The following is a 142,020-nucleotide window of genomic DNA, read 5'->3' on the forward strand; positions in this document are numbered from 1 at the left end:
GAACACCCCAAGAGCAACTTCTAATAATTGAGTCATGGGGGTCTGAGGCCCTAGGGCCAATTTTTTAGCTTCCTTCTGATATCTGGGGCAGACTGGTTAATAAAACGCATGCTAAGAACCGTGACACCCCCTGAGAAGTGGGGTCCAGATTTTCTCAGGGCCTCTTCCCATCGACCTTGGAAGAGGGCAGGATTCTCCTCAGCTGTTTGAGTGATCCCCCTGAGCTTGTCCTAATTGACTTGCTTTTTGATTCCTTTCCTCATGCCCTCAATGAGGCAGGTGAGTAGGTGGTCTCTCCTCTCTCTATCCCTGCTTCCCTCCTGATAGTTCCATGAGGGCTCTGACAGAGGTACAGCAACAGCCCCTGCCTGGTACCTAGTAGGGGGGGAGGAAGCCAAAGCGTCCCCGAATTTCTGAGCTAAATCCCAGATTCGCCTTTTCTCCTCTATGGTACAGGAAGAGGAGATTATAATATTAATATCTCCCCAGGAAAGAGCATATTGGAGGGTGATGGCTTTGAATCCCTCAATATATTTAGTAGGATCCTCAGAATATCTGCCCAATTTTTCCTTGATTTGGGAGAGATCCGACATGGAAAAGGGCACTTGTACTCCGAGTACTCCTGAGGGTCGGCGACTTCCCTCAAGGGGAAGAGATTAGAAGGAGGCTCCGGTGGAGGAGAAGGAGAATCTACAGCTTCAGCCCGAGGAGGGCAAAGGCCTTGAGACGGGCGGGCCTCAGAGGGAGGTGGAAGAGATTGGGTTGAGGAGAAAGGCAGCCCACTTTGTGTAAGAGAAGGACTACGAAGTGGGGGTTGGGCATTTCCAGAACTCGACTCCGGTGGAGAGGGGAGTCCTATATCTTTGGACCCTGGGTCCTGTTTCTGATAAGGAGGTGGTCCTGGAGTGCAAGCGTTCTGCTGGGAGCCAGAGGGCGGAGCAGATGCTTCTTGTGCCCTTGAAGGAGTGGAGGAAAGAGGATCGTCTAAAAGCTCAATTTCTTCCTCTCCATTAGATTTGGCAAGTAACGCTTTGCAATTTGGCCTTGGTTCAGCGTCCTGCGCTAGAGCCACGAAGGCCTGAACATAAGAGACTTCAAACCACTTCCCTTGTCTCCTGCAATATAAGTCCAACTCCTCAATAATTTTATAATCTGTTGAGCCGAATATGGGCCATCTTTGCTGGCCGCCTAGAAGGGACTTTGGCCAGGTATTTTTGGAAAAAATGAATTAGCTTTTTTGTTTTGAGATCTCTCATGCCAAATTTGTCTTTGTTTTTTAAGAGACACCCTAGAGGTGAGTCTTTAGGAATGGATGAGATAAATTGACCCATTCTTGCCTTAAGCCTCAAAAATTACACAAAAGCCTTAAGAGCCATAAAGCACCCCGAATTTTTCTAATAGCTCCTTCGTTCTCCAAGGCGTCCCTTGAGAGAGAGAAAAAGAAATCGCAGAAATCCTTATTGCAAGCGTCCCCAGGAGTAAGAATTTTGCTTGAAAAATGCCCCGCAGACAAAGTTGATCTGGATCTTTGGCTGCTCACAGCTATGGGGTTTCAGAGAAAGAGGGGGCTTACCTACAGCTGGCTCTGTCGATTCCCGTACGGGCCACTAGGTTTGTTGGGGATGTGCAGGCTTTTGATGAGACAAGGCCCGGGGGAAGTAAAAGAATTTACTAAATTATAAGTAAAATTAGAAGTTTGTTTATTATTAAGTCATCAAGAGATCTCAAATGGAGCAGAACTCTTTGATGGAATTAGAGTTCTGTCCCTCCTGCCCATCCGCCCTCGCCCATTCTTCCCACCCTCCTATATAGGATTTGAGACAATACAGACCTTTTGGGTTTGAATGGGCTTCAGTAAGGCTATAGAAAGTTTGATTAGTGAGAGTTCAGATTGTACAGAGCTTAAGTGGAGGTACTTAACATGAATTCAGTTCTATTCCTATGATTTTGTTTGTTTGTTTGAGGCTGGGGTTAAGTGACTTGCCCAGGGTCACACAGCTAGGAAGTCTTAAGTGTCTGAGATCAGATTTGAACTCAGGTCCTCTGAATTCAGGGCTGGTGCTCTATCCACTGCACCACCTAGCTGCCCCCTGAATTCAGTTCTATTGAAAGTTAAGTAGGGGTACTTAGCATTAGTTCAGCTCTATAGAAAACTTGGGTGGTATCAGCTGAACTCTATAGGAAAGTAAATTAGTGGTACTTAACAGAGGTGGGGTTGGGCTGGCTTTTAGGTCAGGATAACGTGGGAAGTTATTTTTTTGGGGGGGGTCTCCAGCCTCAGTTTCCCTTGTCAGATTCCCATCAATTCCTCATCCCATCAGGATTCAGCAGTGCTTTGTATAAAGTAACTGCTCAATAAGAATCATCTGCTGACTGGTTTCATTTAGTTGATATTGGCCCAAGTGGCTTCTTCAAAGACAACTTGGGGCTTAGAGGAGTCCAGCCCTGGGTGTGAGTTGTGACTCTGCCTGCCACTGGGCAGCTTTGTGGTCTTGAGCAACAGCTTGTTATAAGGGTTTTAATGAGAGCTGCACGTGCTGCTTCAAGGGACTGTCATGAGGAAAACCACTTTACTTGTGTTTTTTTATTGTGGATATTATTTTGGGGAGTATTAGGGTCACAGGACACTATAATAAGAGCTGATGCTTGGAATTCTTTAAATATATCATCTCATTCAATGTTGGCAGCAATCTTCCAGTGCAAGTGACATCTGTGGTATTCCTGTTCCCATTTTACAGAGGTGAACACTAAAGTTTTTCGATGTTGAACGACTTGGCCAATGTCACTCTGTGTGTAAGGGCTAGCAAGCAAGATTCAAATGCAGGTTTTTCCCAACTCTAAGCGCTATGCCCTTTGCACCTTGCCACCCTGCCTGCCAACCTATACATATATATACTATGTACTATGAAGCAGTGCACAGAGCACAATATAACGTGATGTTATAAATAGTGGCAAGAATATTGAATAACACAAACACAAACTATATCATGAGAAGAACTAGCTTGTGTGTGTGTGTGTTTTAGAGGTAGTTGGAGTTAAGTGACTTGCCCAGGGGTCACACAACTAGTGTTAAGTATCTGAGGCAGGATTTGAATTTCAGATCTTGTGCTCTATCCAATGTGCCATATAGATGCCCTTGGAATTGGCATTTTTATAACCCTTTAAAGTTTACCATGGGCACCTGGGTGGTACAATGGTTGGAATACTGGCCTGGGAATCATGAAGATCCCTCTTCCCAGTTTAAATCTGGCTTCAGACACTTTCTAGCTATGTGGCTTTGACCAAGTAATTTAATCCTGCTTGCCTCAGTTTCCTCATCTTATCAAATGAGAAAAAAAGGCAATAGCAGGAACTCCCCCCCCCCAAAAAAAAAAAAACCCAAATGAGGTCAGAAAGTCAACTGGGCAATGGCAAAAGTTTATAATGTATTTTTTAAATACATGTTGCTTTAGGAATCATGTTGGGAGAGAAAAATCAGAACAAAGGAGAAAAACCAAGGGAAAGAAATAAAAAAAAGATAAAAGAAGTGAACAGAGCATGTGTAGATTTATATTCAATCCCCATATTTCTTTTTCTGGATGCAGATGGCATTTTCTACCCAAAATTTATTGGAACTGCCTTGGATATAATATATTTACATATGTTATCTTTGTTGATCCTACAAACTACTGCTTAAGGAGTAACAGATATCATACCCATTTTACAGATGAGGAATTTGAGTCACAGTCAGTGACCTGTCCCATGTTCCTCAGCAAGAATGATTTCTAGAAGAGAAGCCACTCCTGCTGATCATAAATCAATCTAACTACAGGCGTTGATTAAACACCTACTATGTGTTAGGAACCCATTATGCTTCACGTCTGTCTGGGAAGTGATGGGTCTATTGAAAAGAATACAAAGCATGGACCAAAGGAAAGAGGGGATGGGAAGGCAAAGAGGAGATTGTGGGCCTTCCTTTTCTGCCCGAAAAATCTTTCATAAAAACCATCAGCCGGCTCCTCCTGAGACCCAAGACTTCTGTCCCTGGAGATCCTCCCACTGTTGCCCCCATTGCACAGATGACCCTACTGAGACCCAGAGAGGGAAAGAATTTGTCCAGAGTCTCCGGATCATAGGTATCAGGGTGGGAAGGTTCAGAGGTCAGCAGCAAGCAGGAATGTCTGGGTGCTTGGTCATTCTGAGATTGCACAGACACCCTCACACGCAAACACATCCATGCCCTCCCAAATACATACAACACATTCTCATGTTCACTCATACATGCACAAACTCACAGAGATCGCACCCGCTCAGGGGCCTCAGGACAATCAAAGGCACCTGCACCAGCAGCTGGAATGTGCCCAGGCAGGGTGGAGAAGCCATATGACTCTAATCCTCTGAGCAGGCTCCTCCATCCCCCACCCACAAAAGAGTGCTAGGAGCACATGGGTCCTTTACTGTCCCATTAACCTTTCCTCTACTGAAGGCTTCCTCCAGTGAATCATCCGGCTCGTGGGCGACCTGGGGTTCTCACAGGCAGCGCCAGCAAAGCTCAAGCTGGGGCAAGTGCTAGCAAACTGGAAAGGCTCCAGTCTGGGCCCGAGGGTCGGGCTCGATCTCATTAACTTCACTGCAAAGTAAGGCTACCAGAGGAGCAAACTAGGTTCAAAATCCATGTGGGACAAATTCACAATGGCCATTCTCTTTGAGGAAAGAGACATTTATTTAGGAGAGGAGATTACAGCAAAATAAAGAGGAAAATTTGAAATAGACTTGGGAGAGCTTATAGAAATACCTGAGGCTGGATTTTAACCCATGTTCCTGATCCTGGCCAGACAGTCTCTCACCCAGCTGCACGAGTCAGAAAATGGCCTGGGACACTTCCTACCTGTGTGATTCTGGGCAAGTTCACTGTCAGCCAGCCTCAATATCCTCAACTGTCAAATGGAGATTGTAAGAGTACCTCTTTCCCTGGCTTCCTATGAAGATCAAATGAGAAAATATTTGCAAGCAGCCTGGCCCATAGTAGGTGCTTTAGGAATGCCCTCCCCTGGGCCAATTTGCTAAGTTCTCATGATGTAAGACAAAAGTAGAAGTTGAGGCCACGGTCAAGGTCCCCTGTGTTCCCTAGCTCAGGAACCTGACTCACTTTATTATCTCCTTTACTCAATTAAACTTCACCAAATCAAAAGGGGGTTTTGTTTTTCGCTTGAAAGGTTCTAGAGAAAGATCTTTTAGTCTAACTTCCTTTTCTTACAAATAAGGACACTGAGGTCTGGAGAGTGAGTTACACTGGTAATACCCATCTGAAATGAGATTTTAACTCGGATCCTATAATTCTTGATTTCTGGGCCCATTTTCTATATCACTGGTTCTTCCAGAGAAAGAGAAATTTTCCATCCTCCCGATTCTTTACTTGCAAACTAGAAAGTCGGGGCCATAGTCCACATAATCAGTATGCCTGGCTACCCTCCAGGTTAGCATTTAGCAACAGCCCAGGGACTATGGAGTAATGAACTCTACCCCCAACACTCACCACTAGGTCTCCTTGGACCCTTCTCTATAGGATGAAAATAATAGGACTGGCCCCGTTAGTTGTCTCACATCCAAAGCAGGGGAGTATTTCAAATATCTGCCCGGCAAGACTGGAGTGGTAGGCTTTGCACATAGTAGATATTTAAAAGATATTCATGGAATTAATGAGTGAATGGAACCATGGGGAATCCTATAAAATGGTGTTCTGGTAATTATATGGTGATAGGTCTTTAAGGAAGGGCAGCTGGGTAGCACAATGGATAGAGCACTGGAATCAGGAAGACCAGTTCCAATGTGGCTTCAGACACTCTCTAGTTTGTAACCCTGTTTGCCTCAGTTCCCTCATTTGCCAAATGAGCTGGAGAAGGAAATGACAAATCTTTGCCAAGAAAACCCCAAATGGCATCACAGAGAGATCCCGATAGATACCAAGAGTCATAGAATTCAAGATTGAAAACTGTAGGGAGCCTTACTATTCTCAAGTCTTACCCTCACCCCAATTCAGACTCCCACAGAATTCTTACCCCATATCCCTACTTTTCAATGACTGCGCTCAAGGGTGAGCCAGAGCCCCACATTGTTCAATTCACTGTGAGCATTTACCCAGAAAAATTCAGTGAGCTACACATCAGGCCTGATTGCTGTTTTGTTGTGTGTCTTGACTGAAAAAAAGTAAAGGAGGAAATAAATGTTAATATAAGCCCATTAAGCTTCCAAGTGTTTGGTCCTTTGTCTTCATCCCTAGAGCTGATGGCTAAACATTTCCAGCCTCTTACCTTTTGCTCTTTGTTCCTTTCTAAGTTTCAAGTCAAAAGCCACCTTTTCTGCTACCCCCTTCAGTCATTACTATGGTCTCCATGGCAAATATTAACATCACTTCATATGTGCTTATCTGGAAGCCAATGTACATTTATTAAACGTCTACTGATTGCTAAGAATACGAAGAAAGGTGAAAACCATCCCTGCTTTCGGAGAGCTCACAGCCCACTGGGGAGGTAACATATAAATTATGGACAAACAAGAAAGAAAGAGAAAAAATGGAAGATTCAACAGAGAGAAGGCTTTGGCATTCAGAAGGCTAAGGAAAAGAAGACAGGACATTATCTGGGCTGGAAAAATAGAGAGATGAAGGGAGAGCATTCCAGGTTGGGGTCACAGCCACTACGCCTGGGGTCTGGAGATAAAATGTGATGTGGGAAGAACAAGTTGGGGTGGGGGGAGGGATATTGTGTAAGAAGCCTAGGGTTTTCTATTTGATCGTGGAGGTATTGGAGGCCACTGGAGTTTACTAGATGGGAAGAGGGGTGGTAGGGTCAGTGGACAAAGAGATTGAAAACAGGTGAGAGAGCAGGGATAGTAGAGGAGGCAATCTGTTGGAGATGGCGGGTTGCAATGGGATCCCCTGTGAGTGTGACATGTAATTTCCCTCTCCCCAGTAAATGCCTATTTTATCTTTGGTTCCCTACTTCATAGCACAAAGTATTAAGTGCTTGCTGAATTCAGTGAAATTGAAGTCAGCTCACAGAAGCCCATAATAAAATAATAAAATAGGTGGCAGTTCCTATCCACCAGCCCTCTGTAAAATGACAGGGCATAGAAGTGTTCCGTTGTGGGCCCAGCCATGGTTCTCCAAGGCTAGAAATGAATGACTAAACTTCCACAGATGTGAGTAAAAGGGAGGGGTCTGAACCTGATCTCCTAGATAAGTCCTGGAGGTAACAAAGGCATCTTAAATATAGAACAATATTTTATGTCACAGAAAATTGAGAAAACATAAGAAAGCTCCCAGAAGGCCATACAGAGATACAGAAAACATGCAACCGCTTTACAAAAAGTAGTTCCCTTCGGAAGGATTTGAACTGATCTTCTGGTGAATCTCTCCCACTGATACCATATGATTCTTTCAGAGTATGGTGGGCCCTGTGATTTAATTACCTCCCCTGTCTCCCATCAAACAAATTTTGGAACAGCTAGACGGAATCCCTTTCCTACTCCACCCTATGCTACTGAAATCATGGTATTATCAGGGAGTAAAGTACAGGTGTTCCACTCCCCTTTTCTGGCTTTAGTCCTTGCTGTTTACAGCAATCATAATTCTCCAAATGGTCCACAGCTCAGCAAGTGCTTCTTTCTCTTTAGTACATGGGAGGTACTGGACAGATGCTTCTCAATGGATTGATTGGTTGATAAAAACTCTTTAAAATTTCAAATATCTTATTACTTTCAGGAAAAGCCCCAAGGCTGCTCCTTAGAAGGCTAGAAGAAAGGACCATTTCTAGTCATCCAGATCTATATCTGGCCATTGGAACTAACTGGCTACAGAGGAGTAAATGAGGTGGGTGACCTTTTATAGCCCTTCCTCCCACACATCCAATTCACTCCCTTGTCACTGTATCACCTCCCTGATTTTTGAGAACACAGAACAACTTCCGTGAGTGGAGCTGCTCCTCTGAGGACCAGGCAACAGAGTTTCCTTCCTTCCTTGATACCTTAGGGTTCAAGGACTAGATTGCTTCCTCTTCATTTATGTATTTTTGACTAGGTAAAAAAGGCCATTCTTTGCCTTATTTCTTACCCATCCTTAATCATTAAATACATGGTTGCCTCAATCAAACTGAGACCTGGCATAAAAAGGCCAAAGTCTCCCTGTGCACCCAGAGCCATGTACAGTCATCCTGATCTATATCTGCCCACTGGACCCAGATGGCTCCGAAGGAGGTGAGGCTAGTGACTTTGCATAGCCCTCCCTCATTTAAAATCCAATTAACTTACATATCATGGCATCATCTCCCTGATGCCATGGAAGGCCAAACAAGAACAGGCTTGTTCATGAACTCCCCTCTTGGGCCATATAGGCAAACTCCTATTCTACCAATGTTCTACAGAAACGCCATCCACCACCATGACCACCATGCTGCCATCTCTTGGGTTGAGGATGCCCACTCTCAAGACTTTGTCTTATGAGTCAGAGGGAATTGGATGTAATTCCCAGGTATATTGGTTCCAAGTCAGTCATTATAGGGATGAGTAGGAGGAGACATGCAGGAAAGGCTACCCTACGTAGAGCCTAAGTTCAAATGTTGCCTCACTTTTCTAGAAAAGTACAGAGAGTTCTGTACAGATCTCAAACTATATTAAAAAGTATACTAATGAAAACTACCTGGTACTGGTTAAGAAATAGAATGATGGATCAGTAGAAGAGTTTCACATTATACAGTAGTATAATTCACATTACATAATAATGACTATAGTAATTCAGTGTTTGATAAATAAAAAAAAAGATCCAAGTTCTTGGGGACAGGATCTTAGCACTTGACAAAAATTACTGGGAAAAAAAGAAAGCAATTTGGTGGAAACTAGGTGTATATTAACATTTCAGGCCATATGCCAAAATAAAGTCAAAAAGGATAAATGATTAAGACATAAAAGGTGATTGTATAAGTAAATTAGGGGAGTAAGGAAAAACTTACCTATCAGATCAACAAATAAGGGAGTTTACAAGCAAATTAAGTAAAATGGATACTCTGAAGTATATGAAATTTAAAAGTTTTTGCACAAAATTAATGAAGCCAAAATTAAGAAATACATGGCAAGTTTCCTTGATAAAGGCCTCATTTGTCAAATATATAGGAAACTAAGAAAGTTATAAAATAAATTTTTTCTCAGTTGATAGTCAAAGAATATGAACAAGCAGTTTTCAGAAGAAGAAATCAAAGCTATCAAGAGCCACATAAAAATGTCCTGTCATTGTGAATTAGAGAAATGCAAAATAAAACAATTCTGAGATACCACTTCACATCATTCACAAATGACAAATAACCTGGAACTATGCCCAAAGGATTATCAAACTACAAATACCCTTTGATCCGGAAATACCACTATTACGTCTATATCTCAAAGAAATAAAAGGGAAAAAAAAAAAAAAAAAAACTATGTACAAAAATATTTAGAGCAGTTCTTTTTATGGTGGCAAAACGTTGGAAATTGAATTATCCAGTGAGTGGGGAATGAATGAACAAGCTGAGATATATGATTGTGACTGGAGTACTGTTGTGCTATTAGAAATGATAAAGGGGACAGTTTCAGAAAAACTTAGGAAGACTTTCATGAACCGGTGCAAAGTGAGGTGATCATTGTATACAGTAACAGCAATATTGTCAGTCTGATCAACTGTGAGAGACTTAGCTCCACTGATCAAGATAATTCAACATCTATACATATATTATAGTTAATTTATACTTTAACATATTTAACATGTATTGGTCAACCTGCCATCTGGGGGAGGGGAATGGGGGGAAGGAAGGGAAATATTGGAACAAAAGGAATGGCAATTGTCAGTGTTGTAAAATTACCCATGCATATATTTGGTAAATAAAAAGCCATTAAAAAAAAAAAAAAAGATAATGATCCAAAAGAATTCCAAAGAACCCATATTGGAAAACGTTATCTACCTCCAAAGAGAGAGAACTGATAAATCCTAAGTAACCCTAAGCATATTTTCACTTTTAGTTTTTATGTATGTGCTTTCTTTGGCAACATAGTAAATATGGTAATGTGTTGCATGGTTTCACATGCATAAATGCTATCATACTGCTTGTCTTCTCAAGGGGTGGGGGAAGAGCAGGAAAAAAAAAGAGATTTGGAACTCAAAACTTTAAAGAATGAATGCTAAAAATATATAAATGGGTACTATTTAATGAAATAAAAACACATTTAAAATAAATATTAAAAAAAAGTTAATTTCTCTGCTTCTTACTCTAGAACCCAGCTTTTTAAACTATGATTCACGACTCCATATGGGATCCTGTAACTGAATGTGGGGGTCACGAAAATATGATTTATTATTTACTTATTTTATATACCTATGTTTGTGTAAAAATTACTTGGGCAAAAAGGAGGCATATACACATTAATGTCCCCATTTTAGAGATGGAGAAAACGGAGGCTCAGAAAACCTAGTGACTTGTTTGAAATCACAGGACTAGTTAAGCTTGTTGGTTGGGTTTGAATCCATAATGCAAGGTTCTTTCTGCTTGGGCATGGGGCTGGCCCTGCCTGAGCTCCCTGCCTGAGCCCGGAGAATTTCCTTTCTCTTTCCCACCTGTCAAGTGGCTGGGGGCTAGGGATGCTGCAGGGCCTTGGGCCTGTGCAGCCCCAGGCCTTTCAAGGCTGTAGCTGCAGCACAGGTTGTGCTCCCAGAGGAAGATGCTCGGGCCTGCTCCCAGCCTTTTGTTCCTGGCTTTGCCGCATCCTTCCTCAGTCTGGGTTTTCCCTGACCTCAGATGCTGCCGTCAAGGGCGGCTGTTCCAGAAGCTCCTTCCATTGGTCTGTTCTCTCTGCCCCCCTGCGCTCTCCCTCCTCCCCGAGCTTGCATCTTTGCAGGAAGACGGACGGGCTCTGGCTGCTGCTGGGACTGCATTGCTGTTATTGATCAGTCTCAGCAGAAACAAATTTCACCCGCTGAGGTTCAGCATCTTTGGGGGGGGGTACAGGGGCCAACTTTTAAAGGAAACGCCAATTTTTCTGAACATGTGAACGTGGGGGGCTGAGGCCACACCCCAGGGGGGGAGTCAGCACCCTGGACCCGCGAGCAGGAGAGACAGCATCTGACCGTGGGATGAATCCTAAGACGTCAGAGCTGGAGGAGATTTCGGGGCCTCTTTTTAGTCCTACCTGAACCCACAATACAGATAGGGGGGTCAACTAGATTCTACTCAAACGCCACTAGTGAAGCCCTCTCCCCTCCCCCCACACTGCAGGCACACGTGCACCACGGGGCCTCTCGCGGACCAGCCGTCAGTCTGCGGCCCCTTTCGGCGGGTGCTCCTTCCAGCCGGGGCCCCTCTCTGCCTCCATACTGACGCCAGCGCCGCTGCTCCGCGGGGTCCTTTCCCTGCCAGCTGCTGTGCCCCACCCCGAACCTGTGTGCCCCCCCTCCTGTCCGGCTGAGCCCCGCGGTCCCAGAGCTCGCTCTGCGCCGGTTCTCTTCCGGCCTGAGGAAGGGCACGGACCGGGCTGGCTCGGGAGCTGGGACTGGAGGTTTCAGCCTCACCTCGGTCAAGGGCACGTTTCATTTTGTTTTTCGGGGGGGGGGGGCAGGAGGATGAAAATGGTGACAGCCGTAACAGGCCAGGCGTGCAAAGCGCTTCTCATGGCAAAGGGTGGAGGGGAGGCCTGGCCCCATCGCCGGAGTGCAACGGGAGGCTTCAGCAGGAAAAGGCCATCGCCACCGGCTCAATCCAAGGGGTTACTAAGGGGCAGCCTGTTGCTCCCTGCGGACACCAGCGCCCAGCTCGGCCTAGCCCGGGGGAGGGCCCTGCGTGGGGGAGGGGGCGCCGGGAGCAGCACTGATCCGCAGCACGGCTCGGACCCCCCCGGATAAAAGGGGCTCCCATTCTCCGGTGCGGCGTCCGGACAGGACACGCTCCCGAGAGCTAACTGCAAGACGGACACCAATCGCATGCTCGGAGATTCAGCAGGACAGACGGACTCTCTGCGGGGGGGTGCGGGGTGCTTCCCCCAACCCCCTCTAGCCTCGGGACACGTGCTCCCAAGAGCCGGGACTGCGCCTGGGGGTGGGGCTTTAGTGGCGACACCGCCTCCACTCCCAGAGGAGGAGAGGGAGGGCTGCGGCGGCGCGCGGACGCGCGGGAGGGATTTCGCGCCTGCGCAGTAGCTCCGCTGCGGGCCAGATGCGGCCGCCGCCCACCTCCTCCCGCCGGGTTCTGAGCTGCACTGCGCCTGCGCATCCTGTCCGGCGCGCGCGCCCGAGCTCGGCGCCCCTCCCCCTCTGCTCTTGAGCCCGGCTGCCCGTCAGTCCGTCAGTCAGTCGGTGGCTCAGTCGCTCGCCGTCCGCCTTCGGAGTCGGAGCTGCTGCTCGTCTCGCCTTCGTCCCAGTCCTCCTCTTCTCGCCTCGCCTCTGCCCTTCCCGCCTCCCGTTGGCGAGGCCATGGCGGAGCCGTCGGCGGCCACCCAGTCCCCGTCAGTCTCGTCGTCGTCGTCCGGAGCCGATGCCGCCGGAGCCGTGGCAGGCGGCGGGGGAACCCCCGGGGCCTGCCCAGGCCTGGGAGGCAAGAGCTGCGCCTCGTCCTGTGCGGGTGAGGAGGGGGAAGGGAGGCACGGGGGGAGGGCCGCCCCGCGGGGAGACAGGGGAGGTGGGGGTGGGGGAAGGGCGGCCCCCTGGGGGGGCGGGGGAAGAGGGGCGAGGCCGAGCCCTGCCGGGGGTGGCCTGAGCAGGGTCGGGGTAGGGGATACCCTCGAATGGTAACCCCCAGTCGAACCGGTGACTTTTCCTGGAGCGTGGGGGTGGGGTGGAGCCGGGGCCCTGGGGTGGGGCCGTGGGAAAACACGGCAGGGGGAGGGGAAGACGGGAAGAAGCGAACATGGGGGACGGGGGGCAACACCCCGCCGCCACCCTCTTAATCCTCCCCCACAGCAGACCTTGGAAGCTTAGGGGAGGGGGGCTCTGCTATGGGAGCTACCCCCCCTCTTTCTCCCCCCCTGTGGATAGACCTTGGGAAGCCCCGGCCCCTTCCTTTGCCCAGGTTCTAGATCTCTAGGGATGAGGGGGGGCAGGTGAGCTAGAGCATGGATGAGAAGGGGTCCCCGCCCATCCAGGTGCGTCAACTAGCCCCGATTGAGCACCTACTGTGTGCCGGGGCCCCAGGGCAACAGATAATAGGGGGGAAGGGCTAGGCTTCCGATTCCAGGCTGGCACGGATGGCACCGTGTCGTGAGGGGGGAAAGGGTCTCTGGGGGCGGGGCGGGGGCAGCCTTTTTTGTGCGTTTCCATGGCGCTGGGGCAAAGCCGCCCAGGGCGGGGACTGGCCACTGAAGGGTGGCGGGGGGCAGCGGGGCGCTGGACGCCCCCGCGATGGCACCCGCATCCCCCCTCGAAGGCGAGGCCGCCTCCCTGGGCGTTCCCACGCCCCCCACCCCCGTTTTAGCGGAAGGTAATCGATGGGGTGCGGGCTGGGGGACCCCTCTTTTAGCTCTGGGTGTAGCGCCGGCCTCCTCGGAGGGACGGCACCCGAGGCCAGCGTGGACGGCCGGAGGGCGAAGGGACAAATGAGACAAAGCCCCTTCCCCCCTCCCCGAATGGCGCGGAGGGAAGCTTCGGAGCGGCCGCTGGCGTTCCCATTGTAGCCGGCGCGCTCGAGGGGGGAGCTGCTGCTGGCGCCCCTGGGCCGAGCTCTGCAGTGCGGATGCCTCCTCGGAGGAAGAAGGGCCAGTGGGCAGGTGACAGTTCTTAAAGGGGCCGGAGCCCGGTGAGGGAGCGCGGACGGAGGCAGCCTGGGTCCGGCCACCTGTTCTGCGGCTTTCCTGCCCCCCTCGGGTCTCCCAGTGTGCGGAGGATTATTGGGGGAGAAGCAGCTTGTTTCCCTGGAAGCTGGGTTAGGCTGCTTTGGGGCAGGTTTTAGGCAAGTAACGGGAGTGAGACAGCAAATTTGGAAGCCCTGCGTGGACGTTAAACGATTATTTCTCCCTATTTTTCTCTCTGCCAAATTCTAAAGGAAAGGCAGTTCTGTTATTACTAAGCAACTGGGCTTATGGGAGGAGGGGCATTATCCGCCCTTAGCAACTTGGGGGTTTGGGTGCTGTTCTGCCATGTTCAGTTCCTTTGTTTTCTAATATATACATAGCACTTAGTTTCAATATCGCTTTGTGATTTAGACCAGTGATGTCCAACTCAAATAGAGAGGGCCACTAATCTATACAGAAGGGTCTTTGCCAGTCCCCTAAATGTGTTAACTGTTTTACTGTATTCTTTATTTTGTTAAATATTTACCAATTTTATTTTAGAGGTTTCGACATCTCTCTGTGGTCACCTCTGCTCTAGTCCCCGTAGTTGTGGGAATGAAATCTCTGGGCTTCGTAGTGATGGAGGTATTGGCTAGAAGAAGCACTAAAATTTGATTCTAAAATTTACTTTCAGGGTCACTTTTCTATTGTATATCTTTGAAAAAACGGCCCTTCTATTAATAAGGACGTGTTCAAATGACTTTATTCTATAGTAAAGCCAGAGTACAGCTCAGTTAAACGTCTAGGGACAAAGCTTATATTTTCTTTGCATCATTATTTTTGGTGTCATTTAACTAGCCACAGGTTTTCTTTTCCTCTTTGTGTATTGTCCTTTCCACTGTCAAGAATGGGGTGACTGGTTTTCTCTAAGAAAATGTTTTATTAATGTCCTAATTTTACATCACCTTCATTCCCACATAGACTTTTCTTTTGTCCCCTTAGGACAAAGAATAAAGAAAAAAATAGCTCATCAAAACTAACCAGCACATCAGTTAAGTCTTGACAGTCTATATGCAATATTCCATGCCCACAGTCCCCCTCTCCTGCAAAGAGGGGAAGGAACTATCTTATTCATCCATTCTTCACGTGTGAATATGGTCACTAAAATTACTTTCATGTTTTTCTTTCCAAATAATACATCATTTAAGGTAGGTTTGCATTGTACTTTCGTGATACACTTAATACTAATAGTTCTGTGGGTATAAATGTCCATATACATGTGTTTCTTAAATGTATTTGTATGACTAAAGCACATTGTAATTGTAAATGAAATGGACCTGAAAAATTGTGTGGACATTAAATTTTAGTAAGTGCTCTTACATGTTTTTTGTTACCTTATGTTATAAATTTAAAGCTTTTGTCATCATTTCCAAAAAAATCAGCCTCAGTTTTGTCATTTATAAAACAAACTGGCTTGTTTTATGTCATCTGTTCTTGGCATTTCTTATTTGAAATGATGCCTTTTTTCCTTTCTTACCAAAATAAATGAAATCTGACTAAATATGTGAAGTACGAAAACTCATAAGTTTTAAAAGTAAGAACCTTGCTTGGAAGCCTTTTGTAATGCAAATAATTAATAGTCACCTTGATTTTTTTTTTTAACTGCATTATTTTTTCCTGTTTATGGCATTTAGCTATTATATACTAATGTTCCTCTTGATAGATTTATTGGACAGTCAGCATAGATACTGTCATTGTTCACATTTAAGATAAAAATGAAGATTTTGTTTTCCATATCTTCAACATTCATTATAAATACCAAGGTGAATAGACCCAGTTGTATCATTTATACAGTACAGTTTCTGTGAGTCTTCTGTGCCATCTCTATTTTTAGATCTTGCACTTAATACAAAAGCTGCATATAAAGATACTTCACTATGTAGTCACCAGGTCATTACTGAAGCTTCCTCATTGCAAAATGGTTTCCAGAGCTCTAATAGTGGCAGTTAGCCCTCTGCTTGTGTAAAAATAAAATGAAGTTGGTTATTCCCAGACATGTATCTTTTGATCTAATCTTAATGAGTTTGTGAAGTTTAAGGCATGTGTCACAGGATTATCCTTAAGGCTGTATCATCCCAAACCATTTAAAGATGTTTTTCTTAAATCCTTGTTATTTCTATGATTCTCCTTGTTATTACTTTTGTGACTTTCCTGGAAGTTATACTAGCCAAGAAAGTCTTGATAGACTTGTTTGTACACTGTCATACCTTTCTTTTAAAAGACAGAATGATGCAATCAATTTCCATCAAGGAAATGTTGGGTTTGAAGACTCAAGAATTTAAGGCAAGAATGTGGAATAATGCAGTCTACAGTTTTCTGTCTTGCTTGGTTTGGCCAGTGCTTTGGCAAAGTAGAATCAGCTCCAGGATTTGTCTTCTGATTTGAGTTATAAATCTATTCCATTTACTATCTCTGTGATCTTATGCAAGTTGACCAGTAAGGCACTATTTTACTGTTCTGTAAAAATGTGAAAGTGGAATCCAGATAATCTTTAAGTCTTCAAAATGCCTTCCAGCTTTGAGATTCTGAATTTTAAAAAGGAATTCTGTGATGGAGAACCAGGAAATTCTTTTGGGTTCCCTTTTTGGACTTCACTTTGGCATTTTTAAACTATCAAATACTATTGTAACCTAGTAGCATGAGGCAGAACAGTCATAGGACATGGGACCTTCAACAGGAGACCTTGTTTGGGGCTTGTAGTTTATTGTAAATTAAGATTCTTGTTTACTCTGGATGCCTGGTGGACTTGTGAGTTTCAAAAGCATCACGTAAAATAGAAATACAGGAAAAGAGGAAGCCAGGTTAATGGTGACTTTGAAGATTTCAGCCTTTTGAGGGAGAAATAGTGTTAATATTGGAATTGAAGTCAAAGGTATTATCTTTTTAAAATAGTAAATTCAGGGATATCATATAGTAGTTTCGGTTCATCCAAATATAGTTTAGGATCTGTTTAGTATGAATTGAAATACATTCCTTTATGTGAAATAATGGAGTTTATGTTCTCAAATAAAGTGCCAGAATAAACTGCTATGGTATTTTCTTTTTTAAAAGAACCATCTTGGATGGTTTAAAGAGAAAACAAAACTAGAGTCATCAATCCTAGTGTTAGAAGGGGCCTGTATTTCGCTTTCAGGTTTTGGTCCCTTCCTACCTTTCCAGTCTTATTATATTTTATTCCTTTCTGCCAACTCAAGTGGTCCAGCCACACTGATCTTGCTGTCCTCCATCTCTTTCTATTGTGCTTGGTGCCGGAATATACTTCTTCTACCTCAGCCCCCAGGCTTCCTTGGCTTCCTTCCAGATTTGGCTTAAAACCCACCTTATGCTAGAAGCTGTTCCTGGCCTCTTCTTACATTTAATAATAACTTACATTTGTACTGCATATCTTGTATGTAGAATTGTTTGCATATTGTCTCCTCCTTAGAATGTGAGCTTCTTAAGGACAGGAAACCCCCCACCTTTTTTTTGTGTGTGTGTATCAACAGGGCTTAGAGCATATGTGCCAGGTGCTATATACTATATACTATAAATGCTATAAACAAATGCTTCTTGACCAGTACCTAGGTAAGAACCTCTCCAATTTAGGTTTAGTTCTCTCTGATGATGTATCCCTTCAGTGGGTTTTTTGAAAGTAACATGTTCACACTCCCAACAGGCCAATTAAATGTTTAAATTTGTATCCTAATATCTAAATATTAGACTTGCTTCATCCTTAGCAAATTCTTGAGTACTTGAAATAGTTGCTTTTTTTTTCCACTCTCTGACGCTGAAGAATTACACCCATGAAACAATCAGTGAAAGTTTATCATGGCAAAAGTTCTATGAGGAACAAGGCTGAAGGTCAGCAGTGCAGCCCTGATTAATTTGTGCCCTTAAGCTTTGACGTTATGTTGGATAGGAACAGAAGTGAATGATCCCAGACTTTCTACTATAAGGGCAGGGGTATAGGGGTGTCTTTTCCTGCTGGTCGGAAGCCTGGTTAGTCATTTATTCTAGTGATGACCTTTATATCCCCATCTAGCTCTGCTACTTGATCTGTTAAAGAAGAAAGGAAGGACTACAGTTGTGTTCTCAGAATTATTGATGCTCATTTATTCCCTGCAGCATTTTCGTCATAATTGTTGCTGTGATATGCAGTGATTGTTCTTGAATATGGAAACTCCTACAATAGAGACAGGAGTAAAGAAAACAGCAAATAAAGTGGTTATAGATGATGGACAATCCAATCACCAAGAATTAGGCAGCCTATTGCCAGGTACTGAGCTTATAAAGACAAAAAGGAAATATTTTCTACCCTCAAAGTTTGTTTTACTGACAGAAAACAAAGTGAATATAGGTAAATTTATACAGGAATATCTGCAGGATACAAGGTAGATGGAGAACTGGTCTTGTGTGGCCTACATGACTTGTGAAGTAACATTCGGACACTTGCTGTGTGGTTTTTACCAAGTCACCCATCATCTCTGCTTTCTAGGTAACTTTCTAAGACCATAAATTGCAAAGTAGGTGCTAAGCTGTATTGATACAGGTATTTTCTTCATCCTTGTTATCTCATGCTAATCTGACATTTTTTGAGTAGATTCTGCTTGTATAATTTCACCCCATCCATCTACTCTGCCCCAAAATCTTTTCAGTGTAATTTTCATTTATGGGCATAATTTACAACAAATAGCCATTCTGAAAAGCCATCTAGTATATATGAAATAATTGCAGTTAGTCTGTTCCAAGTTGTTCTGTAAAGATTATTCATTTTTCCCCTTACAAAAATGTTTTGTTTTCTTAACAAGAGCTTTAAAAAATTATTCATAAGGACTGCCCATTGTCTAGAATTTTAAGGGGAGTTTGGAAAACAGAAATTGTTTTCTTAAAGAGAATTTGTTTTCTTAAGTCTATTTTGCCAGTTCTAGGGTAGGGAAACCTGTCTATTAGCTTCATTAATCATTTGTGTGTATATTTCAATTATAGAGGTAAAGGAGAAAATAACCTAATGAAACCAGAAAGGAAAACCTGGGATTTAAATTCTGCATCTCACACTTAAATAGTTGTATTTGTAATCAAATTGTAACTTCTCAGAGCTTGTTTACTCTTGTCAGATGGGAATAATTTAATACCTAGCATGTGTGGAGCACTTTGAAGTTTGCAAAGCACTTATCTCAAGTGCTACTATTCCTTTTTTAGAGATGAGCAAACTGAGGCAGATAGAGAAGAGGTTAAGTGGTTTGCCCAGGTTGACAAAAGAAATGTCTTACATTGGATTTGAATTCTGAGTTTTCTGACTTAAAAGTCCAGTTCTCTATTCAATGAACTCCCCTTTTCCCCTCCCCAGGGACCAATACCTGCCTTAAAAAGTTGTCTGAAGCTCTTTGCAAACTTTAATATACATGTCGCTTATTATTTGAGAATTGAAGAAATCTATAGTGGGGAAGTTTAAGGACTAGAATTTCATTTCTATCCTTGAAGAAATACACTTTGCTATAGAATAGCCTTAATTCTAGAATGCATGATGTTCTGACCAGGGCAGAAAGGCAAAGACTTAAAACAACAAATTTTTTTTTTTAATAATAGTTTTTATTTCCAGATATTTGCATGGGTAATTTTACAACATTGACAATTGCCAAACCATTTGTTCCAATTTTTCCCCTCCTTCCCCCTCCCCCCCAGATGGCAGGTCGACCAATACATGTTAAATATGTTAGAGTATAAATTAAATACAATATATGTATACATGACCAAACAGTTGTTTTGCTGAACAAAAAGAGTCGGACTTTGAAATAGCGTACATTTAGCCTGTGAAGGAAATCCAAAATGTAGACGGACAAAATTAGAGGGAATGGAAATTCTATGCAGTGGTTCATAGTCATCTCCCAGAGTTCTTTTGCTGAATGTAGCTGGTTCAGTTCATCACTGCTCTATTGGAACTGGTTTGGTTCATCTCATTGAACAACAAATTTTGTGAAGTTATCAGGTATTTATATGTCATATGCTAAGTTCACTATTCAACTTAGGATAACATATTTTAGGATAAAAATAATTTAGTATTCTAGCAAAGTAATTTGGTGTGTTAGCAGAGCAAATTACAGATTATTATTTCAACTGGGTGTATCTAGTTTACTGGTTCAGTTTACGTGGTGCATATTGTCATCTCACACACAAAATAAGATTGGTCATTGCTTGTAATTGCAGAATTGAATTCTTTAAAGATATTTCTATGACTCAAAAAGACATCTTGTCATGGTGGCATTGCATCTACAGACAGTTCGAGGGTGACACAGATTATCTTTAGGTTTATAATACTTTTCTATGACTTTGAGCCAGGAGCCTTGAGCAGAACTCAAAGGTTCTGATCTTTGATTTTTAAATCTCTATTTAGTATGTACTAAAAACTGGTCTGAAAACAATTTTGTTATTGAGGTGGAGGGGGGTATGACAATGGAGGATTGCCATAGGAAGGACGTTGTTTTTGGGAAAATTGGTAAAGGTACATGCTGCAGCTTCTATAAACAAAATTAATGTAGAGCCTAGTCATCAGCTTGAAATTTCTTAACATTGAAAAGTATTATCATTTTATTGATTAGATAGAGTATAAAGAAAGAGGTTGAAAATAATTCAAGGTCACCTGAGTATATGCAGCAATCAATAGGGCTACAGAGTTGTAACTTGCAGCTTTATAATTTTTGTATATTTGATAACCTGGAGAAATCGGTATCTGGAAGTATAGAATATCAGTTATTTTCAAAGGTGGGATTGAAATATTCAAGCAAATGAAATCCAGGAAAGCTCATTAGGCTGGCCATTTAAATACCTTCTTTTACCAGAAAATAATTTGGAGTCTTTAGAGGATAATTTAATGGATTGGGGGAGAGGGGAGAACAAGTTCAAGGTAACAGCATTTGTCTTTTTAAAATGCTGCATTATTTTAATTATATTCAGAGTTACAGGTTATTTTTTACTGATGGTCCTATTTAATCTGTAAGATAAATTGAACAAACTACTTTACCTTCCCAGAATAAAATATTATGACTAGATAAAATGACCCTAACTTTGCATATAGTTTTATTTATAGGTAAAGTTTGGCTCCCTCCCCACCTCTTTTTTCTTGAGCATATTACTATATTTCATTATCAACATTTACATTAAGTATTCTAACATAATTAAAAATTTATATATTTAATTTCATTTATATGATGATCCAAGCTGGAAAGGACATAAAAGGTTTTTTTTTTTCCTTTCTCTGAAGAATAGCATTTTTTTATTCTTCATTTTAGCCTTTCAAAATTGTCTTAGATCACTGGATTGCTGAGAATAATTGTCATTCAGTTTTATCTTACAATATTGCTATTGCTGTATGCCATGTTCTTCTGATTCTGTTCATTTCACTTTTGCACAGTAGTCTTCCATCGCAATCCTATATCACAACTTTACCACAACTTGTTTAGTCACTTCCCAGTTTATGAACATCCCCTCAAATTCCATTTTTTTGCAACAATTAAAAAGCTACTATATAAACATTTTTGTATGTATAGGTCCTTTTTCTTTTTTTAAAAAACTCTTTGGGAGCTAATATTGTTGTTGTTTGGTCAAAGGGTAAGCATAATTTTATAGCCCTAAAGAGCCTTTCAATAGACATCCTGTATTGTCAATTCAATTCACTCCAACAAAAACTTCAAAAAGCACCTACTAAGTTAAAGGTACTGATATACAAATTCAAAAATGAAAAACAAGACTTTCACTTGAGCTTATATACTACTAGGAGGATACATTGTGTAAGATAATAGGACATACAAGTTTTAGGCCAGCCTCATTTTTCAAATAATCAAATTTTGAGGTCCAGAAAGTTTCTGACTATGATTGGTCTTCTCCAGTGGGCAAAAAGCAGAGATGTCATTAACTTGTTTTCTGTTGTTGAGGAGAATACAAGGACATAAATATTGTTCTGCTTAAACTTTAGTGTCTAAATTCTTTTAAGTTTACCAATTTCTTATGCCCAAGCCCATTTGTTTTTTTGTTTTTTTCCATTGGGGGGGAGGGGGGAGGCAGTTGAGTTAAGTGACTTGTTCAGGATCACACAGCTGAGATCAAATTTGAATTCAGGTCCTACTGACTCTAGTGTTGGTTCTCTATCCACTGTACTGTCTAGCTTCCCCTTGATTCTTTTGCATGAAGAGTTTGCCTTGTTCTCCATCTTAAATTTACTTTACATTCTAATCAGTACCAGAAAAACATGAAATACTTCTTCATTTCTAGTAGTAGTGTAGCCATGGGGAGGACTGAGTAGAGGAGGTCATTAACTAATTGAAAGAGGCCCATGAGGAATAAGTGCTGAAGGAACTGGAGGGCTTCCCCCTGGTTGTGGTGTTCTGCCCTATTTTGGAGTGCTCTGCAATGCTTCATTCTTTGAAATGGACTGCAGGACTTTTCAGTCTTATTGTAGTGCTATATGCCCCCAAAGTGATAGTACTTTCTTATGATCAATCACATTAGCTCAATACACTTCTCAAAGTGTAGTTGGGGAGGTCCCTGAGACCTTTCAGGAGATCCTTGAGGTCATAATCAGTTTTCATAATAATACTGACATGTTTTAATTTCCATTACAGTAAATAGCAATAGGTACCTACATTACAGAAAGGTCCCTGGAGTCCTCAATTTTTAAGATTATAAAGTGTGTCCTGAAACTAGCTTTTAGAGCTACTACACTAGCTCAGACAACTTTTTTCCTGTCACAATAGAACCAAGATTAGAGAGGGAGAATTAAGCATTTTACTGAAATCCCAAAACTTTTATTTTTGGAATTAGAATCTTGGTGTTGATGTTTCTACTAGATGGTAGCCTGCAGCTTAATTGTTGTTTACTGATTTTGTAATGAAGCTAGTTGTCCCAGGTGGGAATTCTAGATAATTAGTTTTTGAAGTTGTGTATGAGTTTTCTTTATATTATGACCTTGAAAGAGAATAAAAATAACAGAATAAAATTCCTGGAAACTGAAAAGTAAAAATTTTCAAAATTAAACTAAATAAACATTTTTGGATTTGGCTACTGGATTTGATTTGCTTCTACCCCCTCCCCCTTTTTATTTTTAAAAGAATTAGGAGTATTATGTATGAGTAGTAATGGGGGTGGGGAAATGAGGCCCATTGGAACTTTTTAAAAAGTCTGCAGAAGAGTATTGAAGGTAGTCCAGAAAAATAACAGTGTTGAAAATAATTAGTTGTATTCTGCTTAAAAAAAAAGAAAGAAAGAAAGAAAGAAAGATAGTGCAGTGGAGAGAGCACCAGCTCTGCAGTTAGTAGGACCTGAGTTCAAATGTGGTTTCAGACAGGTAACACTTCCTAGCTGTGTGATCCTGGGCAAGTCACTTGACCCCAATTGCCCCCCGGGGGGGAGGGGGGAGAAGACAAGTGATAAGAGATGGAAATTAGTGATTTCATTTGCAGTGTTCATTGTGTTGTACTTTTTTGTGTTGTAAAAATTGAATATTAAACATAGAGTAACACTGGTTATAAAGTGGAAAATAGCAAGCATTTGTCCATCCCACAGAACAAATTTGTGTCTTGTGCTTAATTCAGTTTTGAATTTATGCATGACCAGTTTTGTAATTTAATACTAGAAAGGACAATATAAGATAGCCAATTACTTTTTATTTCTATAATCATTTGCAATTAGTTATACCCTTAGTAGTGTTAGACTGTGAAACTTTGTGTAGAGGAATTCTTTTTCATAAAAGCTAAAGATTAAGGGAAAATGTTGAGAGATGGATGCAGTTATGAGTTGATCAGGGTATTCTACTCCCTGTGATGATGGAAATGTAAAATGTAAGTAGTTTTTGTTACAAGCCTCTTTAATTCCACTGAACCCAGGGTGTCTATTTTTAAGCCTTTCATTTAAACTTAAATCCTATAAATGGGGAATAAATAGTCTAAATTGGATAATTTACTTCAACCAATTCTTTGGGGATCTACTACATTTAAGACACTGGGCTAAGTATCTGATAAGGATGAATAAGACAGCCACCTGCTTTTTACATGAAATACATCTTTCAGATAAGTGCTAAAGTGACAGCTGGCTAGCCTGAAAATTTAGAGGATCCTTTGGATTTTGGTTATTTATTGCAGCATACTATTCTCTTATTTCACAGATGCTGAAAGTCTAACCAATTCACTTGAATACTGCTTTTATGGCAAGATATTACTGAGACTTATGTTAAATTTAGACAAAGAGTTTGAGTCTCAGAACCACCATTCTTGAGTCCAACTCCATAAACTAATTGTCCTTATGGAATGAAGTCTAAAGGCTACAGTAAAATCTCTTAAATCTGTTAATAGATGCCTGTATAATCTTGATGCAAGTTCTGAATGATTAGTTTTGCTCTTTCTCAGTAGACATACTGTGTATCATTAATGATCTCATGTTGAAAATTTTCTACCAAAATGGGATGTGTTAAGTGGGGAAAAGAAGGAAAGGCAGCTGGAGGAGATTGGTGAGATCCCATTCCCTTATGCTAGCCTACTTTAATTTTTGGCATTGAATTTGCAATTTGGTTTTTCTGGTTTGTTCAGGTTTCAAACACTAGTTGTCAGAGATTTCAAATTAAAAGTAACTGCATATAGGAGTGAAATCACCTGGAAACATTAAAGAAATAGAAAAATAAGCTTAAGGAACAGGGATATTTGTGATAATGAATGGAGTATTGATTTTCTCTTTAGAATTGGAATAGGTGTGTTCTTAAGAGTTCCCACTTTCAGATACCAAGTTACCTTGGTGGCGGTGTGGAGAGATGGCTGAGCTTGACATGAGTTTAAATTCTGCCTCAGACACTTACTGGTAGTATGGCCCTGGGCAAGTTGATTAACCTCTAAAATAAGCATCTGTACTCTATACCAGGATTGTTGTAAGAATGAAATGAGATAGCAAATGTAAACAAATTAAGGTTATATAAATGCTAGCTGCTATTAATAACATAGGATTTTTCAAAGTTGTGGCACTACATCATATTAAAGGGAGAAAAGATAATATTTTATCTTTATACTTATTTTGATTTTTACTTTTATGTAATAAAAATTTTATTAAAAGTGAGTTCTGTATAGGTGTTTCTGGACTTTCTAGTGCATATGTCTTAGAAAAGTCCTTTTAAATTTTAGTATTTTTATTCTGTATGATTAACATCAATGGTATACTGTTCAGAACTGAAAAATGCTGTAACTAGAAATTAGTAGGTTTGGAGAGCTATGATTTTAAAAGGTGAAGATTGCATTTTGGAGCCCTTTTTCTTGATAAGGTATTTGGTAACTCGAAAAAAAATGCTAATTTGTACATTGCTTGCATCAGTAAATTATTCTTAAGATGGACTTAGAAATGTTTGTAAATTTAAATTTTTTTTCAATTAACAAAAATATTTTCTTCCTCTCCCATCTCCAAGAAAACAAGCTATTTGTAACAAATAAGCAGTCAAACAAAACTATGTTCAAGATATTGTTTCATTCTGCACCCTTGGTCTCACCTTGCTGTCCTGAACTTGAAAACCTACTAAGTCAAATATAATTTTTTTTATCTTTTTCCCCCACAAATAACAGTGGAATCTGGAATAGGGGAAAGGCACTGGACATTTGACATAATAATGGTGTTTGAATCTTAACTAACTTCATAAAGTCCCTTTTTCTGTTCTAAACCTCCCATTTCCTCAGCAGGGGAAATGAAATAGGTGATATTCTAATGTTCCTTCCAGTTCTCAGTCTATGAAATGCTGTGACTGAAATTATTCTTAACAGAAAAAGCCTTCCTCTTGCTAACTCTTCCTTAGTGGTAAAAATGTGTTTAGCAAAAAACAGTTGAGGTCCTTAATGTTGAAATAAAATTTTGCTGCCAGGTGAGTGGAAATCTAGCAATAAAGTTGTTCTGGCATTACTGCATCTGGCAGAAAAGCTTTTGAAATTCCTATGTGAGATTGTCGAATTCTCATCCTATATATTTTCTTTCAGATTCCTTTGTTTCTTCCTCTCAGCCTGTATCTCTATTTTCGACCTCACAAGGCAAGTCTGTAATTTTCTTGTGCATTAATGAAAGAAAGAAAAATGTTCAGAAAGAGGCTGTAACTGGGGGTAGAAGGCACAAGTTTCTTATTGTCCACTCCCCCCCCAAATCCCTTGAAACCGAAATTAGCAAATCAGTTCATTGTGTTTCTCTTCAGCAGTTGTTTGTTCATGGTTCTCTGGAAGCATTTGCTAGTCAAATAAGGTTTACTTTTTAAGTGTCAGCCCTGGGAAACAAAATTAACTTTGCCCATTAAAATTAAGGACAGCTCAAAATGCCTTTAGGTTGGGGGAGGAGGGCCTACACAGGAGGATGGATGAGAATGGGGAATCAACTCCAGAATGTGATATTTACATAATGTATATATAGATACGCATATATAACTAGCAGTTATTTAACTCTTGGGACACTTGTGTTTGGAAGAAAAGTATGTAACCTTGCCTCCATTGCCTATACAGAAAGCACCTGTCAGTGCACTATTAAATGTCTTAGGTTTGAGTTTCTCTCCTGATTGGCTCTGCAGTAAGTCACTTGGCTTTCTGGCAAGCAGTACTATTCCTAGATGTTGTCAGGACTTTACTTTTTCAATCTGGCATCTTGTGGGGAAGGGAATTGGCAGTATACTTCATGTTTAGTGATTTGTAGGGTGGGATAGCATGATGGAAATGTGGAGGCAGGAGCAGTAAACTTTACTCATTTGTCCTACTAAATAAATGCTACTTTCTTGGTGGTGTTACTGTGGACCCCAAAAACCAGGTTTTTTTGTGACCAGGAAACCAGCTTTTAAAAAGTGCAATTAAATGATCTCTAAATAGCCCAAGGCTACTTTAGAGTTTTCTTTGTAGCTATTGAATCCTAGTTGGAATTACTTATGTTGAAAGTTATTCCAGTTCTTCAGGGAGGACAGAATGGAATGAAACATAGAATTTAAGATGAGTGAATGAACATAGAGAATTTTTGACCAATTTCTTTTCTTTGCAAAAACTATGGTAGACAGAATTGTATATACCGTGGGTTAAATCATGTCTCCTGAAACTCAAGTGTACATAAGTCTTAGAATAGACTTACATTACAATACATACATGCTATATATGTTATTTAAAACAAACAAAAAAAACCAAATTTTGTGCTCAGTTGTTATTATAAATATTATTTTTGGAAATCAAAAATCCACTATTACTGGAAAGGAATAGCTTCTATCTTAAACTGACCATATACTCAATGTTTCCGGAAACAAATTGCAAGAATTTATTCTCGGGGCAGCTAGATGGCACAGTAGGTAGAACATCAGCTCTGAAGTCAGGAGGATCTGAGTTCAAATGTGGTCTCAGACACTTAACATTTCCTAGCTGTGTGACCCTGAGCAAGTCACTTAACCCCAATTGCCTCAGAAAAAAAAGAAAAGAATTTATTCTAGACACTGCATTTGAAACAATATATTCTCATAGACTGAAAAAGAAAAAGGATTTTTATAATCTAAAATTTATTTATAGGAGGTTTCAGGTTCAGAAAGTTACTAGAATTCCAGAATAATTTTAAACTTGAAGAACAACTCTTCTCTTCCTCCACCCACTCCCCCTTTATTTTATTTTATTTTTTTGGTATGAAAAGTTCTTTAAGAAGGAAAGGTAGTTTTTAGGATAATGTTAAAGCAAAAATAAACAAGACTTATCTGTCAATTTTCATGAGGTATTCAAACCCCAACCCCATTGATAACACTTTTTTTTTCCTTTGGTGAAAGCTATTAAGATAGTCCAAGTAGTGCTACCCAACTGTGTTTGTTGAACAAATGAAATTGACCTTCTCTGATCTGCATATCTTAGTAGTGGCCAATAGTGAACATTATGGATTTGGTTATTATGTGGGGATCTACTCACTGGAGGCTGATTAAGAAATAACCTTCCTTAGATGAATTGGTTCTTAGCTACTTTGAGAAGATTTCACTTTTCTTCAATAAAATAACAGAAGGGCAATCAAGAAGAGTCTGTTCACTTTGAATTAAAGAATATTCCTTAAGGAGAATTTTGGCTGCTTTGAGTAGAGGCAAATCATCCCAAAGAAATACTGGCTTTAAATTCTAGGATGCTAATGAATAGATTCAAATGTGTAGAATGCCTCTCTGTGTTTTGTCTTCATAATTAGTTTGAAGAAAACTTAACTTATATAAAATCTTTTTTCTTGGAGCAGTAGCGAACTTATAGCTAGCCCTCTAAAGAGTTCAGACAATGAGATGCTCATATTATTCTTTGTATAGAGCCAGAGCCTTCAGCTTGAATATAAAGAAATAGGAAGATATTAAATGTCACTAATTAGACTGAGGGAGGCCTAGCTGAATTTGGAATCTAATTTATAAGATTTTAAAAGAAAAGTTCAAGTGTGATCAGTATCCTTGAAGTAATGTAGCAACTGAACAGCTATAGAAACTATTAAAGTTTAAAATTGCACCAAGACTTTTGAAACACTTTGTATATTGAGATAAAAAGTAACTTTTAAAACTGTTTCTTAAGAAAGTTAAATTAGTTCCCTTATAAATCTTGCTTAATAAATTCTTTTTAATTCTAGAAGGGTAAACTTCTATGCAGTTTTGGTGTATTCCAAGTTAGTGAAGTACAAATTAGCATTTTACAATGGTAAAAGTGGTGGTTGTACCTGCAGCAAATCATCAGGTAAGGACTGCAGCAGGGTAGGCCCTCTGCCAAAGGGCAGATAAGATCCCCTTTTAGACATAGAGAAGCTGAGCCCTGGACTTAGTCACTAACTTGCCCAAAGTCGCAAATGCTTTTTCCATTCCTCTTTCCTGTTTACTGATTGTTCTTTTAAAAAGATGAGCAACACTTCTTTTGTTAATATCTTAGCCTAGGAGCAGTTGAAGAAGCTAGTTTGGCCATGTAATCACTAAATTGACTATTAGAGTAATATTTTAAAGATGTACTGTGTGAGGCATAAACGCCAACTAATACATAATTATCCTCTTCAACTATTTTCACTAAAAATAGATGCAAGAGAAAATGACATAAGACTTTTCATCTTTAGAAAATATTGCAGAAAATTATTAGGATTGAGGGAACAGACAAATTAAAAAATCTTGCCATGAAGTATGCGTATGCTTCATTAATTGTTTGCATTCAGTCTGGCCAGTGCAATACTGTATAGGCATCTGGAATAGGAAGTTACAACTCTGATAATTTTGGGACACGCATTGAAGAGGAAAAAAATGAGCCAGTTACAGCCTTTTTTTAAATTAAAAAAAACCAAACATTTTTCTTTGTATGAAAGAATTTTTTGTTGTTGTTGTTTTGGATCTAGCTTAGCTGCAAAGTGTCTGCTGGCTAACTTCCTATTTTGATGCTGTGGCTGAAAGTTATTGATACTGTTTTGCACGTTTTAAAACTTTAAAGCTGTTTTTCCCTCTTGTTTTTTGTTAAAATTAAAAAAAAATTCACGTGTAGGAAAACCTATGCCTGAATATTTTTTTCAAGCTAAACTTATATAGATCTATATGTGTGTGCACATTTGTGTCTTGTATGGCAGTGACAAACTTATATAAACTGTATTTTTATATCACCCATTCCATTCAAGTGATTGTCTTTTTGTGATAGAATAATTAACTCATTATAACCTTTACTTGACCTTGTAATTTGTTCCTAAGTTTACAGTGTTATACTGTAGAGACAGTAAGTATTCATGTCTATAAGTTGCATTATCTCAAATAGAAAAAGGTGAGGTGCTAATAATTAACCTTTCCAAATGGCAAGACAAGAAGAGGTTAAGATCTTTGCACAGGTATTTTTCACAAGTCAATTCTAGTCTCTCAAAACATTCTACATTTTGGAGTGGGGAGTAAATTTTAGGAAGTAGGAGAAAAAGTTGGAAAATAAGTATCTTAAAAACTTACTATTTTTTCATATTTTGAAATTTTAGAGAAAATATTTTCTTAGATCACATATTTGCTAATCCACAGTGGAAACCAAGGTAATATTAACAAATTCTAGCAATTTAATTTAAAATTTAATTTTAAAATTTAAAATTTAATGGTGATAATAGTTTTGAAAATCAAAAGTTTTAAAGAGTACAGCTTCTAATATAACTATTCCAGTTTTAATTAAGAAATTGTTATTTTAAAACTAGTTTTTTAGTTTTGTTTTTAGATTTTAAAGCAGTCTAGAGACAAAGGACTCAGATGAAATTTCTAATGAAATTTGAAATATAATCATGCTCACTATATTTCTCAATCTAAAGCTCTCGTTTGCCATGTCTAAGTGGGGATTTTTATTGGTATTCAGGCCTCTGAAAAACAGTACAGTCTAAATGACCCTTTTTAAAAAGTAGAATTTTTAACAATATTTGATAGTATTTTTTTTCCTCCCTAGTTACTGAATGTGGTGGTTGATTAATCAGAGGTGTTTCCTTTGGAATAATAAGACAGAAAAGTCCAAAAAATGCTACCCAAGTAATTTAATTAACATTAATGCTTCTTCATAGTGTACAGTATTTTGAAAACTATAGTAAAGCTCATTCTTCATGATTCTCACAGTATTGCCATCTAGTCTTGGACTGCAGTGCTGCCATGAATAATTGAGATGATGTTCTTGGCTTGTCAGAGCTAGGCATACTGGTCATATCAGAAAATTGAAAGATTTATTAAATTTAGCATTAGTTTGTATTTTCACAAAATCATCAAAAAATTTCCACATTCATTACCTTTAGATTTTTTTGTTTGTTTGTTTTTTTAATTAGTGAAAAGTAGGTTCCACTCAAGTCTGTTAGTACTTTAAACGTTGCTAAATAATTTAAACATTGTCATAATTGCTGACACAATCCTGTGCTGAAATTGCAGACAGGATGGCAAAAATGAAAATGACAGAAGGAAATTTTTTTACCTTTCATGAATATAGGAACTAAGCAAACCAATTTCTTCCAATATTAAAAACCAAGGAGGTGATGCTAAGTTCCACTGTTCTCGTAATATAAGCTAGCAAACTTTAGCAAAATTAGAAGCTGGTTTACTTGTCATCTGAGGATCTGTCTAGATTGGCCAGCTAACAATTACAAAAATCTTTTTTGTTCACAGCAACTAATGAAGAACCATTTATTTAATATCTCATTGGGATTACTATATATATATCCCTTAGAAATTGTGGGTCTATTAAGAAAGGGGGGAGAGGCTAAGTTAATTGAAAAAATAAGAGGACTAATAACAGTTTTTTAGTGGGGAAGGTTTAATTTTTGTAAAAAAGACAATTCTGCTTCTTTCGGTATATTTTTTTTTTGTATTATCGGTCAGTGAATATGTAATACATTATGCTCAAACAAGTATATATTTAGTGTTTACTTTATGCCAGAGTTATAATGGCTATATTTTATAGGTTTTTCTCTTTGGCACCATTGTTTCACTTATGATTGGTTATTTCGGTGAATTTGAGGAAAGGTTTGTGTTAATTATACATTTTAAAATCAGGACTTAGTTTAGTTCTTAGCCTGAAAATACAATCCAGCTTTTTAACATTTCCTTACACATTGTTACCAGCTTAATTTTATGTCTATTTCTTTACAAGATAACATGGCTCACTCAGACTTTTGAGGAATTTTGACCATTACCAACTGAGTACAAAACACATTGCTTCCTCCAGAAGACAATTAGGGGATCAGGGAAACAAATATGTCAAAAGACATTCATAACCTAACCACTTTTACTTAAATCAGAATTCCCCTTTAAGAAATAAATGACTAACCTGTTCTGTTCCAGCCTGTATCTAATCCAAACAATATTTATTGAATAGTGATAAGTAACCATTAAAAAAATTTACTGAGTTATTATTGCCATAGTTTGTAATAGAGAAAGTCATGTTTCTGAGCTTCGTTCTGGTATAATATTGGAGCAAGCTTCTATAAGTTTACTTCATTTTCTGCTTTGAATGTCTGCTGCATTCTGGTAGAGTTGCACTATGTTGGATTTGGGTATTTTTTTATTCATTAGCACTGAGTATGGATTATAATTGGATTGAGCAATTTTTTATTGTTGCACAGATTGTATACCACTAAATTTTAATATTTTTTTTTCCTGACCTCAGATTATGATTACTGTGGCCTATTAGTAGATTCCATTACTACAACATTCAAAAGAATGTTATAACAATGAAATTTTGTGACTTTGTAATAGGATTTGCCAATTCTCTTTATTTTTAAGTGTGAAAATTAAATCCGCAGATTGAGACTTGAAATCACATCGCATTGTTGCATTCTGATGGAAGATACGATGGGAGTGTAATGTTGTAGAATATGCTATGCCAGCCCTAGGAAAATTTTTTGAGCTCACTCAGTTTTGAGCTCACCCAGACTAGCTCTCTGATCTGAAGAATTTTTTCTTCCTTCTCCAGTCCAAATCTATTTGTTCTAGGACCTCCACCAGCTATGAAATTGGAAAAATAATCTAATAAAACATCAATAAAATATGAGATATCTTGCACTGTGCTAATAATAAGCACTTCTGGGTGCAAAGACAAAAGCAAAATCGGCATATATTTTTTGGAATTTACATCCTAATGAGAAGATACAAAGTAGATTTGAGGTACTCTTAGAGGTATTAATAGCTAATCTGTTACCTTAGCAAGAGTATTTGATTATTAAAAAGATGACTTCTGACAATTGGTTTACTTCAATAAGAAATCTAAATGTTTGAAAAATTTGGAAGTGGTGGGTCTTTTAAAGACCCTTCAAATTACACCCTATAATCAATTATCTATGTCTGAGAGCAGTTCTTGCATCCAGGACAGACCTTTTTGGCTGTTAGGCATAAGAGAGGATTCCCAATGTGCCTCGCCTCAGCAGTTCAGAAGGAAGACCAGCTCTTCCAGGGACCATTCTTGTAAAAGAGTGAATTTTATTATTTTTTAAATGTCACATTTTCTTTTAATATCATCTTCATTTCCAAATTTCTATCCAGGGAGCCATCGTTTATAACAAAGATTTTTTTTTAAATTTGAGGCTGGGGTTAAGTGATTTGCCCTGAGTCACACAGCTAGGAAGTGTTAAGTGTCTGAGATTAGATTTGAACTCAGGGTCCTCCTGAATTCAAGGCTGATGCTCTATCCACTGTGCCACCTAGCTGCCCCTATAACAAAGATTTTTAAAAGAGAAAAGCATTTCATCAGAATCAACATGCTGTGACTGAGAGAATAAACAACATATTTGTCACCTCTACAGTAAAAGTAGGAAAAGAATAGAGAATTATAATGATATAAGACTGTGTTCTAAGTTGTTCAATTTACATATTTTACATAGTTTTTGCCCTCTCACTTGTTCCCAACTGAGAAAGTCATGTTATAAACGTCGTACAAAACTTTAACAACACTTTGTTACCATGTAGTTAAAAGTGGTGTTATAGTTTGTGCTGCTTCTGTTAATATTTCTGCAAAGTCCCTGCCTTCCTTGTGCCTCTACAGTATTTTGCCCCATTGCATTGTTAGCATGAAATAGCATCCTGATTCATGCATGCCTTGTTGATTAAATGTGGTCATTATTTTATCCCCCACATTTATACAAATATGTGCATATACCTATGTCGATTAAAAATGAAAAGCATGCTGCTTTGCTTGCCGAGCTTATGTGTATTGTATTCTGTAAATGTTTTCTTCCAAACCTGGCTTCCAAGGGATTGAGCTCTCTCTGCTATGATATGGGCACATCAGAAATCATGACTTCTTTTTTTTCTCCTTTTGAAATTCACAACACTGACATAATACTACATGAAGAAAAGAGCCAAGTATTAGACATTCAGCCTGTTTTGTCAAAAGAAGGAAAAGACAGCTTTGCTGATGCTGCTGATAAAAAGATGGGGAGTCTTCATGGACCCAATGGAGAGTCCGTGATTGAAACTCCAGCTGTTGGCTTTCTTAACACAGAAGCAGAAGTACATTGTGCTCGTCCATCCATTCCAACCAGTTTTCCTGAACATCCTGCCTTTCTTATAAAGGAAACTGGTCCAACTAAGCATTACATAAATACAGACCAAGGATTAAAGAACCAAAGTGAGGTACTGTCTAGGGCTGATGAAGCTGCTTCAGATGCTGATGTCAAGTTCACTTTGCAGAAAGGTCAGAAACAATCTGAGGCAGAAGGTATCAGTAACCATTCTTTGACCCCATCTGAAATTTTTGGTGGTGTCAGTATTGAAAAAGATTCTCCTGAATCCCCATTTGAAGTCATTATTGACAAAGCAACATTTGATCAAGAATTTAAAGACTCCTACAGAGAGAGCACCAGTGAACTTGGCAGCTGGGTGATGCATACTGACCCAGAGATAACTACAAATAGTTCACAGGACAGTAGCAGAATGCTCCCACTGAGAAACCGAGAGGAAAGGCATTACCCAGCTGCTGCCCTGCTCACCAGACAGTTTTCACGAACTACTGCTGCCCTAGAAGAGGTATCAAGGTGTGTGAGTGATATGCATAACTTCACCAATGAAATGTTGACTTGGGATTTAATTTCACAAGTAAAACAACCAGAAAAATCTTCTGAAAACATTGCTCAAGCTTCAAGCTTGGATGAAAATGAAGATGCTTCAGAAATTCCACTGTCACATCCTAAAACATGTGCACATCAGAACATTCAGAAAATCCCCATACATTCCATTCATGAGAATGGTCCTCGCACTGAATCAGCAGCATCCTACTGTGAGAAAGTTTCACCTGATGGTGGCGACTCTGCAAAGAAAGTCTGTATTGAAGATATGGGGCAGAGTGTGCTGAAAGGAGGAGACATACTTATCAAATTACCAGAGTCTCAAAGTGGAAAATATGCATCATCAGATCTTGAGGGGATTATTGAAAAGGTAGTTTTACCTGATGACCTTCTGAAGGTTGAACTCAATGGGCAGAATTCTGTGCTACTAGAAATGATAGAAGCTGATAGTTCTGGTGAATCGGATGATACTGTCATTGAAGATATTGCAACAGATACGTCATTTGAAAGTGATAAAAGAGAATCTGAGACCCTTTTATACCAAGCTACTGGTGGTGTCACAATTCAGGCAGAGAAACCTGCTTCTGATCAGAGTATTATGAGAGAAGCACATGAAAGGGAAATGAAAGATAAATACAGTCAGGATGTTAGCAGTAAGCCATGTAACAAATTCAGAGATTCTATTGATGACTTTGAAACCTTACAAGAAAGTCCAGTTAGTGAGATTTCACGTCCAGAGAATCTGTCTGGTGATTTGGCTGATATTCTTACCCTAAAGCCTGTTAAAATGGAGAATCTCAAGCTTTCTCCAGGAGAGACTTCAAGAGTGTTAGGAGGAGACTCCATGAGAGAGAGTAACAGTGATGACTCCCCAGAAGACCTTGTAGTGACTCTTTTAGAAACCCAAACAAATAAAGTGGTATCTGAGGGAAACGCCTTTGAAGCAACCGTAGAAGAGGCTAGAGTCAAAGATACCGACAATAAAAGTTTTGTGCCAAACCAGAGCACCAATGGCAATCAACTTCAGAATGATTTTCTCAATCAGAGCACGCCAGTAACATCTCTAGACTTAGAACAAGAGCAGCTTACAATTAAGGCCCTTAAAGAATTAGGTGGGAGACATGATGAGATAATAAAACCTTCACAAGAGGGTGTGAAAGCTTCCATGGAAGAAGACTTCACACAAACCTCAGCAAATATGGTCACCTCAATATTTGCTCCAAAATCTTTTTGGCCAGAGAGATCACATGAAATCCTGAGGGATCAGGATGTCAAGACTGCTTCTGGCCTTGACTCTGGAATTACCCAAGAAACTACTGAAGTAGAAATGATGTCCAGCCTTAGCAAGACTGAACAGGTTAATGAGCATTTCCTAACAAGACTTCTCACTCACTTCTCAGGTAACCCTTTCCATTAGAAATATAACATGTAATGAATTTTCCTATCCTGATTAGCGATCAAATTATAATTTTTCTTAATCATCTATAAACCATGCTGTTAAAGTTGCCCTTTTTAAAAAGGGAAATTTGGTAGAGAAAAGAGTAAGGGTAGTTGTAGTTACTTGATTTGGTTTCTCTCTGCTTTTGCCATTTCCACAAACATGTTTCCTAAAAACAAGCTTTCCCATCACAAAAATTGGTACTCCAAGAGATTTGTACATTGACTTCTTCTCTTGGCTTTAAATAAGTGATTGACCTCATCCTTCCAGAACATTAAAATCATACACCTTTATCTCTTTATATGACTCCTTGGCAATCACAGTTTTGTTGTCAGTTCTTAATGTGGCATTTTAGCAGGAGATTTGTAAGATGAATTGAGGAAAAAAGGATGAAGGAGGTCCTTTTGGGAAAGAAAGATAAATGGAATTTTTAATTAATCTAGGCCTATACCACAGAGAAATTTCACATCCTGAAAGTAGGTAACTTTGTTGGAGCCCTCTTGTGGATAAGGCATAGTAGAGAATCATGCTCTGAGGATAGGGACTATTTCTCTTTGGTCCTTGTATCCCCAGTGCTTGGTAAGTGTTTCATTCACCAACACTGAAATGCCTTTGGACAGTTTGAGGTGCATTGGCTTTGACAGATTTTTGCAAGAAATTTAGTGGTGAAGTACTCCACCCTACTTTGCCTCTATACACAAAGAATTATAACTCAAGGTATGATGTAAAGTTAAGATTCCAGGAAAGTACTATGAGAGTTACTTTTTACTGTAGGGATCCCAGGAGACTTTTTGGAAAGGATGGCATTTGAGTTGGACTTTACAGGTTTAGAATTGCTTAAGTGTAATTGGGAGAATAGAGAACATTTTCAGTCAAACAGTATCATAGAGTATAAAGTTGAAACTCAGAAACTTCTTTCCTTACTCCTCCCTTAAAAAGTTTACTCCTGTACCTTTTTTCATCATTTTTATTTTTAAACATATCCTTTCTTTCCATTTCTCAGGAAATGTTTCCTTGTGATTGAGTAAAATGAAAAGAGGAGGGGAAAAAAATTCAAAAATAGTTAGCACAGTGCTGCATACCTGTTGTGTCCCTACTTCTGCTAAAGGAGAGGCATTTACTCCTCACTGTGGCCAAATTTCGTTATTGTAATTATACATTCAATTTCCTACCACCCTCACCTAATTCGTGAGGAAACTCTTATCAGAAGTAAGAAAATTTATGCATACATAATACAATTTGGCTAGTGCATAGAATTCTTGAAGGAAAGTCCTGACATAGGTCTGGATAGAGAGATTACTAGTCTTTGCTAAATCTCAGGAGTTTAAATCTTGGATTTTAGGTCTATTGTCTTATATAAATTAAATTTAATCCCATCTGTTTTTTACTTCCTCAGAGAAAAATCATTGCCTAATACTTGTAAGAATATGGGTAGCTAAACAGTAGGAAGAGGATCCTTCCTACCTCTCATCTTTTAGTGAGAAAGTGAGGGAGTATGTATGTGTGTCCAGTTGCCATTCTGGATTGTATTTTAAAGTATGTGTTATACTTCTAATTGATCCTTTATTTACTTAAGTCTGTAATTTCTCATTCATTTTTGTATTTAACCCTCTATTGTGTATGAGGTAGTCAATGATACTTTGTTTTCTATGTATTTATAAATCTTGAGTTTGAGTGCAGAGGAGGCAGGGTTGTTCTAATGGAGGAAAAACTTTTTCTAAGTCTAAAGGAAATTCTGTCTTGAAAAGATTCCCACAAATTTTTGGGCTGTGGCCATACTTGTCCATAGAAAGTGAGCATGCGTATCCATATTTTCACAGTAACAGCGTTGTGCTGTTTGTCAATGCTGCTTCTGTGCCATTTTGAGGGTGATTTATTTGGCTGAACAAATCTATAGCAAAGCAGATTGTTAATCCATTTTGCTACCCACAAAAGTTGGATTTAAAATATCTAATTAGATAATAGTAATTTTTTTTATATTTACAACTTGAAAAGTAGTTAGGTTAAATTGTATAAAATGTGACAAGACAAAGAAAGTCAAAATTTGGGTCAAAATTATCTGTTTTTTTTCTTTAAATGGATCATAAAAAATATTTCACTAGCTGTCTTGTCCGTCTTCATTTTATATCAGCATAGCTTTCTTTCGAATTTCAGTTACTTTGGAATATGATAAACCCTAAACCAATATCTCAATGTTACAAGGAAAGAAAGATCTAAGGAATGATAGAGTGGTGTTTTTTTAACAGGCTCCCAAAATTTAAATTCCACTCCACCTTATTCTCTCCAGCTCTGTGATACAGACTTTGGAAACCTAGATAAAACCAGGCTGATGGAAGTACTGAAACAGGCAGTTTATCAAGGCCTCTCTTCTCCTAGAAGCAGCAGTTAATAAAGGGATGAAGAGACAATTTATAGAACTGAAGAAACATTATTTTGAATGTTATTTTCCTTGGCCTTTTCAATTACTATTCCCTTTTAGTATAAATGGAGTACTGCAAGAAGCCTGGATAAGTAATATATATAGGACCCAAAAATCCATTTAACCTTCAGTCAGCTGTTTTATTCACTATTTAGAAGACATTCATACTGAAACAAGTTTCTAAAAGCATAATTTTTGTTTCACTCACCAAATTACATGTCTGAAGGAATGAAAAGGCATTTACTAATCAGTTTACTCCATGCAAAGTGCCTTGCTAGGTGCTGAGACTTCTGGAGACTGTTCCTATTATAGAGAATCTCAAATTTAAAAGGGAAGCCAGTAGTCATAGGCTCTGTCCCACAAGTCAGTTTCTTCGGTTAAAAGATTTGACAATGCCTAGGAGAGACCAAAACAATTTTCCCCCCTAAACAAAAGGGCACCTTGATTTTAAAGTGAGCCTCGTTATTTCTAGGGACATTTCCAGGTAGGCATCAGAGAGTGGAGATGGAGGTGCTAAGCATAACTAGCATTCTCTAGGTCATCAAGGTGTGCTTTACACATGTTCTTTCATGTGATAAGGAGGTTTCCCGTAGCATAAAAAGCTATTGAATTATTATTTCTTGGGGTTGCCCTGGTTTTTTTTCCTTTACCTCATAGCCTGCAGACTAAACTCTAGGCTAGGGATCAGTGGCCTTTCAGAAGAAATTACTTGGGCTTCATCTTTGGGTTTCTCATATTTGCTATACAGTTTTGATATTTGTGTATGCACTCTTATTTGTAATGAGACTGTGAGTAGTGAGTAAAATAAGATTTTTCAGAACATTGTAAAAGCTTGGTTTAAATTGAAATGAAAGTTTAACCAGTTTAATGTGTTTTTTGTCTTTGCCTATCTTTAAGTTTTCTAGATTTCTGCCTGTGTTTGATTGCTTTAAGTTTCATTCATCTCCCTCTACTTAGATGTGAGGTAATGCCCCACTGGTCTCAGGAGGCTTAAGCAGTATAGGTTCCTGGTACTCACATGCTTCTTCATCATTCCTCTACTTTCTCAGCCCTATTAGCATATGTGGTGGCTGGGGATGGAAAGATTCTATTCCCTATTATAAATAATATGTATTTAATTATTTAGACATGTCATACAGCTCATAAATATAGCAAAAATAATCTTTCCCCCTAGAATTCCTTATTAATTGGATTGGCAATTGTGCCTTTTGCTGAGTGAAAACCAGTCGTACCATAGATTGCCAGACCCCCCAGAGCAGGATATTTCTGGGAGACCAAGAACCAGCACTCTCTCAGCAAAACAAATACTAATATCTGGTTAAGTGAGCAGGGCATTGTGGGAGAAGATCAAAATTTAAAATAAATTTTCCATCCCTACCCCCCACACTTAGAGTTTAGGTCTAATCCTGTAAGATAATAAAGTATATAGGAGCAATGCAAAAGAGCATCAGAGGAACTTACTAGGCCTGTTTGAGAAGCAATAATAATTATAATTTAATATATAATAATAATAAGCCCCATTGGTTCAGAGTATAGTGGAAAGTGGAAGTAGTAAAAGATAAAACTAGAAGAGACAAAGGGGTTAAATAGTTAAAAGTTGAAACTGACTTATTAGACCAAGGATGCCTCTCGTTTTTCTGTTACGGACTCTTTTGGTGCTGCTGGGCCCTTCTCAGAATAGTATTTTTAAATGAAGAATATTTTAAATGAAGAGAATAAAATGCTTAGAATTACAAAAGAAACTCATCCTATTGAAATAGTTAACCAAAAAATATTTTAATAACTTTGCATTGTTGTAATGTGTCTTATCAGTACCTTAAATAACATAACAGTACATCTCAAATTCAAGCAAGTTAAAGGCTATAAAATAACTTAAAATTAGTGAGCAGTATAAACACTAATTTGAGGTGTGCACATGCAATTTTAAATATTTGTAACACATGAAAATACTTGTGATTTCTCCTGGTGTCACAAACAGAATCCTGCTGACAATATTGTAGTTTATTGCCTACATTCATAATTGATGTAAATGCTAAATTTGATTAGACATTAATGAAAGTAAAGATGTGATTTTTCTTTTCCTCATCCAAATTTATAGGTCTCCTGAATCTTAGCCATGGATCTCAAATTAAACATCCCTGAAGTAGAATAAGGAGCCACTGAAGGTTACTTGACAGAAGTAACAAGCTCTAACCTGTGTATAAGCAAAGTTAATGTGATTACAGCCTTGTAAAAAAGTGCAACTGTGAAATCAGTTTGAAAACTGATTAATGTTGTGTGAAGCCCCCAGTGATGAATCTAGCTTTCTGTTTCTCAGCACAAAGGTATTATGCTAGAAGAGTTTGGGATGAGACAGGTTTTCAGACACAGCCAATTAGTCCTGCTTGTTTATCCTTATTACAAGAGAAGGACTGGGGGAGTGAGAAATAGTGATAGTGACTCCAGGAAGATGTGTCAGTGAAAATGTTTTGAAAATACATAAGAGTAGAAATAAGTTCAGAAAGAGACAAAGACAGTTTTGTAGCTACTGTGTTAACTTTATTACATGTTTTTAAAACTAAGCCTTAATGGAAATTCATGGCTTCATATATAATTCTTTTATTTGCATACAAATATTTATTTGTATTTATTTATTTACTGTTTCTGAATGTTTAATACATAATAAATAATTTCACTAAAAAGTTTTAGTGGCATAAAGGATAGATTTGGTAGAGAAAAGAATATTATCATGTTCACATATATGAGAATAGAAGTCTATACTAGGTAGGACTATAAGACCTGTGAAAACTTTATAGAGATAAGAATCAACAGCAGTAGTTACAGGAGAAGTTACCATGAAGTCAGTTATCATCTCTGTGCAGATGACATATATAGATGTACATATTTTGTCCTAGTCTTCCCTTCTAATCTGTCATTCTATATCATCTGCATCCCATTGAATTCTCTATAGGCATCTCAGACTCAACATGTCCCAAAAAAATCCTCATTTATCTTTCCCTTAAAATTCATCGTTTTTCCTTCCTTATTTCAATTGAGGATAACACCATCTTTCCAGTTACCAAGATACACAACCTGAGCCATTATGCTTTGCACTTTCCCATCCATTCAGTTGCCAGTTCTTCTTGATTATTCTTCCATGACATCTTCATTATATATGTTTTCTTTAAAAAAAAAATTAGGAAGCATTTATTTTTCTTCCTACTCCTTGATTCCATTGAACACAAATGAGAAAAAGGGAAAAATACTTGTAACCACAGAAAGCAAAGCACATTCCTATATTGACTGTATCTTAAAATGTCTATCTATGTTGTGAGTCCCTTTCACTTCTTTGTGCTAGGTAGATAGTGTACTTTTATCTTTGGTCCTCACTTCTCACATTTTTGTTTATAATATCATATAAATTTCTCACCTGACATTCAAATCCCTTCATAACCTATGGTCCTACTTTTCCAGTCTTCCACTTTACTCTCAAATATTTTTTGATCTGATGACATTAGCCTCCTCGTTGTTCCATGAATCAAACACACCATCTCTCAGCTGCGGGAATATTCTCTTGCCAACTCCTGTGCCAGGAATGCCTCCTTATTTCTACTGACTTGGCTTCCCTTCATTTTTTAAGTCCCAGATAAAATTTCATTTATTCCAAGAAGACTTTTCTAACTTCTAATTCTAGGGCCTTCCATCTTTTAAATTATTGTTGTTTTTTTTTAATTTCATATATAGTTTGTACATTAGATTGTGAACTCCTAAAGGAAAGGGGTTGTCTTTTTGTATTCTCAGTACTTAACACAATGTCTGGCATATAGTAGGCATTTAATAAATATTTATTGACTGACTTCGTTCTATTTACTTTCCATCAGTTCTTACCAAGTTTCTCTGAAATGGTCCCTTTACCCAACTGATGGTTTCTATAGACCCAATTGGTTTCCAAAAATCTCTACAAGAATAGCTGCTATAAATATTATTGTACAAGAAAGTCCTTTTTTTCTTTCTTTGAACTCTTTGGTCTATATACAGGCCTATATGGTCTATATATAGTAGCCTCTTGCCTAGATCAGAGGTTTGTACAATTTAATGACTTTGGAAGCATAGTTCCAGAAATTGCTTTTCAGTGGTAGTATGCCTATTTTCCTGTATCCTCCCAACAATTTTGTTCTACGATTTTTTTTCCTATCTCGTTTCTTCCTGTTTCATATCCTTTGACCATTTATCAGTTAAGATTATCTCTTAATTGGTTATGAAATCTTCCTATCCATAGATCAGAAAGATAGGGTTTTTTCCTTGTTCTTTTGTAATTTGTTTTTGATGTCACCACTCTGCTTCATATGTGTTTGGTATTTATCTTAATAATACCACATTTGATGTTGGTTTGTACCTAATTTTTGACATTTTTAGGATGGTAAGATGCCAAGTTTTCTAATAATTTGTATTTTTATTCAATCAAATATCTGAAGTCTTTGTGTTTATTAAGCTCTATTCTATTTGTTTCTGTATGTTGTTGATCTCATTTGATCTTATCTGTTGATCAACCTCTCTTGGATATGTTTGTTTTTCCAAATTATGTAATTTAATGATTACTGCTTTGTAGCATAGTTTGACATATAAAAGCATTTGTTAAAGATCTAAGGACCAAAGGGTCCCTAAGGTAGTCAAATTTGTCAAAAGTTGAATGTTTCTCTTGAATAGAATCACGGAATTAGAAGAATTGGAACCAAAAGTTCCAAAACAATAGTTGTATCTAGATCAAGAATCCCTTCCATCAAATCATCCAACTTCTATTTAAACTTTTAGTCAAGTAAATCATAAGTTTAGAGTTGGAAAGAGCTCTAGTTCCAACTATTTATTTTAAAGTTGGAAAGGAACCCACCTTCCATCAATGAGCTCATTCTACTTTCAGGTGCCTTTGGTATATGTTAAGCTAAAAAAATTCTTTTCTGCAACTTTTTCCCTGCTTATACCTAGGCCAGCCCTCTTACAAGGAGGAGTCTGAAAAGTTATTACTGCCCCTTCCCCCAAGTTTCTTTAGGATAAACATTCTATTGCTTTAATCACTGTTTGCATTGGCACAGTGTCCAGTCACTTTACTATCCTAAATGATCTCCAACTTGAATATGGTCTTAAAATGTCACATAGAATTAAATACTTCATCATAAGCAGCATTTGCAAAGCACTTTTCAGATATTTTCTCATTTTATTCTCACAGTAAGGCACTATTATCTCTATTTTACATTTGAGGAAACTGACTTGTCTGAGATCATATGAATAGATGAATATGATTTGAACTCACCTTCCTGATTTGAGGTTTGGTGCTATCCATGGTGCCCATGCTAAAGATTTCTGACCTTCTTTTCTTTTTTTTTTTTTAAATAGTATTTTATTTTTCCAAATACTTGTTTTAGATAGTTTACAACATTCATTTTTGTAAGACTCTTGTGTTCCAAATTTTTCTCCTTCTTTCCCTTATCCTCTTTCTCCTCAAGACAGCAAGCAATCTGATATAGGTTATTTGTGTATTATGTGCAATCCTTTTAAACATATTTCCATATTTTTCATGTTCTGCAAGAAAAATCAGGACAAAGGGATGGAAAAAAATCAGAAAGGTAAAAATACTATGCTTTGATCTATAGTCAGTCCTCCATAATTCTTTCTCTTGGAGGCTGATGGCATTTTCCATCCCAAGTCTGATATCTTTTCTGGAGAAGGTGTCATTTAAAGTAGCCTAGGATAGCATTAATTTTTTGGCTGTCGTGGAACACTGTTGAATCTAAACCTTGATTTTTTTTTTTCATGTGAAATGTTGGTTTCTCTTTTAAATAATAGAAATTATGTTGTCGTTGGTTTTTTTTTTTTCCCCTTTTTCTGAGACTGGGGTTAAGTGACTTGCCCAGGGTCACACAGCTAGGAAGTGTTGAAATTGTCTTCTTGAGTTCAAAGAGTTTCAAAATAAGAAGGCATAATCAATTTCTCCTATCCATTTCCCCCTTCCTTTATTTGTCTATAAATTATACTCAGAGAGAATGATTATATGGTCTCTCTGAGTTTGTACTAGGGAGGGGGAAAGAAACTCCATACACAAGATTGAAGTTCTCCCTAGATCCCTGTTAGATATAGAGTAACCTGATCTGTGGCAGAATCCACAAAATCGGCTATAAAACTGAGACCAGTTTATGGGGCAACCTGTATTTCTTACAGCCAGGTGAGGATAGGAGCAGGCCTCCACATTTATTTATATCTAGGTTGGGAGTGACGCTTGGATTTCTGTTAGGTGCAATGGGATGGCAGCTCCAGAGAAGGCCTCCCAGTTTTCTCGTTTTGTGTAGGAAAAATCTCATCTCTGACTGGTGGTCGAGAGAGGTTTTGGTTCTCAGGAGATTCAGAATAGTAATGAGTTAAAAATGCTATTTCCAGATGGATGCTGTGTGATCTTTGAATGTAGTAATTGGCTGAAGGAAGTAATAATATGTAAGTGGAATCTTTTCTGATTTATTGAAGATAGCTAACTTGAGGGAAGGGCTGAAAATTTGTCCTATGGTTCTATGGCAGCTAGGTGACACAGTGGCTAAAGTAGGGGTTCTCAAACTACGGCCCATGGGCCAGATGTAGTGGGCTGAGGACGTTTATGCGGCCCGCTGGGTTATGGCAAATGGGCTGAGGGACGGAGACAGTGTGAGTTTTTGTTTTTACTATAGTCCGGTCCTCCCACAGTCTGAGGGACAGTGAACTGGCCCCCTATTTAAAAAGGACCACTGGGCTAGAGTAACTCAGCCTGGGATCAGGAAGATCAGAGTGCAGATTTGACCTTAGGATCTGTGTGATTCTGGGCAAATCACTTCAGTGATTTCACTTTCCCCTTCAGTAAAATGGGATAATAATAGCACCTATCTCCCTCCCAGGTTATTGTGAGAATCAAATGATATATTTGTGCCAGTTCCTGGCACATAATAAGTGCTATATAAATTGTAGCGATGATGATAATGACTTCCAAGTCCTAATTTGTATTAATAGGCAAAAAAGGGACACCATATCCCAAAGAGAGAGGATTCATATGTACAAAACAATAAATGGGAAACTGAGGGGGTGCTCATCCATTGGGAAATGGCCTAACAAGTTATGGGATATGATTGTAATGGAATATTTTAGTGCTTTGTAAGGAATGGTTCCAGAGAAGCTTGGAATGACTTGTATGAACTGCTAAAAAGTAAAGTGAGCAGAACTAGGGGAATGGTTTAAACAATAGCAATATTATAAAGACAAGTCAACTTTAAAAGTCTTAGGAACATTGATTAACAGTGATCAACTTCAATTCCACAAGATTCATGGAGAAACAAGTTATCCATGTCCTAATAAGTGTGATAGGCTCAGAATACAAATTGACAAATTTTGACTTATTTTGATTGATACAGACCATTTCATTTTTCTTGCTTTCTCAATGGTGGGATCTTGGGGAGGTTTTAAGAAATTGGACCAAGAGAAGATGAATCTTTTCTTTAAAAACAAAAATTGAAACAATTTCTAAAAATGAGGATTTTGGAGTAGAGCATTGGAAAGAAAATATAAATAGCTTAACACCGTACTTTTTCCTTCCCAAACCTATTGTAGTACAAAATCTTACCCAAATAACAGTTTCCCTAAAAATCAGAATACATCAAATTGAAGTTGGGCTCTTGAAAGTAAGAAATTTTAAAACAAAATCAAAAGGTTGAAAAATACAAAAAAAAATCTAAGGTATCTCTTATCAGAAATGGCTGACTTGGGAAATAGATCAAGGAGAAGATAACTTAAGAGCCATTGGACTACCTGAAAAACCATGACCAAAAAAAAGATCCTGGATATTATATTTCAAGAAAGCATCAAAGAAGACTGTCCAGACACATTAGAACAAGAGGGCAGAGAGAGTGAGTAAAAGGAATTCACTGATTAATCACCTCCTGAAAGAAACCCCAGATAAAACACAAGGGAACATCCTCAACCAAATCCAAAGCTTCCAAGTCAAAGGAAGAATACTCTTTGGACTGAGTTAATACATATCATAATACATTGTTTTGCTTTTCATTTTCTTTTCCTTTTTTATTGCATTCTGGAAAAGAGATTATATAAAAAGCAGATAGCAAAATTGTTATTTGAAGAAAGGATTTCCTTGACTAAAATTGGGTTCTGATTAACTCTGGTTTTAATATTTAAATAATGTAGCCTCTGATTGCCTGTGACTTAGTAGAATTTGACTCATTGGATATGCTTATAAATTAAGGAACTAATGACACATAGTTTCCATTTGTGAGTTGTATTTTTAAAGGCCATATAAAAATAAATTAAAAGCAAAATTAATAGTATTTATTCACACATTAACCCCTTTTCTTAGGCTATAGGAATGGGCATGGTGGCATCAGATAGCTAGTTCATTGCAGTAAATGTAATGCACCTTACTGTATGTATAGGGCTTGAGACACAAATACAAAGAAACATTCCCTCATGTCTCCTAAGCAAGACACAATCATGTTTATTCTTAAAAATAATACACGATAATATGGTATAGGCAAAAGGAGAGAACGGGACAAAGCAGCTTAGGAAATTTTGAGAAGGGGAAAACACTTTTTGCTAAGAGGGTGATAGGAAATCAGGAAAGACTTCATAGAGAAGAGGTTATGGATGCTGAGCTTTGAAGCTAAAGAAAATTCTTGCTAAGCATTTATGGGGTGAGAGACATTCTAAGTATGGGGTTGAAAGGGCAGCAGAATGCCATCAGGGAATCATTAATCATCTATTTTGGCAAGTAAGAATGATGAAGCAATAATGTGAAAAGAATTAGAAGCTTAGCCAAAAGCAGCTTGTGCTGGGACCTCGAATGCCAGGGTAAGGTCCTGTAGGCAGCTTGAAAGCACTGAAGGTTGGAGGCAGGTGTGCTCAAACAGGCCTGTGCCTTAGGACGGCCTTCGCACTTCTTCGGAGAATGGACTGGAGACTGGGGCCCGAGATACTATCTAGGAGTGACCCAGATTGTGGGGACAGAAGATGGTTGAACTGCTTTGTATTCATTCTCTACATTTGTCCTTGTTCCCCACCCCACCCCCTTTTCTGCTTGTTTCATTTTTGCCTCCATTTAAGTGTAAGGTACTTGCAAATTGGGACTGTTTTATTAATTATATGTGCGGCCCCCCTCACTCACTATTGGCACTTAATAAATGCTTGGGGATAGGTTAGTTGGTACCACTGCTGTTAACAGAAATTGAAAACCAAACAGAAAGGTAAATATGGTTTGTTGAGTTTCATTTTGCATTTGAGTTGTCAAAGGACTCTCCAGGCAGCTGGATCTTTTATTAGAGAGCCTGTTGTGTTCCAAACCCTGTGCTAGACAACAAGGAGGGACATGATAGAGAGGTGGAGGTAAAGAGGGCAGAGGATAGCCCAAGGAGAGGGGAGTTTGGTAAAGAGACAAAAAGATGAGGGGAGGGGATCAGCCAGCCCCAGTTTATCCCTGATCTAAAGATCTGTATCATTGCATCAAAACCAGAGGTTATAGTAAACCTCATATCTTGTCAGTCATTTCTTCCTTAATTTCGCTGGGCTTCTTGTATCAGAGTTAAGCTGTGATTGACATTTGATGCTCTTGATTCCCAATTTGCCTCATAATGCGCACAAGGGAGCAAACCTTAATCTTGAAAGGAAGGACAATCCCATATATATGTAGAACACAAGGATTCTATGGGAAATGAAATCTCAACATTTATAAAACTGATACGTTCTACAAATTACTCTAAAAACTGCCTTTCTTTTGTACTTCCTTATTTTTTTTAAACATCAATGTTAATTTTCCTTTGTTTCTTCATGTTAACTGAGAAGACAGTTGTTTTCTTAGGTCTTCTGGAGGCATGGGCAATCATTTCTTTGATCAAAGTTCTTAAGTTTTTCTAAGTGGTTTTTTTTTAACTATGTTGTCATCACCCTTGTATCAGTTATTACCCTGGTTCTTTCTTCACTTAGGTTTGTTTCGTAATACTCAGTATTCTCTGATGCTGTTTCTTTTATTATTTCATCTGCTGCATGAATATACCACAGTTGGGCCATTTACAACTTGTTAAATGAGTTGATTTAAGGCCCTCATTTAGATTCTATTTCTTGGTTTTCCCTCTTCTCCTTCAGTATCAGGAAGTTTGTCTTGTTTGTAACTTTTCCTTTGGTTTGTCTGACCTCCCCTGAACCCCCAAACTGGTTTCCCTATTAGGTTTGATTTCTATAACAGGCAATGAGTAGTCAGATTAAAGCAGTTATCTGATGGCTACTTTTTGCTTCGGTTCTTGCCAGGGTTAGGTCCCTTCTTACCCCAGCTCTTTGAGTACTGAATCTTGGTGTCCATAGTAGGAAAGAATATTGGGGTTCCTAAGGCCTCTGGGCCTGAGCAGACTTGTCAGAAGAACTTGGGGCATTGCTGCCCATTGCGGTTCTCTGAGACATTGTCACAGGAACCCAGGGATCCTTGCCAGAGTATGGGCGTCCCCAGTCTTCTCTCTGGGCATGCTCTTTTTCACTCTTGAGATATTCTTTCCTAATGCCCATGGGCTTTTCACTAACTTTTTGTACAGTTAAGGAGGGGAAGAAATAAGTTATTGGCTAGATTTTTGGGATAATGAGCCAATCCAGTGAACTTGGTGTTTCATGTCAAAGTGCTTGGATATTTTGATCCTAATTACCTCTATGAATACAAAGAATTTTATTTTATTTGCAATAATAAACAGATGTACATGCTGAGGAAACACATTGGGATCACATGATGTTAGAGTTGGGAGCATTAAGGAAATTGAATATTGGATTGTTATTTGCCCATGATATATACCCAGTGATAAGTTAACACACAGCTGAGTTTCTGGACTTGAGCTCTTCAGTCTGAGGGTCCTCAGGGGCCACTTTCTATTATGTGTTAATTAGATAAAATCTTAAAAAACCATTTATCCCAACTGTTTTCTTCAGCTTTAAGTCTTAGGACAACTCTTCTTGGTACTTCACCAAATCTCTACCATCCATTCCAGAGTGGAACTGTCATTTAACAAGCTCAGTCAGTACAGATTCACAGGCCTTTGCTGGTTCTGGTTTGGTTAAAATTATCTTCCTGAAATCTACTTGATTACATGCCGCAACTTTTTTTGTGAACTCAAAATTACTTTCCTTAGTTCCCCTTATTTCAGTATAGTTCAGCTTATTTTCTTTCCCCAATACAAACTTATTAATTACTTTTTTTTTTTTTTTTACCTTTGTGTCCAAAGGTTTGGTGAAAAAGACTGGGTTTTCCCCCAAAATATCATTCCTCAGAGGCAATGAAATGTAGTGACTTGCCCGGGATCACACAACTAATAATTAAGTATCTGGTCAGATTGAACTTAGAATCTTCTGACATCAGGAGGTGTTTTTATCCACTGGGTCATCTAGTTGCCCTGACCTAAAGAAAATAACCACTTCTAACATCTCATCTATTGGCCAGAGTTGTGTTTTATTTTTCTTTTAATAGCCGTATTTTTTTTTCTTAACAGATACTAGGTTGGTATTTCTTTGTTTACTTATTCTCCCCAAATTCCTGAAGGTTTGGGCAAATGGAGGCAATGGTGTTAACATAGCTCTTCCTAGTAATGCTGTACAATCCATTAAGGTTATTGCCTATAGTCAGATTGTAAGTTGCCTGTCTTGGATGTATTTGCTTGGATTCTAAAATTCTTTTTTGATAAATAGAATGTACTTTTTGTTTTGTTTTGTATTGCTGTCAATATTAGAATTAGCCCACTTATCAAAAGTGAAATTCTAACAATAGTAATTGTCATATCTAATAGCAAAGGTTGATTGCTAGCTGTCCTATAATGTTTTAAGACTCTTAAAGGGATTAAGATTCCTACTTCTCTGATTTTGGAGTCCTGAGACATCCTGGATTATTCTTTTCATATTTAAACAACACATCAAGATGTATTTATTACAGATTTCCTTTCTATGCAAAGATAGTCTTCAAATAAACATTGTTAGATGTTCTGTTGAGTCCCAACTCATATTTAGATTCAGATTTACTGAGTTCCAATTTGCTTTTTAAAAGTGGAGATAATCCTTAAAAGCTGTACATAAATGCCATTTTATTTTAGATCCAATTGGGGAAACTCGCTGTTGGCAGGACCACTATTTATTAAAGCTTTTTGTCTAATGAAACACATTTACAGTAATGTTCTCTAATTTTGTCGGTTTGGTTTTCATAAAGTGAGAACACACTGTGTCCTGGCTAGAGCAAGTGGACCCCCCCTTGAGGTGCTTGGTTATGTTCTTATGGCTTCTTCCTTTTCCTTTGGCAGTTCACGACCTCATCTTCTGGCGGGATGTCAAGAAGACAGGCCTTGTCTTTGGCACAACATTGATCATGCTGCTTTCCCTAGCAGCTTTCAGTGTCATCAGTGTGGCCTCTTACCTCATCTTGGCTCTTCTCTCTGTGACCATCAGCTTCAGGGTCTACAAGTCTGTCATCCAAGCCGTACAGAAGTCAGAAGAGGGCCACCCATTCAAGTGAGTCAAAGAATATTTCAAAGGAAATTCTGCAGCTCTGTGACTGAGCATAGCCCTGCACTAGTGTGGTGCCAGCAGGATTCTCCAAGAAGGGGCACTCTATGGAGGCTTCAGTTGTGGGCTGGAGAACCTTTGGGCTCTCCCATCAGGCAGAAAGTGACAGCTTGAAATAACAGAGCAGGTGGGCTAATGTCCAGCTCCCTAGCCTCTTTGAAAGTTAGTCCTTGGAGCATAACAAGCTGCAAAGCATTACTGGAGATGCTGGGGAGGGTTTTTTTGATTCATCACATAGTTCTAGTAATGCCTTGATACTCATTCCCACTCTCCTCCCTTTAGCTACATTTATATATTAGAGATCAGATTTGGTTTTTAAAAAAATCAGATGGGCATGTTTCTGAGATTCGATTTCTGGCTACTCAGACTTTTTTCCCTCCAAATATCAGACACTTTTCCTGTTAAAGGTCTTAGCTCCCCTTAAAATATTACTTTGACAAAAAAGTGGCGATGATACTTAGGAATTCCCGAATTATGCCCCAATCACCATCCACTCAATAAACCAGATTTGAAAGCAAAGGTTTCCAGCTTGTTGGATAATCCCTGCTCTTACAGGACAACACAGACAAGATTTCAAATGGGCCAACATGGATGGGTCCCAGTTATTAGAAAATCTAAACTGATGAGTCAAGTATCTGATTGTTTCCTCTTTCTCCGTTAAGGGCCTACCTGGATGTGGACATTGCTTTGTCCTCTGAAGCTTTCCATAATTACGTGAATGCTGCTATGGTACATGTGAACAAAGCTCTCAAGCTCATCATCCGTCTCTTTCTGGTAGAAGATCTGGTGGATTCCTTAAAGGTTAGTTGGAGCTAAAGGTGGTAATGGGACAAAAAGGACTCAGTGGAGACAAGGGGAGGGGAAGGTAAGAGGAAGCCTTGTGGAAACTGAACACACTGTCTTCAGAGGATAGGAAGTAGTGGAGAAGACTTCCATCCTCCTAAAAGCACATAGACTAAGAGGAAGAAAGTTTAAATTCGGTTTTGGGATAAGGGTTCTGTAGAACCTCAACAGTTCTAAAATTTTGAGAGCCCCTAGAATTAGTTTGAAATGATTGGTAAGCATGGTTTGCTTTTGAAGCAAGACTGGTTTTTACATTTTCAAATGAAATTTTCTTGTACTTAAAGGTGCAAAGCATTCTTAACTCAGAAGTTGCACCGAAAAATGGGCCTTGGAATGAAGTTTTCTGACCTTGGAGATAGTGTTACTAAAGTTAGAGCTGAGGGGGGTGGGGATCTCAGGCCAACGGGATGCCCCTTTGGAATTGTGCCTCTTACCATTTGACCTTGTCTTTTTTAGTTGGCTGTCTTCATGTGGCTGATGACATATGTGGGTGCAGTTTTCAATGGGATTACCCTCCTGATTCTTGGTAAGGCAGTGGTGCTACTGAAGTGCTTGGGAGGGGAAGTCAGTCTGGGAGAACTTCCCTGGGGAGGACACCCCTCACCCATCTCCAGCCTGTTTGTGTTACATGTGTCATGGCATATTATCTCTTCCATTGAATTGGGAGCTTCTTTTGGGAAGGTCCCTGAGTACAACCCTGTTTTTTCCTTTATTTAGATTTCTAGCACTTGGCACAGGGACTAACATGCAATAAGCACTTAATAAATGTCTGTCTGTGGACACAGAGGCTGGCCCTGCACTGTCAGTTACTCATGTCTTTGCCTTTCCTGTGCCAAGTGTCCTTCACAAACAGTGATTGCTTATATAGTCTGTTCTTTTCCTGTATCTCCCTAAAGCTCAAATTGTTTGCTTTTTTAATTTTTTTCCCAGTTACACATTAAATTACATTCTTTAGGGTTTTTTTTGAGTCAGAAATCAGAGCTGTTTTCTTTAATTCAGATTTTAAAAGTATTATTTTGTCTTCCTTACATAAAATTGGTTGTTTTTACAGCTGAACTGCTGGTCTTCAGTGTTCCAATTGTCTATGAAAAGTATAAGGTAAGTAATTGACGATTTCAGATAAAATATTGAAGAACAGTTGATTCCAGTGTATTAGACTTTGAAGATTGTTTTCTTCCTTTTACAAGCATCATTACTTTCCATAAACTTCTAGAGGAACATCTTAGAAGTGCTCTCAAGCTTAGTGTTTCATTGAGTGAGGAATATTTATAATAGAAAATCTCAATCATGTCCCCAAATCATGGAAGAATTTACTACTAGCTCTTGTTGCTGTTTTTCATATTCCTTGCCAAGTAATGATAGTTGCTTTAGGAAAAAGGAGAAGTTGCTTAAAAGATTTAAGTTCTGCCTGTTTTTTGTTTGTTTGTTTTGTTTTTTTACCAACTGGATTATATTTCTTCTTTAAAGACACAGATTGACCATTATGTTGGCATCGCTCGTGATCAGACCAAGGCAGTTGTTGCGAAGTGAGTATTTTTTACTGCTGCTTTGTGAAAATGCTTCATGGCACACCTGAACTTCCTGCCCTGAAAGATTCCAGAACATACTGCCGTGATAGGCAGCTAAACGGCTAAGTTGGGGGTGCTGGGCCTGGAGTTGGGAAGAGCAGACATGTGCTAGTTGTGGGACCTTGGGTATGTTAGGTAGTCTCTGCTTTCATCCCCCAGAAAAGGGCGAAACCACTAAAGTGTGCCAAGAAAACCCCATGTGGACAGTAGGATCCATGGAGTCACCATGTGGTGGATACAGCTGAACAGTAATGGGGGTGTAGGGAGTACTTTAGGTTTTGAAAGTTTTAGTTAAAGAAAAACTGTTGTTTATTCACTTCTTGTGTCTGGGATTTTCTTGGCAAAGATAACTTGGAGCATGGTACTGCCATTTTCTGCTCTAGCTCATTTTACACAAGAAGAAACTGGTGAACAGGGTGTCTAGTGGAGAGCATAGAGTTTGTAAGGTGGTGAGAGCCAAATTCAAATTCTGCTTTACAATGAAAAGGTGTGAGAGACTCTGGAAAGGTTGAACTCACCTCTGTGAGCCTGGCCTGAGGCTGAGGCTATAATCTGGTGCCAAAGGGTGTTCTCCCCCCCCCCCCCCCATCAGGGGCATCCTTCTCCTGGTGAGATCACAGGTCTTCTACTTAGCGTGTAAATTAGGAACTAGGGTTCTTTCACTTAATATTAATGCTATGATGTGATTTATTTCCAAGGTTGCTTCATTTTCTGTTTGTTTTCTCATGTAGGATCCAAGCAAAACTGCCTGGCATTGCGAAGAAGAAGGCAGAATAACAGCTCAGAAACTGGAATTCCAACAGTTACTAAAACACCATCTAATAGTTATAACCGTTGTTACTCGTACCTATGAAGGAGTATATGCTCATTGTCAGCTTGAGCCTGCATTCCAAGTTGTTTTTTTTTTTTTTTAATTTGGTATTTTTCCCCTCCCTCACCTTTGCCCTCAGTATCAAGCACAAGAACATTCTGGACTAAAAAGAACTGATGTCTTAGAGTAAAAGAAAAACTCTCATTACTAGGATAAATCCATACCTAGTTTGGCAGGGGGTGGGAGGTGGTTTGCCTCTAGCTGGGACTGCAGAATGAAAGATTGGAAAGAGAAGGAAGTCGCCAACCACCTAATGACACCCACCTCCTGAGTTTTCCCAATCTCTCATCATTAGCTTATCTTTATTTTTAAGTTGAAGGAAAACAGTTTTTATTTTTGGCAAATTATTTTGGGGCAGGAGTATGGGTATGAAAGGACTCTAGTAATTTTCCCTTCTTCTGATGAGTCTTTTGGACCTCTTGGACCTCATTGTCCTGCCCCGTGGTAGGAAAGGCTGACATGGGTGGTCCCTGCTCTTCTCTCTTACGGGATATCTGAAAGAAAGGGAGAGCTTTTAGTTCCATTTGATACTTAGAAATAGTAAGGATTTTCCCTTTGCCTGATAAGCAAGATATTGGTAGTGGAGAATGGGGACCTGAAGGAAACCCAGAGAAGGCCCAGCCTGCCACCCTCTCCTCCCTAAGCAATTAGGAAAACACCGTTTTGAGAAGTAGGCATTTGTTTTATTCTTTTTCTGACACCAGTTCTGAGCTTTAGTCTTCTATAACTCATTCCTATGATGTGCTTTCCTCCCTCTCCCCCACCTCACTTCAAGTTTAATAAGGTTGTACTTTTCATATTATGAAATAAAAAGTCTGTAACTGCTGTACACTGCTGTAAACTTGTTAGAGAAAAATAATCTGCATGTGGCCTCGTCAGTTGTAATTCTCTCTCAGTCTGGGGTGGGAGAACATGCTAAGAGGAACTTGTGAACCTCCACCCCTCCCCTCCCTTCTTGGCCCTGTTTTGTCATACCTCCTCCACGGGCTGTCCTCCCCCTACCTTTCTCATCCCTGCCCTAAAGAGCGGTTTCCTGAGCTGGACTAAACACCAACCTCTGATTCCCTAAAATGGGGTTTAGGCTGAAGGCAGGAGGAAATAAAGCTTTTGTTTTTGAATCAGAAGGACAAAATGCAGATTAGTTTTATAGAAGTACATTTTGTGGTTTACATGGGGTCTAGCCTTGTTTGGAGGGTAGCTTTGCATTTGGAGGTTATGTCTTTTTATTTGGAAGGTTTTCTTCATTTTGAGGGGGGGAAGTGGGGAGTTTGTCTTTTCAACATTTGCCTTGGCCCAAATTGCCCCTCACCACATGGTGATTAAGGGGTTCCCGAGGCAGAGTTGGTGAGGTGCCAGCCGGCAGAGGGCAAGTGGTGCAGAGCAGTTGGCCCTTGCTAATTAGCGGGTCGAACTCTGCTGCTGGTGTCAAGATTAATTAACACTTTGGTCTCTGCTAGAAATCTTTCCTCCCTCTTAACATTTTCTTCCGATAGTAGATTTGGGAAGCACTTGATTTCCGATAATACAGTTGTGGCCCAGTTTACTTGTGAGCTGCCGAAGGTGTTAAGTAGTGAATGTGGATAACCTAGAGGAAGTGGACCCATTTTTGTCTTAGGCCCACAAAGGCAGCTCAGTAGAAAGTAGCATAGGAAAAGTTCTCCCTTTCTTGAAAAAAACTCCTTTTTAGGGACTTTTGATGAGTAGTAGGAAGACTTTGGTGCTGGGAACTTGAGACATTGTTGTTCCTCCCCGCTTTTCCTGTTCCTCTGCTCTCATTCCTCTCCAGTCTGTTGCATCGAATGTGTCCTGATGAGATGAGCCTCTATCCACCCTCCAGGGCACTGCTGGTCATTGGGCTTTCCCCTCCAAGGGGTCTCTTTCTGCCCTGGGAGCCTCCATGCCTTGCGCTTCTGTCTGTTCTATTATTACTGCTGTGTTTTGATCATTGGACAGATCTTTGTGCCAGGCAGGTTTTGTTGTTGTTGTTTTTTTTTTTTTTTAAGGAAAAAAAATGTAGACAAAAAATTACTAATGAAGCTCTGTGTGTGTGCGTGTATGTGCGTGCAACATAAAGTACAGTAGCGGCCCTTCTAAGGAGCCCAGAGAATCTTGGTTCCTGTCAAACTGCAAATTGATGTGGTATTAATAAAAAGAACACAATGTCTGTGATTCTGGCTGCTTCCGTTATTTGTCTCGACAACATGTTTCCCTGGACCACAAATACCTGATAAAAGTCCCAAAAGCTGAAACCTCCATGTCATCACATCCAGCAGGATGCAGGAAGGGAGTGGGCTGCGTCCCGGGGAGGTCCGGCAGAGGCTTGCCTCTGCCTATGAATTCTTCCAAGGTTCCCATCCATCTCATCTGGTGTGGAGGGGCTCCTAGGTGCTCATGAGTCAGGCCGATGGAACTTTAGCCCTGGTGCTGTTGGACCCAGCTGGAAAAGCTTCTAGTCAAGTTTGTGGTGATGTCGCCTCGGGTGTACCCTTAGAGAAGTGGGTTTGCAGCAGGTTCATCTACAGAACAAAATCCTCCCATCTTCCTCAGGTCTTGGTTTGGCTTCCAATCTGGGCACTAGCCATGAAGAAGGTCCACTCTTCCTTCCTATGACCTTCATATGATTCCTTAAGTTGGGAATTTGGAAGGCTTGGGTAAAATCAGTCATCCCACCAAGGGAGGACCTCGATAAAGATGGGCTCTTGATTTGCCTCTTAGCCCTAATTTCAACTTCTGATTTCCCACCTTGCTCCCATCTGTCCCATCTACCCAACGACAAAAATATCCAGCAGAATCACGACTGCTTTTTAAAGAATTTATTCAACATACCTCTTTTACAAAACTTAGGTGGATATAAAAAAAATCAATGCAAACAACTTCACAAATACGCATACAAATGTTTGGATAATGTCACTAAGTAGTAACATGGCATATAAATATATATTCAGAGTAACATTTACATATTAGCCATAACAGCAAGCATACCGTTTGAAAAAAATGTTCATGAAGCACAATGACTGTTCAGACTACTGAGGCAGAGTGTTGGATTGGCATGCAGCACCCCTCGACCCCCCCGAGCACCACATCTGCCCGCTTCCCCGATCCCACAGCTTTTGGAAAATGCAATGGCACCACTTTGGGGAAGACTCCGGGGGGCCCGATAATACTCAGAATGGAAGATTGCCACCACCTGTCTGGAAGCACTTGGGACTTGGTTGGTCCACAAAGCCTTTCACCCATGTACCTGGTATCCCTGGGCAAGAGGGGGGTTCTTAGGCTTAATCCATTCTCCCCCTGGGGAGAAGTGACTGGGTTTAGGGAATAGCAAAGTCTGCTGAACTCATGGGATTGGTTTAAGTGCTTGCTTTATCCTACTGGAAGAATGGGTTCAATCCCTGTGTCTTGGGTCATCTTGAGCCACTCCCTTAATTTCCCTGTTTCTTCAGCTGTAAAAAGGGGAAGGAAAGACCAAAGTCATCACTGAGGGTGTCTTCCAACTTGAAAATGCTTAGGGATTCCATGAAAGTAATTGAAATGTCCCAATCCAGGGCATTGAATTTCCCTAGACAAGATGTTTTTCAGAAAAATTTGTAATTTCCCTGTTGGAAGAGGCCTGGATTGTTAATCAGAATTTTTAGAGACCTTCATGTTGACTTTATCCATAACAAAAGTAACCCCCACCTTATCCTCCTGATCCATGGAGTAAAAACAACCCCAGTCACAAGGTGTTTTTGGTGGGGAGGGGGAAGTTGGCAAGGCAGGGGCAGCCCAGCTTTAATAAACTTCCCCAAACCACAGCTGCTTGTCCGTTCCAGGACATCCCAGAGTCCTCAGTCCTTCATCAAAGGTACTCTAGATCCAGGAAGGCTCAGTACCAGTTACAGGAGCTCGAGCCTTTGGCTTTGGACGGGCCTCCTAGATGTGTCCGTCAGCAGGGATGGAGCAGGGTAAAATATTCTGCCGGTGACTTAGCTGTCCAGCTCAAGAACCCATCAGCTTATCCCTCCACCCAAACACAAGTCCCCTTTCCCTAACGACAGCCCCTGAGGAAAAGAGCTTTACTTTGTGGAGGTTAGAATTTGGGGGCCCAAAGAAGCACCTGAGGTGGGTAATCTCAGTCCTTGCTATCATAGGAACTCTTGGGGATCCTCTCTCCTGTTCTTTCCCCACAACCACCCTCCCTCAGTGGTCCGGAACCCTGCCTTCTTCCCCAAGGGCAATGCCAAGAAAGTCTCCTGGGGTGCAGCTCACAGCTTATCTCTGATACACGAATAATAAATAAAGACATTTGCACATAAGGGTGATGGCCAGCTCCCTCCCCCCTCCCCCTTCATATAAAAGCATTAAATAGTTTTTCAAATAAAATAAAAAATTAAGAGCCAAGGGCCTGATCTTGGGGCCACCTTTTCTCCACAGGAGAGAATGATTCAAAACACCCCAAACTTGGACCTGCCTAAACGATCATAAAACCCCGCTCCCTAAAATATTCAGGCTCCAACCACCGGCCCCGCTCCCCAGAAACGGGAATGCCCCTCCCCCACCCCAGAGAGCCGGAGGCGGCTGGGACAGCGGAAGGGTCCGGGTCAGGCCTGCCGCTTTCCCCAGGCTTGGACCACCCGGACAGGCCTGCAAGCAGAGGGCCGGCTGGCGGGGTCCTCACCTTCCAGCTTCTCAGGAAGAACGTGTAGCTTTGGGCCAAATAGTGAGGTTGAGGGGGGAAAAGGGGCATTAAAAAAAAAAGTGCTAAAACTTTGAAGCTGGCGGCCAGGTCTCGCTCCCTCTGCCTCCTCCGCCGCCCGGAGACTACCTGTTCGCCGCCATAATACTGTCATGCTCAGGGCTGGGAAAGCCCGATGGAATGCCAAGGGGGGTAGGGTGGGGGTGCTGGGGGAGGGGGGGTCCGGCTGGACTAGAGAGCAGAGGGCGCCGGGAAGATACTGGTCAGGGTCTTCACACCCTCGGCAGGAAGGCCAGGCTCCCCCTAATCAGCCACCCCAATGCAGGGAATGGCTCCTCCTGGGACAGCGCAATGGATCAGAGCCACGGGGACCTTGGGCCAACCCCCTGTCCCCACTCGGAAGGAAGGGCCGGAGGGCACAGGCTCCTAATACTGAATGGTGGGAGGGGAGGTCTGGGGTCCCCCGGAACTCCTTTCTGGGGCCTGCGTTTTTAACCCAGGCCCTCTCCCCCACGGGACGGTGGGAAGTTGGGGCCGGCGCACGCACGGGGCTTCCTGCCTACCCCAGGGCCCAGAAATTCACATTGCTAAAAGCGCTCAGGGAAAGCAAAGGAGGGGGAGGGGGCGACAGGGGCCGTCAGCCACCTGGGCCAGCTCCGAAGGAGGGGCCCCTGCTGCTCTGCCCAGGAGCCCACCCCGCAGGAGCTGGGGGGGGGAGGGGAGCGGGGCTTGAAACCAAGGCTTCTCCGGCGCCGGCCCCTCATCTCTCTCCGTCCCAAAGAGAGAGGCCGCGGCCGGACGGACAGGACCCGGACACTCGGGAGAGCGCAGCCCCGGTGGGTAGAAGAGGGGAACGTGGAAGGGGCGACTGGGAGGACCAGGAGGGAAGCCAGGGCGGCCGCGGAGGTAAACTTCAGAAAGCGACGGAGCGCAAGCGGGGAGAGGCAGCCAGGAGGGGCTCCCGGGGGGCTCTGCCCCCCTCCCCCACGGGGCAGGTTTTCACCGGAGAAGGAAGACGAGGCGCAGGGAGAGGGGGAGGGCTGGCGGGGGCGCCAGCTGAGCCCAGCCCGGCCCGGCCGCTACGCCCGGCACACGGCCCCCGGCTGGACGTCCCCGTCCGGGCCCCCCGGGGGCGGCGCCGGCGGCCCGAAGCCCTCGTGGCCGTAGCAGCGCAGGGCCGCCTCCTCGTAGGCCTCCAGGATGGTCTTGCGCTCCTCGGCCGTGAAGTCCATGGAGAAGGGGTGCACCTGCAGAATGTGGCGCTTGATGGTGCTGACTTTGAGCGTGGCCAGCGCGCCCCCGCACACCATGCACACCAGGCCGCGCCGCCGCCCGTCGTAGTCCATCAGGTACTCGCCCCGCCAGCGCGGCTGGTAGTTGCGCCGCTGCTCCCGGCTGCGCGGGGGCGGCGGGGGCAGGGGCGGCGGGGGCGGCGGCGGCGGGGGGCTGGCCACCGCCTGCGGCGCGGGGGCCTCTTCCTCCTCCCCTTCTCCTTCCTCTTCCTCCGGCCTCTTGGCGTTGACGTCTTCCTCTGCGGAGGGTGAACCTTCGGCTGTGGAGGGAGTCACCGACAGGATGGGAGCGGGCCCCCTGCGCCCCGGGCCCTAGCCCCGTCCCTAGCGCCAGAGCACCCCCTCTTCTCCAGGACTCCTCCCTTTCTCCCAGAGCCCCCCACCTCGCCTTCCCTCCCGCATCAGGTTTTCTCCTTCTGAGCCCCTCCTCCTCCCTCCCACCTCATCTTCCCTCCCTCGGAGCCCCTCCCGCATCAGGTTTTCTCTTCTGAGCCTCGCCCCCCACAGTTTCTCTCCCTCGGAGCCCTCCACCTCGCATTCCCTTCCCCCCTCAGTTCCCGCGGTCCCCACCTGGTAGCTCGAGCAGGAGATCCTGCCCAGCTCCTCCCCTCCCCCCTTTCTCCTCTCGTGTCCCCCGAGCAAACTTTCTTCCCCGGTTTCCCTCCTCCCCCTGCGGCCCCGACCTCGAGCTCACCCCACTCTCCCTCCTCTTCTTCCTCGGGCTCTTCTGCCCCCGGTTCGTGCTCTTCCTCTTCCCTCTGGGCCCGGGCCCCCGGGGGCTCGGGGAAGGGCAGCCCCAGGGCCAGCAGGTGCGTGGCCTTGCGGCTCCACTCCTGGGCAATGAGCGCCTTGACCGGGCCGCTGAGGCCGGTGGAGCCCGGGTGCCGCTGGCGGATGTGCCGCTTGATGGTGCTCATCTTGAGCGTGGCCAGCGCGCCCCCGCACACCATGCAGACCAGGCCTCGGCGCCCTCCGTCGTACTCCATCAGGTACTCGAGCCGCCAGCGCTCCTGGTAGTAACGCCGGTGATCGCGGCCCCGGGGCAGGCCCGTCGACGCCCCGGGCGCTGCCCCCGCCTCCGCAGTCCCCGCCGCTGCCCTCGAGGCGCCGGGGGCCGAGGGAGCGGGCTCCAGGGAGGAGGGCGGCACGGCTGGAGCCGGGCCTTTCCGGGTCAGGTCTTGAGGGCTGAGGTCATCATCTGTGGAGGGACAGGAGAGCCAGAGCTCAGCCCGGCGGCTTCGGGCCCGGTCCATTACTGGGCTCCCTGTTCCCATCCACAGAATGGAGAAGGGACCCGAGTTGAGGCACTTTAGCGCCCCCACCCCCACCCCCGTGCAAAAACGGCATCCCCTGGAGCCCTGTCCAAAGTGAGGATTCTAGATCTGGAAGGAGGTCGCCAGCCGACCACGGACAGGGACAGCTGCGCACACAGGAAGGGTCTAATAAATGCTTTTTTGAATTGAACCACATCAAACTCCCTCCTTTGACACACGTCCAGGCCTGTTAGAGCTCCGCCTTAAGACTCCTGCGCCCCCCAAGCAAGCTCTTCTCGCCAAGACCCCACTCGAGGACACCACCAAGTGTCAGGCGTCCTTGCGGTGGAGCAGGGAGAAGGGCCCCGAGTCCCAGCCTCCCGGGTGCCGGGTCACTTCCGTGTTCTCCGCCCCCACCCGAAACCCAGCCTGGCCCGGAGGCGGCCCGGAGGCTCCCCCGAGGCTGAGGAGCAGACGCACCTGGTGGGGGCGGGGGTGGCGCCGCAGCCGGGGTGCCCCAAGCCTGCAGCAGGGCGCTGCGCTGCGGGCCCGTGAGCCCCAGGGAGCCGGGGTGCGCCTCCAGGACGTGGGCCCGGATGTCATCCAGGTGGAGGCTGGGCAGGGCCCGGCCACAGGCCATGCACACCAGCCGGTTGCCCCGAGGGTCGTAGTCCATGAGGAACTCGGCCCGGAACCAGCTCTGCAGGGACTCCTTCAGCCTCCGCTCCAGGCTCCGAGGGGCCCCCGTTCCTCCGCTTCCCCCGGGCCGTCTGGGAGCCGAGGGGCCCCCCTCGCCTCCGGCGCCGGCCTCCCCCACTGCCCGAGGACGATCGGCCTGGAACGGGGGGAGAAAGAACAGAGAGGGTCTGGGGCTCGCTTTTGCCCCCCTTCCACATCCCCACAGAGAGCTGGGGCTCGCTTTCGCCCCTCCCCCCATACTCCCACCGAGGGCTGGAGCTCACTTTCGCCCCCCTCGCCATACCCTCCCAGGGCCTGGGGCTGGCTTTTGCCCCTCCCCTCCACACTCCCCCAGAGGGCCGGGGCTCACTTTCGCCCCCCTCTCCATACCCTCCCAGGGCCTGGGGCTGGCTTTTGCCCCTCCCCTCCACACTCCCCCAGAGGGCCGGGGCTCACTTTCGCCCCCCTCTCCATACCCCCCCCCCGGCCTGGGGCTGGCTTTTGCCCCTCCCCTCCACACTCCCCCAGAGGGCCGGGGCTCAGACACGAAAGGGACCCTCAGAGCCTGGGTAACCCCGGGCCTCAGCAGCTCCGGAAAGAGCTCGGGGACCGTTCAGAAGTGGGGCACTACTAGCCCAGGGCCTCGGGGTGACCCCCACCGCCTCCGCCGGCCTCCCTCCACCCTTCAGCCTTTCCCCACCAACAACCTCCCCCTTCCCGACGCTCCTTCCATTCCCCACCTCATTTAGCTTCACCCTAACTCCCCGTTCCAGCCCCTGGGCCCCCAGGATCCACTGCCCCTCCCCCAACTCTCCAGCTGCAGTAGCCTATTTTTTTCCCCTTCGCCTCTCCTGGGTCCCGATGCCAGCCTCCGCCCATATACTGTGTGGCCTTTCCCCAGAGCCACGGCTTCCCCCTCGGCACGTCCCGTGCGGTCCCCAAGTTCCCCGTGACTGAGGTCTTCCGCAATGTCAGCTGGGAAGGACCGCAGCTAGCACCTCATCCGTCTGGGGGGGCGCTCCCCTCTTCCTTTACCTGTGCTCTTGGGCAGGCAGAGCGGCGGGGCGGCCGGGGCCTCGTCCTCGTCGTCGTCCTCGTCGTCGTCCTCGTCGTCGTGGTCGGGCCCCCGGGTCCCCGGGCCCTCGGGCTCCCCGCAGGCCCCCAGCCCCAGGTGGGCGTCCCAGCTGCTGCTGATGACCTCCTTCTCGCGGGGGCTCCAGTGCAGGGAGTAGGGGTGCTTCTGGCGGATGTGCCGCTTGATGGTGCTGAGCTTGAGCGTGGCCAGCGAGCTGCCGCACACCATGCACACCATGCCGTGGCGCGCCGGGTTGAAGTCCATCAGGTACTCCAGCCGCCAGTGCTCGTGGTAGTAGCGCCGGTGGTCGCGGCCCGGGATGCGGCTCTTGCCCGGCCGGGAGGCCCTCGCCTCGCAGTGGTCCGAGTACTTCCGGCCGGCCGGGGGAGCCCGGCCCCTGGGGGAGGGGAGGGAGCCCGGCGCCCCAGCCTCCGGCTTCGGCTCCGGCCCTGGGGGGGAGGGGAGGGAGGCACAGCACAGGCGGCTTTCAGCCACGGCCCGGAGAACCCGAGTCCTGCTCCCCGGGCCTGGAAAGGGCATGGAGCGGCGGGGGAGGGGAGGCCGAGGCCCAGAGAGGCCCGGAGAAACGGGGCTGGGCGGGGCCCGAGGGATCACAGGCCCAGGGGACCTGGGGGATCCTCGCTCCCTGATCCGGGCAAGCACCCGGCAAACTGTCCCGGAGACTTGGCCGAGAACCTCCGGCGACGGGGAAACGGCGCGAGCCTGGGAGGAGCGGCGGCTATGTCACTGGGCCATCCCACGGCTGTTTGCCTCCGGCCTCCCCCCAGCAGCCTGGAGGCTCCTTACCTTTCCCGGTGAGCCCCAAACGTGGCCCAGTGCCTGACACTCAGTAGGTGCTTACGAAAAGTTTACTGAGCGAGGCTTTCTGAGCCCCGTGACTTGGCCAAGATCACCCAGAAGTAATCAGGGGCAGAGCCGAGTCTCCTGGCTCCAGATCCAGAATCCTTTTCTTTTGCAGACCTGGGGGTTTCAGGGAGGTCTCCAGAAAGATGATTGGGAGGCGGGGATGATAAGATCGCTGGCCATTTAAAGAAAAGCAAGAAAGAGGCACTGTTTCTTTAAGGGGGAGTGGAAACAAAAGGATATTAGGCCCGAGTATATAATTAGGCTTCCTCTTAAAAAAAAAAAAAAAAAAAGTAGTCTGGAGGAAGCCGGCCCTTTAAGAGGGAAGGACCCTCACAAGAAAAAGGCAGAGGTTCTAGGCCAAGGGGCTGCCAGGGGACAGGAGAGAGGGGGCTGCCTGACAACGGGGGCACCTGGGCCCAATAACTGCTCCCAGCACAGCAGTTTTACTGCCTGGGAGAGACTGCCCCCCCCCACCAGGGGAGAGGCCCCTCAAGGGGCCTGGAGAATGGGAAGGGACCTTGGAACCTGATGTGTCAGAGCTGAAGGGGCCTTAGAACATGGGATGTCAGAATTGGGAGGGCCCTTAGACAATGGAAGAGCAAAGCGGGATGTGAGAGAGCAGAGATACCTTAGAATATGTAGTGTGAGAGCTGGAAGGGGCCTTAGAACATGGGATGTCAGAGCAAGGAAGGAGGGACCTTAGAGCTAGTAGAGCTAGGAAGAAGCTTAGAACATGGAATGTGAGAGCTGGAAGGGGCCTTAGAACATGGAATGTGAGAGCTGGAAGGGGCCTTAGAACATGGAATGTGAGAGCTGGAAGGGGCCTTAGAACATGGAATGTGAGAGCTGGAAGGGGCCTTAGAACATGGAATGTGAGAGCTGGAAGGGGCAAACCATTATCAAATCTAATTCTTTCCATTTACACCTGAAGAAAGTAAAGAGCAGAGAGGCTCGGAGTTCTGCCCAAGTGGCAGGAGGCACAATTCTAACTCGGACCTCCTCCTGCTCCAGGGCATCCTAGAGCAGCCGCCCTCCCGGGGGACTCAGGCCTTTCCTTCCATCCACCCCCGGGCCCCGGGACCGGCAGCCTCTAGGAAGGCGCAGGAACTTCCCTGGGGAGTAGTAAGCCCATGCTCAGGGGAGGACCCCAGCCGGGGAGGCCAGAAGGGGAGGCAGGCTGAGGCTGCAGGGAGCTGCCCCCGCCGTCTCTCCCGAGGTGGGCCAGCAGCCCGGTAAGAGAACAGAGCGTACCTTTGCGGCGGCCTCGCCGGGGCCAAATCAAACAGTCCTCCCAACGACCTGGGCCTCCCGGCCCAGCCTGCCAACCCCCCCCCAACTATTTCCTGCTCTCAGCTCTAAAGTGGGGGCCCAGGGACCCGGGGCAGGGAGGGCCGGGGGAAGGAGGAGCCGTTTCCTAGGAAAGAAAAACCAGGGGCCAAGAGTGAACGCCCCTCCCCATCAGCCACCGCCCGATGCAAATGAGCGGGGGAACCGCCACCCATTCTCCACGGGTCCCCGGCCCGGCTTCCAGGCGTGGGTGGGGCCCTCAGGAACATCCTAGCGCAGGGTCCCAGGAGGAGAGGGAGGAAGTCAGCTAGGAAGGGCCTTGTACCTGGCGCAGGGAAAGCAAGAGGGGCCAAATGGTGGGGACGGAGAGGGAGGCTCCTTCCCTCCTTCCCTCCCTCCCTCCCTCCCTCCCTCCTGTGGAAAAAATCGAGCTGGACTCCAAGCCGAGGGCTGTGTGCCCGGAAGAAGTGGCAGCGGAGCCCTGGGGCGGGGGCTACCGCGCTGGGTCCCGAGCCAGGCTCCCCAGCTCCGGGTTGTGGCTCGGAGACATCATCCCTGGACTCCCCTTCCCCTCGGCTCCGAGATCAGGAATGCCTCACTTTCCTGCGGGCGGCCCATCACCCGGCACAGGGGCCCGCACACAGCAGGAGCTTAATAAATGCCTGCTGACTGACAGAAGAGGGGGCAGAGCCCAGGGGGGCGGGCCCCTCGGCTCCGAAGTCAGGAACTGCCTCACTTTCCTGCGGGCTGCCCCATCACCCGGCACAGGGGCCCGCACACAGCAGGAGCTTAATAAATGCCTGCTGACTGACAGAAGAGGGGGCGGAGCCCGGGGGCCTTGGCTCGGGAGCTGGTTTTGACAGCTCGCTGGCGGCTGGGCCAGGGCGGGCACTCACTCGCCTCGTCCCCTCCTCTTTAAGTGGGACAATGACGCTGGGCCTCCGCCGTCCCCAGAGGGCCGGGAAGAGGTGCGCCCCCGCGCCGGGATCCCTCCTGGCTCCCGACTCTATTCACGTTCCCAGGGAAGAACAAAAGGAACCCAGCAGCCGTTATTGGGCCGGAGGCAGAGCCGCCGGAGCTGGCCCTTTAAGGCAGCCGGGAAACTTACCACTTCTTAAAGGCACCTGCATCCCCGAGCGCAGAAGTGCCAGAGGCAGTGGCCAGCAGCCGCCCTCGGTTGAGGGGGGCCGTCTCTGCCCCTCTAGGAACAAAGGGCCCCGTGGCCCCCTCAGGGTCCCCGGAAACGCCCCCTGCGCTGGCAGGCTGCGGAGGCTTCCCTCCCCCTCTTCCCTGCTCCCCACCCCTCATCCTGAGCGCTAACACACTGCTCCGGGGGCTTTTGGCACTTGTGCCCAGGACCATCCGGCCCAACCCCCTCGGGCCACGGAGGGGAGAAGGGCAGGGCAATGACTTGCCCAGGATCTGACAGTCCGGGGAGCGGGGACTTAGAGCCATGTCTCCTGGGCTCCAAATGCAAAGAAATCACTGGTCGGGCTGGATTAGCAGGGGGAGGCCCTCGGTTCAAATCCCGCCTGTCCTCGGGGCCCTGGCCAAGTCCCTTCTTCTCCTCTCAGGCCTGTCTCCTCTTCTGCAAAATGAGGGGACCGGCCGCCAAGGGCCCTTCCAGCCCCGAACGACTCGGATCTCACGCTAGACAAAGGAGGATGTACTGTTCCTTTAAGAGGGGAAGGGCTTTGTCTCTTTAAATAACAAGGGTGGGGATGGGCCGTTCCTTTAATAGGTAGGGTCCCCGGGGCCCCAATAAAGTCTTTAGATGCCGCAACATCACCCGGGTTTGGGGGGCTCTCGGACGGCGGGGGGGCGCCCCACTTTTTGCCCCACTCTTAGATTAGCCGGACTTTAGGAGCACATTGTTCTTAGGCTTCTAAGGAATCGTCTGTGCCTGAAATGAGTCCGACCCCAGAAGTCGCGGGGTGGGGGGCGGGGGCGGGGGTCCTGGGGCTGCCCCTGCGAGGAAGGCAGGCCGGGCTCCAGCAGCCCCGCAGCCGCCCCCTCGCTCCCCAGCTCGCCGGGGGGGCGGATTTGAACTCGAGTCCAAGTTCATCGTCTCTAGTGAGGAACCCACCCTGGGGCTGCAGGACCCTCGAGCCCAGTCCCCGGCTCCCATTTTACAGACTGGGAAACAGCCCCGGGGGTGAAGGGCGGCATCTATGTGGCCTCCTCGGGCTCCCATTCCACCCAGATGCCCCAGCCTGATAACCAGCAGCAAGCGGGGGGAGCCGACGCAAAGTCGGGGCCCCTGGAAACCATCCTGGTCAACCCACTCATTTTACAAGGGCGGAAACTGAGGCTCAGGTAGGGAAAGGGGGGGAGGGCAGAGTCATGACCTTGGCCTTGAAGGCCCAAGGTTCTAGTCACTGTCATGAGGGGGAAACTTCATCCCGAGGAACCAAGACCTTGACCTAAGGAGCGGCGGGGCTGGCAAAGGGAGGCTGTGCCGGTGCCTGGAAAGATGGGACGTCTGGGAAAGAAGTCTGGGAGATCGAGAGACCAGATTGGGGTTTGGACTCGGGGCTTTGCATTCCCCACAAATGGGACCCTGTGTAAAGGAGCCCGGTGGAAAGAGCACCAGAGCCCTGAACTCGAATTCAGCAGCAGACCTTGCCTTACTATGTGACTCTGGGCAAGTCACTTCCTCTCTGCCTGCCTCAGTTTCCGCAATTGTAAAATGGGGATCCAGTAGCACCTACCTCATAGGCTGAGGATCAAATGAGATAATATACTGCTTAGCACAGTGCCATGCAAGTAATAAATGTTTATTCCCTTCCCTTTGGGCCTCAGTTTCCTCATCTGTAAAGAGGGGAGATTGGACCGAATAGTCTCTAAATTCCTCCCCTCTCTGAGCCTCTTGACAGAAATAAAGGGGTTGACAAAGAGACCTTCCAAAGGGCCCTGACCCGCCCCCCCCAAACTCTGTGGTCCTGGGGGACCCTAAGCGAGGTTTCCTCTGCCAAAAGATGGACTTGGGAACAGGATCTCTAAGGGGCCCCTTCCCCCTCTACAGGCGGAGTCTCTCCGGCAGCCTGTCTCTTTAAGGAAGGGTCCTTCTCTCGCAAAAAGGAGGGCCTGCCCCTTTAAGAACAGCTGAGCAAGGCTGCGGAGCCCGAAGCAGGAGGAGGACCGCGGAGATCGGGTCTGGGGGCGCCCAGGGGGGCCGGGGGCAGCGAGAACCGGGGGGCGGGGTCCGTTGGGGCGGGGCGGGGGGCTCGCCCGCGACCCGCGGGGTGGGATTCCGTTCTGCGTGGGGGGCCCTGAGCCGGGGCCCCTCCCCGCCTCCCCCCCCCGCCCGGCTGCAGCTGTTGTCCGAGCCCGCCAGGGGGCGCCCCGCCAGCCCCCTCCCCCGCTTTGTTCGGTGGCCGCGAGGGCCCGGGGGCCGCGGCCCCCCCCGCCCCGCCCCCACCCCCTCCCAGCGCGCTGTCGGCTCACCTCCGGCCTCCTGGTCCTCGGGGCCTGGGGCCCGCGGGGGGCGCCGGCCGCGGGGGCCTCCGGGCCCGCCGCCGCCGCCGCTCCGGCTCCGCGGGTCCCCGCCGGGCTCCATGGGCTGCGGTGCGCGCCGCGGGCGGCCCTCCGGGCGCGGGCTGCTCGCCGGGCCCGGCGCCGGGGACACCTCCTCCGCTCGGGCGGCGGCGGCGGCGGGGGGCGGCGGCGGCCGGGGGGCTCGCTCGCTGCTCGGCTGCCGGCGCGGGCTGGAGCCGGGGTGGGGATTCCTGCCTGGGGCCCCTGGGGCTCCTTGGAGGGCTCCTGGGTAAATTTAAAGGGGCCGCGCGCTATTTCCTCCTGCTGGCTGGTGGGGGGCTCGGCCGGGCCGCGGGTCCGCAGGCGGCGCTGGCCTCCGGCCCCCAGCGCCCTCGCTGCCGGGCTCCCGCCGCCGGGCCGGGGGCCTCACTCCCCGCCCCCTTGGCTCGTCTCCCACGTGCTGAGGGGTCGCGTCGCCGGAGGCGGGGGCCGGACCACGGGGGCCAGGGGGCTCGGGCGCAGCGCGGGACCCCCGCCCCCTCGGGGCATCCCCGCGGCGCGCCCCGGATCCTCGGGGGAGAGCGACCGGAGAAGGGGCGCGGGGTCCCAGCCCCCGTGAGCGCGGGGCTTTGTGCCGCGGGGCCCAGGGGTAGCGCTCGAGGGGGCGGCAGCGGCGGGCCACGGGGCAGACGGACTGACTGACGGACTGATGGATGGCAGCCGCCCCAAGGAGAGGGTGGAGCTCGCGGGGGGCGGGGGGCCACGGGGGCCGAGCCGCGCCCCCTCCCCAAGGGGAGAGGCTCCGGAGGGAAGGGCGGGCGGGCGGACTCCGCCTCCCGAGGGCCTGCCGGGGCTGGGCAGGGACGGAGCCGAGAAAGGCCCGGCCTCCTCACCCCCGCCTCCCCGGAGCCCCGGGACCGGACCAGAAAGAGCGAACGTCCCCCAGGCGGACCCTGACAGGGGGAGACGAGAGTGTGACTCAGACCGACCCCGGGGCCAGTCCTAGCCACACAAACACACCGCGCTCTCCGGCGTTCTCCGGCCCTCTCCCCGGGTCCCCCAACTTTGGGGCGCTTGGGGATCCCTAGGAGAGGACGGAAGCCCCGATTCAGAAAGGAGCCTGACGGACCGGCCCATGCCCTTCCTCCCAGCCACCCTCGGGCGGCCCAGGCCAGGGAGGCCTCCGGTCCCTGCCCTCGGCGCTGCCGAGGCGGGGCCCCCACCCACTGGGGCTTCAGAGCTCCCCCCAGCCGCAGGTTCCCTGCATGCTTCTCCTCGGCCCCAAGCGAGCCCAGGACTCCCCGGCCTCCCAAACCCTTCCCTGGACCCTGCACCCACTACGCCCCGGGCTGGAGCTCGCCCGCCTCTCTCTCACAGCGGAGCCGCTACCTGGCCGACGAGCCCCTCCCCGGGGCTGCCCGCGCCAATTCCCCCCCTCCCATCTCCAGAAACCCCTCGGACCCCCACCCCCTCCCCTTCCCCGAAGGGCGCTCTCCAAGGTGCACGCGCTGCCAGATCTCCCGGCCTGCTCCTCTCGCTGACCTCTCGGCAGCCTTTGACACCCGACCTTCCCCTCCCGGGCAGTGCCTCTCCCCCGGCTCCCTTACCTGGCCGGCCTCCCTTTCCCCGTGGCTCCATCCCCCCCTCCCCCCTCCCCTTTAGCTGGGCTCTCCAGCCCCCGCCCCGAAAACCTGGCTCGTCCTGCCGCGCGCTCTCTCCCGACTCCTCGGCTCCTTTTCAGCAGATGCTTCCCACACCTACGTACCCGGCCTCTGTCTCCTGCTGGACAGCTCCACCAGGATATCCCGCCGAGCATCCCTAACCGCACCGTCTCCGCGCGGGAAGCTCGGTGTCCAGTCACCCACGCACCCGCCCTTCTCCAAACTTCCCTCTCTGCTCTCCCATCCTCCCAATCATCCGGGGAAACCTTGGCCCTCTATTCGACTCTTCCCCCCTCGATCTCCCCCTAACCAGTCTGGTGCTCACCCAGGATGCAGCTTGAATGCCATTCCCCTAGTCCCCACCCTCCCTCAAGCCTCCCTCTCTCTCCCCCTGGACTATGGCAATATCCTCCGGGTTAATTTCCTCCATTCATCCTTCCCACAACTGCCAAATTGTCCTAGAACCTGACCTGACATGTTTTCTCCTAGAAAACGGGGGATCTGGACTGGATAACCCCGGGATCCCTTCCACCAATGAACTAGTGACTCAAGGATCTAGTGTCACCTTCTCAAAAACCTTCCATGGCTCCCTTTTCTTTCCAGAAGAAAATGGAAATTTTCTCCACTTGGCACGTCTAGCTGCTCACAATCTGGCTTCTACCCCCATTTCCAGATGTATTCTGCTCCCTTTCTTCACTGTATTCCAGCTGTTCATGGCATCCCACTCCATTCTCCCTGCCTCTGCAATGCGTGGCCCCCTGCCAGGGAGGTCCTCCCACCTCATCTCTGCTTTTCAGAAGCCCTGGGACACTTACTCCAGGAAGTTCTCAGTTCTTTCCAATTTTTCCTGCTCTTTTCCCCCTCTATTAGACCTGTCTGTGGACGGGAATGGGATGTCTTTGTGAGCAGTGGTTCTTGCTGCAGGTCTTTATGTCCCCAGTGCCGAGCACCCAGGAAGCACTTATATCTATGTGGATGCACTAGAAGAGGGGTGATTTGTAATTTGTAGAGAAAGAGTGATGGGGGAGAGAGGACAGAAGGAAGAACAGCAAGCAGGAGGGTGGCTTCCTCAGGGGAGGGCTGCTTCCTGAGGGGGAGGGCTGCTTCCTGAGGGGGAGGGCTGCTTCCTCAGGGGGAGGACTGCTTCCTCAGGGGGAGGACTGCTTCCTCAGGGGGAGGACAGGTCTGACTTTCTTGGTCTTAGGATAAAGGATACAAGCAAACTGTGACCCGGAGACATAGGTTACTGGAGGGTCTGAAGCATCTATTCTCAGGCCCATTTGAGGGTGGAGCAGTCTGTTGGGGACATGTGGTTACGTTGCTCTTGTGTTCAAAACATTGTACTATTTCCCATGAGGTAACATTCGAATCTCAATGATCCCAACCAGTGGCCTGAGAATCACATATTAATTGGGTGGCCCTGGACAGATCCTTTAATTGCCAGCATCCTCAGTTTCCCTATTTGTAAAAGAACAGTTTTAGGAGCTCAAGGCCTGCCTGCCTTAGGAAGCCTATTCTACACTTCTTTATGGCTGTGTGCAGAGGTCATTTGTCACAGAACAGAGGCCAGAATCCAGGTTCAGACTCCTCAGGATAAAATTTGCTCCAGTGCACCAAACAATCTTCCACATTGCCCTCAACAAAAAGCTTTCTAACAAGAGCAGCTAGAAATTGGCTCAACCATTCTGAAAAATAATGAGTAATTATTCAAGGAAAAGCATTAACCGTCCATTGTGGGGGAAAGTGACATAGTGCTCAAAAACCCCCAAAGAAACCAGAAAGATCCCAGCTCACCGGCCATTCTACATAGAAGCACCTTTTTTTTTTTTTAAATAATAAAAAAGATTAAAAAAAAAGATGCCTGGTGACTGGGGAGTGGCTGAACAAATTGTGATATATGAACATGCACTATGAAGGGGAAACATGGGAAGACTTGTATGAAGTGATATGATATGACATGAGCAGAATTGTAAGAACAGCAACTCAATGGCTACAACAACAGGAGTGAAAATAGCAGTAAGTGACCCATGACCTATAATGAATCCTGATGACCAGTCTCTCTTCTGGAGAGCAGAGAATGGAACATGAATCCTCATTCTCAGAAGGCCAGTGGTGGCCCATGGGTTCAGATGACTACTTATACTATGATTGATGCATAAACTGGCTTTCGTTGCCTGTTTTCTTTTGTTATAAGAGAAACTTTGATGGGGAAGGGGGAGAAGAGGGATATTAGAAAAATAGCAGCAGGGTTAGAATGGAAGACACCGATAGCTTTTGAAAAAGAAAGGAAAAATAGCAATTATCTCCCTATCACTATCACATACCCAGAGAAAGGTACTATCAGCCCTGAGATCTTTGGGGGTGGGGAAGAAGGTGAAAAGAGGCAGTATGGAGCTGGTGGTAAAGTCACTGAACAGGTTCCTGGATCTGGAATCAGAGGACGTAGTTCTGCTGTGTACTGCCTGGGTAAGACCTTAGCTGGGTGGTATAGTGGGTAGAGCCCCAAACCTGGAGTCAGAAAGACTCATCTTCCTGAATTCAAATCTGGCCTCAGAAACCTATAAGCTATATGATTCACTTCACCCTGTCTGCCTCGGTTTCCTCATCTGCAAAAATGAGTTAGCAAAGGAAATGGCAAACCACTCCAGTATCTCTGCCAAGAAAACCCCAAATGGGGTCACGGAGAATCAGAAATGACTGAACAATAAAGATCTCAGGCAACTTATTTCTTCTTTCTGGGCTTCGGTTTCTTCATTTATAAAGTGAGGGACTTGGACTAAACTTGAGGTTCTTTATCCATTTTGTATCATAGACACTCCACCCTGATCAGGACCCTTCTCAGAATGCAGAAAGCAAAATTCAAAGGATCCCAGAGGAAACCAATCATGGGAAAATACAATATTAATATTTTTTGAGTCCACAGACCCCAGGTTAAGAACCCCAGGATCCCCTCCATCTCTAGAACTTCTGACCTATTATTAACCAAGAATTCCTCCTTCCTGCTGGGGATCCTGGCAGACAAAAGAAGGAAAGAGGCTATAGGCCAGTGGCCACCAACACGGAGGCTAGCTTTAAGCTCTCCTGGGACATGGGCAGCTACTCTTGGAGAGTCCTCTGCATGGAATTTGTTTGACCAGATACCTTATGATATGACTCGTCTCTTTCTAGTTATTTGGTCCCATCACTCTTGGACTGAGGGGTCCAGATGGTGTCCATTTTTTCCCAATCAATATGGAAGACACTTCACTCTTACCCATTGACCTCAGGCACACTGGATCATTCTGAACAATTCAACTTTCTCAGGTCCTCAAACTCCAAAACACTGCCCAGTCTTGCCAATCCTTCCTCACCATGTATTTTATAGAAATCCCTTCCTTTTTCTTCCTGCACCCTAGCCTTCACCCAGATCTACGCTTATCCAGCCATTAATGGGACTAGATTTTTCTGGATCATATATTTATTCCCCCTTCTATATCATTACCCAGAAAATACTTTCTGATAATGGTCTGGTGGGGCCATACTATTCACAGCAGACCCTGTGAAGTATTAATGACAGCAAATGAGGGGCTGGAAACAGTGTCTCTCAGGTTGGTATTGAATTTAGGGGGTTCATACTCTGTTATTTCAACTTAATTTCCAATCTGGATTTTATTTCAAAATGATTTAAATTTATTTCTTCTCCTCTTCCTCTTCCTTTCTTTTCTTCATCATCCTTTTCTTTTTCTCCTCCTCCTCCTCCTCCTCCTCCTCCAACTTCTTCTTCTCCTTCATATTATTCTTCCCCCCTCCCTCCTATCCCCTCTCCTGAATCCCTTTTTCCGTCCATGATTATAGTGCATCTCCATTTCTCCTTCCCTCTCCCCTCCTCTCTCTTTGTCTGGGAGCTTCTCTATCCCATCCTCTGTCCCTCTCCATTTCAGTCTATCTCCCTTTTGTATTTCCTTCTCCCATCCCTGTGCCCTTCCTCCTTTCTCCTTAATTGTCCATATTTGAAAAATGAAATTCACTTTTTATAATTTTTTTGTTATTTATTGTTATTTAAAGTAAAAACCCAAACTTAGTTTTGAAAAATGGGCAAATGAAAGTATTTTTTTTGTTTGGTTGTTTTTTTTTTTTTTATTTTCCCTCACCTGAAAAACACCCCCTCTTCTTCTCTCCCCACCACATGTAGTTCCTTCTGTGTGAGGCCAGGAGTTGGTTTAATCCAGCCATCTCTGAGCAGTAGGCTGGAATCGCAAGGAGTCCAGGTCCCTCTGACAATCGGAAACTCATGCTCTTCTGGACCAGAGGCCAGAGACCATAACGGAACCCCATTGGAGGCCCTTTGGAAGCTTTGATATTGACCAGGAAATTAGAACTAAACAGTAAGACCTGAACTGCTCTTCAAGGCAAACAGAAATCAGAGGGAAATGCTTCCTCTGTCCATCTTCTTAAGTGGAGGAGGGCTCTGTGTGTGTGTCAAAAATTACGATTTTTATTTTATTTGAGAGTTTTAAAAATAGTCTTTACAGCTATCGTTTGTTTTATCACCATAAATATCTGAAATTATCACCATCTTTTCCCCTAGTATCCTGCCCCAGAGATCCACCTAACAAATAGTATTTTCTAAAGACAGAAGAAGGGAACAAAAACATCGGTCTAATTGATCGATGTATCAGGAGAAAAAAGTCTGCAAGAAACACAACGTTCAGCATTTGTGGTCCTCCCATCCATATTCTTGGACCTTAAGAGGCCCTACTCCTATGCTCTTTCCTGCCCTACAGAGGTCAAATCCTAAAAGGAAGGCCCCGAATGTACCACAATGTCTGTAGCACTACTTCTGGGGTAGCAAGAACCAGAAGATAAATTTGGGGGGCTGGCTATGATGGAATATTATTGTGCTGAAAGGAGGGGGAGCACAGGAAGCGTCACCGGAACCTCCTAGTAAGCAGGACTAGGAGAACAATATGCTCATGATTGCATTAATGTGCAGGTAAAGATCTCTGAAACCATTCCATTTTACTGACTGATCTTAGCCCAGAGAAGAGCTTGGGAAAGATACCTTCCTCATTTCCTTGGAGAGATAGAGGAGAAGGACTAGAAGAGGGGTCCTCAAACTATGGCCCGCAGACCAGATGCGGCCCACTGAGGACGTTTATGCGGCCCACCAAGTTATGGGAAAATCAAACCCGAAGTGACCTTCCATCTAAACTCGAGTTAGCAACACACACACTTCCGGCACTGGGCTGAGGCGGCGGAGAAAGAGTGTGAGGGGCTCCAACAGTCTGAGGGACAGTGAACTGGCCTCCTATTTAAAAAGTTTGACGACCACTGGACTAGAACAATTGATTTGATGTCAACAAGAACCATGTTCAGGGGGCAGCTGGGTGGCGCAGTGGATAGAGCACCAGCCCTGAAGTCAGGAGGATCTAAGTTCAAATCTGATTTCAGACACTTAACACTTCCTAGCTGTGTGATCCTGGGCAAGTCACTTAACCCCAACTGCCTCAGAAAAATAAATAAATAGATAGATAGATGAATGAATGAATGAAAAAAAATATTCGAATCCCATTTCAGATACTTAACTCCCTATCTGATCTGGGGGAAATCCTTTATCTCCTCCCCCCGACTTATTTGTAAAATTATGTGTGGGGGTGAAGCTGGACGTCTAAACTCCCTTCCAGATCTAAATCTGTGATCCTCCTGGGCTACCGAGTCAGATACCATGGCTACTCAGAAATGCCTAATAAGGTGGCTGAGTCATTTTCAGATATCTCCAATTCTCTGTGATCCTATTTGGGGTTTTCTTGGTAGAGATCCTGCAGTAGTTGGCCATTTCTTTTTTTTTTTCACCTCATTTTACAGATGAGAAAACTGAGGCAAACTGCCTTGTCCAGAGTCCCACTGCTAGTAAGTGTCTGAGGCTGGCTTTGAACTCGGTTCTTCCTGTGCTCTATTGACCTTGACACCGAGAGAAGGCTCACTGGATGGGGGGGATGGGGAGGAAGGGAGGCGGGAAGGAGGAAGGGAGTCTGTAATTGGAAGTGACCCTGACGCATTTAAAGTTTACAAAGCACCTTCCTCGAGATAGCCTTGTGTGCGAGCAGTGGGACGATTATCGTGACCCTATTTTTTCATGTTTGGGCTTTTACAAAGGGACACTCACTGCAAAGCTCTAGCAAGGACAGGAGCCAGCTTGGAGCAGCCCTGGGGTACAGCCCCTCGCCAGCAGCCTCAGGAAAGATGGCTCTTCGGCCTCTGGCCATCGATCCTCCTGCTATCTGGGCTCCCGGACTCCTGTATCTCTATCTTTGAAACTCTCAAGGCCGGACGCTCCATTCCTGATATCTAGAATAGAAACAAATGGATAAAAAGATCAAGGAGGCCCTGCTGGATGGAGATGGGGGGGCCCTTATCCCTTAAGGGGGAGGGGTCTCTCTCCAGGGGCATCTGGAGGAAGGAGCTGAAACCCCCAACCATTTGACAGGTGGATCCCTGGACCCCAGGAGGGGCCCAAGGGGACATCAAGTCCAGCCCCTCATGCTGCAGGGAAGGAAGCTGGAAGCGGGAGGAGGAAAGGAGCTTTCTCAGGGTCACACAATGACTTCCTGAGCTCAAACTGCTTTGGAGACACAGGGAAGGGAAAATGGGAGGAGGGACTAACGGCTCTCACCATGTGTTTCCTAACTTCTAGAATACAATCTAGCTGGAAGCGAGAGCTCATGTGAATGATGAGAACAGCTGGCATGGAGGAGAACTTTATGGTCTGCCCTGAGTTCAAATCTGACCTCTGACATTTACTAGCTATGGGATCTTAAGCAAGTCATTTCCACGCTGTTTGCCTCAGTTTCCACATCTGTCAAATGAGCCAGAAATGGTAAACTACTCCAGTCTCTGTGTCAACAAAACCCCAATGGGGTCATGAAGTCAGATAGGACTGAAACAAGGAGCAACAGCAACAACATGATGGTTTTGCAAAGAATTTTCAAGTATTATCTCATTTGCTACAACAGCCCTGGGAGGCAGGTACTGTTATATGTCCATTTTACAGGTGAGAAAACTGAGGCTGACAAGTGAAGTGACTTGCTCAGGGTCATAAAGCTAGTAAGTGTTTGAGGCCACATTTGAATTCAGAATTTACAGACTCTGGTTCCAGAACGTTATCCTCTACACCACCTGCCTCCACATAAATCAGATACCACAGAGCTAGAGCTGAAAGGGACTTTAGATTTCATCAAGCCCATAGCTTCATTTTACAGACAGAGAAACGAAAACCCAGAGAGATGCTGTGTAGTCCCAAATCACACAGGTAGTGTCCCTGGTGGGACGGAAGGGCTTCTTTCTATTTACCTTTTTTTCCCCTGAGGCAGTTGGGGTTAAGTGACTTGCCCAGGATCACACAGCTAGGAAGTGTAAGTGTCTGAGGCTGGATTTGACCTCAGGTCCTCCTGACTTCACTGTGCTACTGAGCTGTCCCCAAGGCCTCCAGAGTGTATTCTTTTTATTGCTTCAGGCACGTGGAAGTGTTTTTTGCTTTTGTATTGCTTTTCAAGATGAAGGAGATCTGAGGGTATTTATAGACGCTACTCTGGGGCAGCCTTTAATCTGTAGAGGCCAAGAATGAAGTTGTCAGAGGGAAAGGGGCAGCTGGGTGGTGCAGTGGATAGAGCACCGGGCCTGAAGCCCGAGGACTTCCTGGCTGTGTGACCCTGGGCAAGTCACTTAACCCCAACTCCCTGGGGGGAAGAAAGAGAAGAGACACCCGGAGAAAATGGTGAATGGAGAAGACCACGAGGTAGGGAGCTGAGGTTGAGGCTGGCCGTGGGAAGAAGTTTCCCAGCGCGAATCAAAGAGAAAAGTGATTTGTGACAACTTAGAGAAGCTTTGAGTGTTCGAGTTAGAGGGAGCCTCCTAAGGAGGAGGCAAGGAGGTCCGTGAAGGCTGTGGGACGTGGGGACAACGTTGCGGCCTCTGGAGCAGGAATGGAGGCGAGGGAGAAAGCGCGGTAACTAAAGCGCTTTGATTCCTCCTTCCTCCGCTGCGGCGCGGCTGCCGGGGGCAGGTAGGAGCCCGGGGGCCGCCGGACTGTCCCGAGCCTTAGGCGCCGCTCACTATTTGCAGGCCGGCGCGGCCCCGAGGCTCCGGCCACCTCCGCTGTGCGTGGGCAGAGATCACCTCCCCGCCCCCGGCCTGCCCCTCCAGTCGGGGGCGAGGGCGCCCTTCCAAAAACAGCTCGTAACTCTCGGGCCTGGGCGCCCCACCCTGCTGGAGCCGCGCTCCCCTGCTCGGCCAAGCGAACAAAGGGCCCATTCACTCGGAGGCCGCGGCCCCACGGAGGAAAAGCAAATGGAGCAGTTTTCCCGGGCTCCCCCTCCGAGCGGGCTCCCCCCCGCAGCGGGCTCCCCCTCCGAGCGCGCTCCCCCCCCAGCGGGCTTCCCCCCCCCAGCGGGCTCCCCCTCTGAGCGCGCTCCCCCCCCCCAGCGGGCTCCCCCTCTGAGCGCGCTCCCCCCCCCCCAGCGGGCTCCCCCTCCGAGCGCGCTCCCCCTCCGAGCGGGCTCCCCCTCCGAGCGCGCTCCCCCTCCGAGCGCGCTCCCCCCCCCAGCGGGCTCCCCCTCCGAGCGCGCTCCCCCTCCGAGCGCGCTCCTCCGCAGGCTGCCGGGGCTCCCATTTCCTCTCCCGGCTCGAGGCTCCCCTGGGGGCGGGAGGCACTCAGGTTCCCTTGGGTGGGGGCCCTCCAGCTCCTGAGGCCCCACGGGAGAGCCCGCTTATAAGGGACCAGGTCAGGCCCTCCCCATGGGCACCCCAGCTTCTGGGCGGCCACCAGGCCCAACCTGCGGGGGATTCTTCTGCCCACGAAGGCCGGCTCCCGATCCGGGCTCTCTCAGGCGTGGCCGAAACCCCAGAGCACGTGGCCGGAAGCCGGAGGCTGCTCACCCACCCTCGGTGCCCACCTGGTGCCCAAGAACCTTCCCTGGTAAAAGGGGCTCAGTTGGTTCCGAGAAGGGGACTCAACAATCCGCAAGCCCATTGGAGAGTCGGGGGTGGGGCTGGCCCCAGGAGTGTGAAGGCTCTTCCCTTCCCGTGGAATGGGCGCATGGCGGCAATCTGTTCCAAAAGGCGGGAAGGCAACGGGAGAGTGCTCAGAGCCAGGCCAGACCCCAAGGTGCCGAGCTCATCCGCTGCCTCCTTGACCCTCTCCAGCCAGCTTGACATTTGTCACTAGACTTGAATGAGTCTTGAGGAAAGAGTGAGGTGGCAACTTCGTACAGCTCTCTCTCAAATCCAATTCACGAGCGAATCAATCCACCGAGGTCTCATTTGGTCCTCTTCCAAAACAAAGAATGAGCAATGGCACAAGCCAACTCTTGGCCATCATTTCGGCCCTCGGGTTCAATCGCTGTCTCTCTGTAGATGTTCCCAAATCTCTACATGCACTCCTAATTTCTCTCTCGAGCCCCAGTCTCACACTATCGATTGCTCCTTAGACGGTCAGATTGGATTATTTCTCAAATTTCAGTGTCCAAGCAACTCCCCGTGTCTCCCCATCAAATGTTCCCACTTCCAACTCTCCCATTACCATCCGAGGTAGCGCCTCCTTCCAGTTTCCAGACTGACAACTTTGCTATCTTACTTGACTCTTTAGTTACACTCATCCCACATAGCCAATATCGAACTCAAATTTTGTTCATTCTATCTCTGTCGCTTCTCTTGAATGCATCCTGCTCATAGGGTCACCATCTTTGCTCAGACACTCACCACCATTTACTTGGACTATCAAGATTGTTTTTGTTGTTCTTCTTCATTTATGTGCTCCTTCACTTTACAATGTGCAAGTCAAGTTATAATTTAGCCAACTTTCATGACATTGATTTTGGTGGCTTTAGTGCTTTTTGCTTTTTTTCCAATAATTTTTTCAATGACCAAATATTGATTGTTTTCTCTTTTCCACTTCCACATTCATAAAGAAGAGAAGGAGGAAGGAAGAAATAAAAGAGTTCTCATTTCTTTTTTTAGGTGAATATACATAAATTTGTTTTAATTAGCCTCTCCATAGGCTTTCCACTTATTTTTATTGAAGCTTTTTATTTTCAAAACATATGCATGGATAATTTTTCACCATTGACCTTTGCAAAACCTTGTATTCCAATTTTTTTCCATTATCCTACCCTCTCCCCTAAATGGCAAGTAATCCAATATATGTTAAACATGGTAATATATATATATGTATATATATATATACATACACACACATATATATGTAAATCGAATAGTTATACAATGCTCTTGCTGTACAAGAAAAATCTGACCAAAAAGGAAGAAAAAAGGAGAAAGAAAAGAAAATTCAAGCAAACAACAACAAAAAAAGATAAAAATTCTGTGCTATGATCCACATTTAGTTCCCGCAATCCTCTCTGTGAGTGTAGATGGCTCTCTTCACCTCAAGATCATTGGAACTAGACGGAATCATCTCATTATTGAGAAGAACCTCGTGCATCAGAATTGAACATTGTGTAATCTTGCTGTTGTCCTGGACAATGATCTCCTGATCTGCTCACTTCACTCAGCATGAGTTCATATAAGACTCTCCAGGCATCTCTGAAATCCTCCTGTTGGTCATTTCTTATAGAACAATAATATTCCATAAATCCATATACCATAACTTATTCAGCCATTCACCAGCTGATGGACATCCACTCAGCTTCCAGTTTCTTGTTGAGAGGGACTTTTATTCTGAACCTGTTTGAATTATACCCTTTAGAAAATACAACCTTATTAAACTTGAGGTGAAAGGGGTAACCAATGGAGGGGAGGAAATCTAGAGGGGAGGAGAACTCAAGGATGATAGGAAGAGAGCCAGTTAAGAATCCTGTGATCTTCAAATAGATTAAGTTTAAATAACTGAAGAGATTTCAAAGGATTTGACCGAGTTTGATAGATAGCCCTTTAGACACAATCCTATTTGTTCTCCAGAATGATTGAACACAGTTCACAACTCCAATAAGAGTTCATTAGTGCATGTATTTTCCCTCATTCCTTCCAGGATTCATCATCTTTGATAGATGTGAGGGGGTACTTCAGAGTTCTTTCAATTAGCTTTTTTCTGATCAATAGCGATTTGGGGCATTTTTTAAACTTATGATTGTACATAGCTTTAATTTGTTCTTCTGAAAACTGTCTATTCATATCCCTTGATAATTTCTTAATTAAAGAATGGCTCATTTTCATAAGTTTGCCTCAATTCCCCATGTGTTTGGGAAAAGAGGCCTTTATCAGAGAAACTTATAAAAAACTTTTGATTTGAGTTCATTGTCTGTGGTATCTTTTATCAAAATGTAGTTTCCTTGATTGCCTCTTCTAGATTTTTTTTTTTTTACTTTTGCTTTGTCTGAGATCATAATTGTTGCACCATCATTTTTACTTGAGGTAAAGCAGAATAAATCCTATTTGTCCTTTATTTTAATTCTGTGTGTGCCTTTTTATTTAAAGGGCATTTCTTATAAACAATATATTGGTTGACTTCTAATTTCCAACCCATTTTGCTATCTCCTTCCATTTTATAGGTGAGCTCATCACATTCATATCACAGCTGTGATCACTGTGTATTTCCCTCCATCCTATATTCTTCTGTTTCTTCTCTCTCTCTTTTTATCCTATCCCTCCTCAAGTCTATTTTGCTTCTAACCATTACTTCACTTAATCCATCCTTTTATCCCCCTTCCATTCCCTTATCCCCTTCCCCTCCTATTTCCTTGTTGGGTAATATTGATTTCTACACTCAATTAAGTATATATAGATACAGACACAGATATCCACATCCAAATATGTGCATGTGTGTGTGTATACACATATATACACATATATATGTGTGTATGTATATATATACACATACACACATACATACATATACTTCTCTCTTTGAACCAATTCATATGAATGACATTCAAACATTGCCCACCATTCCCCCTATTTCCTCCTCCTCTTTTATGTAAGAAATTTTCATGCATTCTATCTCTCTCTTCTCCTCTCCCACTGCATCCTTCTTTTTTACCCCTTCATTTTTTAGATCATCTCAACATAACTGGCTCCTAACCATATCCTCAGTCTATATGTAAACTCCTTTTAGCTGCTCTAATAACAATAAAGTTCTTAGGAGTTACATGTATCATCATCTTATATAGGAATATGACCTGAGTTCAAAATTTATCTCAGACACTTAACACTTCCTAAGCAGGTCATTTAATCCCAACTGCCTCAGCAAAAAAAAAAAAAAAAAAAAAAGAAAGAAGAGTTTGGAATATGAACAGTTTTATTAGCTCTGTTGAGTCCCTTATTATTTTTCATTCCCACTTCTCTTCATGCTTCTTTTCAGTCTTGTGTTTGAATTAAACATTTTTTATTCATCTCTGGTCTTTTTTATTAGGAATGCTTGAAAACCCTCCATTTCCTAAAATATTCTTCCGCCTCTCACCCTCCCTGAAGAATTACACAAAGTTTTGCTGCAATAGATTATATTTTCAAGTTTCACATCTTTATTAATCTGTTAAATTCAACATGTTTCCATATAACATGAGGGGAAAATCAAGCATTTCCTAGTTGTGTGTAGAATTGTGTGAATGATTTGTGGAAGACCTTCATTCACAGTAGCTGAAAAAGCATCATTTTAATTTACAATTCTGGTCCTTCTTTCTTCAATTTGCTAGAATCCACATTTACTGAATAGATCTTGTACTCATTGGTGGGATTCAGTTTCTTCCAAGGTTCAGAGTTGATCTTTCTATCTCAACTGACATCAAGATTGAACAATTCCAGGCCCAGAAAGAGGATTTACATTATAATCCCAGAGCCCCTACACCCTACCCCCCAAACCCCCACTTCACTTTCTTCTTGGGGGCTGCGTTCATTCCCTTATAGCTCAGAGCACAATGTCACCTTATAGGAATAGGAGCAAGAGCAGGAAGAGATTGAGTAGCACAGCTGGATACCAGCCTGTATAGATTATTCTTGGTTGTGATTCTAGCTCCTTTGCTTTTTGCAATATCATATTCCCAGATCTCCACTCCTTAAATGTACAAGCCATTAAATCTTGTGTGATCCTGATTGTGGCCTCACAATATTTGAATTAGTTTCTTTCAGTCTGCTTGAAGTATTTCCTCCTTGACCTGGAAGCTCTGGAATTTGACCATAATATTCCTGGGAGTTTTCATTTGGAGATTTCTTTAAGTAGGTGATTGGTAGATTCTTTCCATTTATATTTTACCTTCTAGATTTAAGATATCAGGATCAATTTTCTCTGATAATTTCTTGAAATATGATGTCTAGATGCTTTCCTTTTTCTTTAATCATGGCTTTTGGGTAGTTTAATAATTCTTAAATTATCTCTTCTTGATCTATTTTCCAATTCAGTTGCTTTTTCATTGAGATATTTGACATCTGTTTTTTTTTTTTTCATTCTTTTGATTTTGTTTTATTTTTTTTACTGATGTCTCATGGAGTCATTAGTTTCTACTTGCCCAATTCTAATTTTTGAGGAATTATTTTCTTCAGTGAGCTTTTGTGCCTTTTAAAGATTTTCTTGCAAAATCTCCAAAAATTCTCCAATTTTTAAATTTTTTTATTTATACTCTCTAAAATGATTGCTATTTTGTTGTATTATGATCTGTAAAGGATATATTTACTATTTCTGCTGCTTTACATTTGTTTGTTATATTTCTGTGCCCTCATATTTGTGTTAGTTTTGGTAAAAGTTGTAAGTGGTGCTGAGAAATATGTACATTCTTTAGCAGTCTCATTTAGAAAATACTACGAATGTTTTAGCTCTGGTTTTTCCCACAATTTGTTCAGTTTTATATTTTCCTTTTTGATTATCTTTCTGTTGAGTTTTCCAGATTTGAGGGAGGAACATTGAAACCCCAAGCCACTATTGTGTTACTGTTTATATCTTCTTGGAATTGAATTAATTTTTATTTTAAGAATTTAGATGCTAAAATGTTTAGAGCATATAACTTTAACTGGCTTGTTGTCTATGATCTTTTTTTAGCATAGTAGTTTGTTTATCCCCTTTTATGTTTTGAATAATTGGCTTTTAGGGGTGGGTATTTGATGATTTGATTGCAATTGCTATTCTGTTGGATTCACTAGATGCATAATAAAATTTTCCTCAGTTTTATTCTGTACATTTGTTTGTATTTAAAAAATGCATTTCTTGTAAGTAATGGATTGAGTAGTTTTGTTTTCTTAGCCAATCTATCACTCTTTTTCATTTTATTGGATTTTTTAATCCAATCACATTTAAAGTTACGAGGAGTCAAGATGATCAAAGAACAGTCATAGAAACAATTAATAATTACATATGAGAAAATGATAATGAAACATTATAATCAAAATTTTGGGAATGCAACTAAAACAGGTAACCATACATTAACAACAATAACAACAACAACAACAAAATTTAGTGAAGTAAATGTATATTTTAAGACTCAGGAGGGGCAGCTAGGTGGCGAAGTGGAAATCTGGTCTCAGACACTTAACACTTCCTAGCTGTGTGGCCCTGGGCAAGTCACTTAACCCCAGCCTCAAAAAAAAAAAAAAAAAAAAAAAAAAAAAGACTCAGAAAGCTAATTTTAAAATCCCAAAGTAGGCAAAAAGAAGGGATATTAAAAACTAGAGAAACAGATAAAAAAAAGCAAAAAACTATGGAAATGCTACATGAAACTGAAAGCTTTGAAAAGGCTAATAAAATTGAGAAACTTTTATTCAATTTGACTAAAAAGAAAGTAAAAATAAAAATCAACAAAACAGCAGGTGAATAAAGTGAAATTGCAACAAAGCAAGAAAAAGTCCGAGAACACAAAGAAATAGAGCAATATCTACAAAATATAAACAGTCCAACATAATGAAAGACCAAAAGGAAATCTTAAACTTGTCTCATAAAAGAAAATAGAATTATCTATCTGTGAAAGAATTGTTAAAGAGTGGGAAAATTGGATAGACTATCAGGATAATTCTATCAAACTTATAAAGAACAATTAGAATCAGTGCTACATAAATTATTCTCAAAAATTGAGGGGGGAAAAAGCATACTATCAGATTCCTTTTATGAGATGTAGTTCTAAGATTAGGATTAAGCACAGAAAGAAAACTATATCATCAATGAAAGTTGATTCAAAAATTTTAAATAAAATCTTTGTAAAACAGACAACAGTGATTTACCCAAGAAACTATTCATTACAATCAAATTGAATTTATATCAAAGATGCAAGAATTATTCAACATTGAGAAATCAATATAATTAATCATATGAAAAAGAAAAACATCCAAAACCAAATGATTATCTTGATTGATGCAAAAATAAAAATGTTGACAAAATACAGTGCTCATTTATGCTAAACAACAACAACAACAAAACCCCTACAAAGTATAGGTACAGACGAACTTTTTAAAATATCATAAAAAGTTATCTTTTTAAAATCAAAAGCAAATATCATGGCAATGAAGATACATTCAGACCTTTCCTAATAATTGTGGGAATGAAGTAAAGGTGTTCTCTTTCCTCAATATTACTTGATATTGTTTTAGAAATAATAGCAATATCAAAAATATAAGAGAAAGAAATTAAAGGTGTGATGAGATATAAAAAGGTGATAAAATTATTGCTATTTATTTATGATAAAATGGCTTATTGAAAAAATCCTAGCAAATGGGTAAAGACTCTAACTGAAAAAAATAATAGCCTCAGAAAAGTTGCAAAATCCAAAATAAACTCTCAAAATTAACAGCATTTCTATATAATAATAATAATAATCCAAGAAACTGTAACAAAAATGGAAATCCCATTCCAAATAACTATAAAATGCATAGAGTATCTGAGGATCAACCTACTAAAGCACATACACAAAAATACTTGTGTAGATTCAGTCACAAAGGAATCCTTAAAGAAATAAAGACCAACTTTAATTAGATGAAAGAATCTTTAGTGCTCATGGTTGGACTGTGTCAATATAATAAAAATGACAACACTTTCAAGGCTAATTTACACTTTCAATGCTATACCAATCAAATAATCAAAAGGATACTTTATAGAACTTGATAAAATAGTAACAAAATCTTTTGGAAAAAATAAAATGTCTAATATGTCTAAGGAAATTATGAAAAGAGGTAGCGATGAAGACAAAACAGCAGTTCCAGATTTCAAACTATCTTTTAAAGAAACAATCATCACAATCACTTGGTATTGGTTAAAATATAGAGAAGGTAATCAGTGGAACAGACTAGGCTAAAGAGAATCAGAAACAATGGAATTCAAAAATCTAATGTTACAATAAACTAGAAAACATAAATAGCTTAGGAGAGAACATTCTTAAATCAACATTTTACACTCTGTTCTATAATACATTCTAAATGGATATATGACCTTATTATTAAAGATCATATTATTTTTTTTTAAATAGAAGATAAACAGTTCATATCCTCTCAAAATATAGATAGGAGATGTATTCTTAAACAAGAGATAGACAATTACAAAAGATAAAACTGATGACTTTGATTACTTGAAACTGCAAATCTGAATAAACAAAATCAATGTTTCTAGATTAAGAAGGGGAACTATTAAGTGGGGATAAAATCTTTTTTATTAAATTTCTCTGATAAGAGTTTGGTATCCAAGATAGGTAAACAGTTAACAGATATAAACAGAGCTAAACAAAGAGATTGATGAACAGATTTGACCAAAAGATATTCCCAAAGAAATGCTCAAAAGCAGTTTTAAGAATTGCTAATTGTACCAACCATATGAAAGAATGTTCCAAATCATAAATAATAAGAAAGATGCAAATCAAAACTATCCTGAAAATTGGCAAAGAGTCAGAATATGAGAATATGGGATTTGAGGAAGATAGGTACCCTTTTTCATCATTAATGAAGTTGTGAATTGGTACAACCACTTTGGAAAGCAATTTGGAATTATGCAAGGTGATTAAATGTTCACATCCTTTGAACCAGAGATTCTTCGATTGTCTCTGACTCCCATGATTTCATTGAGGGTTTTATTGCCAAAGAAACTGGAATAACATGCCATTTTCTGCTCCAGCTCATTTTACAGATAAAGAAACTGAGGCAAAGGGAGTTAAGTAACTTGCCTCAAAGTTACACAGTTAGTGAATGTCTGAGGTCAGATTTGAACTCAGAAAATGAAATCTATTCCCTGCACCGTCTGGCTATCCCAAGAAAATCATTGAAAAGAATATGGATTATATATGTAAAAATATTCTAGTAGAAGCACTTTTCTTGTAAAGGGCTGAAACTTGAATCAGACAACCAAGCACTTAAGTCTAATTACCTATTGGACAATGATTCTATTAGCATATGTTTAGAAAAATGGCCCTGTTTGGTGCTGGCTGGATGTTTGGTGTATACAGATAATAGTAGGAGGGATTAGAAGGTGGTGTGAGATGAGCCAGACTCACTTTTCAGCAGGATGCTGAAGAGAAAGGTTGGTGGGGAGCCTGTGGCAGTTAGTCTATCTCCTTTACTTCTCCCCCTAAAGACCAAGGACTTTTATTTATCCTGACTTGGGCTGTTCTGGAGCCCTCCAGGGAGCTAGCCTGGACTTTACATTTTCTGACAATAAAGAATTGAAAACAAAGTAGATTCAAGATTGAAATTTGCAAATAAGAAAACCAACAAAGTTGTGAGCATGATCAATTTATTAGCAGAGCAACTAAGGTTCTTCAGTAACCAAGAGCTTCCCTTACAATCAAAGCAGTTCTTTTTTAGTTACAAAATAGGAATCTTAAAAATAGAAAGTGACACAATCTTTAGCAAGGAAGGCATTATCGAGTTACAATGGGCTAGAATCAGAAAATGGGGATTTCCAGCCCAGGCACCAACAACTTAGATTTCTTAGATTCTGTCATTATTGCTTCATGGAATACACTTGATTTTTAGCTTAAATAAGTTTCTCCTAAAAATGGGTGGTGAGTTACTTTATAGTTGACCGTCAATTGGAGAATAGCTAAATAAATTGTGGTACATGAATGTAATGGAATATTATTGTACCGTCAGAAATAATGAATGTGACGAATATGGAGATGAATGGAAAGTTATGTTTGTTGTGCAAGAAACAATAGATTGATAATTAAAAAGGACCTTAGAATGGGGATTCAACTTGGGTTCATGAACTTTTTTTTTTAATTTGATAAATATATTTCAATATAATTGATTTCTTTTATAATGTCATGCATTTTATTTTGTATATTTAAAAACATGTTTCCGGCAAGAGTCCATAGACTTTTACACACACACACACACACACACACACACACACACACACACACACACACACACTGTTTGAAACCCTTGCCTTTATACACTCAAGTATAACCTTCCCCCTACACAGATGACAAAACTAAGACAGAGAGAAGGGAAATTTCACTCAAAGTTAAACAAGAAGCAAGTAACAGAGCTGGGGACCCAAGTTCGGGTTCTCTGACCTCCATGAGGTCAAAGACATTTTCATATTAACACTAAGATATTTTAATTTCTAATTCAGTAATTATTGATGGACATAACCCACATGCACAAGTCATTTTTATGTGAGCATCAATATCTTTCCCCCTGGGGCAATTGGGGTTAAATGACTTGCCCGGGGTCACACAGCCCGGAAGTGTTAATTATCTGAGGTCATATTTGAACTCAGGTCTTCCTGACTTCAGGTCTGTATTCTGTCCACTGCGCCCCCTAGCTGCTCCAATCCTCAATAATTTTTAAGAGTTGTAAGAGGCCAGAAATTTTGAAAACCAAAGCTCTGAAGAGAAGGCAGTGTGATTTCAAAGAAAGGGTACATCCAGTTTCCTTCCACAGCAACACTTTCTTTTTAAGAATTATGTTCACATCAGTTTCTTTGTAAGCAAGTGGCTCTTGCCATAATAAACCATTCATTACCAATCAGTCTTTTCTGAGTGAGATCTAAAACAGCCACTTGGGGCAGGGACAAAGATGACCAAGAAAAGGAAAGAAAAGATTTTTTTTCCTGGGGACCTCATGGCTGTCCTCTTTGATTGTGTTGGTGGTCTGGATAGAGATCAGTGGTCCATCAGCTGAGTCTTTCATGTGGCCAGTCCTCCACTTATTTCAGGTGTCAGTTTGGGGGTGACTGAACAGAGAGAAAAAAAGTGATAATTGTGGTTGATGGACTAACGGAAGGCTACCCCATGAGCAATGCTCAGAGAATCATTTAACAAATGTCTGCAATAAAATGTGTGTGTGGCCACAGCGTGGATCACCTATCATCTAGATAAATAGAAGTAGAGAGATGGGAATTTGAACCAAATGAAGCTGTCTGGGATTTTAATATTTCAGAGCAATATTCTATTTTCTTTTTTCTGTACCTCAAGAGCATTACCTTAGCCAGCCCTTTGACGAGTTGTCTAAGAGCTGGTGTGAATGAAGGGGAAGCTGCACCTTTGGGGAAGAAAGAATTGCTACTGGAAACCTGCTGACTCCTTTGGTGGTAGTTTACCTGGTGACCACACCACCCACTAATCAGATGGCAACCTGAGTTTATGTAGTCTTACTGAAGGCAGGCAACCAGCCAGGTGGGGCTGCTGCTGCCATTACACCACCTCAGGAGTGACTTGGGACTGCATTTCCCTCACATTGTCTATGGAAATAATAGGGACTAATCTTTACATAGCACTACAAGGTGCTTGACAAATATCTTAGCTGATGATCACAACCACCTCTGGAGGTCCATGCTGTTATTAACCCATTTTGAAGATGAAGAAACTGAGGCAGACAAAGGTGAAACAGCTGACCCGGGTCAAACAGCTAATAAGTATCTGAAACTGGTTTTGAACTCAGGTTTTCCTGTCTCCAAATCTGTAGTGAACTGTTGTCTCTAGAAGCTGCCGGATCACTCTCTGGGAAGAGATCTGCTGTGTCTTCTACTCAAATCTCTCCAACAGATTCTTCTTCCTGTAGAGAACCGTTGTCTCCATGTAGTTGCTGTTAACTCTTGTCCTTAGAAGTGACTTCCCTTCCTGCAGAGAGCCCCGTCAGGCCTGATGCAATGCAGAGTCTTTCTTCTTGAATCCTGGCTCTGAATCTCCTCCAGCTCTTATCCTTCTTAACTCTTGTCCTTAGAAGTGACTTCCCTTCCTGCAGAGAGCCCCGTCAGGCCTGATGCAATGCAGAGTCTTTCTTCTTGAATCCTGGCTCTGAATCTCCTCCAGCTCTTATCCTTCTCCAGGCCGATCTGCTCTCTGCGCCCAGTGCTGTCTCTTTTTATCCTCCCAGAGAATGGGCGTGGGATAATGCAAGGGCTTCTGGGAAGAACCACCCCAGCCAATGGGCTTGCTCCTTCTATCAAGTCAACCTGAGTTCTCACCTTGTAATTGTCCAGAAAACCTGAATTCTCACCTTGTCACGTCCAGACAACCTCAGTTCTCACTTAGTAATCCTAACACAAATCCTGTGTTCTTATTGTGTGGTACGGAAATGGTGAGGGGTCACCATATAATAAAAAAGCTGGAGAGAGCTCTAGAGAAAAGAAAAGTTTATTGTACGTCCTCGCGAGAATCGGGTATCCCACTCCTCAAGAAGACATCAAAGAGAGGAAGCGCCTCCTGTGGGCAGGACAGCACCTTTAATCCCTAACGCAAAACGCCCCCCTCCCACCACTGACTCTCATCCTCATTGGCTGAGAGTCTTACATTCTAAACTCGAGATCTACCCATGAAATTGAACTTGACCAATAAGTACATAGTTGCCCATATTTGGATGAAATAGGGAGATGATATCATAGGAGGGGAAAGCAATGCCCTTTGCTCGAACTTCAGAGTCCTTCAGGCCTACTCGAACTCTGAAGTAGATGAAGCCTTACTCGATTTTCACAACTGTTTTGAAAGATCTTACCTCATCTCATTCATTATCTATTGTGACACCTAGCTGCCTCCCATTAAAGCAAATGTTTGGATACTTTGAGTCACAGGAAATATCTGAAAGTACCTTCCTTTCAATTATTCTGACATCCGATTGCTAAATTGTAAATGTAAACCTCTCAGACGGGATAAAGTGACAGGAAAAGATGATAAATGCTAGAGGGGATATGGGAAAAGTAGAACACGAATGCATTGTTGGTGGAGTTGTGAAGTGATCCAGCCATTCTGGAGAGCAATTTGGAACTTTACCCCAAGGGCTATCAAACTGTGCATCCTTTTGCTCCAGCAATGTCTTTACTGGGTCTGTATCCCAAAGTGATCATAAAAAAGGGGGAAAGACCCACATGTGCAAAAATGTTTGTAGCAGCCCTTTTTGTAGTGGCGAAGTATTAGAAAATGATGCTCTTATGGAGAATGGCTGAACAAGTAAGTTATGGTATATGAATGTTATGGAATATTATTGTTCTATAAGAAATGACCAGCAGGATGATGTCAGAGAGGCCTGGAGAGACTGACAGGAACTGATGCTGAGTGAGATGAGTGGAACCAAGAGAACATTTACACAGCATACTAAGATTATGTGATGATTAACTGTGATGGACGTGGCTCTTTTCAACAATGAAGTGATTCAAGGCAATTCCTATAAACTTAGCATGGAAAGAGCCATCTACATCCTGAGAGAGAGAAGGGGGACAATGGAGACTGAATTTGGATCACAACATAGTATTTTTACCTTATTGTTGTTTGCTTGCTTAGGTTTTTTTTTTTTTTTTTTCTTGAGCTTTTTTTCCCTTTCACCTTTTGATCTGATTTCTTTCCCCATCTGATTTTTCTTGTGCAGCATGCTTAACCTAATTGCACATGTTTAATCTATATTGGATTGCTTGCTGTCTATGGGAGGGAGTGAGGGGAAGGAGGGAGAAAAAGTTGGAACACAAGGTTTTCCAAAGGTGAATATTAAAAACTATCTTTGCATGTATTTGATAAAATAAAAAGCTATTAAAAGTGGAAAATATGAAAAAACCAAATTGTGAATGTATATAGTATTATTGAACCATAAGAAATAACAGGTAGGAGGAATTCAGAGAAACTTGAGAAGATTTGTATGTAACTGATGCAGAGTGAAATATCAGAACTAGCAAAGTGACAAACACATTAATTACAATGTAAACAGAAAGAAAAAGAAAATTACAATGAAACAAAAAGAAAAATAAAACAGAAAGTCACTTAATTAAAATGACCAGCTTTGGCAAGAAATAAGAAAATGCACTTTCTTCCTTTCATTAGAAGGTGGGAGAGGGTGCTTTATGAATAGAGAATGTTTCATGTTGTTGGACGTTGTTGATTTATAAGGTGGTTTTGTTTAGTTCTTTTACAAAATCTTTGTCACAAAGGAAGTGAGGGGGAAGAGGGGAAGAATTAATTTGGAAGGATCATGTGTGAGGATACCCTACCCTCCATCTGGCAAGCCTCATAGACACTGTGTTGATAGACACTGTTAAAGGGCACAGGTGATCCACTGCTGGGAATGTCCCTGTGGTTTATTTCTGTGTTCCAGTCTGCATCAGAGATGACTGTCAACTGACTCAGGAATAGCCACCTCCTGAAAAGACTTTACAGGGAGAGATCAAAGTCTCCCCTCCTCCCTCTTATCTTTTCAGATTGTCCCCTGGGACTCAGCCTGCTCCCCAGAGGGGTGTGGAAAGTCGTGAGGATTTTCCCTTCCCCCTCTCCAGCAGCAGTTATGGGAGATAGGAGCATGTGGGAGAACATGTGCTTGGCTGGGTGAAACCTGAGACCTCCCTCCTGGCTACCTCTTCTGTTTGGGATTTCTTCCCATGAACACAGATCACAAATCACCGAGGTTGGATGGTGACCTGGAGAGGTTGGAAGCCATTTGGGGCTGTGGTTCCAGTGGGGGCTCGCACCCTGCTTTCTCAGAGGAGGCAGAAATCACGATCATTAGCTCTGCATGTCTTTTTGGCTGGCGTATGTGGATCCTAAGTCACTACTCAGAGAGGAGGTGAATGTGGAATATTTGTTAAGTAGTTCCACAAGTCTTCCCGGAGTCTTTCCTTCTAAGGACAGTGTGATAGAAGTGATGGGCTATCGAGTATGTTTTACAAACGTGTTACTGTCCAGTTTGGGGAGTCAGTTGTGCTGTGAACATTTCTTTTGTGGTAGTGGAAATAAATAGCTGTCCTATACCAGAGAGAGCACATATGTGTATGGAGTGGGAGATTGGGCAGGGGAAGATGTAGAGGCAGAGTTCTCTCCCTTTGGGGTCAGGCTTCACCAGGCCTCAAGACTAAAGCTGGAGCTCTTTTGTGACAAAGGTCATCCCACTGAACCACAAGTAACACTTTAAAAAACTTAAAATATTTCAGCACCCCAAACGGGCTTCTTGCTTTTCCATTACCTAATCTATTTGAAGTAGTAAATTATATTTGATGGTAACTTCATGGAGCAATTAGAAGCCACTGGATCGGAGTCACAGGTTCTGAACTCAAATGTTTGCTCTGTTTTCTATTATTTCCCTTCACAGATGCAGAACAGCAACTTCTTTAAATTATTATTACAGTCACTGTTGTTTTCTGTAGTCTTCTAGGGTCATCTATCTAGAACTGGAAAGTCTTGATAGACCATCTAATCAATCTATTCTTTTTATAGCTAGGGAAACTGAGACCAAGTCCCCAGTCTGCCCACTGTCACACGGGTAGCAAGTATGAGGTCCTCTGGCTGCAGAGTCTTGTCAGTTATTACTTTTGGCTGGACTGTGGTTTCATAATCTAGGGAGAGATCTTCCTTCACCACTGCAACGCAAATTGTCTGGGCTCCCTGACCCTGTCAGGAGATCCCAGAGCTCCAAATTATTTTCATAGTGATTCTACCTGTCTTAACTTATCAGGGTTATTTCCTCGCTCATTCAGACACAGTCAATAAATATAAGAATTAGGACTTGAATTCTAGTTTTCCTCGTTCCAAAGCTGGCCCTCAGTTTACTCTGCTCCCCACTCTTCTTCTCCCGTGATCCCTGTGTCTACTCTGCTTCCCACTCTTCCTCTCCCATGGTCCCTCTGTCTATTCTGCTTCCCACTCTTCCTCTCCCATGGTCCCTCTGTCTATTCTACTCTCTACTCTTCCTCTCCCATGGTCCCCCTGTCTATTCTACTCTCTATTCTTCCTCTCCCATGGTCCTTCTGTCTGTTTCCCACTCTTCCTCTCCCATGGTCCTTCTGTCTGTTCCCCACTCTTCCTCTCCCATGGTCCCCCTGTCTGTTCCCCACTCTTCCTCTCCCATGGTCCTTCTGTCTGTTTCCCACTCTTCCTCTCCCATGGTCCTTCTGTCTGTTCCCCACTCTTCCTCTCCCATGGTCCCCCTGTCTGTTCCACACTCTTCCTTTCCCATGGTCCTTCTGTCTGTTCCCCACTCTTCCTCTCCCATGGTCCCCCTGTCTGTTCCCCACTCTTCCTTTCCCATGGTCCTTCTGTCTGTTTCCCACTCTTCCTCTCCCATGGTCCTTCTGTCTGTTCCCCACTCTTCCTCTCCCATGGTCCCCCTGTCTGTTCCCCACTCTTCCTTTCCCATGGTCCTTCTGTCTGTTCCCCACTCTTCCTCTCCCATGGTCCCTCTGTCTATTCTACTCTCTACTCTTCCTCTCCCATGGTCCTTCTGTCTGTTCCCCACTCTTCCTCTCCCATGGTCCTTCTGTCTGTTCCCCACTCTTCCTCTCCCATGGTCCTTCTGTATGTTGCACACTCTTCCTTTCCCATGGTCCCTCTGTCTGTTCCCCACTCTTCCTCTCCCATGGTCCCTCTGTCTACTCTGCTCCCCACTCTTCTTCTCTCATGATCCCTCTGTCTACTCTGCTTCCCACTCTTCTTCTCCCATGGTCCCTTTGTCTGCTCTGCTCCCCACTCTTTCTCTCGGTCCCTTTGTCTATTCCCCACTCTTCCTCTCCCATGGTCCCTCTGTCTACTCTGCTTCCCACTCTTCCTCTCCCATGATCCCTGTCTACTCTGCTTCCCACTCTTCCTCTCCCATAGTCCTTTTGTCTGTTCCCCACTCTTCCTCCTGGTCCCTCTGTCTGTTCCCCACTCTTCCTCTCCCATAGTCCTTCTGTCTGTTCCCCACTCTTCCTCTCCCATGGTCCTTCTGTCTGTTCCCCACTCTTCCTCTCCCATGGTCCTTCTGTCTGTTCCACACTCTTCCTCTCCCATGGTCCCTCTGTCTGTTCCACACTCTTCCTCTCCCATGGTCCCTCTGTCTACTCTGCTCCCCACTCTTCTTCTCTCATGATCCCTCTGTCTGCTCTGCTCCCCACTCTTTCTCTCGGTCCCTTTGTCTGTTCCCCACTCTTCCTTTCCCATGGTCCCTCTGTCTACTCTGCTTCCCACTCTTCCTTTCCCATAGTCCTTTTGTCTGTTCCCCACTCTTCCTCCCGGTCCCTCTGTCTGTTCCCCACTCTTCCTCTCCCATAGTCCTTCTGTCTGTTTCCCACTCTTCCTCCCGGTCCCTCTGTCTGTTCCCCACTCTTCCTCTCCCATAGTCCTTCTGTCTGTTTCCCACTCTTCCTCCCGGTCCCTCTGTCTGTTTCCCACTCTTGCTCTCCCATGGTCCTTCTGTCTGTTCCCCACTCTTCGTCTCCCATGGTCCCTCTGTCTATTCTGCTTCCCACTCTTTTTCTCCCATGATCCCTCTATCTATTCTACTCTCTACTCTTCCTCTCCCATGGTCCCTCTGCCTGTTCCCCACTCTTCCTCTCCCATGGTCCCTCTATCTGTTCCCCACTCTTCCTCTCCCATGGTCCCTCTATCTGTTCCCCACTCTTCCTCTCCCATGGTTCCTCTGTCTTCTCTGTTCCCCACTCTTCCTCTCCCATGGTCCCTCTATCTGTTCCCCACTCTTCCTCTCCCATGGTCCCTCTCTCTACTCTGTTCCCCACTCTTCCTCTCCCATGGTCCCTTTGTCTGCTCTGCTCCCCACTCTTCCTCTCGGTCCCTTTGTTTGTTCCCCACTCTTCCTCTCCCATGGTCCCTCTGTCTATTCTGCTTCCCACTCTTTTTCTCCCATGATCCCTCTGTCTATTCTACTCTCTACTCTTCCTCTCCCATGGTCCCTCTGTCTGCTCCTCACTCTTTCTCTCCCATGGGAGCTGCTTAATTTGTGCCCAGTGAATTCTTCCCAAGCCCAGAGAGCAGAAGTCAAGCTTAGCTAAAGCTAACTTGAAGAGCCTTCCTCCCAGGAACAAGGGATGGTTATTGTACCTTTAAGAAGGAAAAGAAGCATGGCAGACTGACAGTTAACTGAATGACAGAAAGAATTGTTGAGGCTCCATGAGAGAGAGAACTTGATTCCTAAACTGACAGATTCCCAAGGAAAAGGACCTTCAGGGTAAACTATAACCTCAGAAGAGGACTCAGAATCAGCCATCATCCATGTAGAGACTGTGGGAGGATTCCCAGAAGCAGCCATCATTATCAGATAGCGTAATGGAGCGACATCTCTGATTTGTTCTATATGGGACTGTTTTCCCGAAGTGAGAAAAAGTTGATGGGGGTGGTGAGTGAGAATATTTCATTCTATTTCCCTTCTTGTTTTTGGTGGTTACTAAGCTTTTAGCCCTGCTGATATGTTGGAAATATTTATTTAGTCCCTCAAGTTATTACTTGCTCCTATAATAAATCATGTGCAGAGAAACATGAGTATTTTTATATCTTTGTGATCAGGAGATTTGAGATCAAGAAAGAGAGGAACTAACCCTGAAGGGAAAAAGGTGTTTCTCTTAATTTAGTTATAAACTAGGATGGGGGCTCAGAGCTAACTTATTAATAATTGCTAATAATAATTGAGCACTTTAAGATTGCTGAAGAACTTATTATAAGCAATTTTATCTGATCTTCACATCAACAGTGGGAGGGTTGTTGTAATTCCCATTTGACAGAAGAGAAAACTGAGGCTGAGAGGTTGATTTTTCCCAGGATCACACACAATTCTAAAGCAGAATTAGAATTCAAATCTTCCTGACTCCAAGTCTAATACTATAACCAATGTATCATCTAGCTGCCTATGAAAAAAAAAAAAAAAAAGGAAATATTATAATTTTAAATTAATTTGTGAGGAAATATCAGAACACACAGTACCCCTTTATTACCTTAGAACCCACATGGTACCATAACAAGGGACTGAGCCAACAGCAGAGTAGGGAGCCAGTCCCAGTCAAGTTACAGATAGTGACCTTCTCCCCAGATCCCAATATGCTCATAATAACATTAGAGAAGGGTTGGTTTTAATTCTTCAGGCCTAGTAAGCAGGAAGTCAATGTCTGTCCCCAATCTTGTGAGTAAGAGGAGACTTCCATAAGGGGGAGGTACTGGACCACAAGTCTATCTCCTTAGCCGTTCCGCTGGGCTACAGAACCCTGAATTTTGCTCAGTGCTGTGGGGAGGACTTGGTGAGATTCCAAGGATTGTGGAGGGCAGAACAGCCACAGCAGGCCGGGGGGAAGGCAAAGAGTCGTCTGGGCTTTCCAAAAATAGGGAAGAAGGTGCATTCTGTGTGCTATTGGCCAATGAGCTTGAGCTGGATTACTGTCAAACTTCTAGCTTCTATTACTCACATTCTCAGCATCTTCTCGGCCTTCCAGGTGCCCAAGCTTTGTGTCATCCCTCACTCCCCACTCTTTTGCATCACTGCATCCAGTCCACCGGTGTCAAGTGCTATCATTCTACCTCCTTAACATCGTGTGTGAACTCCCACTCTAGTATCTTAGCCAAGAAGACCCTTAAAGGGGTCAGGAAGGAATGACTGACTGAGGATGATGACTTTGGACACCTCCAGGAGCAGGCCCTCAACCCTTCAAACTGGGACTGTTGCAATCATTTGCTATTTAGTCTCCCTGCCTCAATTTCCTTCTCATTCCCGCCATCCTCCACTGTGCTATAAAAATCAATCTTTTTAATATGCAAGTCTGACCACATCACGGCTCTCCGACACCCCTAATCGATAAATTCCAGAGCTTCTCTTTTATCTTCAGGTTCAAAAATAAAATACTTTTTGACTCTCAAAGCTCTTTATAACCTGGCTCTCTTCTGCCTTTTCAATCTTTTTATAGCTTATATATTCTGTAATTCAGGGAAGATGGTCCCTGATTGTACCTCAACTCCATCTCTAGACTTCAAGCATTTGTCCTGGCCATGCCCCCTGCCAGATGCTCTCCTTCCTCATCTCTGTATCTTGGCTTTCTGGGCTTCCATCTTCTGCAAGAAGCCTTTCCAAGGCCTTCTCTATCTCATGGCTTTCCAAATGAAATTCACCTCAATTTAAATATTTGCAAACATCTGTAAGAGTATCATCACCTTCCATTTGATTGTGAGTCCCTTGAAAGTATAAACTATCTTTTTTGCCTTTTTTAAATTTCCCCAGCACTCAGCATAATACCTGGAACACAGTTGGTGTCTAATAAACACTCGCTGACTAGTTTCATCAAGAATAGATTAGGTTAAAGTAAATTTGTCTCCTTTTATGCTAGTGAGGAAGAAGGGTTCTGAGGTCCGAATTGCACAAGTGCCTTCATGAGACTGTCCTTGCCTTCCGGAAGAATTTCTGGAGGCTGCAGCCCAGAGAGGCAATGCAGGATGATGGATAGTGTCAGGAGCCACAAGCCCTGGATTAAAATCATGCTTCTGCAGCTTGCTTTTTCAAGAGCCTCCGTTTCTTCCTCTGAAGGAAAAGGGATGATCTGGATGGGAGCCACTGTCTGGGGGCACCTAAAGAACTGCTTCTCCCGATCTGTGCCCGTGCCAGGCTCTTCTGGGATGGAAGCAATTGATGGATTTCCAATGGGTTCTTTAAAGAACTCCATTTAAAGGAGGAAGTTTCAGGGGACCTAGCTTCAAATCTTGCTCAGGAGTTTTAAGCAGCAATCATCCAGAAGCTCAGCTGATCAGATTTCTGAAAGCTTTCAAAATTGTCTTTGTTATTGAGTAAACTGTTCTCTTGGTTCCACTCTCTTCACTTTGTATCAGTTCATACAAGCCCTCTTTAATTCTTCTGAAACCATCCCGCTCATTATTTCTTATTCCACATCACATTTCATCACATCCATATACCATAACTTGTTCAGCCAGTCCCCAACTGGTAAGCATTCCCTTAGTTTCCAGTTCTTTATTACCCCCAAAAGAGTAGCTATCAATATTTTTGGACATATGAATCCTTTCCATCTTTAATCTCTTTGGAATACAGACCTGATAGCATTATTTCTGGATCAAAAGATAAACAATTTAATGATTCGGGGGACATGATTCCAAAATGCTTGGACCTATGAACAGCCTCCTAAACAGTGCATTTACCTGCTTCTCTACAACACTCTTCCTTTTTGTCAAATTTGCAAATTGGATAAGTATGAGGTGGTGCCTTCGAGCTGCTTCAATTTTTATTTTTCTAATTATTAATTCAATTTTTATTTTTCTAATTATCAGTGATTTGTAGCATTGTTTTTCTCATACATCTATTGATAGCTTGGATGTCTTCCTGGAAAACTGCCTGTTGACTATCAATTGGAGAAGTGTCTCTTATTCTTATAAATTTGAATCAGTTCCTTTTGTATCTTGAAACTGAGATCTTTATCAGAAAAATTTTGTCTCTTCCCCACTCCCCATTTATCTGTCTCCCTTCTAATTATAGGTGCATTGCCTTTTGTATGTGCTAAAATTTTTTTTAATTGTTCATTTTTATCTTCTGTGATCCTTTCTATATTTTTCTTGTTTGTGAATTCGCCTATCTGTAGATCTAAAGGGCAATTTCTTCCTTACCTCTTTAATTTGTTTACGTTGACAATTTTTACAACTAAGTCACAGACATCTTTAGAACTTATCTTGGTGTACAGTGTGAAATGTTGGTCTATGCTCAGTTTCTGCCAGTCTGTTTATGGGGAGTGTGCTCTCAACTGCCTCTAGGTCTGCAGGCCCTGGATGTCAATGGAGGCCAATGCATATCTGTTTCTTTGGGACTCCAGTCTACCTTTCAAAAGTCCATAATTTCTGGCTGTGGGCACTTGCAGGAGGATGGAGTTGTTGGTTTGGGGTTCCTAGTCTGAGTGGAAAGCTGAAGGGAAGTTTGAGGGAAGTTAAAGGTGCTTACACTAATACTTTTATTTAAAAAAAAAAAAAAAGAACCGTCAAAGAAGGAAGAACCTCATCATTGAAACATTGAAACACATTATAAGAACAGGGAAGCCTGGGGTTCATTTTCAGAGGACGACACTTCAGTACAAAAAGCTGCTATTCCAAAGAGTAATGTGAAATGACTCCCTGCCCAGAGAGAAATTATAAAACAACTTAAAAAAAGAATTAAAAAATCTAATGAGAGGCAGTGAGAAAAAATTAAAAAAGAAATAAAAAATAAAAACCAATTAAGAAAACCAATAAGATTATGAAAAAAAAAGTTAACCAACTAGAAAAAAAGTACAGTCTTAAAGATGAAAATAATTCTTTGAAAATTAGAATTGGACAAAGAGAAGCCAATGAAGCTATGAATGACCAAAAAAATAACAAAACAAATTATAAAGAATGAGAAAATAAAACAGAATCTGAAACATCTTGTAAGAAAAACAACAGATCTGGAGAACAGATCAAGAAGAGAAAAATATAAGAATTGGACTGTCAGAAAGTTGTGACCAAAAAGAGAACCCTAATACAGTAATGCAGAAAATTGTCCTAGAGTGATAATACATGAGGGAAAAATAAAAACAGAAAAAAATCTACTGAGTACCACCTCAAAGAGAGCCTTTGTGGAAAACACACAGGAATAGTATTGTCATTCCCCCACCCCCAATCAAAGAGAAAAATTTTCAAGATATTTAAGAAAAAAACAACTATGTTGGAGCTACAATTAGAATTGTATAGGACTTATTAGCAGCTACAATAAAAGACTGAAGATCTTGGAATCCTATCTATTGACGATCCAAAGAACTAGGCCTACATCCAAAAATATATCTAGTAGAATTATATAATTTTGAATGAGAAAAAATGGATCTTTGATTAATTTGCAGATTTTCAGGACTTTTTATCAACCAAACCTGAATTTAACAAAAAATTTAATTTGTTATTACATATTTTGAATTCTCCCTGATGTTTTGCTGGGTACATGACAAAGTTCTGTTTTGTTTTGCTTTATTTTGTTTTGCATTCTTTTTCGGTTTTTCTTACTGTTTTTTCAAATAAAATAAATTTTTAAAAAATGAAACTTCTTAACCCAACCAGCCCAGTGCATGCTATTGAATTATACTGAGAGAAATGATTACTTTTCTCTTGCATTAATAATCAGTTCTTGAACTAGGACTAAAGTTTTTTTTTTTTCTTTCCTATTTCCCCATTCTTTACAAGGTTAAATCAATGTCTGAAGAATAGGGCTAATAGTAAAAATGCATTTAATATTCTCTTCAATCTTGTTCAGACCTCATTGTACTGGGGAAGCCTGTTGTGCTCTGCATAGGATTCTACATTGTCACCTGAGGTGGTGGTCTGGGTCATGTTAGAATAGGACCACCTCTCTATACATTTTTTTCATTGATTTGTTAACTAATCAGAATTGATTATTGGCTTTTGGGATCACCTGTTCTTCCAATGGGATATAAGGATTAATAGGCTGCCATGATCCATCTTTGGTCCACCAGAGATTGCCAAGTGACCATTCTTGGATTATTTATTAAGCCATAATTGATAAAATGATTAATTAACCTAGAAATTATGTCACTCCTTCTCCATGGTTCTCTGGGAGGGAGAAAAGGGATAATTACGGGGGAAATTTAGACCTTGTAACAAAAAACATAATACAAATTTGCATTTTTTTTTAGTTCCTTTTTTCCAATTCAGCATTCTGTCAGCCAATCAGGAATCACATCCCCTTAAATTGACACCACCCAGCGTTATTCAGGGCTCTCTCAGAAAACTGCTCTAGTCTCAAGTCTTGAGTAGAAAAGGAACTACATTTCAATTAAATGCAATCTAATTTGATTTAGAGTCAGGAAATTGTCTCAGCTAGGCTCAAAAGGATGCTCCACTTTGGAACAGGTGGTTTCCCTTTTTTTCTGTCTTCCCAGCATTGAGCAAGCACTTAACCAAAGCTTATTGGCTGGGCACACAGTAGGCACTTAATCAGTGCTCTTTGATTGGACCTAATATGTTTTCGGCCACCAAATATTGGGGAAAGATCATCATGGACCCTAAAATTGGGGTTTTAGGTTTTCTCAAAAGAATTTATAGTCTAAGCCTAAATACTACAAATACTACTAAGACCTTCTCCAAATGAAGAGGGGAAGATTTTATTACACTGTGAAGAGAGAGCTTATTCTCTCTGGGGTCTTTAGCAAAGAAAAGGGGATTTAGCAATTAACAAAGGGCTTAAGAGGAGAGCTCAATTCCCCAGTGGAACTCACATTAACCCGTTAAAAGGCGCGGCAAGTTCCTAATGAACTTTCCACTCCATAAGGTGGGCTAAATTCCTAGAAAAGGAGTGGGGGAGGGAAAGGGAGGAAATATAACCATGGCAGCGAATTCTTTATAAAAAAAAGATTTAGCACCTAAAGAAGAGTTAGCTGTTGGGACTCTTAGCAACTAACTCTTAAAAGGAGATATAGTGGATCCTTCTATAGAACTCTAACCTGGGGGGAGGGGAGATGACATCATAACTCGGCTTTCTGATTGGGTGCAGTAAACTGTGTTGTCATGGAGATTTTGTCCCAGCAAGAAACAAAAGACCCACTTAAGACCAAAAGGCCCACTTAAGGTGAGATAATCCTATCAGTGCTCCTCCCTGCTTGCCCCAGGGAGGAGCTGACTTCCGGATTGCAGAGCTGCTGGCTTTTCCTCTCAGTGCCGGCCTAGCTCCCCAGAACCTCGTTAGGCCCACAGCAGTCAACCTAGCCGGGACCCCTGGGCCGGGACACACAGTAGGCACCTACGCAGTGCTGCTCGGCTGGGCACACGGGACCCGTAACCCGGGCTCCTTGGCCGGACACACAGTAGGCACCTACGCAGTGCTGCTCGGCTGGGCACACGGGACCCGTAACTGGGCATACAGTAGGCGCTTAATGAGTGCTTCATGGCCCGGCCCACCGCAGGCGCTAGCTCAATCCCTCCCTGCGGCTGCACCCTCGCTGCCGAGGGGTGGGGTGAGGGGTGGGGGTGGGGCCAAGGCTGAGACTGAGGCCGGGTCCGGATCCGGATCCGGTCCCGGCCCAGGCGGCGTTTTCGCTTAGGATCTTTTGAATAACTATTTCCCCAGGGGCGCCCTTCATTCATAGGGCTGCGCCGCGGCCTTTGTGCCACCTGGGGGCGACCGAGAGCTCTCCGCCAGCGTTTCCCGGCCGGGCGTTTGGGGGGCGGGGCGCGAGCGGCCCAGGGCGGCCGACGATTGGCGGCGGGCGGCTGCGGGGGCGGGCCTGGGGGCGGGCTCCGGGCCCCGGTTCGGACAATGAGCAACCATAGACTGGAGAGCGGCGGTGGGTGAGGGGCCCGGATTGAGGACGTTCCCCCCGCCGGGGTCCGGAGACTCTATGGTGGCGGGGAGGACCCGGGCTGGGCGGCTGCAGGTCCGTGACACGCGGGCGGCGGGCGGAGGGCCCGGGCCGGCCCGGGAGCGGAAGAGGCCGGCCGAGGCGGGCCGGGCCGGGCCGGAGGGGCGGGGGCGGGCTGGGCCGGGCCGGGCGCTCTGAGCCGCGCTCTCCGCCCCCCGCTAGGCAGGACCATGGCCCTGAAGGCCGAGCCCTCGCCGCTGGACTGCATCCAGGTGACACTCAAGTGCGAGGACGTGGAGGAGGTCCGAGTGGAGGACGACGGGGACGAGGGCGAGGACGGGGGGTCCCGGGCCCAGACCCCCACGGGCCGCTGGCCCCCGCCGCGCCGCCGCCGCGCCCTTCCGCCCGCCGGGCCTCCCCCCGAGCCTTCCATCCCCATCCCCGCGGCGCTGCGGGAGCCCGTGCTCCGAGGTGAGGCCTCCGGGAGCGGGAGCAGGGAGGGAGTGGGGGTGGGGGGCTGGGAAACTCCTTCCCCCGAGTCCGCTCTGCCGCCCGCCCCGCAGGGAGGGGGGAGGGGGAGGGGCGGGCTCAGAGGCAGCAGACCGCTCCAGGGTGTCTGAGCAGAATCCACAGCCACAGTGCGCGCTCGGGACCCCCAGATGGGGGAGACACCTGTGTGGGCGTCCCGCGCGTGCCCGCGGGTCACCGGCACCCCGGCCCTGCCGCTGCTTTATTTTGTATAAATGTAGACCCGCGTGAACGTGCACCGCAACGCCCACCTGCGCAGGACCGCCCCGGGCTCTGCTTGGCCAGGGTCGGCTCTTGGGAAGGGTCGGACTCTGTGTGTGTGTGTGCACACGTGAGCACTCGTGCACCTGCCCCAGCGCCCCTGGGTGCACGCACAGACTCCCAAGCCTGGTAAACTGAGGCTGGAGAGGCAGAGGGTTCTGGGACCCAGAGCCCGCCCCGCCCCCACTATGTGTACCTGTGTGAACATAACTTTGTCCTGGAGTGTGCGGCTCCGGGCCTCTGGAGGCAGCTATAATGTGTGTGTGTGTGTGTGTGTGTGTGTGTGTGTGTGTGTGTGTGCACAACTTTGTCATGTTGTGTGAGGCCCCATGTCTCTGTGCGCATCTGTATGACAGCTATAAGTGTGTGTGTGTGTGTGTGTGTGTACACACAACTTTGTCATGTACGGCTCTGTAAGGCCCCATGTCTCTGTGGGCATCTATATGACATCTATAAGTGTGTGTGTGTACACACAACTTTGTCATGTTGTGTAAGGCCCCATGTCTCTGTGCGCATCTGTATGACAGCTATAAGTGTGTGTGTGTGTGTGTGTACACACAACTTTGTCATGTTGTGTAAGGCCCCATGTCTCTGTGGACGTCTATATGACAGCTATAAGTGTGTGTGTACACACAACTTTGTCATGTTGTGTAAGGCCCCATGTCTCTGTGCGCATCTCTATGACAGCTATAAGTGTGTGTGTACACACAACTTTGTCATGTTGTATAAGGCCCCATGTCTCTGTGCGCATCTCTATGACAGCTATAAGTGTGTGTGTGTGTGCACAACTTTGTCATGTTGTGTAAGGCCCCATGTCTCCATGGGCATCTGTATGACAATTATAGAGTGTGTGTACACACAACTTTGTCATGTTGTGTAAGGCCCCATGTCTCTGTGGGCGTCTGTATGATAGCTATAAGTGTGTGTGTGTGCACAACTTTGTCATGTTGTGTAGAGCCCCATGTCTCTGTGGGCATCTGTATGACAGCTATAAGTGTGTGTGTGTGTGTACACACAACTTTGTCATGTTGTGTAAGGCCCCATGTCTCCGTGGGCATCTGTATGATAGCTATAAGTGTGTGTGTGTGCACAACTTTGTCATGTTGTGTAGGGCCCCATGTCTCTGTGGGCATCTGTATGACAGCTATAAGTGTGTGTGTGTGTGTGTACACACAACTTTGTCATGTTGTGTAAGGCCCCATGTCTCTGCAAATCTGTATGATAGCTATAAGTGTGTGTGTGTGTGCACAACTTTGTCATGTTGTGTAGGGCCCCATGTCTCTGTGGGCATCTGTATGACAGCTATAAGTGTGTGTGTGTGTGTACACACAACTTTGTCATGTTGTGTAAGGCCCCATGTCTCTGTGGGCATCTGTATGACAGCTATAAGTGTGTGTGTGTGCACAACTTTGTCATGTTGTGTAAGGCCCCATGTCTCCGTGGGCATCTGTATGACAGCTATAAGTGTGTGTGTGTGTGTGTACACACAACTTTGTCATGTTGTGTAAGGCCCCATGTCTCCGTGGGCATCTGTATGATAGCTATAAGTGTGTGTGTGTGCACAACTTTGTCATGTTGTGTAGGGCCCCATGTCTCTGTGGGCATCTGTATGACAGCTATAAGTGTGTGTGTGTATACACACAAGTTTGTCATGTTGTATAAGGCCCCATGTCTCTGTGGGCATCTGTATGACAGCTATAAGTGTGTGTGTGTGTGTGTGTACACACAACTTTGTCATGTACGGCTCTGTAAGGCCCCATGTCTCTGTGGGCGTCTGTATGACAGCTATAAGTGTGTGTGTGTGTGTACACAACTTTGTCATGTTGTGTAAGGCTCCATGTCTCTGTGGGCATCTGTATGACAGCTATAAGTGTGTGTACACACAACTTTGTCATGTTGTGTAAGGCTCCATGTCTCTGTGGGCATCTGTATGACAGCTATAAGTGTGTGTACACACAACTTTGTCATGTTGTATAAGGCCCCATGTCTCTGTGGGCATCTGTATGACAGCTATAAGTGTGTGTGTGTGTGTGTGTGTGTGCACAACTTTGTCATGTACGGCTCTGTAAGGCCCCATGTCTCTGTGGGCGTCTGTATGACAGCTATAAGTGTGTGTGTGTGTGTGTGTGTGTGTGTACACAACTTTGTCATGTTGTGTAAGGCCCCATGTCTCTGCAAATCTGTATGACAGCTATAAGTGTGTGTGTGTGCACAACTTTGTCATGTTGTGTAAGGCCCCATGTCTCTGTGGGCATCTGTATGATAGCTATAAGTGTGTGTGTACACAACTTTGTCATGTTGTGTAGGGCCCCATGTCTCTGTGGGCATCTGTATGACAGCTATAAGTGTGTGTGTGTGTGTACACACAACTTTGTCATGTTGTGTAAGGCCCCATGTCTCTGCACATCTGTATGACAGCTATAAGTATGTGTGTGTGTGCACAACTTTTGTCATGTTGTGTAAGGCCCCATGTCTCTGTGGGCGTCTGTATGACAGCTATAAGTGTGTGTGTGTATACACACAAGTTTGTCATGTTGTATAAGGCCCCATGTCTCTGTGGGCATCTGTATGACAGCTATAAGTGTGTGTGTGTGTGTGTACACACAACTTTGTCATGTACGGCTCTGTAAGGCCCCATGTCTCTGTGGGCGTCTGTATGACAGCTATAAGTGTGTGTGTGTGTGTGTACACAACTTTGTCATGTTGTGTAAGGCTCCATGTCTCTGTGGGCATCTGTATGACAGCTATAAGTGTGTGTACACACAACTTTGTCATGTTGTGTAAGGCTCCATGTCTCTGTGGACATCTGTATGACAGCTATAAGTGTGTGTACACACAACTTTGTCATGTTGTATAAGGCCCCATGTCTCTGTGGGCATCTGTATGACAGCTATAAGTGTGTGTGTGTGTGTGTGCACAACTTTGTCATGTACGGCTCTGTAAGGCCCCATGTCTCTGTGGGCGTCTGTATGACAGCTATAAGTGTGTGTGTGTGTGTGTGTGTACACAACTTTGTCATGTTGTGTAAGGCTCCATGTCTCTGTGGGCATCTGTATGACAGCTATAAGTGTGTGTACACACAACTTTGTCATGTTGTGTAAGGCCCCATGTCTCTGCACATCTGTATGACAGCTATAAGTATGTGTGTGTGTGCACAACTTTGTCATGTTGTGTAAGGCTCCATGTCTCTGTGGGCATCTGTATGACAGCTATAAGTGTGTGTGTGTACACAACTTTGTCATGTTGTGTAGGGCCCCATGTCTCTGTGGGCATCTGTATGACAGCTATAAGTATGTGTGTGTGTGCACAACTTTGTCATGTTGTGTAAGGCCCCATGTCTCTGTGGGCGTCTGTATGACAGCTATAAGCGTGTGTGTGTGTATACACACAAGTTTGTCATGTTGTATAAGGCCCCATGTCTCTGTGGGCATCTGTATGACAGCTATAAGTGTGTGTGTGTGTGTGTGTGTGTGTGTGCGCACAACTTTGTCATGTTGTGTAAGGCCCCATGTCTTTGTGGGCGTCTGTATGACAGCTATAAGTGTGTGTGTGTGTGTGTACACACAACTTTGTCATGTTGTGTAAGGCCCCATGTCTCCGTGGGCATCTGTATGACAGCTATAAGTGTGTGTACACACAACTTTGTCATGTACGGCTCTGTAAGGCCCCATGTCTCTGTGGGCATCTGTATGATAGCTATAAGTATGTGTGTGTGTGTGCACAACTTTGTCATGTACGGCTCTGTAAGGCCCCATGTCTCTGTGGGCATCTATATGACATCTATAAGTGTGTATGTGTACACACAACTTTGTCATGTTGTGTAAGGCCCCATGTCTCTGTGGGCGTCTGTATGACAGCTATAAGTGTGTGTGTGTGTGTGTGTGTACACACAACTTTGTCATGTTGTGTAAGGCCCCATGTCTCTGTGGACGTCTATATGACAGCTATAAGTGTGTGTGTACACACAACTTTGTCATGTTGTGTAAGGCCCCATGTCTCTGCACATCTGTATGACAGCTATAAGTATGTGTGTGTGTGCACAACTTTGTCATGTTGTGTAAGGCCCCATGTCTCTGTGGGCATCTGTATATTAGCTATAAGTGTGTGTGTGCACAACTTTGTCATGTTGTGTAGGGCCCCATGTCTCTGTGGGCGTCTGTATGACAGCTATAAGTGTGTGTGTGTGTGTGTGTGTGCACAACTTTGTCATGTACGGCTCTGTAAGGCCCCATGTCTCTGTGGGCATCTGTATGACATCTATAAGTGTGTATGTGTACACACAACTTTGTCATGTTGTGTAAGGCCCCATGTCTCTGTGGGCGTCTGTATGACAGCTATAAGTGTGTGTGTGTGTGTGCGCACAACTTTGTCATGTACGGCTCTGTAAGGCCCCATGTCTCTGTGGGCATCTGTATGACATCTATAAGTGTGTATGTGTACACACAACTTTGTCATGTTGTGTAAGGCCCCATGTCTTTGTGGGCGTCTGTATGACAGCTATAAGTGTGTGTGTGTGTGTGTGTGTGCGCACAACTTTGTCATGTACGGCTCTGTAAGACCCCATGTCTCTGTGGGCGTCTGTATGACAGCTATAAGTGTGTGTGTGTATGTGTACACACAACTTTGTCATGTTGTGTAAGGCCCCATGTCTCTGTGGGCGTCTGTATGACAGCTATAAGTGTGTGTGTGTGTGCACAACTTTGTCATATTGTGTAAGGCCCTATATCTCTGTGGGCATCTGTAGGACGGCTATAAGTGTGTGTGTGTACACACAACTTTGTCGTGTTGTGTAAGGCCCCATGTCTCTGTGGACGTCTATATGACAGCTATAAGTGTGTGTGTACACACAACTTTGTCATGTTGTGTAAGGCCCCATGTCTCTGCACATCTGTATGACAGCTATAAGTATGTGTGTGTGTGCACAACTTTGTCATGTTGTGTAAGGCCCCATGTCTCTGTGGGCATCTGTATATTAGCTATAAGTGTGTGTGTGCACAACTTTGTCATGTTGTATAGGGCCCCATGTCTCTGTGGGCGTCTGTATGACAGCTATAAGTGTGTATGTGTGTGTGCACAACTTTGTCATGTACGGCTCTGTAAGGCCCCATGTCTCTGTGGGCATCTGTATGATAGCTATAAGTATGTGTGTGTGTGTGCACAACTTTGTCATGTACGGCTCTGTAAGGCCCCATGTCTCTGTGGGCATCTGTATGACATCTATAAGTGTGTATGTATACACACAACTTTGTCATGTTGTGTAAGGCCCCATGTCTCTGTGGGCGTCTGTATGACAGCTATAAGTGTGTGTGTGTGTGTGCACAACTTTGTCATATTGTGTAAGGCCCCATGTCTCTGTGGGCATCTGTATGACATCTATAAGTGTGTGTGTACACACAACTTTGTCGTGTTGTGTAAGGCCCCATGTGTCTGTGCGCATCTGTATGACAGCTATGGCGTGTGTGCACACACAACTTTGTCATGTATGGCTCTGTAAGGCCCCATGTCTCTGTGGGCATCTGTATGACAGCTATAGCGTGTGTGTACACACAACTTTGTCATGTACGGCCAGTTACACACTGTGTGTACACAAAACTGTGTCGTGCTGTGTGCGGCCCCTGCCTCCCTGTAGCGTGTGCGGACGTGTCATAGGTGGGAGCTGAGGCGGCCGGGTGCGCTTCCTGAGCCCCCGCAGCTCAGGTTAAAGGGCAGGAGTCTGTCAGAGAGCTGGGAGGGGGCTCCAGCTCATATGGGCGCAGGTGGGCCCAAAGTCACCCGCGGATGGGGGGAACTCTTGCCACTTTTGACCAGGCATGACTTGGAGTTTGGTTATGAATGAATGAGAAACAAGCGTTTATGAAGCACCTACTGTATGCGGAGCATTTTAAAGCCCACCGCTCAGCTGGCCCCAGAGAAGCTTGGAAGGCCGGGGAGGGACTGAGTAGTGTCCCATGGGCTCTGGTTGGCCCCGGTCAGGGAGCCGGTCAGCTGTCTGTCCTGCCGCCTCCATGCGACTCAGGCCTGCATCAGGAGGCTCTCACTCCATGCTGCAGTCCCTTCGCTGGTGCAGATCGCTGCCCGTCCCGGGCAGCTCTTGTCCATGTTCGCGGGGGTTTCGTTGGGGCGGCGCTCGTGGCAGGCCCGGGCCAGGCTGGGTGGGAGGTGTCTGTGGAGCATTCCAGAGCGGGCAGCTGGCGTGGTCAGGACTGGGGCACCAGCGAAGATTTAGCCCCGGAGGGCCTGGGGTACACCTGGATCATGGAGGGGGGTGTCAGGGCGCCTCCGCCCCCTTCGGGGTCTGGCCCCAGAAGCAGAAGCTTTAGACTTGGCACGAGGAGGCCGTTCCGGTCAGTGTGACCTCGGACATGAGGGACCCGGGTGCTGGAACATGGCATTGCCACAGAGGCTTCTGGGTAGATTGGGGATTGCCATCCAAGAAGCCTGTCCTCCTGGGCCTCTGCGCCCCATGGAAAGCCCTGAGCAGTAGAGTGCCTGGATGTGGGACCCTGGGGGGAACCCTGTAAATGGGGCTAAGGATGCCTGGCATCCCCGCTGGGCAGCCTCGGGACTCGGCCTTGCCATCAGGGACCTGTGTGACCCCGGGCCTGGCCCCCCCCCCCCCCCCATCTCTCAGGGACCTGCAGGGGCAGGATCTGTGTTGAGGCCTTGGGAAGGCTCTGGCTCCTGGGTCATAGGGGACGCCCGGTCTGTGTAGAACAGATAGGGCCGAGCTCGGTGGGAGGGCGGCCAAGGAGGGTCTGCAGGGGGCCGGTGGTGCTGGGCGGGGAGCCCAGTCCTGAGGGGGCAGCAAGCCTGGAGTCGGGGAATAGGGAGGGGGGGGACTCCCAGAGGGGAGCATGGCAGATGGCAGGAGGGCAGCGGGTTCTGCTGTGCTCGTGGTGATGGGAGGGCCAGTTCCAGATGCCCAGAAGGTGGGTGGTGATAGATGCCAGCCGTGGCCCCAGCTGGGCCGGACGGTGCTTCTGAGGTCATTCATTGGAGCGGGATGTTGCACCTGGGGAGAGGATGAGCTCACCACGGGAGGGGAGAAGAGGGCCCAGGACCAGCGGAGGAGGAGGATCATAAGGCTGGGACTGGGGAGGCCCAGAGCCCCCAGAGGAGGGAGAGACCACAAGCCTGCGGGGGGCCAGGATTTGGTGGCAAGGAGGCACAATCCCTTTGGAGGCGGCGGCTCCCCCCCCTCAACCTCCCAGGGCTCTGAGGGGCAGGGAGCTCCGCCGTGGGCGGGCCGGGGCTGAGGGCACAGGGAGGCCACGAGCTCGGCCTCCCAGCCAGCTCTCTGCTCTCCCCTCTCCAGTGGGACAACCTGAGAACACCCCCCTCCCCGGGCAGTGCCAGCCTGAGACCAGCGCTGCTGGGAGCGAGGAGGCCGAGCCCCTGCAATCATGGGAGCAAGAGTACTTGGTGGGCAACAGCCCGGGGGGCAGCGGCCGCGCCCTGTGCATGGTGTGCGGCCAGGAGCTCCCCACACCTTCGGCCCGAAGCGCCCGGCGGCACATCCTTCGCCAGCATCCCCACACCCTGGGCCTGAGCCCCGGGGAGAAGAGCAACATCCTGGAGGCCTGGAGCGAGGGCGTGGCCCTGCTGGACTCTCTGGAGTCTCCCTCACCCCCCAGCACAGGTAGGGAGGAGGGGTGGGGGGGTCCGGGGACCAGGTCGGAGGGGCAGGGTGGGGGCAGAACTTCTTAGGGGGCTCTCCTCTCTGGCCCAGACCCTCCTGAGACACCGGCTGAGATCGTGGTGCTTCTGGACTCCGAGGAGAAGCCCGAATCCCAGTTAATTCGGAACCGGCCTCGGGGACTCCGACCTCTGCAGCCTCAACCACGTAAGGAACCCTCTCCCCACCTCCCACCAGACCCTCTAGGTAAGGCCCCCCCTCCAGCCTCCACAGCCTCCAGGTAAGACCCCCTCTCCGCCTCCAGCCTCCACGTAAGACCCCCATCCCCAGCCTCTACAGCCTGTGTGTAAGGCGGGAGAAAAGGGCTGCTGCGCCCACAGCTCCCTCAGCTCTCCTGAGGCTGGGCCGCTCTCGCTCTCTCTCAGCTGTCCCCCCAGTGGTCGACCTAGGGACCAAGAAGCTGCGGACCCAGAGATGTAAGGAGGTGTCCGGGGAGGCCCCTCCCAAGAAGAAGAAGGGCAGGGGCCGCACCTCCGGCAAGGTGAAGGCCGTGGCCAGGCCCTTGTTCCAAAACCCAGGTAAAGGGGGCTGGGCCTGAGTTTGGGCTGGGGCCTAGCCTGGGGGGACGGTGTGCAGAGGCCGGCCTTGTGTGGGGGGAGAGAAGAGAGGGTTCCAGGTGAGGTTGGAGGGCCCCCCACTTGGGAGCTGCCTGCTCTGGCCCTCAAACTCTGGGTTGAGCCTCCTTTGGGTCCCCAAGGTAGAGCTCCTCCAGGAGCCGATGGAGGCTTGACCGCGTCTGCACCAGGGGCTGCCTCTCCCATCTTCCCTCCCGTTTTATGAATACAGGGGGGACTCTAGCCCGGAGAGCCCTGCTGGGGGGCCCCAAAGTCTGCTCTTGCCACCCCTTCCCTGGCCTGGAGTCCCACATGCTCCAGGTTCCCGTCTTGGTGCTTACAGGGCAGCAACGACAGTGTTTGGGCACCCCTGGGGTCTCAGGTCACCCCATCTCTGCCACGTGGTCCTCATCGGGTGGCATTTGGCAAGGGCTCGGGGCGTAGACGGGGCTTAGAAAAGGAGCTCCTGGCAGGGGCCCGACCCGGAGGGGTCCAGCACTGGGGGGAAGAGTGGGGGGACCTTGGAGAGAAACTCGTGGGAAGGGAGGAGAGAGTGAGTGGGGACTGCCAGGTTGTGAGGGAAGGAGCTAATAAGGCAGCCACTATCAAGCGGGGCAGTGAGGAGGAAGCCTGGCTTCAGAAAGCCTCGGCCCCCCCGATTGCCTCAGTGTGCTCAGCTGTAAAAGGGGAAGAGGAAGAGCGCCTCCTGCCAGGGACCTGGGAAGGCTGGGACCCTGTAGTGAGGGGCCTGCAGACTGAGGCCGCCTCTGGTGACCTTTGCCCCCGCAGAGCTCCTCCCCATCCCGCACGTCACCTTGGAGCCCTTCACGGCGCCCACCGAGGTCCGGCATTTCACGGACGGCAGCTTCCCCCCAGGCTTTGTCCTCCAGCTCTTCTCTCACAGCCAGCTGAAAGGGTCGAAGGCCAGGGCCGCCACCACCCCCAAGGAGGGAGAGCCCGTGGCCCAGGAGAACCCCAAGCCACCTCAGAGCCCCTCCCCAGGTAAACCCATCCCAGGCCAGCTCCTCTCGGGGGAGCCCCTTAGACTCTGGAGGAAGATGATGGGAAAAGGTCCCCCCCAGGCAGTCCTGCTCCCTCACGGCCCCTCGGCCTGGCCCGGCCCAGCTTCGAAGTCTGGGAGAGCTCAGGACGGGCCCCTCCCCCAGAGGACAGGCGGTCACCACGGTGAAGGCAGGGAGGGTCCCTCTGCCAAGGCCACTGTGAGCCGGCAGAGTCCGGAGGAGGCAGGGCTCTGGGTCCCCCTCACATGGGCAGCAGCTAAGTCCTGGGAGAGGTCTTGACTGGGTCCTGACCATTCCTCTGGGCCGGGCCAGGCACTCCTGTGGGCAGGATCCACCTGCCTGCTGTTCTGGAGGGCCTGGAGGGGAGGCTCGGGCTGGAGAAGAAGGACTTGGAGAGCCCCCCTCATCCACACCCCCTCTCCCCTCCCCGGTCCAGGAGGGCTCAGGCCGGCCTCCCCTGGCAGCTCTAACACTTGCCTCTTCATCCCTCCCCAGCTCCCTCTGCGGGGCTCCGAGGGACGCTGGACCTGCAGGTGGTCCGTGTGCGCCTGGAGGAGCCCCCGGCGGTCAGCCTGCTTCAGGAGTGGTCCAAGGCACCCCAGGGGGCCCGGGCGGCGGCCGATGAGTCCCCCGGCTGGCAGGCCGTGCTGGCTGAGTCCGGAGTGGCTGCCCGGGAGCAGCCCGAGGCTGGGCAGGGGCTGTGAGGGCTGCTGCAGGGGGTGGGGCTTCCCGCCCCTCCCCCGCAGACCAGCCTGTCCATCAGAACACTCTGATGGAGCCAAGCACTTGAGCAGGGGGGAGAGGCCGCTTCTGCTCCCCCCCCCCCCCCCCCCGACGCTGCTACGGGTCTGGGGTCCGCGCCGCCGGGCCGTGCTGTCCTTGCACTAGGGTTCAGTGTCGATGGAGAGCGAGAACTCCTTTGACCCACTGTGTTTACCCTTCCTTGTCCCCACTTCCCCGCTTCCCGCCGGCACAGTGCCTTACATAGGAGGTGGTCACCAGGGGGGCCCCATCGGAGCCCTCCACTACCTCGGGGGGAGCCTCCTCTCCCCCCACCTCCTCCTGGCCCTCCCGACAGGGAGTTCCATCACTTCTTTCCCCTTCCCCCCCAGCAGGGCAGGGGGACTCCAGGGTGGGGGGGGCTCTGGAGACTCCAGGCTCTGCCCGCTTTCACTCTGCCCACCCAGCCCCTCCTCCCCCAGGTCTTTCCCTTTGTACATAGCCCTTTGTTGACAATAAATTATTATTTTTTATGAAGTGAGGTTTGTGGAGGTTGTCATTGGAATGGGCAGGCAGGTCACCTGGACATCCAGAGGTAGGTGTGGAAGGGCTTCCCAGGGCACCAGTGCCAGGGCAAAACTCCCCTGCAGCAGCCCTTGTCCTCCACTGGGAGCCCAGCCCCCACGGGCAGCCCTTTGGAGGCTCGGAGGCTCGGATCCCCGGAGAATCCGTGCCTGAGCCGCTGTTGCTCCTGGGTTTGGGCCAAGCAGAAGGTGACAGTCGTGCTCCCTTCCCCAGGCTCGCCCTCCCCTTCTTCCACTGATTCTCTTCACACAGTAGGGTTTGGAGGCTCCTCCCCATTCTGCTCATGCTCCGAAAACGCCTTCAGATGGCAATCCCTGGTACCCAGAATGCCCAGGGTCGCTGCCCCAGCGGGTAGAAGGAGCCTCGGCCCAGGAGCCTGAATTTTGCTTAAATGGAGCAAGTAGGAGACTTGGGAACCGGGCTCTTAGTGCTTCTGGTAGGGTTGTGGTGGAGCCTGGGGAGGACGATGCTCACCGGGAGCCCCTTTACCAGGGCAGGCGCCCTGGGGAGAGACAGCTGGTGGAAGGAGAAGGTCCTCTGTAGCCCTAGGGGATCAGGATAGGGGGGCCAGGGGGGGGGTGCCGCTTGAGCCTTGACAGAAACTTGGGAGTTTCAGGAGGCGAAACTGAGAAAGGAAGGCGTTCCAGGAGGCAGAGAGCACAGCCTGGGCAAAGACCAGGAGGTAGGATGTAGACGAAAGGGGGAGTGTCTGATAAATGGAAAAGTCGGGGAGGTAGATTGTGAGGGGACCGAAGGCTGAAAGCCTTCAGGGGAGATCTGCTCCTGCCATGGGCCAGAGATGAGCAGCTGAAGGCCCAAACCAGAGTGGGATTGAGACTCCAGTGACGTGATGGGGCTCGGGGGGCTTCCGGCTTAGGAATCTGCCTGGTCTATCTGAAGACAGCCCTAATTCGTCTGGAGCTCACTTCCCAGCCTTACCCTCGGACACAGAATGAACATCTAGGACGGAAAGCCGTGCAAGTATCTCCTTGCTTGAGTCTCTTTACTGGATTCGAACCTTTGTCCTCTCAGAAATGGCGTCTTGTTGCTTTTAATACCCTGCCCCTTGACTAGCAGATGGCTTCAAGCTCTTTTGAGACACTGGTCTAGGACTTTTGGGGTCTCCCCTCCTCAACCTCGACCCAAGGGCTGCCACAAAAGTAGAATCCGCAAGACTTAGCAACAAGAAAGTGGCAGGATCGGATCTGGGAAGTTAGACGCGGGGAGAGTCTAGGAGGCTGCAAGCAGCTCCAGGGATCCGGCATCCTTAAAGCGGGCCATCTCGAGACAAGAACCCTCCCCATCACCGAAGCCCTCCCTTCCACTATCCCTGCGCCTGTTCTCCCTCCCCAGTGGTTCCCATCCTCTTACTCTCCCATCCCTCAGAGCTTGAATCCCGGACGACCAAAGAGCAGGCACCCTCTTCCACAAATCCCTGCTGCCCCCATACTTGTTCGCCTCAGCTGCATCCCTCCAGTGTTCTGGGGCATCAGCCCTTCCCCCTGGGACTTCCCCTCTATAATTAGCTGTGAAGCTCGTCCTTGCCGAGGGCACATCTCAGTCCCTTTTTCAGTCCTGATCGCATCCTCTCTCCCACCCCCCTCAGAGACGGTTTATGCTCATTGGTCTCAGAGCTCCCTGTTGCCCACTTCTGGAGCGTTCTCTGCTGTTTTCTTCTTTGAGGTTCCCAGTCTCCAAATCTATCGCCCAGTTCGGCTTGTGGGTGCCCTTCCTTGAGGTTGAGTCTGTCCACCCTGCTCTGACCTCCCTGTTCCTTAGTCTACTTAATTCCCACAAGCACCTTCTGCACTCAGCTATTCAGAGAGAGGTCCAAACTTAATCTCACCACCTCCCACAGGCAAACTTTCACTTGCTTGATCCAATCACAGCCTCCTAGTAATTCACTCCTTCTCTTAGTCTTCTTAAAGCCATTCTTCAGACTTACTGTGACCTTCAGTCCCTCCATTTTCCCAGATTACATTCTCCTCCCTTTCAATAAGGGAATCCCTTTAATTCCATGTTATATTTGCAAATCCTGGGTTCTGGATTTGACCCTCAATGACTCCCACCATCCTTCCTGCTTCTAAACAGAGCTGGAAGAACTCACACAACTGTTAACTGGGTCTCTGCAAATTTGTTATCTCCAACAGGCCCTCACCAGAGCAAGGCAATCCTCTTCTAATTTATTCCCCATTTCTCTCTCTCTTGGCCTTCTCTTCCTTCCCCAACTCTCCCAACTGGACGTCTTCCTTCAGGCTTCAAAAAGGGAGTGCAGCCACTCCCTGAAAGCTTCTCCCCTTCAAGCCATTCCTCAATCTCCCTCATCTCAACTCCTTGACATTCCCTGTTATTTTCCTCCCTTTTTTAGGCTCTGATGAAGATATGATCCATCTCAGCAGGGCCAAACCCTCCACCTGTACCCTTGGTCCCATCCTCCGTCTCCTCCAGTGATTGCCTGCTCTAACAACCTTCCTGTCCCCTTCCTCATCCCTCACTCTCCCCAAGGGCTCTCCTCCTCTCCACGGGGATCTCCTCAGCTCCCATTACTATTTGTATGGAAATATCTAGATATCCAAATCTGTCTCTGCCGTCTCATGGATTACTTATTGAACAGAAGCTCCAGAAATAGCTCGTGCTCAACACGTCCAGAGCAGAATGCTTTGCAGCCACCGCTCTTTGGAGCCATCTGGTTGTTTCGTGAGGGTATCACCATCCTTCTAGTGACCCGGGGTCAAAACTGCCTGGAATTTCTTTGGTCTGCTTTCTGTGTATACCACATGTGTACAATGTAAGCTCCTCGAGGGCAGGGGGGATCTTCCCTTTTTGTCTTTGTGAGCTTAATGCAAATAAATGCCTAAGTGATGGCTCTGGGATCGCCAAAGTGGGCCCTGTGAAGAGGAGTCCTTCATAAGGAGTCACTGGATTCTTGGGCTGGGATGAATCTTGGAGGGGCAAGGAATTATCACAATTTTGCCTGCGTATCCCCAGTGTACCTAACACAGTAGGTGCTTTGTTAAAAAGTAGTTGCTTGGGGCAGCTGGGTGACACAGTGGATAGAGCACCAGCCCTGAAGTCAGGAGCACCTGAATTCAAATCTAGTCTCAGACAATACTTCCTAGCTGTGTGACTCTGGGCAAGTCACTTAACCCCAATTGTCTCAGCAAAAAAAAAAAAAAAAAAAAAAAAAAAAAAAAAGTGATTGCTCAATGTCACAGAACCTGTTAGTGGCGGAGCTGGAACAAGAAAACTGGCCCTTTAGCCCCAGGACACACTCTTTCCCATCACCTTTCCTCAGCCACACTCTGTTGACTCAAATTTTAATCCGATTTGACCTCTGGGCTTTCATTCCTTGGCCATAGAAGGATGAAGAGAATAAATCCATCCCCTTTCTCTTAGGGAAAAAATGAGAATGATAGGGAGAAAGTTCGTATGTGAATTATAGATGATAGACATGGTGAGCAATTTACTCTCAACAAACCTCATTAATAAGGGAAACGATTTAAAACAGCATCAAAATACTATCTGGCATCCATCAAATGAACAAATAGGAAAGGAAACTCGGTGATACAGGTCTGTGGAGAAGCATGTGCTCTTACCTGTGGGACTGCCACTTGTTTAGGACTAGAATCCTGAGGCCCGAGTGAAAGTGACTGAAAGAAATCATGCCCTTAGGTCTAATGGAAAAAGAGCAATTTGGAGCTCTGCCCAAAGGGCACTCAAACTGAGAGAACCCTTTGATCCAGCAATATCGCTAACTAGATCTGTATCCTAAAGAGATCCAAATAAGAGAGGGAGGGAGGGAGGAAGGAAAGGAAGAGAAACAAAGAATAGGACCTATATAAATGAATATGTATTTTCTAGCTCTGTAAAATAAATTTTTTGGCAGTTTGGAAGGAAAGAAGGAACAGAGGGAAGGAGAAAAAGGAGGGAAGGAAGGAGAGAGAAAAAAAGAAAAGGACCTATATCAATGAATATGTATTTTCTAGCTCTGTAAAATAATTTTTTTGGCAGTTTGGAAGGAAAGAAGGAACAGAGGGAAGGAGAAAAAGGAGAGAAGGAAGGAAGGAAAGAGAGAAAAGAAAAGGACCTATATCAATGAATATGTATTTTCTAGCTCTGTAAAATAATTTTTTTGGCAGTTTGGAAGGAAAGAAGGAACAGAGGGAAGGAGAAAAAGGAGAGAAGGAAGGAAGGAAAGAGAGAAAAGAAAAGGACCTATATAAATGAATATGTATTTTCTAGCTCTATAAAATAAATTTTTTGGTAGTTTGGAAGGAAGGAAGGAACAGAGACAGGGAAGGAAGGAAGGAAAGAGACAAAAAAAAAAAAAGGACCTATATAAATGAATATGTATTTTCTAGCTCTATAAAATAAATTTTTTGGCAGTTTGAAAGGAAGGAAGAAACAGACTAGAAAGAAGAAAAGGTGAGAGAGAAAGGTCCTTTTGGACCTATTTAAATTATGTATTTTCTAGCTCTATTAAAAAAAAGTGTTTTGACAGTTTAGTATGGAGCTGAATAAGTAGACTGTCGTTTTTATTAGCTTAGCTTACCCATGAGCAATTGATATTTTTCCAGTTATTTAGATCTGACTATTTGTATGAACAATGTTTTGGGGTTTGGGGTTTGGTTTTGTTTTTTTTTTGACAGATGAAAATCTGTCTTGGCAGGTAGACTCAAATATTTTATACTGTCCACAGTTATTTTAAATGAATTTATCTTTTTATCTCTTCTGCTGGTCTTTGTTGGTAACATAGAAATGGGGATGATTTATGTGGTTTGAGGCCCATATGAGATCTCTAACTGAACATGGGAGTCACAAAATTATAATTATCAGTAAATTTTTGATTTGTATATTTTATCCTGATACTTATATACCTGGGATCACATAGAAATTTCTGGGGCAAAAATGAGTGGGAAAAATAAAGAAGCCTGTGCTACAGGAAATACGGAGCAGGTGGACTTCAGAAAACCCTGGAAAGACTGACATGAACTGATGCTGAGTGAAGTGAGCAGAACCAGCGGAACATTGTACACAGTAACAATGATCTAGGCCTATGTTTTGAAAATAAAAAGCTTTAATAAAATTTTTTTAAATTTAAAAATATATGCAAAGATAGTTGCAAAATCTTGTGTTCCAAATGTTTTCTCCTTCCCTTGGGGTTCTCAAACTGCGGCCCGCTGAGTTCTGGCAAATGGCCGAGGGGCGGAGGCAGAGTGGGAGCTGCTGTTTTTTACTGTGTCCGGCCTCCCACAGTCTGAGGGACAGCGAACCCGCCCCTATTTAAGAAGTTTGGGCCACTGCTCACCCTCTTCCCCAGACAGCGAGTAACCCAATGTATGTTAAACACATGCAGTTCTTTTATACATAATTCCACATTTGTCGTGGCTGTGCAAACGTTTTCATTCATTGTAATCGACCAGGCAGGAAGCCCCCTCAGCATCCAGCAATGAGAGAACATCCGGTCTGGAGCACCAGACAAGATGCATGATGGGTCTGGAAGTCCCATGTGGTGGAGATTTTTCACTTGTCCCGAAGAAATCCCGCAGAGGACTGTGGGTGCAGAACCAGAGCAGCAAATAAGCGGGGGCTCGAGCCGTGGGCCGGGGCCGAACAGGGCGGACCAGAACTGTGGGGACGGCCGTAGTGCCGGAGAGCGAGGCGGCGGCCACCGGCTGCGGGGCCTCGGCTTGCGGCCCCATCCGGAGAATAGGCACCGACCCGCTCGCCCCGCCCACCTCCCGGGCTGTGTCGCGGCCCAGCGACCGAGCCGACGGAGAGGCCTCGGGCCTGGGTCAGAGAAAGAGCGGGTTATCACAGCCGACCCGGGGCTGGTCCCCAAGGAGGGGGCGGGACCTCGGGAAGACGAGCCCACGCAGAGCGGGCGCAGAAGCCCAGGCCGGAGCACTTGGCCGGAGACAGTCCGCAGGCCCTCCCCGGAGGAGCGGAGCGCCCGGCGCGGGCCCGGCCTGTTCTCGTCTCCCCCCGCCACAACGTGGGCATGCCTTGTGTGACCCCGCGTGTCACGGCCGCGCCTGTTGCCTTCTGGGCGGGAGGAGCGAGCCAGGGTGGTCCCGCGGGGAGAAGCCGCAGCGTCCCTCCCTCCTGAGGGGAGCACTCCGGGAGCACTCCGCGCGAAGCCCGGGACTCCGGAGTGCTCTCTTCCCCTCTGAAAAGTCTCTCCACATGGGATGGCTCCCTAGGGAGAAGGGGATGGAGGCGATGCGGGAAGAGGCCGCCAGGTGGCGCCGTGGACAGCGTGCTGCAGGAACTCCCGCCCGAGTTCAAATTCGGATTACCGCGGGTGCCGCTGGGGGATCGGCGAAGCTCCGGCTCTGCAAAATGGGGTAACAGGAGCTTCCCTGTTAGCGCGGGAACGAGGCTGCGTTTCGTTAAAACGGCGCCCCCAGCCGGCCTTGTCACCAAGGGGCTTCAGATCCGTTTTGGAAAGTAGAGAAAATGTAATCGACTAAAAGGGGAGGGGGCGCCCGCTCGTGCCCGCGCCTGGCCCTGACACGCCCGTCCCCACATGCTTTGCACATACGGCCTCGCCCGCTCCCACCCCGTCCTGCCGCCGGGCCGGTGGCGGTGGGCGGCCTTTGTAGGAGACCGGACCTCGGGGGTCGTGGGGGACTGGCCCCGGTTCCGGCAGCGGGGAGGAGGGGGAAGGTGCCGGGAGCCCCGCGTGCAGCTGTTCGGCTCCGGCAGCCAAGCGGCAGCTGCTCAGAGCGGGACAGAGACCTGTTTGTGTTTGTGTGCGTGAGTGTGCGCGTATCTGTGAGTGTGCAAGGGACGTGTGTTTGTCAGTGTGCAGTGCGTGCATGTGAGTGTGCAAGGGAGGTGTGTCAGTGTGCGGTGCGTACATGTGAGTGTGCAAGGGACATGTGTCAGTGTGCACTGCGTGCATGTGAGTGTGCAAGGGACATGTGTCAGTGTGCACTGCGTGCGTGTGAGTGTGCAAGGGAGGTGTGTCAGTGTGCAGTGCGTGCATGTGAGTGTGCAAGGGACGTGTGTCAGTGTTCAGTGCGTGCATGTGAGTGTGCAAGGGACATGTGTCAGTGTGCACTGCGTGCGTGTGAGTGTGCAAGGGAGGTGTGTCAGTGTGCAGTGCGTGCATGTGAGTGTGCAAGGGAGGTGTGTCAGTGTGCAGTGCGTGCATGTGAGTGTGCAAGGGAGGTGTGTCAGTGTGCGGTGCGTACATGTGAGTGTGCAAGGGACATGTGTCAGTGTGCACTGCGTGCATGTGAGTGTGCAAGGGACATGTGTCAGTGTGCACTGCGTGCGTGTGAGTGTGCAAGGGAGGTGTGTCAGTGTGCAGTGCGTGCATGTGAGTGTGCAAGGGACGTGTGTCAGTGTTCAGTGCGTGCATGTGAGTGTGCAAGGGACATGTGTCAGTGTGCACTGCGTGCGTGTGAGTGTGCAAGGGAGGTGTGTCAGTGTGCAGTGCGTGCATGTGAGTGTGCAAGGGACGTGTGTCAGTGTGCAGTGCGTGCATGTGAGTGTGCAAGGGAGGTGTGAATGTCAGTGTGCAGTGCGTGCATGTGAGTGTGCAAGGGAGGTGTGAATGTCAGTGTGCAGTGCGTGCATGTGAGTGTGCAAGGGAGGTGTGAATGTCAGTGTTCAGTGTGTGCATGTGAGTGTGCAAGGGACATGTGTCAGTGTGCACATGCGTGTGTGTGTGAGTGTGCAAGGGACGTGTGCATGTGAGTGTGCATGGGTGTGCATGTGTATGCACGTGCGGAAGTGTTCACATCTTGTTATTACAATCGGAGCTGACTTCATGTCCCTATTTGTGGTTTCCTTAATGGAGCTCCTCCATTTCCTTCCTGAGGAAACTGAGGTAGAAGCAGGAAGGGAGTTGCCCAGGATCACAGTGCCAGAGGCTGGCCTTGAATTCGGGTCTTCCAGACTGCAGGCCTTGTTGCTAGGTGCGAAGCTTAAATCTCTACATCAATAGGAACTGTTAGTACAACTTTCTCCAAGGCAGCCGCTGATGCTTCCCCTCCCTCCTTTTGTCGCCACCCAGAGCCCAATTATTGTCATCTCTCTTTCACATCCACCCAGGGAGTGCTCTGCACACAGTCGGTGCAGAATAAATAAATGCTGGCCCAAACTCTCCGTTAGGCGATCTCTACTGCTGAATTCCTCTAGTAGACCGGAGGGTTCATGCTTCTTCCTCCATGTCTCCCCCCCCACACCTTCTGTACACAGCTGGTACTCAAGAAATAGCTTGCCACACTTCCCATCCCTCCTGCTCCGGTCTGAGAGAGCTCGAGCACAGGAGATGGGGACAGTTATTACTGACTGCAGGGGGAAGGTACAGCTTTGACACCTTGTCTTCCTCCTCCTCCTTGCCTGCTGCCCACTGGGGCCCGTCTCCTCCCTCATGTGGAACCCCAAGAACCACGAGGGCAGATTTAGAGGAAGGATAATAATAATAACCGATGTTCCTATGGAGCTTTCCCTTGCTCCTCACAATCCCCTGGGAGGAAGGTGCCGCACATACCAAGATCCCCCTTTTACAGATGAGGAAGCTCATGGGATGAGCAGCTCAGGGAGGCACAAATCACCCACATCCTGGTGAGTGTTTTCCTCTTCCTCTTTTAAAGAATTCTGTATCTGGAAACCGAGTGGACGCCCATCTGTTGGAGAATGGCTGAGTAAGTTGTGGAATACGAATGTCATGGAATATTATTGTTCTGCAAGAAATGATTTCAGAAAAGGCCTGGAGAGACTTACATGAAGCGATGCTGAGTGAAATGAGCAGGACCAGGACATCATTATACACGGCAACAACAATACTGTATGATGATCAATTCTGATGGCGAGGCTCTTTTCAAGCATGGGCTGATTCAGGCCAGTTCCAATGCTCTTGTGAAGGAGACAGTCATCTGTATCCAGGATTGTGGGGACTGAGTGTGGATCACACAGAGGATTTTCACTTTTTTTGTTCTTGTTTGCTCACATTTTGTTTTCTTTCTCGTTTTTTTTGTTTTTTTTTGTTTTTTGTTTTTTTGTTTTTCCTTTTTGATCAGATTTTTCTTGTGCAGCCTGATAATCATGGAAATATGTATAGAAGAATTGCACTTTTAACATATTGGATTCCTTGCCATCTAGGGGAATGTGGAACACAAGGTTTTGCGAAGGTGAATGTTGAAAATTAAGCGTTATGTTTTGAAAATAAAAAGCTTTCATAAAAAAAAAAAAAGAATTCTTTATTTTAAGGCATGGCTTTCTGGGAGGGAAGAGGCAGGACACTGGGGAAAAGCCACCAAACTATTTTACAATCACATTCAGAGAGAGAACTGTGAAGTCTGAATGAGGAGCGAAGGATAGTATTTTCACCTGTTTGTTTTGTTTTCTTTCTTGTGTTTTTTTTCTCCCTTTTGGTCTTATTTTTTCTTGCCCAACATGACAAGTATGGAAATATGCTTTAAAGGATTGCACATATTTAACCTGTATCAGATTACTTGCTGCTTGGGGAAAGAGGAGGTAAGGGAAGGAGGGAGAAAATTCCAGAATACAAAGTTTTACAAAATGAAATGTTGGAAACTATCTTTACATGTATTTGGAAGAATAAAATGGGGCAGCTGGGTGGCACAGTGGATAGAGCACCAGCCCTGAAATCAGGAGGACTTGGGTTCAAATCTGGTCTCAGACACTTAATACTTCCTAGCTGTGTGACCCTGGGTAAGTCACTTAACCCCAATTGCCTCAGCCAAAAAAAAAAAATGCTACTGGGAAAAAAAAAAAAATCTATTTTAAAAATAAAGAACAAAAGCGACTTGTATGGCTGAAGACGCCACAGAAATGTGAATTTAAAAAAATAAAAATAAAATCAGACACCCTGAGGGTGCCCCAAGGAAGGGAGGGTAACAAAAGCTGGCTCTCCTCAGTTACCTTCCCCTACACTGGCCCGGCTCTCATTAAAGGGGCAAACACGTATGAACTTCCTCTGTAGAAGACCTCTGAGTAACCTCCCTCGAACCGGGTCTGCAGCTGATCTGTCTGTGTTTGCCTGGCTTCTTGCTTACCTGGGCGGGCTCACCTTCTTCCTGGGGCAGGGAAGGATGCAGAGGTTGGACAGTTGGAGGATGGCGGGAAAGCCCAGGGAGCGGGCTGTGAGCATACCCATGTCCACCAGGGGGCAGATGGTCGCTGCCAATTCCCAGCCGGAGCCGGTGGAGGCGGGCAGGGGAAGGGAAAGTCCAAGTGCCCTCCCGCCACTTTCCCTTTTGCAGAGGTGGCACTGCCCTGAATGGAAGCCTGGAGCTGAGGGATTTTGAGCCCCAGGGCCCAGGCTGCAATCTGATTCTCTCACTTACTGACCAGGTGAGTGAGTCACTTCCCTGCCCTGTAACACGAGGGGCATTGCACAGCCAGCTTATACCAGGCCAGAGCTTCAGGCCTGCAGTCAGGGATGTCTGAGTTTGGATATAGCCTCAATGCTCCCTAGCTGTGTGATCCTGGGCAAGTCACTGCCCTCTGGCTGCCTCAGTTTCCTCATCTGTCAGATGAGCTGGAGAAGGAAATGGCCAACCCCTCCGGTATCTCTGCCAGGAAAAGCCCCAGTGGGGTCACAGAGAGTCGGCCATGACTGAAAGCGAGTGAACAGCAAGAGTTGGACCTCCTCATTGGCTTCCTCAAGGTCACAAAGATAATCCTTCCAGCTCTGGATCCTATGGCAACCGGAAGACTGTTCCTGCCCTGGAGATTGGGAGGAGGAGGGCAAAGCTGAAGCCTCAGGGCTCTCTCTGTTTTTAGCCTGGACCCCTGCCAGATCTCCGGCTCCCATCTCCCCCCTCCCCCAAAGCTCTTATTGAGCCCAGCGGGTCCCTAGGACACAAGTCCCAACATGCCACGGGTGAAAAGCCTTGGAGATGGGGAGCTCACCGGCTTAGAGAGTAGGAGCAAGGAACGGAGAGCATAGCATTGATCCTTTCCAGAGGGACAAACCTTGTCGGCCCCTACCCGATCAGACCAACGTCCAGCCTCTAAACTGAATCCGAACCTACTTCTACAGTCGCCAAGCCAGTGTTGTTCCTGACTCACACCTCCTGGCTAACAAGTGCTTGTGACTTACTAACCTCCTCTCCAGCCCTTCCCCTTGGAGAACGAGCTGGAAAACTGAGGAGGGAGCACTGGAAATCCCAGCCGGGCTGCCTGGCCACACAAGTCTTATATCAGTAATACAGAGACAGTGACAGTGGATAGAACAGCGGGTTTTGGAGTTGGGAAGAGCTGCGTTCAAATCCCACCTCTGACTCTTCAGTCCATCAACCTTCCTGAGACTTGGGTGAATTTCTAAGATGGTAAGTTATATGCAATTGCTTTGCTGTCTGCCTCTGGGAAGGGAGTTTTCAATCGATAAACATTTATGAAGCACCTACTATGCGCCAGGCTTTGTGGTAAGCAAAGCCCATCCCTGCCCCCCCAGAAGTTTGGGCTTTGTCAGAATCACGTTGCCATTTTTGAAGCTTTTGAGTTTCACAGATTCTAATTTCAACATCTTCTAATCTGTGAGCAAACATTCGTTAAGGCCTGTGATGTGCCAGATACCAGGAAGCAAAGACAAAAAATGAAATGGGAATTATCGGGGAGGCAACATCGATAGGGATATAAAATAGAATAAATACAAAAATCAATTCGAGGCAAGTTATATATGATGAAGTCTGGGAAGGGAAGACACTGGCAGCTGTGGGGGAGGAGGGAATGTAAAGCTGTGTTCAGAAGGTGGTATTTCAGGTGAGCCTTAAAGGAGGTGAGAAATTTGGAGGTGGCGTTGAGAAGGGGATGAATTCTAGGTAGAGGGAAGGCCAGAATCAAGACAGAGATGAAAGAGTTATGTTGGTGAAGGACAGAGAAGATAGAGACAAATGTGGTCTGGCCAGACTGTAACTGTGACAGGAGGAGTAATATATCATGGTCCTGTTCTTGGGGGGTTATAGAGCATAATTGAGTCGTTTCTATGGCATCCTAAAGTAGTTTGTGGGAAACCATTTTGGAAGTAGACAGAGGTGAGGCAGGGAGGCCAATTGGGAGGTCATCATAATCAGGGTCCAAGTAAGATAAGTGCTTTATAATGACGTGGTGAGGGAGCAGGGTCAGTGCGATTTGACAGCTCCTGGATAATTGGGGTGAGGAGATGAGGGTGATGAAGAGACTGGGAAACTGGGGACTGGGAATCTGGGAGATTAGAAGGAGGAGGAGTGCCCTCAGGAAAAAAAAAAAGTCCATGGTGGGAGGGGAAGAGGACAATAATGAGTTCCGTTTTGGATGTGTAGAGTTTGGGGCGCCTGGTCTGAAATGATGCTTGTCCCTGAAATGAATATTCATCCGCAGAGATCTTTGAACGCCTAGGAGTGAGATTGCTAACTAGCTACCTGAAGGGAAAGGCCAGGAATCAGAGGTTACAATTATTCTTTGGCTTAGAACCAGAGAAATGCCCCAGGGGATTAAGTAGATCTTCTGGGGAGGTTCTGTGGGAGGACAAGAATCCAACAACTTGACTTAGTGCTTGGGAGGGAGCTCAGTGGCTATCTACTGCAAGCCCAACCTGAAAACCTACACCACAATTTTTTTTTATTTAGAATTTTTTCCCCACAGTATATATGCATGAGTAATTTTTTTTTATAATATTATCCCTTGTATTCATTTTTCCAAATTATCCTCCCCCTCCACTCCCTCCCCCCATGACAGGCGATCCCATACATTTTACATGTGTTACAATATAACCTAGATACAATATATGTGTGTAAATACCCCTACACCACAATGTTGTGGACAGGTGGTCCTCCAGTGTCTGTTTGGAGATTTCCTAGGAAGCTGAAGCTATTACCTCCTGAAGTGACCATTCCACCCAGAGTGGGAAGTCTCAGTCTGTCTTTGCCATCCTACCTTTGGCTCCTGGCTTCAGCTGGCACAATCATCCTAGTGGGCACCCTTCACTGGAGAATCTTACCCATGACCTTTCCAGAACTGAAAATAACATTCTACAGCTGCTCTGATCAAAGTACAGAAGAGAGGATCTTGGATCCAACCTTTAAAGACATCTAGTCCAATCCCCTTATTTTACGTATAAAGAAACTAAGACTCAAATAGCTGATGTGTCTTGCCCGGGGTCAGGTGGCAAGTAAGAGTGTTGAGATTTGAATCCAGGTCTTCTGGTCCCAATGCATGGTACCCCACTCCTCAAGGTGGGACTGTCACCACCTTATTTGGTGATCCAGACCTCTTTCCATGCAGCCCAGGATGATCCCAATAAGCTTTTTCTTTCTTTTGGCAGCCATGTCCTATTTGTGACTCATATTGCAGAGCTTGCAGTCCACTAAAACCCTTGGGTCTTTTTGTGAGTAGTTCCAACAGGCTGAGTAGGCACAGGAGCAGAAAAGGGAAGGAGGTCTTCTGCACTAGCAATTGGGGTGAGGGAGTGCCCAGATTGAGGCCATCACGGGCTCAAATGGAAAACACTTTCTTCTTGTTGAAAATGGAGGAAGAGCAAAGCAATCAAAAAAGAATCAAATCAAGCAAGCAAACAAAGGAATCAGGCTTAGTCTTTGGTACTGGTTCATCTATGAGTTTTCCTCATCTCTAAAATGGGCTTAATAATCCCAATAATGCCCTCTTCTAGCACAAAGTGCTTTGGAAACCTGAAAAGGCTCTTAGACTGGTGAATTCTTCGAAGCATCCAGAAGCATTTGGTTGTATTAATTTCCATGCATCACATATATCTTTGCCGTTCCTTCTCGTCTGCTTACAGCCTCAGCCAGGGACTCCCAAAGGACCCGTTAGGGCATAGGGCAACAGCCTTATGAGAGTCCAGGACCACGAGCGAGGCAGCGAGCACTTGGAGTCTCCCTTTCATGTCTTGCTGAGAAGGGTAGCCTTTCTCTAGAGTGTGCTATAAACTCCTGCCCTTTCTTGAGTGGGAGGAAGACCCAAACTTCAGCTGGCTCCCTCTGCCCCTCTCCTCCCCCATCCCCAATGCAGCCATTAGGATTATGGCGGGTCCTTCTCTGGTCACAGCCGCTGGCTAGCAATCTGATCTGCATGAACTAGGTAATGAGATGGGTGACTGTCAGAGGGACAGATGAGCTGATTGACAGATATATTACCTCACGCGTATAGTGTTTTAAGAATGAATAATAATTATATAGTACTGCCACTATTAATAATCGCTGCTTCTAGTCTTTGATGGGCCACCAGGTATAAGAGGTATTCGATTCCATTAAAGCATTTATTAAATGCCTACTGTATGCCAGGCACTGTGATACAATATACAAGAAACATGGGACAGCCTCGACTTTCAGGAAGCTCATAATGTACGGGAGAAAGGGGACAGTGGAAGAAAGGAGCTGGTGGATTCCTCACTGGGTAAGGATGCCTCCACCTGGAGCTGAAGTAGATAGCAGAGTGAGCAGAAGAGCATTTCGAACTGAGCTCTGCAAGAACTCTGAGTTCTCCCCATTTAATAGCTGAGGAAACTGAGTCTGAGAATGTAAGTGACTTGTGCACAGTCACAGCTGGTGCCTGAAGCAGGAATCTTCCTGGCTCCGAGTCCTGTCCACTGTGCCCCGCCCCCAACCCGGACCGTTCCATTCCCCAGAAAGCAGCAGCCGAGCCAGTCTCAGTGACTTCCATTTTTCTAGGGCTTTCTTCAGAGCCTTATGAGGGAGGTAACACGGGATTAGGGTTCCCATTTTACAGATGATAAAAGGGAGGCAGAGAGAGGGACGGGAGCTCTTTGGCTCGGGCCGGCGCTCTTTGCCCCCATCACTCCCGATGTTAACCTGAAGGCAGGCGCATTTCAGCTCGGTTCTTCCTTTGAACTGTCTCCCAGTGCGCTGGCCTTGCCTGGGCAGGTGGCCGGGTTCCCCCCTGTCCGGGATGGAGAAGCGGCGGATTCGGGCCTCAGACCCGAGTTCCAATGCTGCGGCCGGTGCCTGCTGGCGGCGCACTCCTCATGTCTGGGCTCCATTTTCTCTCCTGGGAGAGAGGATGTGGACGGGCGCTCTCTGGGACCCTCGTGCCACAGATCTCCGAGCCGCTAATAATAAAAGCTGATGCTCCTAGGACTGCGCATTCAGAGCTGAGATTAAGCGACACTGCTTTTATTTTTGTTTTAATAATACCTCAAGTGTGGGTCCTCATTTAGTCCCGGAGAAAGCTGCAGTCACGCGCCCACCTTCACCCAGGCAGCGCGGGCGCTGTGGAACCCAGGCCCAGCTCTGGCAGCGGCATCCCCGCATCCCTCGGCGTCCCCGCCCCCGCCCCCGCCCCCGCCTGCCGCCCCGCCCCCTTCCTGCACTCTGCCCCGAGCTCGTCCCGGTCCTCCCCATCCCGCTTCTGGGGCTTCACAAAGTGCTTTAAGGACGTCAGCCGCGGGGCGGGCGGTGCCAAGTTCGTGCCGCGCTCGGCGGGCCGCCCCTCAACTTCTCGGAGCGTGCCCTGGCCCGCAGAGCCCCCGGCCGCGCAGCGAACCCCTGCGGAAAGCCCGGAGGGCCGCGCCTGGGTACCACTCCCGGGATGCTGCTAGGAAGTTGCCAGGATGCAGCCGGAGAAAGCCTCGGCTCCGGGTGTTTCCGGAAGTCGCCTGGGCCCACCCTCGGACGCGGGGGCGGGGCTGGAGGCGGGGCCATCCCTTAGCACGCCGCTCGCCGCCCTTTCCTGAGCCGAGGGAAAGAGCTCGGGCGGAGTTTGCAGAAGGAGGGGAGGGATGGGTGGAGGAGAAGGGGCGTGGCCAGATCTGGCCGCGCCCACCGAGCTCCCCTTCGGCTGTTTCCGGAGCCCTCGGCCAGCGCGCGCGCTCCCGCGGCCCCCGCCTTCGGCTGTTTCCGGAGGCCCGTCTCAGCCGGGAGCCCGGCGCCCGGCGCTTCGGCTGTTTCCGGCCGCTGGCGACGGAAAGAGCCGAGGGCCGGCGGCGGCGGCGGCCATGTTGGGAGCAGCAGGGCCGGCGGCGGCGGCGGCGGCTGCCTGTGAGGCGGGCGCGGAGCGGAGCCGCTGAAGGCAGCGGAGGCGCGGTGCGGGCGGCGCGGGCGGCGAGCGGGCCAGGCGGCGGCGCGGCCGAGCGGCGGCCCAGCCCAGCCCGGGCCCGGGCCCGGGGGCCGCCCCGGAGCCGCCCGGAGCCGGCGCGGCCTAGCCCGAGCGGCGCAGCCGGGGGCTGGCGTGAGCGGCCGGCCCGGCCTCCCCGCACCCCTGGCCGGGGCCCATGCGGCCGGGGTCCCCGCGCTGAGCCGCCCGGCGCCCGTGGCCCTTCCTCGCAGCCCCCGGGCCCCCGGCCCCGGCGGCACCATGTCCAGCGCCCGGACCCCCCTGCCCACGCTGAACGAGAGGGACACGGAGCAGCAGGTAGGAGCGCGCCGTCCCGGGCCGCTGCCCGTGCCCACGCCGTGCCGGCCGGGCCCGCCGGGCGTCCTGTCATCGCGGCCGCCGCCCCCTCCCCCGCCGGGCCCCCCATTGTGACCCCCGCGCCGCCCTCTGCGCTGTCACTTTCTCCCGGCAACCTGTTGCTCCGCCCGCGCCCGGCCCGGGGTCCGCGTGGCTTCCGCGACCCCCGGCCCGGGCCCGGCTCTCTGCGAGCTCCCCTGGGCCCCGAGTGTCAGCCGGCCCGGCCGCCCTGCTCCGGCTGCGTGGGGGACCGGCTCCCGCGGCCGCGTGTCTACACCCGGCGGTCCTGCGTCTATACCCGCTGGCCGAGGGCTTGTGCAAGTGGTGAATCCAGCCCTGCATCCTGCTCTGCGCTCCCCTGCCCCCACTGTCATCTGTCACCCGAACTTGACCCTCTGCCGACCCCTCCCCCACCCCGGGCGTGGGTGCTGGGGCCCTGGGGCTGGCACTTGCCGCCCCCCCACGTCCTCCTCCTCTCCCGGGGTCTCCTCCCACTCGTTCCCCGCTCTGGAAGGGATTCTTTCCCCTGCACGCTTGAGTCTGCATTCTCTCTGGTGGACTGAGGGGGGGCGCAGGCCGGGGAGGCTGACCCCCCCCCCCGCCCCGAGGGCAGACCCTGCCCGAGGGAAGTTCAGCTGCCAGCTCAGCGATGGATTTCTACTTTTGGGGAGAGGTCACAGGGCAGGGGGCGCCGGTGGGCGGGGTCTCGCCCGCTCCCGTCTGCCTTCGCTTTTGGGGTTCCTTCCTCCCCCGGGGGTTTGCGGGAGCGGTGCGTGTGGGAGTGCTCCCGCTGCCATTTTTTTTGATGGCGCCCATTGGAAGACTGGGGGGGCAGGGTTAGGCGGCCTGGGGTGCCCCCCATCGGGGTTCCTCCGCGGCTCTCCCGTCGCCGCTCTGCTTTCCCTGCGCCCGGTGATGAACCCCTCCTCCAGAAAAGCCCAGATTCTGGCACCTGAGCCCAGGCAGCTCCCAGCAGGTGCCGGGATCCTCCCGGGAGGAGGAAGCCCGTCGGAGCCGGAGCCCGGGAGGAGCCACCCCGCGGGGGGCTGAGGAGGCAGCCCAAGGTTCCCTCCCCACCCCCATGGAAGGCTCTCTCCCTGGTTTACTTCAGAATGGCTTAAACCGGTTCTTCCAGAAATAGGTAAACAAACAATTGGCATCTTCGGGCTTTTTCCTCCTTTTCCCTCTGCCCTTTTCCCAAGAGCTTCTGAAAAAATGCAGCACCCCCGAATGCGGCTGAGCCCCTTCTGCCCGGGAGCCGCTTCTGGAGGCTCGGCCCATGTGCCGCCCAGACTTCTGGGCCTGCCGGGACGGGGCGGGCTGTCCCGGACTCGGGGCTCCTGCATTGGAGGCTTGGCAGGCAGCGCCAGCTTTCTCGAGGGAAGGGGAGCATCTCCTTGCTGTCGGCCGGGGTCTGCCCTGAAACCTACTTTGTGTTTGGGCCTCGGAACCGCCCGGGCCGGGAGAGCAGGCCCAGGAAAACCCCGGACTGACCTGGGCCGGGCCCTGCGAGGTCCCATTGGAGCCCCCCGGGAGCTCAGAGCTTTGCCCCCCATCAGCCTTCCACCCCCAGACCGGGAGGGCTTGAGACCTTGGGGGGAGTCCACGGTCCGAGCGGCGGCCTTAAGGCTCTGGGCTCTCCTGGTCACTTGAACGTCGCATTGATGTACCAGCTTTCCCTCTGTGAAGTGGGGTTAATGGCGACCCTGTACAACACACTGGTGGTGTGAGGAAAAGGCCTTTAAAATGGTGCAGACAAACAAGCGCTCTTATTTTCATGATTTCCTGGGAAGGAGGCTCGGGCATTGGGAGCAGGACGGGGGGCGGGCCCGTCTAGGAGGAGCTCCTTTGCCCTGTGGGGAAGCCTCCTGGCCTAGGCCTGGGCAGGTTGGGGTCACCTGCAATATCCAAGCCCGGGTTAGCTTGTCCCGGGGGCTCCGGTCAGGGGGGCTTCGGGTGGGCCGGTGCCTTCATCCGAGGCCGTGGCTGAGGGGAAAGGTGATGCGGGAAAGTCCCAGCCAGTCCTTGGTTAGACCTTCAGCCCTGCTTTCTGTTGACTTCAGGAGTGGCCAAACTGGAGGCTCCAGCTTGATTTAAGGCTGTCCCGGGTGTGGTCTGTTGATTTATAGTTGAAATTCAACTGGCTTCAGGTTCAAACTGGCCTGTTGTGAGTGGAGTGTGACGTGGTAAGGTAGGGCAGGGCCCGGGACGCGGCAGGGAGCCCTCTGGGGGAGCCGGAACTTCCCGGGCCATCCTGGCTCCCCTTGGACACAATGACTCCAGCGCTGCGGGTATGCCACCAGACTGGCCCCGGCCTTCATCGACTGCTTCTCCACCGAGCTTTAGCCGCCTGGCTGACGGTCTTCTCTGCTCCTAGGAGCTTTCTTTAGTCTGTTCCATTTGTATTATGTCGACTGGAATCAATATTTCATGCCCACAGCACGGCGAAGCCTTGGGCCTTCCGGCCCATTATTGTCGAGTCAGGTGGGCAGGGGCCGAGGTACCCCTGTGGCCCTGTCAGCGTTCTGGCGCGGCGGATCGGGCCGCCGGCGCTTCCCGAACCCATTAGCGAGGTGGGAGAGTTGGGGTGTTCGGTAACCCTTGGGCGCTCTCCCGGCTGGGGTGGGCTTCCTTTTCTGAATAAACTGGAAACCTCTCTCTTGATCTGGTCGGCCTCAAAGCAGCATTTTGCTAAAAAGAGTCTCTTGTCTTAGAGAACGGGAGGGAAGGAAGTGAGGGATTGATTCCATCTGAACCATGAAACCTTCGAGGCCCAGGATTCCGGAGGGTTCTTTTGATTTCCCACTTCAGTCGGGCTGGGGGGAGCCATCCCTTGAAGTTAGTGGTTTAATAAGGTCTCCTCCAGGCCAGGCCGGCTCTGCGCTCTCTTTCCCTCTCACTTCCTGGGAGCTGGGGGCTTCAGAGATCTCCCTCCGGGATCCGGGCCCCCCACCCTGTTTCTAGCCCTCTTCAGCTCTGATGAGTCACTGGAGCGATCTCTTCCTTTCTTCCCCTCCTGTTTGTTTGGCCTTAAAGCTCTGAAGGGGGCACAGCACGGGCGCTGTGACATCTGGTAGGGAGAGGGTCCCGGCCATTCTCCCATCTCCACGCAGGCTTGCAGGGTGTTTCTCCCTTTTCCAGGGTCGGGCTGTTGAGATGGCCTCCCTCTTCCTGAAGCGCAGTGGAGATGAGAGCAGGGGATCTTGGGGCTGCGGCCCAGAGCTTTGCTGGGCAGCCTGACTTCTCTTCCCTTGCCCCCCCCCCCCCCGCTCCTCTGTTGGGGGTATAAATAGGTTGGGTCCCTTTATCTGAATGTCTATTTTTGTCTGAGGTGTTTTGAAGCTTCTCAGGCCTGGCTGGGAGCTCTCTCCACAGATATCTGTCTTGGGGGGGGGTATGTATGTTTTTCCTGCCCTCCCCCCATTCTGCACATTTCATATTATCAATTTTTTCCCAGAGGCAGAAATGATTATTTCCTCCTATGAACTAACTAATTTTAGCTTCATAAAGCCCAGGGATCACAAGGTTGGGGGACAGATACTGGCAGCAAGGTAAGCCCCGGAGGGAGAATGTGTGCTTGGTAAATGGCTGGCTCTGGGCTGCTGCCCTTTTTCTTTTTAACTTGGGGAAAGAAAGTGGAGCCGGCCAGGGGCTCCTTTGCAGAACCAGTTGAGCTGGTTTCCAGTAATGCCCTCTTTTCCTCCCTCGGCTGGGATGTTGGCAACACAAAGCTCTCGCTCCTCTGGGACTTTTGGAGGTTCATTGAAGGCAAGCGAAGCCTTCTGCAAACAAACAGCTGTGGCCTCCTGCTCGCCAGTGCTGGACGTGGGCGCGGGCCTGGGGCTTCTGCCCCTGCCGCGGCCCCCTGTGGCCCACCTGAGGCTCTCCACCCGAACCGCTCTCCTCTGCCACTCATTCGAAGGCACGGCCTGGCCTGAGGTGGGAGGGTCGCTAACTTCTAGCCCTTGACTCTGGGCTGCTGTAATCGGACACTCTTGGGCCTGAGACCTTTAGGCCGGGGGCTTCCAGGACGGTGAGTCCAGGCTGGTGGGGAAGAGCTGAAGCTCCGACTGGCTTTGGACATTGAGGTGGGAAGGGAAGGGATCCGGAATGGAGAGCAGGTGGAGACAGAAGGGCCGCCCTCCTGGGGCTGCCGCCCCCAGCGCTGCCACACTTCCTTCTTTCCACAGCAAGTGGTGAACCTGCATTTCAGGGAATGGCACGGGTAGGATTTTTTAGCTGAGGACTAAATTAGGACAGTTTTTCTGGTCCTGCTGTGAAATTGAGGAAGTGCTCCCGTCCCTAGTCGGGGTGGAGGGTGTTTGCGAGCCGAGTCCCTGCCTGTGCCCTGGGCATTGGGGGCCAGAGAGCTCTCTGCTCTCCCAGTGATTCTCTGATTTCTGCTTCCCCTGAGCACCCTCACGCTGGGGTTTTGATTGGGTAACTGATATCCTGTATGCAGGGCGGCCCCCGTTTCCTCCACCCTCTTGAGACCGGAGGTTCTGCTGTCTTTTCCCCCACTCCATTGCTTCCCCACTTCTGTTACACGACACCGATGTCCGTTTGTTCTCTCCTGACAGCGTGTTGTCTTGGTACTTTTTACTTACAGTCCCATGAGTTTGACCTTTGCGGTTTTCCAATCTCAGAGGAAGGTGGGAATTGATAAACTGGCTCGGCTTTGTCTGCCGTCCCAGAGCAAATGAACTGCCGCCAGGTTCGGGAGGAGAAGCCTCCGTGCTTGCCCCACACTGCCCTAGACCGCCTTGCCTTCGCCTCTCGCTTGTAGGTTTTCTCATCGGGAACCAGTCGGGGAGGGATCTTGGAATAGCTGGGAGTATTCTGTTTTGGAGCCGGGTTCTGAACAATTGTGGCAGCCTGGTACTGCCACTGAGACTCATAGGTATTTCCTAGCATTTGCTCCTTCTGGGGCTGCCTCCCTTAGCTGGGAGTCATCTGAACAGCCTTTGTGTCTCCCACCCCCAGCCGCCCGGCCCCAGCCAGCTGTCTGAAGGAGAACAGAAGGCTTGTTGGAGAGCTTCGTGCTCATCTCGAGGGCATTTATTTCTCTGAGTGTTTCAGGCTTGTGATTTAGAACTGTCCTGAGCTCACTCTTGCAAATTTTCATCAGACACAAGAAGGCTTTTGCAGAAACCCCAACTTGAGATTCGCGCTCTCAAAGATCGGCCCCTTTTGAGAAAGAAAAGCAGATCTCGGGTCGAAGTCGTGGCACTTTGACCTCATGCTGCACTCCCCGGTTAAGGATGCGAGTGGGGAGCCTGGCAATGAACACCCATTGCTGGGCTCTGGTGGGACTTGCTGGGTGGCCTGGGACTTCAGTGCCTGCTTCCTCCCATCACCTTTCTAGGTAGCACGGCAAGTTTGTCCTTAGGCAGCCTGGGAGACGAACCACGATCTGGTTTGGTGACTTTGTGGAGTTTCTAGCTGGAATGAGGAACTCTCCAGGAGCCTGTTCTTTTCACCTGCACCAGTTAAAGTTTTATGAGTGCTCTGAAGAAGAGCTGTGCTCTCCCTCCCACGTCTTTGCAGAAATCCGAATGGGCTCCTGGGTGTGCAACGTTGCACATGCATGTGATTCCTTTACCCTCCGCGTCTCCGCCGGGTCACATTTGCAGAGATTTCCAGTGAACAACTGCTGGTGTAGCTTTGATTCACAGATGGGGAAACTGAGGCTCTCTTTTTGCCCATGTCCGAGCCAGATTTTCCACCAGACATGATGACCCTGAATGCAGGGCTCGCTCTCCTGTGGGATCAGCCTCGTGCTGGTTCTTGTGTTTTCTTCTGTCTTCTGGGGTCTCTGCTATGGCTTCTGTTCATTTCCTCCTTCCCCGATGACTACCCCCATGCTGCTCCGGCTCTTCTTCTGCTCTGCTGGAGCTTGGTCGGCCATCCCCCCAGCCTCAGCTATGACCCAGAAAGCACCCCACATTTCTGAGGGCTTTCTGGGCAGCACGGGCATATAAATGCAACAAGACCCTCCGTGCCCTCAGTGAGCTTCTGTTCTGGAGGAGGAGCTGACAGGTTGGAGTGATGGAGGATGGAATGAAGGGGGGGCTAGCCCTCCTGGGGACCCAGGGTTGGAGGCTAACCCTCCCGGGGACCCAGGGTTGGAGGCTAACCCTGGAATGCCCCTGGCTCGGCCACAGGGAAAAAAAAGGTTCTCTCCTGGATCTGTAGAACCGCCCTGCTCATGCCACATGAGGAAGAGGAGGTAGGTGCCCCTGAGGCACGTCTCTGCGCCCTGCCACTCTCGTCTGTGCATTGCCTCCTTCAGGGAAGTGCTTTGTAACCCCTGAGGTGAGGGCTAAGGACAGTGTCCTGGGGAGGGCCTGGGAGGAGAAGGCCTTGAAGTCTTCCCTAGGTCTGGCGGGTTTCTCCTGAGGACTTTTATTGAACACCTTTGATTCCCACTCCCCTCAGTGGGTCTTTCAAAAAGCCTGTGCCCAGTGGGGGGCCCCTGGTCCAGGCCGGACAGTGCCTTTTCCCGACCTCGGGGCCTGAGCCACATTAAGCGACTTCCTTTGGCCAGTCCCGACCATGCTCCTCGTGCTTTGGCTGCATTAAATAGATGCCATGGCACAGCTGGCTCCCTTTGCTTTCCCCAGGGCGGCGCTAACGGGCTTTCTGGCTATTGGAAAACCGCAAGACAGCTCTTCACCATCAGCGGCTGGCAGGATCCAGGTCCTCCAGACTTAGCGCCTAGATCTCCTGCTTTCCCACTGCTTGCGCACCCATGTTGACTTGGCCACTGTCTCTGTCTCGCATGTCTCTTGTTGGCTCGCGTGCCATCTCCCTCCTCTGGCCCAGATATTGATGCCCTTCGGGAGGGACGTCTCTGCTAAATCAGGGTCTCGCGTGGGCTTCCTCTCTCACTTTGTGGGCCACGTATTAGGAGTAGAAGCAGGTGAGTCATGGGGACCCCCATGGTGTCCCGTGTGTCCGTGTTCTCCTGCTGTGTCTGCTCCTCGTCTCCTTGGCATTCTTGATGACGTCCCTTTTCCAGGATGGCTGCTGGACCTTTGGCCACATCCCTCCCTCCTGCCAGATAAGCGTCCACCGAAGCCCTCCTCCCCCTTGCCTAAATCACTCCGTCTCTTATGTGACTGCAGCGATCTGTTCCCCCACTCCGGGATCCCTCTCTTTCTGGTTCATTCGCAGAGTCCTTTCTCCCAGCTTCCACGTACCTGTGTAGGAGGTGTAAGAAAGCATGATCCTCCCTCCTCCGAGGATTGCTCCTCTCCCGATGGTCCCTAAGCCCTCCGCTGAGTTCCCAATCATCGTCTTAATGGGCTTGGGTTTCTCCCTAGGGAACCAAGGATGCCTCCCCCCTCCCATCGCTGTTACTTAGCTTCAGTAATATGGAGTTAGGGCCGAGGAGCCCCCCCTCAGCAAGGGAGGGAGGACTGAGCTGGACCTCAGGCTGGAGTGAAGAGCAGGGTTGTTCAGAATTGGGCTTGGAGCTGAGGCTGGATCCTGCCCTCCTCTTTGCTAGTCCATGGGCTTGTAGGGATGGTAGAAATGCAGAAGGGACGCCACCCTCCCCTTTGGGGGCTTCTCAGAGGCCACAGAAGGAGTTAGGAGCTGGCCCTGAGGTGGGATTTGCCCTTTTCTGCCTCTGAGAACTCCTCTGGTGTCCTCAGAAGGGGGTGGCCATCAAATGAGCCCCTCAGGCCCAGGACTGTGGTCTGCTTAGCCGGCTGGGCCCAGCTTGGGATTCTTTGCTCCTGAGAGGACCCTTCCCCAAATGGGCACTGCTCCAGGCTGGGCCTCAGGCGGGCTTCCCCTTGTTTTCTCTTCTGGCCTGGGGCTGTCTGTCACCAGTACACAGGAAGGTACAGAGAGCCTTGCTTGTGGCCAGGCTGCCAAGGAGACTGGGAGCTGGTACTGCCAGGCCTCTGGGTGCCCATGGTGCTTGCCAGTTTGTCTCTGGGAGCTGCACTCTGGCCGGCCTGCTGATTTCTCTTGTGTAACTCACCCCCGTTTCCTGTTTGTACTCATTTGGCCTTTTTTCTTCTGTTTTACTTCTCTCTTCTGAAGCCCGTGCTGATAGTGGCGCTCCCTGCTCGGCTCCTTTCTCAGAGAAGTGCCTTTGCTGCCGTGGCCTGAGCTCATTGGCGCCGGCGGCCGCTTCGGGACTTGCTGCCCTGGCTTGGATTCTGGGTGTGGGTGCCCGAGCAGCAGGTGCCGCTCACTGGGATCTCCCCTCGGGAGAAGCCGCTGCCTGGCCTCAGAGTCCGCTCGTCAGGGCTGTGACTCTGGTTTGGTGGTGGTGGGCTTCCGGCTCTAGAAAGGGTTTGCAGGGGCTGGTGTCACTGCCCTCCTTCCCCCCCCCCCCCAATCTTAGAGACCCAGGCAGGGCCACTCGGCAGGTCAGACTGGAGCGGAGTGGGCCTGGGCCTTGAAAGTCCAGTTTTTAGGTTCCCCCTGTGAGAAAGGGCGGGACGTTAGGCTTTCACCTTTCTGGTCAGATTCCCCAGGAGCCGGGCAGGAAGAGGCAGCCGTTTGAGAGCCAGGTGTTTCTTGGGAAAGCTGGGCCTCTGCTTCCATCTGGAGCCCTTGGGGATGCATCTGCCTCGCCTAATGGGCTGGGGCCTTTGGGCTTCTACCCTTCCTGTGGTGTGGATTCCCAGAGAGGAGAGTCTTTACCTTAATTACTGTGATCAGGCTGGCTGATGAGAGGGCTGCCTGTTAATTGATTAGATGACAATCCTTTACATTGATTTTGAACTGTGGGGGATTTTTTTTTCATAAATAAATCAGGGTTAGGTGAATTTATTTTGGTGAGTGGAAAGGTGAAGCTTAATACAAACGTTCACAGCTTAAGTCTAATGTAATGCCCTTAATTTCTTATAATTGGAAAAGCAGTTAAGCTCCCAGTGTCGGAGCTGAGCAGTCTGCTCTCTGGAGCTTGGCCCCAGGCCCTCTGGCCCCTCCAGACTCCTCCTTTGGGTTTCAGTTTTTGTTTTGATCTCCCCCCCTTCCCGCTGCAGAATGGATCAACCCTATTCTGAAATATATTTTTAAAACATTGTTTAAAATCAAACACCCTGCCTTTCTTGAAACCACAGAAACTACTTGTGAAACAACTGATAGGGCAGGCCGCCAACACGGAGCCAAACGCAGGCTGTTAAACACCCGTCCCTTAATGACAAAATGGCACCGGTGAGGTGGAAGCCCACATGCTCGGCAGTGCGGAGAAGGGGGCTTTCTTCGGACGGAATGTGGAGGTGCCGAGTCCTTCCTCTCGCACCCGGGGTGCCGGAGCCGGAGAAGTTCTCGGTGGGAAACCCTGGGCAGCTTATCTTGGGTGGCTGCGCTGGTATCAGCTCAGGGTTCAGGAAAGGTTTCATCATGATGTGAGGAGCTCCTCCTCCTCTCCCCCCCAGGGAGCCGCCTTGGACTGGCTCCTCTTCCCAACCCCACCCCAGCTCCTTGGCTCCCACAGGAACTCCTCCTCCGGAGACTCGCCGCCGGGCGGCACGATCCTTGCTGTGGCTTTCATCTCCAGGCCCCGAAGTGAGATCTCACCCTCCCATCTCGCTCTGCGGTGTGCTGGGGCTGCTGGGAGGCTCCTCGTTCCGGCCCGGCCCTCCCGAAAGGGAGTTCTGGTTTGCCATGGTCTGGGAGGTGGACTTTGGGCAGCAGTGACTCCTGGGGACCGGATCTGCTCCTGACCCTGACGGTCTCCAGCTTCCCGGGAGAGTTGAGATAATACTTAGCATGGGGCTTGCTTGGGTTCGGTTTTTTAATGAAAAATAAAATCCCATTGACCGTGCCCGCCAAGCCCAGATTAAGAGGCTGCTGGGTGGCCCCCCTGTGCTGGGGATATGAGACAGTGAGGCTTGTGGCTGGAGACAACATCTCTGGGTCAGGGAATCCGGAATTAGGTCCGGGTGGGCCCAGAGGGTCCCATGTGAGCAAAGAGGCGAGGTCAGGTGGTTTGGAGGGGAGGGGTCCAGTGCTCTATAGGCCCGAACACTCTCTCTGCACCCATAGGATGTGCTAGAGCCGGGCTGTGAGGGCATGCCAGCCAAATAGGAGCATTTCTCTTTGATGTGGAGGCAAGAGAGGCTCTGGAGTTTGAGGAAAGAGTGACAGGAGGGAGACACTTGAGGTGAGACACCGATTCTGGGGCCATCGGACTCTGGGGCTGGCCTGCCTCTGAGCCCTGCTTGGTTTGTGGGACCGGACAGAGAGGGGTGGAGGACTGCTGGCAGAGGAAGCGGCCTTTGGGCCCGCCTTGGGAAACCCCAGGACAGAGGGCTACTTTCTTTCTCAAAGGCTGAGACACAGACTGTGTAACTAACCTGTAACCCGTCTGTTGGAGGAAAAATGGAAAAGGAAAGGAGAGCCTGGGGCCACGGAGCTGGCACTGGCGTGGAGGCTGTGGGAAAGGAGGCCTCTGGTGGAGGGTGGGGAGACTGTCCTTCCTGTTGGCACACCAGAGCAGGGCCAGGGGCACTCCCTCTGCCTCAGTTTCCTCATCCCTCCCTCACTGGATTGTTTGCATCTAGTGACTTACCACGTATAAA

At 46.7% G+C, this 142,020-nt stretch overlaps 4 protein-coding genes across 13 annotated transcripts in view; 3 read left to right on the forward strand and 1 right to left on the reverse strand.

Moving 5' to 3' along the window:
* The first annotated feature begins 12,138 nt into the window (after positions 1–12,138).
* Positions 12,139–56,189, forward strand: RTN3 (reticulon 3). 6 transcript variants are annotated; one of them, XM_074273338.1, is made up of 7 exons: positions 12,139–12,611; positions 50,477–50,684; positions 51,401–51,539; positions 52,038–52,107; positions 52,633–52,679; positions 53,049–53,131; positions 53,848–54,849. In XM_074273338.1, exons 1-6 carry the CDS (start codon positions 12,464–12,466, stop codon positions 53,109–53,111), a joined length of 675 nt encoding a protein of 224 aa, XP_074129439.1. In that variant the 5' UTR covers positions 12,139–12,463; the 3' UTR covers positions 53,112–53,131; positions 53,848–54,849. The 6 variants fall into 6 exon arrangements, with proteins under 6 accessions (XP_074129439.1, XP_074129438.1, XP_074129440.1 ...); XM_074273337.1 differs by having other exon boundaries at positions 53,049–53,107; positions 53,881–54,849; XM_074273339.1 differs by lacking the exon at positions 12,139–12,611 and adding an exon at positions 13,308–13,466 and having other exon boundaries at positions 53,049–53,107; positions 53,881–54,849.
* Positions 56,190–56,818: 629 nt separating this feature from the next.
* Positions 56,819–68,443, reverse strand: ZFTA (zinc finger translocation associated). The gene is given in 5 exon segments (XM_074273343.1): positions 56,819–60,247; positions 60,682–61,185; positions 61,721–62,022; positions 62,024–62,075; positions 62,954–68,443. Coding segments are annotated over 5 exon segments (1,911 nt in total). The 5' UTR covers positions 63,534–68,443; the 3' UTR covers positions 56,819–59,774.
* A 27,845-nt stretch (positions 68,444–96,288) lies between these two features.
* SPINDOC (spindlin interactor and repressor of chromatin binding) lies at positions 96,289–115,036 on the forward strand. 5 transcript variants are annotated; one of them, XM_074272722.1, is made up of 7 exons: positions 96,289–96,763; positions 103,941–104,189; positions 111,823–112,146; positions 112,237–112,350; positions 112,569–112,721; positions 113,547–113,759; positions 114,275–115,036. In XM_074272722.1, the coding sequence occupies exons 2-7, from the start codon at positions 103,949–103,951 to the stop codon at positions 114,481–114,483; spliced, it is 1,254 nt and encodes a 417-aa protein (XP_074128823.1). In that variant the 5' UTR covers positions 96,289–96,763; positions 103,941–103,948; the 3' UTR covers positions 114,484–115,036. The 5 variants fall into 5 exon arrangements, with proteins under 5 accessions (XP_074128823.1, XP_074128824.1, XP_074128822.1 ...); XM_074272723.1 differs by lacking the exon at positions 96,289–96,763 and adding an exon at positions 102,950–102,988; XM_074272721.1 differs by lacking the exon at positions 96,289–96,763 and adding an exon at positions 103,662–103,793.
* A 16,197-nt stretch (positions 115,037–131,233) lies between these two features.
* The window catches only part of MARK2 (microtubule affinity regulating kinase 2), a 50,225-nt gene continuing 39,438 nt past the window's right edge, over positions 131,234–142,020 (forward strand). The window contains 1 exon segment of the mRNA XM_074273346.1: positions 131,234–131,431. Coding sequence (XP_074129447.1) covers positions 131,375–131,431 — 57 coding nt within the window. The 5' untranslated portion in view covers positions 131,234–131,374.

This window comes from Sminthopsis crassicaudata, chromosome 6, assembly GCF_048593235.1.
Source record: "Sminthopsis crassicaudata isolate SCR6 chromosome 6, ASM4859323v1, whole genome shotgun sequence".
NCBI classification, from domain to species: Eukaryota; Metazoa; Chordata; class Mammalia; order Dasyuromorphia; family Dasyuridae; genus Sminthopsis; species Sminthopsis crassicaudata.

Bases quoted from the DNA above. Each gene is read 5' to 3' on its own strand.
- RTN3 (XM_074273336.1), top strand. From the start codon at position 33,671: ATGGGGAGTCTTCATGGACCCAATGGAGAGTCCGTGATTGAAACTCCA. The intron at 52,108-52,632 runs GTAAGGCAGTGG...TTGTTTTTACAG, and splicing joins GATTACCCTCCTGATTCTTG to CTGAACTGCTGGTCTTCAGT. The intron at 53,108-53,880 runs GTGAGTATTTTT...TTTCTCATGTAG, and splicing joins ACCAAGGCAGTTGTTGCGAA to GATCCAAGCAAAACTGCCTG.
- SPINDOC (XM_074272722.1), top strand. From the start codon at position 103,949: ATGGCCCTGAAGGCCGAGCCCTCGCCGCTGGACTGCATCCAGGTGACA. The intron at 112,351-112,568 runs GTAAGGAACCCT...GCTCTCTCTCAG, and splicing joins ACCTCTGCAGCCTCAACCAC to CTGTCCCCCCAGTGGTCGAC. The intron at 113,760-114,274 runs GTAAACCCATCC...ATCCCTCCCCAG, and splicing joins ACCTCAGAGCCCCTCCCCAG to CTCCCTCTGCGGGGCTCCGA.